The sequence below is a fragment of the Vidua chalybeata genome, chromosome 2, assembly GCF_026979565.1.
Source record: "Vidua chalybeata isolate OUT-0048 chromosome 2, bVidCha1 merged haplotype, whole genome shotgun sequence".
NCBI classification, from domain to species: domain Eukaryota; kingdom Metazoa; phylum Chordata; class Aves; order Passeriformes; family Viduidae; genus Vidua; species Vidua chalybeata.
In genome coordinates, this window is record NC_071531.1 from 19,583,360 (window position 1) to 19,727,538 (window position 144,179).

Consider the following 144,179-nt stretch of genomic DNA (forward strand, 5'->3'; position numbering starts at 1 on the left):
TCATAACCAAAACCATTCCAAGACACATCCTGTCTACTCAGTCAGAAAAAACCCCTAAAGATCCTGATTTGAGAGCTCTGATAGGTCTATGCATCTATATTTTGTTCTCTAAGATAAACTGTGACTTGTGTCAGGAAATTTATCTACCACTTCCCCCTTGGAAATCCAACCTTATTATTAGTTTAACTGTCAGACATGGTCCCAACTTAAAATACACCAGAGAATACCCACCAATAAGCCTTATGTCAAAATTTCTGTCTGTAGTGGTGCATCCAGCTTGACAGATAGAGAAATATCCTCAAAGAGGGTGAGAGAATAGTGTTGCCAGACAACAGATTGGCAAAAGTGTGATTTTATTGATTATTGGAGCCATTCTCCCCAGCAGCATTCTGGTAACCTATTCACTAACCAGTTGTCCTGGAAGAGTTGGCCCGTTCCAGATGCTGTACCATCACAGAACTCCTTTCCACTCCCCAGGCACCTGAGAAACGCAGATCGGAAAGCCAAGGGAGGTTTGATAACACTGACCATAAAAAGACACCCTTTTCCCCTATATCTTAACTACATATTTTTACAATGTCATTTTTCTGATATAGACAAATACTTCTGAAATATTTAAGTTGAAAGCAGGCCCTCATTCTTTAATATATGAGGTAGTAGAATAAAAAATATATATGAGAGAATGCTTTAAAAGATTGTGTGTTCAAAATGTTTTGTCCTAAGAACAAGCACCATTCAGTGTACTGGGCATCTGTATGAAAAAAGAAACTGATCCTGAGAACTAATTTAATCTGCTACAATAGGGTGATATTTATCTTCAAACTAGACGGAAACTTTTCAAGCCCTTGTGTACAGGTCTAACTCAAAGTAATGAAAGATATTTATCATAGAATCTCAAGTGAATGGTGAAGTATTATGCTTTGAATTGTTTATATTCTCCTCTCTCTCCTTCATATTATTTAAAAATTTGTTATGCTTGGCATCTGAAATAGGATTTCCATGTTCCTGATGCAACATGGACATATGTGACATGGAGTTTTGCTTGTCTGACAATTTAGAGGAGGGGTGCTAAACAAATGTAGCTGGAAAATGTACGTCACTCACTGATTGAAGGCTCAGGTTTCACACGTCTGATTTGCACTGTTCAGACCTTTACTGGTGGTATAGACATGAATAATTCTGTTCATAATACTGTCAGAAACTTTTCCCTGTTACTTGTGTATAAGACCTGAATAATATAATTTACTTTATTGGTTTTGGTAAGTGAAAATCATTCTGGGTGTTGTGGTCAGTCACTTATTCTGAAATTTTTCACTATAGCTCTCATTTCAAGGCTCTCTTACCCAGTAAGTGTTTGGGGATTTTGTTGTTTTTTCCTCGTATGCACAGAATCTGAATTTTTCACAGACGTGAAAGCGATAACATCTAAAGATAGGCTGAAAATACTATGTAGTTATTTATTTGATTCATAATTATAAACCACTTTGATCACATTCTGATTATGTACAAATGGTCCAGGCCACTTTCTGCCTAGAGACTGTTGTGAAGCCCAGTTTGATTTCATAATAAAGCACTCAGGAAGACAAGGACTGTGGTTTTCACAATCACGTTTTTGTGCTTTCATTTCCAGGAAATGCTAATTCTTATTACTTCATCACCCAAATACAAATATAATACAAAGCCATAGATCTGAAAAATATATTGAGTTTTTTGAGTAATAGCCCTTCAAAATAATATACAATAATATAAGTGCTGAAAGGAATAGAGTTTCTTTGCTAAAGATATTCTGTACTTTGGGTGTGTGATAAAATTCCAGCATGAATGCACAGCAAAATGAAATATTAACTTTCTTTACTTCCTAAGGAGTTCAAAATGTTTTGCTCCTGTGGAATTTAATGTAAATGATGCTGGATATTTAGTCTACAGCATTCTATTCACCTTTGAAAAGCCTAGGTTATAATCTGATTCAGATGACAATTGAAAGAGCTCAGTGGTCTCAGTGTAGTCCCTTTTTTATTAAATCACCATTAGACACTTAACACAGTGCTGATCTTGGCAATAAGACTCATTTTGAGGCATACTGGCACTAATGGAGTAAAAGAGGCATGGAGTATAAACTTGGCTTTTAAAATAATTAAATCCAGCAAATTCCTTTGTTTTAAAAAGCACAAACATTTATGGAAATTTTGCAAAGATGAACCATACCTACTGCATGGGATGCCTTTATTCTCAGAGGTGATAGACTATTCTGCATTACAAATGGCAAAAATATTCATACTGCTGGGAAAAAAATCCTCAGTAGGAGGAACTGCATTATGGTAACAGTGATTTGCACTGGCTTATTAAAGATATCAGTGTAGCAGAATCTGGCCAGATGGTATATTGTTAGGTCTGGCCATCAACTCAGAAACTATGCTAAATTAAGAAGGTGCCTTGATCAACATCATCATCTATTTACATCTGATCCCTTCCAAAGCTGTAATGGAGATGGTAGGGTAGTATAAAGATCTGCAGCAATAAAATAAATAATTACTATCAGTTGATCTAGGAATAAGCCAAAATGTCATCTTAAGTAATAAAGGAAACAGCAAAGGCTTTCTTTATTCAAAGGTAGTTTCTCATTCTGCATTATTGCATTCTGAACAGAAGGGTCAGTTGTAGTTTTTAAAAATGATGTGCCAGTTAATTCCATTCCTGTAATAATCTGCAGATCAAAAACTATGCATTGCACCCATCAGTATAGATTTTTGCAAGATACAGGCTAGACATAGCAAAAGAAAAAGTTTTAAGAGTTTAGCACTTCAGGAGGCTAAAGTGTTTTAAAGCTACTAATCAAATGGACCATGGCTTAATCCCTGTGCTGCCACTCAAGATAGTGATTAAAAATCACCCATTCAGGCAATTGCTTCTGTGTATTGATGTGCCAGGTTGTGGGCGGGGAGTTAAGCAAGTGGAGAAGAGGAGGGTTTGTGAATGCATGGCTGATGTTTGACAAGCTGAATTTCAAAAAGAAGGAGGGGAAAGCAGGGGAGAAGAGGGAAAAACTCAGCTTGCCCCAGGAGGAAGGAAAAGGAGAGAACAAAGCTTCCTTCAGTAAGCTCAGCCAGTCTTACAATCACAATTTCTGAGTTCCTCACAAGAGAGCTCCCCCCTATCACTACTCTAAAGAGAAAACAAGATTGTGAAATCAAAAGTCAGCCCTGGGGGAGGAGAAGGGGAAGGAAGTTTGTAAATGAGACAGGATTTATCCTGAAATAATAACCTTAGCAGTGATAGCAGGGCTCCTGGTGAACCACTTGGTAGACTTTAATCTGTCTCCTTAGATGCTGAGTGTCATTTTTAAAGCAGGTTCTTTATGTCAAAGGAGATTAGCACTAGTGACAAAATAACTTATTCTTGAATATGAATATGGAGAAAAAAAGTACTTTTTCCCATCTTCTCTGCTGGTAATTCTGATATATTTTGGTAATTCTGATATATATTGCTATATTATTTCCTTGTTTATTGTGTAGATTTGTTACTATACAATTACTCCTAAATTACTTAAAAAAAATAAATGTGGAGAAAAAACACTTGTTCTCTTGTTACCTAAAAAAAGTCACTGAGGATAGCATTAAAATTTCTTTCAACATAAAACATTTAAGTAACTGATGGCTGTGCTGCTGCCTTTTGAATCCATGCATGATTGCTAAAATATTTAATCTCTCAGGGTTTCTTACACACCTCATCCATGTGAGGAAAATATTTTGGTTTCTCATCTTTTACAGAAAGTATCTCATTGAATGTCTAGTACACTAGGCTTCCTGAGCAAAGAGGGCAATGCCAGTGTGACCTTGGTGCCAGTGAAGCACCAAGTGGAGCAGATCATCTCAGTGCCATCATGTGACATGTACAGGACAGCTGGGGGATCTGGCCCAGCCAGCGTGGGCTTAGGAAAGGCAGGTCCTGCTTGACCAACCTGATCTCCTTCTATGACAAGGTGACCTGCCTTGTGGGTGAGGGAAAGGCTGTGGATGTTGTTTACCTAGACTTCAGTGCCAAAGCTTTGACACTGTTTCCCACAGTATCCTCCTGGAGAACTTGGCTGCCCATGGCATGGACAGGTACACTCTCCTCTGGGTGAAAAAAATGTCTGCATGACCGACCCAGAGAGTGGTGGTGAATGGAGTTCATCCAGCTGGGGGACAATCACCAGTGACATTTCCTAGGGCTCAGTATTGGGGACAGTTTTGATAGATGTACCAGTGACCTGGATGAGGGGATTGAGGCCACCCTCAGTCAATTTGTAGATGACACCTTGTTGGGCAAAGTGTTGATCTGCTGGAGGATGGAAAAGCTCTACAGAGAGATCTGGACAGGCTCCTGGATTGGTTGGCTGAGGCCAATGGTATGAGGTTCCACAAGATGAAGAGCTGGGTCCTGCGCTTGAGTCACAACAGTCTTTAGCCACACTAGGAGAGGTTTAGGTGGGACATTAGGAAGAAAGTTTTCACAGAAAGGGTAATTGGGCATTGGAATAGGCTGCCCAGGGAGGGGTGGAGTCATTCTCCCAGGAGATGTGTAAGGAAATCCTCAGGGCCTGGGTCTACTGGACAAGGTGGTCTTGGGTCATGGGTTGGACTCAATGATCTCAGAGGTCTTTTCCAACCAATTCTGTGATTCTGTATCCTACATATCTAGGACTGCAAAAGTTGCTTTTTACACAGTCTTCCTCAGAATAATACTTCTGAATCTGGCCTTTCCCCTGCTTTAGAAATCATGTTGTTTCACTGAATTATAGACACACCAATATGAGCTTTGATATCTTGACACACCAAGATTGACAGGCTCTGTTGCTACCACCTCATTTTCCACATCTTGTTTATGTCTTTTATACAGGAGCTCTGCCATGCTTCTTGTCAGGGATTTATGCTCATCTTTATTTTCTAGAGGTGTATATAGTTTAGGGAAAGAAAACAGTCCAGAAAATACTATAAATGAGGTGCACATATATGACCCTTTCACATATGCATTGTTGCTGACTTGAGTTGAAAGACTAGCAAAAAAAATAGTAGTGGTTTCTATAAGGGTTTTTCTAAAGCTTGGTTCTGATGAGCTGGAAATGAGAGCAGCTTTAACTGGTATTTTAGATGTTGTTGAAAATTGGGTAAAGAAAGACAGTGAAAACAGACTTAATTTCTTGCTCTGGCTTGTGGGGGTATTTTTATGTCATTGAGATGGAATTTCCCATCACCACTGCACTGGAAGTCTTCCAACTGCATTTGCAAGACTAGCAGAAAGAGGAAATGTATGTTGAAACAAGTTCTGTGCTTTTCTGCTTGGCTTCAGTAGGTCTGGCCTTTGTGAAAGTCTTGAAGAAATGCTGGATTATCCTTTCCTGATGGTAATCCAGGAACCCGGAGCAGGATTTGAAGGAAGTGATATAAACTGGATATGAGCTATATGTTCACTGCCTTTACATATTCCCAGCTCTTCCAGAGAGGGCTGGTTTAGCTGTCTGATGGTCAAGAACCCAGAGCATCCTGGCTGTACTGCTTTTCTCTGAGTTATTAGTGGAGGAGATGGTTACCAATAAAGACACCAATCAAGACACATTCATGCTACCTATTTTGGCAACCTGTCCCCCAAGGAAGATTTGTCCCATCCCAGATTGTAGTGCCTGTTTCGCTCAATTTTCTAGACAGAACCTTAAAGAGGTGGCTAAAATTTTGTCTAGTTTTTTAATGGCTAAAAATAAGATTTTGTTCTGTCATGTCTAGAGGAACTTAGCCATCTGTTCTTTGACACAGGCCACCAGCCTGCCCCATTTGGCCAGCCCCTTGTCCCATTTGCCCTTTCTCTGACTGCTTTCTTGACAATATAGTCATCCCATGCTAATCTGGCTCATCCTGTCTGTGTCATTAGAGATGACTGAAGTTGTATTTTCTAACTGAAAGTAGAAAAAGAATCTTCAAGAAATCTAATCATGGAGTGAATGGATCAAATAATGGATTTCTATTCCAGGTGTGACTCCCTGGCAGATGATGATTCTGACAACACTTTGGGTGTGGATCTCTGTGCTGACAAAGAAATTGGAAGGGGTAGAAAACAACTGCAAAACTCAGTGCAGGAGAAGAGCCCTTAATACAGCAGTCTCATAGGATATAACTGATCTACTTTAACTCCCAGTGGAAGCAAACGGTTCTTTCTGGCGTATTGTAGCTACTTCTTTTCTCCAGCATCTCAAGTAATACAACACCTCTATCATTTCCTGTTGCTGGAAGGGAGGTGATGAGTGTTCATGTTCTGTTAAGGAATTTTTTCATCTAGGACAAATGCAGATAGAAGATACCATTAGACTGATCCAGCAGGAAACAAAGGTAGTTAGAAAATGTAACGTTTATGTCCTTACATCCACCTACAAGAGTATGTGGTTTTAAGACTAATACAGTGTGTCTCCTGTCAGGGAGAGTTAGCTGCCAGCCAGATTGGTTTCCTAGAAAAGAAGTCTCTGTAGGCTGGCTGCTGTTTAATAAGTGCACTGTGTCCATTATTCAAGCTTTTGAGTAGATTCCTTTTGCTTTTTTATAGAAAAAAACCTGAATTACTTTTTGTTAAACAAAAATCATCATATTCTTGAATTTGTAACAGATTAATGGACATTAGTGCAAAGTAATCCAAAGGTGGGTTGTTTTGCCTATCTTGTCTGTCTTTTTTCCCCCTCCTCTCTTTCCCCCCAAGTCATGCTCAGATGTCAGATGTTGCTGAACCTGTTTTGTTGCTTTGTAAAATCTGGAGGGGCACAAACTGCCACCTGGAGCTGCTACCCAGAACAGCCACTACTACGTCTGACCAGTTCACAAAGACACATTTATTCTGGTTGGCATTAATTAGATGAAGAAGGTAGGAAAGGAAAAGAGAAGAAAAGAAGTTATTGCATTCCTGAGCTGATAATATATACAGGATTGACAAGTGGAGAGGAAAATTGCAGAGCATAGCAGCCGTCTCTACTGGTAACTGAAAACAGCCCAGTAACTTTGTTTTCAAGGGACTTGTGCTTTGTCCATTTGCTCTAAAAAGAACTAGGTAGGATAAATTGATGATAGTTGTGGCAAATAAATGTTACTTGGAATGGAAAATAGAATTTGCAATAAATATGAAAAGCATAGAATCAAGATCCCAATTCTTTGAATCTTCACTATGTAAAGCACTAATAACAATGGGTTTTTTGGGGGGAAGGTTTTTGGGTAGTTTTTGTTTGGTGGGGGGGGTGAAATTATTGCTCAGCAAGTCTAAAACTTAAAATTGACGGTGGCTCTCACTGCAATGGCATGTTATAAAGGGCTAAAGTGTAAAAAGGTTTTCAAAGGAGTAACTAAGGGAAGGTGGGCATGTGGATGGCTGTTCCACTGCATCAGAGTGGGTATTCCTGGGAGAGGATCAGTCTTGTTCCTCAGTTTTCTTTTACCTCACCCATCTTCTAGGGACATAGCCTTTCCACGGCAACTGTGGAGAGAACATTTTGTTAATCTGATGTGACTGCTCCCTATGAAATTATAAATCTGTATTAAAAATCTCAGGTTCAAGGAGATTAAAATTAATGCCTACAGTATGTATTATTCTCAACTGGTATTCTGTGGTATGTTAATACCAGTCCTGTAGGAACTTTAGCATCTAAAACATATTGCCTGTGTGATGACCTGTTCATTAACAGCAACTTGAAGTATAACACCCCTACCAGTTAAAGGACTTTGCCATTCCTTGTAGGCTGAAAAATGTCATGCTCAAGACCTGGAGGTTTCATAAAAATTCCTCCCTCAAGATATTGCTACTGCTTAAATAGCCATCTGGTTTGGGTTTTTTCTTGAGTCAATACGGGGGCCTTTGTTCTTTGGTTTACCTGCTAGACTTTTTTTTTTATTTAAGCTTTTTCCTTTCCTCTTGCTTGAGTACAAAAGCACAGTTTCTTATCGTGCTTTTAGTTGTAATTTACATTGTACTTTATGATAGGTTACAGTAGCACGAGATTCTTTTGAAGAACAGAAAGATATCAAATAGTATATTAAAAAATATATCCTAACAAAAAATATATCCTTTCTTCATCTATTTGTCAGCATTACTTTTGGGGGAAACTCCGTGACATGGACTATAGTGATAGCGGTACTGAGAACTGCAGGAGCTCTGGAGACAGCTTGAGTGACAGACTCTTCTTTCAGGGTGATGGGAAAGAATACTTGCATGAGTCCTTAATCTGAAATTCGACAGTCAGTTGTGCTTATTTTTTGCTAGATGTAGGTGCACAACCCTGAAGAAGACACTGACAAGAAAATGAATAGAGTATGATGCAAAAGGAAAGGTGACAGATAATTAGAGATTTAATAATAAATAGGAAAAAAGTGATTGCTGGACTTGGTGCTTGGTGCTTGATAGTCCAGGACTTGGTGCTTATTTAATTTCTTGCAGATCATGAGTACTTAGAGGGAGAGTAATTGATGGTATTAATTAGAGATATTTGTTTAACAAGTGTTCCTGGCTCTTGTGGCTCATTAATTAAAACTTGAACTTTGTAAGAACGCTCTTTGCAATCCATATTGGTTTACAAATTCAGACCATTTTGGTTTGAATGGAAGAGAAATCAGATGAACAGGTAATTAGTGCAACAAAAATAGTACGTAATGAGTTACAGTGATTTATATTTCGTTGGAGAATCAAAAAAAAACTGAATTAACCCATAAATCAAGCATAATTGGCAAGGCCTTTGTGGAGATGTTTTCTTTAGCAGTCTCTGATGGTCTGCATTTAAATTCATCTTATGTGATGTTGCAAGAATTAGTCTTTGAACTATCTGTAGACTAAGTATATAATTTTTATGCTTTAAGCAATTTGTTTTCCATTGAGAACATTGAATATCCAGAATATTTTTCTTTTGCACACTTACATTTCTAAATAGTTATATCTCTTCACTTAACAAATTATTAGAAAAATAACAAAAGGGTGTATATGTTTCTCTGCATATCAAGGGTCTCTATCCTGAGGTTTTTGAAAATCTAAGAGGCAATTAATTCACTTAACAGGCCCTGTGCTGGTAAGTAAGGATTTGAGTTCTCAGTGCTTTGCTTTGTTTTTCATAAGTTAGTGTTCTTTATTAAAAGGCACAGCTTTCTTTTACTAAGACTTTTCAAGGCTATTCATTTTAGTTTGTTAATGATCCTCATTTCTTTTAAAATATCCTGGTAGATTAATATATGAATATCACTGGAAGACAATAGGCAATACCCTCAGGACCAGAGATTATTTCATTAGCATAAATTTTTTTGGTTCTAATCCTCTAAGTATTTGTCTATGTACTTAACTTTATTTAGCATTCCCAAGGAATTCTTGTATCTGATGCTATCTCTTAGTGTCTGCAGAGCAACTGCCACTACTGTTTGCAGTCAGATATCCCCTTCAGAAGAAAACTGTTGAACTATGGTTCTGGTTGGAAACAGAACTGAAGTTTCAGCAGAAGTGGGAGCTGAATGTTAGGCTAAAATACACATGTAATTACTGAAACTGTGGATTCATACTACTACTCATGAATACCACATAATCTTCCCATAATACTAAGGGCTATATTTCAATGCTTAAGAAAACAAATTTAAATTTCTTCTCTAATGCAGTTTCCTGTGGCCATGGTATAAAAACATGAACAGATTCAGGCAGTGTTTGTCAAGTTGATTAAAGTGAAGTCCTTATCCCAATTTTCAGAATCGGATCACATAGAGGGAAATCATAATCAGACATCCTCTTTGTAAAGCATCTCCACCAAAGACACTAATCTACCTGTTATGCTAAAAACACCATAATTTTTAAAATATAAAATAGTGGAGGATTTAGATGTAGCCAAGAGCCTTAAAATTAAAACTGATCTCTAAACCTTCCAAAGTTTTAAGGCTGTCTAGATTTTAGATCCCAATATCCTCTCCACAATTTAGGGTTAATTGCCTTTTCAAATACTGTAGAAGAGACTTAGACTTCAGAAGATGTGTTTAAAAACTTTAGGCTTCACATTTAGTAAGTGTCAGCTCAAGTTTGTTTTGCCTTCATACTGCTAAAAAACAGTTAACAACAAAGGAAAATAAAACCATTTTCTTATCTTTTCGATACAAAACCTTTTCCATGTGATGAGATCAAAAGGGTAAACAATCCTTTTGGATATGCTGCAGGAGAAAACATAAAAATAATCAAGTTCTTGTGTTTTTGACTGGGTTAGTTTCCCCCCCCCCCACTCTGTTTTTAAACATGTCCTTGCTCACTGATATTCTTCAAATCTTATTTTGATAGTCAGATTCAATTGATGTTTTCATACTCCTGCTCTGATCATTCTCTCAGTGATTCAGGGGTTCAGACTAGAATTCAAATTCACAAATTAGATGCTGCGTTGTTAATCTAACAATTTAGAACAGAGCAGTTCCAAAATCCAAAATGCAGCACTGAGTAAAAGGCTTCATTGATCATAAGGAATTGCTAAAAGCAAGTTCTGTGTAGCAGTGGGAGTAACTTTTCTTTTTTCCTTTCTCTGCCTCACCTACCCCCAGATTTACAAGCAGCTGCTGTACATTCTAAGCAAGGGGATTTTTTGTTTGTGGCTTACTTTGAAGTTTTGAAAGATAGGCTTTTGTTTAAATTGGGGAAATATGATATTTGATAGAGCAATTTATAATCTATTCAAATATGAATCAAATACTAAATATTTCGCCTTCAGCAAGGCATAAAGTATTTTAGAATCCCATGGTGCTGTTGAAATTATAGTTTTGCCTTTCTCTAAAGAGCTTTAATGGTGGGTCATTTATAGTATGGCTTATTGGTTCAAATTGAAATGATATTTAGATACAAATGAAGCACTAGGGGAAAATGGCATACCTGCATACAGTGACCCATCAATGTCTTAAGAGTTCCATCAATGAGACCAGAGGAGATTTAAAGCTCAAAGAGCAATTAATATTAAACAACTATTTGAGGGAGAATTAGCACTTAGCATTCATATGAAACAATTTCATACTAAGAAATTGCTCAAATTGTATCACATGAATCACTCTTGGTGATATGATATTTCTTAATTTTTCCAAAAAGCCAGACTGCCTTTTTTTTCCTTTTACGTCCTTAGTGTGCAAACAGAATTGCAAGGTGCAGATACTGACTTGAAGGGAGGGGCATCTGCATTTTCTTCACTTCCTTCACTTGGGTTGAGCAGAGGATGTGCTAGTCAGAAATGTACTGATGATATTTGCCTGGAGTGGGAAAACCCTGCATCTCAGATATGCTGTTAAGAACTGCAATGAGGCTGCTCTTCCTCTGGCTCTGTTTAGAAAAACATGAGTTTCTAATGTCATTTGAATCAGCACCTCTGTGCTGACTGACCATATGGCAAGGGAGGAAAGACAGGGGAGACACTATTTTTAACCAATCCACTGTTGTTGATTTTCTTCATCATAGAATGATTAACTGTATAGAACAAGTAATTTATGTGATTGTTCTTGCCTGTGGAAAAGTTACAAACTGCAGACATTAGTATATTTTTTCCATTTGTTAATATTACAGTTTCAATATGATCCATTATATTACGCTATGGTATCTGCTTTATGAAGACAGTGGACTGATTGTTTGGAATAAGTGCCTGGCAGCAGCACCTACCAATCTAAAAATTTATGTTCCCTGTCCATCAAAATAAAATAAAATTGCACAGAAAATGACCTATAAAAGAAAGATTGTATTTCTGTTCTGCACATTGAAGGAGTGGCATAGAGAATTCTCTTTTGAGGGCAGAAGGCAAGGCAGTAAAATGATGTTTGGTAACTGCAAACTAGCAAGAGAAAAATCTTACTTTTTAGCTTTCTTAAGAACCACATGGACCAGTTTTCAAGTCAAACTGTTTTTATGAAAATATCTATGCCTGACTTACAAGTGACACAATGGAGCCCAGCAAAAAGCTGTGCTGGATGCTTGTGAGTTGGTGAATTTCAGGATTAATGTTGGATTATAATTTTGTGCCCCATCTAAATTGCTTCTCCCAGTCAGTCCTGGTATTGTCTTTTTCTAGCACTTTGAATATTTTCTGGAAATAGGATTTCTTGTAACCTAACTGGGCACTTGCTTGTTTCTATCCTATTGTTGATCTGCTTCAGCTCCTAAGGTGCTCTGTCTCTTGATTGCCAGGAGCATTGTAACCAGAATACCACTGTAACTGTAAAGCTGTGAGGCATGCAGAATGCAAAGTATGATACTCGATGCTTCCCTAAACAACAGGATCTCACCGATCAAACTTCTGCCATGAAGAGCTGACTGAATTTGGCAGAAACAGTGGCTGCAAAACAAACAGACACAGTTTGGAGACTCTGGCATCAGAAATACATGTTTTTAGAACCCATACATGATGAAACAATAATTTTACAGAGGGTCAATAGACAGATTTTCATTAACTCTCTGAGCCTTAAGCTATATTTAATTTAGATACAGTAACTTATCTCTCTAATAATGTATCAGCTCAGTCTTAGACTGAATTTCTTCACATCCTGTTTGAGCTAGGGACATTGCCAGTTGATATCTAGTGAATATTTTGACATAGTGTAAGAAATTACTCTCACAAGCTACCCACTTCTTTTCACTGCTGTAACTTACTGCAACCATACACACCTTAAGCAATCATTTTTTGTAGTTTATACCATGCAAAGAAACACACGAGCTGTGGTTCAGCACTTAATCTGATTTTGTGATGAAGGTGGTAAATTTCAGCAGAAAGGAGCTATTGGTACTGAAATAAGTTTTGTTTCCAAAGCTCTTGGTGGATATCATAAGAATGCAAGTGCACAGCTGTGCTGGCTCTGAGAACTAGAGATGTTATCTTGTTAAACTGTGGTAATTTGATTATATTCAGTCATGTATCTCAGCCATTCTGCTATATGAGAATCCAGCTCCATGTCTAAAGGCACTTCTACTGAGGTTTTCGTGAATTTCAATAGGTATTGAAGAGGAGAACGGCTAGAAGACATCTATTTTATTGCTCACACTTGAGTTCAAAAGTGGAAGAAGGGAGATTAGTGTAGCAGAGGATATTTGTTAGATGACTTCCTTATTATTAAGGTAAGGTTTCTGAACTCAAACAAGCTGGCATCACAAGTGACACAAGTACAACTTTGACCCCATGGTTTGAACTCAAAATTATTCACTTGTGTACATGTGTATATGTGCATTCAAATGCATAAGCAGTGAAAGCATTCTGTAGCCTTTGCTAACAAACCATCACACAGATTTACTCAGCTGTAATTATGAAATATCTCTCAGTGTTGTCTATTGTAACAGATGCAGTGTTACCCTCAAAATGAAGTAAAACTCATGCGCTGTATCAGCAAGATACAACAAGGCAGATGTATCAGCAAAATTGAGATTATTTGAATTGGTATCACTTTTATGATTGGTGTCACTTTTATGACTGATTAAGAAGATTTAAATATAAAAAAAAGTTTGTTCATTGAAACTTCTTCAGACTGTGGCTGGTTGTCTGCAAGCAAAGGGCATGAAAAGGCAGACTAACTATAATGTGGACAAAGAGAGCAGCAGGACAGCATCTGATAATCACAGAATCAAGAATCATTTGAGCTAGTTGATCACAAATGCATCTGGATGAGTATAAACCAGCATGGCTGGGCAGACAGTCCAAAGAAACTACGTGATGCTGTTTAATGAAAGATCAATGACAAGATATGTGTTGAGGAATCTAAAATTCTTCTGTCTAGGACTTGTGCTGTGGCTCCTACTGGGCTGCTTATGACTTGACTGTAGGTTATCCATGGACATTTAATATCATGGAAAAGGGTTCTAATAATCGTAATCCCTCTGTACATCTGTCTTGCTTTCTGCATGCTCAGTTTGCCTGTTAGAAGCTGCTATTCCACACACAAGTTAACAGATGTTGCCAGCAAAAAGCTTTAAAAACCTTATGAAGAGCGTGGATTTGTATGAAGTCTCTGGTCCATTGTTTCAAGGAAATGAAATGAATAGGAAATTAAATAATCATAACAGTTGTTTATTGCTTCAAAAGAACAAAGTGCAGGCTCTTCCATGGAAGAAAACCTAAGACAAGTGTGGGTTTGCAATCTTATGCTCAGATGTCTGAGGTATGTTTTGTTTCACTTTGTTGTGTTACCATTGTATAAAAGAGGGCATTGCAACATGAAAAACAGAGAACACAAGGAAGCAATTCTTTCCTGCTGTTTCCACTTTGTGTGATTTTTTAACACCTTTGTTGGAGACCAAATGTCTGGTGTGACTCAGTGAGGATTCCTCCCGGGCACATTGGTAAAGCATTTCCAGTTTCCTGTTGCAGTTTGTTACTTACATACAAGTTAAGGTAAAATTTAAAAAAATAAAATGAGGCAACTGCTATCATCTTGTGTTTCACCTGGTGAATCTCAAAACAGTAGGGTCTCTGTGGTGTTTGTAGGAAAAGAAGACTTTCACACGGGTGCTGTAGTCTCTCAAATTGTCCCCACTTTTAGCAAACTCCTGCTAGATTTTGCACTGTTATAATTTTGAATAATATTTGGAGAAAGCAGTATAAAAGAAGTTATTATTTGCCACAAGTCTGTCGTGCAGAGTTCCACCATTCTGGAGAAGAGCAAATGTGGAAGTGTTCCTTTTGAGTGTGGCAGGTTTGGCCAGTCCAAGGCAGCCTCCTGTTACAGGGCTGGGTGCTGCCAGCCCCCAAGCCATGGGTCAACACTGTCCCACCACAGCCCTTAGTGGCTTGCTGGGATGCTCTGCAAGAAGATCCATTTTTTCCTGCCTTCACCCCACCAGGGCTTGGGAGGGAGAGGTGTTTTGCTGTGGGCGCAGCACGAAGGGCTGGCCTCAGGAGCACGGATCCTGGCGGAGGCAGTTAGGTGGAGCGGGTTTTCCTGCAATTGTAGGGGAGATTTTCCTGTTGTGTTTCAGCCACAACTGTCTTGCAGTTGCAGACGCAGTCAGTGCTGCCACAGGATTGCTGGGACAGTGGTGGGGTCTACTGCCTGTCCCAGCTGCGCTGCTGGTGGTTTCTGAAGGGTCAGCGTGGTCCCTGTCTCGGCAGCAATGTTTCCCACAGAAGATGTAGGGCGGGATCCAGCGGTGGGTATGCGGCTGGGTGGCTTTGTGGGAGTGGAGCAGATGCATATGTGTACGCTTGCCATTGCAAGTAATTTAGGAAGTATTTTATAATGTGTTTAGCAGTCTAGGGAGGAGTTGAGGTTTGCTCTGTTGCTGTGATTAATTATGTTTTTGGTACTGGAAAGTCTGGAAAAAATGGAACATTTTTCATCTTGTGTTTTCAAACAAGGACTTATTGTCTTGTTAGTTGTCATAAAACCAGTTAGAGAGATAAAGGGGCATTAGCATCTGCATAGTATTAACAACATCTGGAACATTATAATTCTGTTTTTCAAATAACAGATGAAGGCTGAGATACATGTTTACACCAGAAAAAAATTAAAAATACAATTATTCCCTGATGCCTTCTTCATCCTTGCGCAAAGTCTTTAAAATTCCATTTATTCATTTGTAAATGATGAAGTTGCATAACCTAAAGCAGTGACATGTTTCAAGTATGATGGCTGAGAGGTGATTTTTTTTCAAAGAATGTGCGTTTGGTACCAGTATTTTCAGACTGATGGTCTGGTCACTACGGTTATTTGTATGCAAATTCTATATCCACAAAAGCCCACAAAATGCAGCATACATTTGGGAGAATCAGCAGCATGTATAGCATGTACAGAATCATAGTGCGATTTTCCCAGTAAAGTATTTCAAGAAAAGCAGTTGTCCGAGGATAAGATGACATTCAGCGATGTTTGAAAGAAGGCATTTATGAAGCTGCTGGAAGAAAAAGCTGGAAGCTGTGCAGATGCATATCAGTAACCCTTTCTGAGGTGCTACTCTAGTTATTACAGTAACATTGACCTGCTTGCCAGCTGACAGGAAATGTATAATTTTGTTCTATTTTTTTTTTTTTTGAGATAAACTATGAGGCTTTTTTGATGAAGAACATCTAAAAGGATATAATTATTAAGTTACTGTTTTCTCTTTCCATTCTCTCTTAAAAGCTTCTAAACTATTTCGTGAGTGATATTAAGAGCCTTTTATTTGAGAGGCCTATTGGTATCAATACACTAATTCAGAAGAAGAACTATCCAAATCCAGAAAAATCCCTGCTCAGTGGTGTCAGCTGGAAAGACACTCTGGGATCATTCTCCTGCAACTCATCTCAGTTTTCTGTGTTTCCTCTTGGATTTTTAACTAGAGATCAATAGAAATTAAGCATATTTGAAGATATTTATTGGAAGCAAATTTGGCGAAACAAGTGATCGTTGAGCACATACATCTTGCAGGTAGTTTAAGTTCAGGGCCCTATGTGGTGGGTTGAGGCCACATCTTTATATCTGTACCAGTTCCTGGGAATCATTGCTGTTGTTTTATATGCTCTCTCTGATAAGAAAGCAGACCCAGATAAGAAAGATATGTCTCAGATAAGAAAGCATAAGAATAGCAGGCTATCCTTCTGTGAGAAATTAAAATGTGATTATCTAGGTGAAGACAGTGATTGTGAACTTTAGTACCCATGATTCCCTTTACTTATCTGTGGGGAAGGAATTCATAGAACAACTTGGTGGGAAGAGAATACAATCATTTCTTTCTGCCACCTCTGAAAATTCGGAGTAGCTTAACAGCTACGGAGTTTCCAGGCTGCACTAACATCTGTGTGTGACCCATCGTGACTAGAAGCAATGTGTTGGAACACATAATTTCTGAGTATTTCTGTTGCTATATAGTCTATGCTAAAAATCAGGGTGTACTGTGCCACCTAAGGCATTACACATGCTGGGGAAATGTAGGATATTTCCAGCTCTACCCTGCAACCAAAGCCTTATGAAAACTGGTGGGTTTGGGTGGGTAAAATTATTTTACCTTCCTTTTGTTGTGGAGTGGCATTTATATTGAGGGAGCTGTTAGCTTGAAATGAGTGAAGAAAAAAGAATGGTGTGGTACATAGCAATTTGTCCCCTTTGGTAAGTTTTTGAGGTTGCTCCAGTTGTTGTTTTCCATGTTGCCAGTATCAGACCAAGACATGAACTTGGTATTTGTTTCTATATAGCAATGATATACCCCTGAATAAATACCATTTTCTCAAATGAAGAGTGTGAATTTAGTTAAGGAGATTTTTTTAACAGATCCTCAACCATAAATTTAATTGGAGGTCAGTGCTGATTCACATGTGCTAAAGATTAAACAATTCATTGCTTTCCTTCCCCTGAAGAAATTTGAGGAAATATTAAATCTTGTATCTAAAGAATGTAAAGATACAGGAGTCACAAGAAAATAAAAAATAAAGACCAAAAAGCATTCCAAGTGTATAGCAGTATAGGTTTATGTGCACATATAATATTGTATCTAATATATTACTATATATAATATTAAATCAGCAGTTTATTGATTGCTCTGGGATTTACAGGACAAGACTTTTTTTTGTAGTCTGTTAGTTTTTGAGCCTTAGTTATTGTTTTATCTCGCATGAGCAGGAACATATGATCTCATGCCAAAAACCTTAATTCTGTGAGATGTTCTTGTCTCACTGAATAACATAACAGGATTCATCTTTTCAAAAATATAATCTCCTACTAGCATATGCTTCAACCAGAAAGGGATGTTGTCAAAGCTTTATAACACTGCAAACAGCATAGCAGGTGTGCTTTTCCTGTATTGATATAATTTAAATGTTGCAAAGAACTATCTCAACATTAAGGAAACACTGCATGTAACTTCTAGACAAGGCATGATGATCATTCTTCTGTCAATGAAAATATATTAATAGGATGAACTAGTAATTTTCTTTCATGCTGATCATTTGTTTTTGCATATCAGGAGCTGTTGAACAGATGCTATCCTTTGAATATTTATTAATTCTCACTGCTTTGATAAAAGCCAGTGGGGAAAACAAGTATTTGCTTGCTTCAGAGTGTGTGCTTTCTTTACTGCTACAGAAGTTTCCATTGAACATTTCTAAAAAAAAAATCTAATGTTGGATTATTAGTTCTTTTTGCACTACTGACACAAACCACTATTTACATGAATATCTCACCAGTTGTGCTGTTGGCAATTGCTAACGTCATGGGTACCCACAAGCTTCAGTATCTGTGCTGCAGAAGGTAAAAATCTGTAATGGACTAGGGACTACCTAGGCTATGCAGGAGTTCATTGGTTTGATTGCATTTGAAATGTTGATTGAATGGGCTGTGGAGCAATCACATTCACTTGTTGAAACAAAAAGTTGTTCCCCAGACTATTTTGTGTATATACTAGAAAATGATAGAAAATGGATTTTTTTTTTTCCACTGTTAACAGAAGAAATTGAAAGCTGGGTTTTTTTAATAGCCTGTAGCAGGTTTATCACAAGAACAAAAGATAATAATTTTACTTGTTGTGACTTTGAAAACTACAGCTCTGTATTATGGTAGTAACCTGCTTAAGCATTCCATAGATTACTCAGGAATAGTGTGGGTGCTGACTGCAATTCCCCTTGTACTATAACCCTAGGATACATACATGTATGGACATACACATGTAAGCATAACTCATTTTATTGCATTTCATACTTACATAATTATATTTTGTATTACGTTTCTTTTCATATTCATATAATGACATTTTAATAAATTTCATTTTCTATCTGAAAAAGTTGCCAAGTGTTTTCAACAAAAATACTTAGTCTTCAGGTGTTCAATCTTTAAATTAGCCAGTGGTCTTGTGTCCATCATGTATATGAGTTTGAAGGACCAGGACTGAAATGGTCTTACTATAGCAGCCATTCTATAGTAGTCTTAACACAGAAAATTGTTAGAAATCATGACTAGGAAAAATGCTATTCAAGCCTGCTTAGGCATATTTTGGCTATAATTCACCAAACCACTGCAAACTGTGATTCTACCAGAGAGAATTTTCAAGGAATTTTGGAACAGGTCACAATTTCAAGTCTTTTGCCCAGTGCTACTTGTTAGTAAGATGCTTAAAATTTCTAGAATGTCCTACAGCTTCTTCCTTCTACAACAGGACTGAATTTACTACAATTGAAACAAAACACCTTTATTCATGCCATGAGCTCCACCTTTACTAAAGTAGATAGTGAAGTTTTGTAGGACATGGTTTCCTCTGCTTTTCCACTCCTGGTAGATTCTGTTCTCACCTGTCCTGAAGGTTGTAGGACCAACTGGAATAGAAGAAGAGCAGGAGACACTGCGTGGCATGCTAAAACATTGCCTGCTAACTTTATTGTAGTTTCTAGGGATTTATTCAGTGTGGGGAGAATTCTGTAGTGTTTTACTGACCAAAAGTGATCTCAATATACTAGAATTTTTGACACGTTCATTTATAAGTGTAGTTTAACACTTGTGGTGAGTTGACCCTGGCTGGATGCCAAGTGCTGACCAAAGCTGCTCTGTTACTCCCCTCCTCAGCTGAGCAAGGGAGAATAAATACAATGAAAGGCAGATGGGTCAAGGCAAGGACATGGAGAGATCACTCACCAGTTACTGTCATAGGCAAAACAGAATCAACTTGGGAAAATTAATTTAACTTTTTACCAATGAAATCAGAATCAGATAATGAGAAATAAAATACCTTCTCCTCCACCCCTTCTTCCCAGGCTTAATTTCACTTCTGGTTTTTCTGCCTTGTTCTCCCTAGCAGCAGTGGAAGATGGGGAATGGGGGTTGCAGTCAGTGCATCACACATTGGTTTTGCCGCTCCTCGGATGGAGGACTCTTCACACTCTTCAGCTGCTCTGGTGTGAAGTCCATCCCATAGGAGACAGCAGTTCCTACAAGAACTTTTGCAACAAGAGTCTTTCCCACAGAGTGCAGTTCTTCATAAACTCTCCTGTGTGGGTCCCTTCCACAATGTGCAGTCCTTCAGGAACAGGCTTTTCCAACACGAGTCCCTCACAGGGTCACAAATCCTGCCAGGAATCTACTCCAGCATAGGTTTCCCACAGGGTCACAGATTCCTTCTGGCATTCACCTGTTCTGGTGTGAAGTCCTGCAAGGGCTGCAGGTGGATCCCAGCTCCACCATGAATGACTGCAGAAGGACAGCTTACCTCATCATGGTTTTCACCATGGGTTTGTGTGGAAAAATTCATGTTGCCAGAGATTTAAGTCCAGAAATGAGAGAGACGTGTCCTGTAACTTTATTCATGAACAAAGGGAATTTCTCCATGGAGTCTCTCAAATTGTTGGAGAACACAGCCTCCTTTTCAGCCCAGTTTTCCTGGCCACATCACCTTTCCTCATTGGCTAAGGCACTTGGAAGGTTCAGACTTCCCAATTCCCCTATTATATGTTCCCCTTAACGTGCATACACAAACACACACACCCCCTTTGAATAACATAGCTCTATTGAATCTTTGTTCTTCTTCTCAAAGTTCAGAAATTTAGCACGACCTTGGCTGAGCAGCTTTCTGTATCAATTAGTAGCATTTTCTGAAACTCATGATTTCTCCTGTTACTTCCCTACCTACAAGTCCCTGGGCCCTATCTACAAGCAGATTCACAACATCTGTTTGTAAAGACACATTCATCTTATTCCTTTCTGGTTGCAGGGATATCTGCACCTGGAGCACCTCCTCCCTCTCCTTATTCACTGTCTGTGTTGTCTGCAGAGCTGTTTCTCTCACATACTCTCTTCTTCTCTGGTTGCTATTGCTTCTCTGCAATAACTTTTTTCCCCTTCCTAAATCTGTTATCCCAGTTGTTGCTGGGCTATGTCTTGGCAAATGAAGGTGTTAATGCCACCTACAAAATATGTCATGTTTGTAAGCAGAGGTTCAGAGATGCTAATTCCACTAATGTTAGTAGAATCTTGCAATGAACTAGATTGATGTTGGGATTTTATTTAGTGCATGTTTACAATATACTGCCTATCTAATCATTATGTGCCTGGGGAGATATCAAAAATTCAAAGTTACTTAAGTATATTTTTGTTGTTTAAATGACATTTGTTCTGACAATCTCTTTTATTTTGATATCTGCTCTTAAAATTACCTCCTGTGGGTAGAAAAATAACTCTTGTCATTTCAATGATATTTTGGTAATATAATTTTCTGCCAGTAATTCCATATTTTTGCAAATAGGAAATTGTGTACTTGAAATTCCTTCATTCCTTTCTGCATCTGGAGGCTATGTGCATCTCAGTATTTGAGCTAGATTGAATATGGAATACAACTATATGCATCCATAAATAATGCATATTGTGTTTCTGCCTAATCTTCCAGTTTTCTGTAGCTATGGGTTCTCTACGATTCTCAAGGAAGAAAGAAAAACCCAAACTCAATATGAAACCTTAAGGCAAGGGCCAGTGAGTTTGAAAGATTTTGTAGCTGGATCATCAGCACACTGATCTGTACTTCAGGCACCTACTTAAAAGTGAAAGCAGAAATTCAATGGAATAATCATTTGATTGTCCAGAAAATGCAGCCTGTCTTTGGTGAAAGGCTGTCAAAGGACTCATTATGCAGTCCTAGATGTGCTGTGTTTTGACTTATTTGCAACTGCAAAAGAAAATGGGGAAATGTAATTTTTTTTTTGGTTTCTATCAGTGTGCTCAGCTTTGTTTACCTTGGAAGATCAGTTCTTATTCCAAGACGTTTACAGTCTGAGATCAGATTTTGGCACCCTTGCTCATACTGAATAGCATTAGTTAGGGCTCAGCTGCTGCTCATTCAGGTCAGATAGATTAGAGTTAGTCATCAGTTGAGATGATGGTATTTGTGTAGAGCCCTGATGGTGATTCAAGCATCTTTCTATGAGGTAGTGATGCAAATGTTTTTCTGCTGCTTCTAGCTGTTTATCTATACATCTCTTTTATATGAGTACCATAAAAAAGCCTTTGCTTATAAAAAAGATGCTTTAGGAAGGAAACTGAATGAATGAAAGTGTTTGGCACATGGAGGAGGAGAAGGAATTTTGTACAGAAAGATTAGAGAAGAAAGCCCTGTATTCTGAATGTGGTCCTGAGAAGCAAACCTTAAAGGCTGGCAGGTTTTCACAGGGCTGCCAATAGATGAGAAATGATTAGTTCGTCTTTTTAAACATTGTCTCCTGCCAAACCCAAATCCCCTTCTCCCTTTTCCAGTGCAGTATTCAGCCTGCAGGATAAGAGGATGATGAGGTAGACAGTTGTGGTGTGGAAGGGATTCAAACAATGTGAATGAGATTTTGATCTTCTGGGATTTCTGTAAGACAGAGAGTGAAGAGGAGGAAAGACAAACTGGTCTTCATTTGCAGAAAAGGCTTTAATCTCTTCTGTGCTGTATGGCTATGGCTGAGAGGGGAGTTGTCTTCCTGCTTATATCAAATTTCCAGACGTTTAATTTTGACCAGATGCACCGTGCAATTATGGCAGCTGATGGATAGCTATAAATGAATTAGTCTTTGGCAAGCTGAACTTTATTTCAAAAAAGATCAGCATCAGGGAAGATACAGGAAAGCAAATTTTGTGATGGGGTCAGTGCATTTTTTAAATGCTCAGATTTCTTGGCAGAATAAAAGGACGCATTAGTGCAAAGAGGCAAAGTATCCTCATTTCTAGGTAGACCTCTGGAAAAGACGCCTTGCTGCTCTTCCCACACAGCAAGGAGGACTAAATACCGATGGTGAAGTCTGAACCTTGCCTCTGTTAGCTGAACTTTCCTTTTTGCTTTGGTTCATGTTGGGGTTATAGGTACCATTCCTGTCACGGCCACCATGCTCCCAACACTAATTGTCAGAAGATTCAAGTCTGCTTGGTTCCCAAGGCTGCTAATGAGCCCTAAGCTTTTCTCACCCTTAATGAATCAAGGTTTGTTTGTAGGGGATTCTTGTCCTTCTGTCTTTTTCCCTGGTCATGGGAGGAGTCAAGAGTTCACACAACTGAACAATGACTTTACAGTGTAAAGATGATGCAGCTGTGCCATCTGAAGCCATCCTCAGTTATGAGCAACAAAGCTTAAATAGATTGTACTGTGAGGAGGTGCAGCTCTGTGAGTGTGAAGCATAGCTTTTGCTTCTGCTTCACTGACCTGTCTGCTTGCAGTAGTGACGGGCCCTTGACGGGAGCTTAGGCAGGGAGAGTCGCGTAGGGCGACTCTTTCAAAACCATTCTCTGTAACACTGAGCACAGGAAAAGAAGCAAAATTAAGTTTCAGTTGATCTCTGATGGGGGTGTACCGCTGCCTTCTCCAGAAAATCCCATGCCCTCCATTCAAAAAATGTTGATTCTAGTCCAAATCCACTTCAGGGGTTTAATAAGGTCACTAAAGCAAGCCATAGCTTGTATGTTTTAGTGGTAGAGAGTACTCATACAAAAGTGGATACTTAACACGAACTCCTCCTAAACAAATTACACATTTCACTATCATACTGTCTAGAAGCTTTTCTTGTATTAGAGGTTGGGATTATCACTAATTTGGGCTAAGCTACTGTTTGGCATGTACCTAATTAATCTTCATTTAGGCATTTCAGTTACAATACTGTGTGCTCCTGTGGCTATATTAATCTTACTACAAACATGTATAGGATATACTTTTTGGCATATGTATACAGATATATATGCCTAAAATAAAAAATATAGATACACATAAATACAGCTGCATGTGTTATTGAAATACATGGGAGTATATATGATATATATCATACAGTTTTGTCGGATATCACGTGCTAGATGTGTTTTCCATGCGTTTAAGTCCATATATATATATATATATTTGCACAAATAAACACAGACATGTAGTCTAAGTGCTGTGCTATTGCTATAGTAGAAGGTGAAAATTTCAATCTGATAAGATAACTCAATGCTAATAGAGGTTTTAAATTTATCAGATATAATACGCTGGACTAATCCTTGCACAATGCCATACAAAACTGAAGGATTTTTTTTTAAGTTTTACTAATAGATGAATGAAGCCAAAATCAGCATCTGCAAAAGAAATCTAATTTTGCTGTAATAGACTTTTGAAGTTCATAATTTTGGGTTTTAATAATGCACAGAAGCATCTGCTGTTTTCCTTGGTTGCATGAAAGAGAAAGGGAAAGAGAAAATAATGAAGAACATTTGGGTTTTTTCATTCTTAAGTGAACGGAAGGTGGGGGAGGGGGGGAATAAAACAGTTTAAATACCTTGATATGTGTATGTGCAGGTTCAAAACTTTTGATTGCTCTCCCACCCGGCATGGTGGGTTGATAGACCAGGGAGCAGTGGCGAAAGTTGACAACCCCCCATGGCTGACCCCTCATGTTTTCTCTTGCCTAATCGAATTTTACATGTGTTTCCAGATAGCTGATCAGCTTCCCTGGATTTCGCTGACGCCACAGGAAAGCTTTGCCTGAAGATGGAAACACTGGAGTCAGAACTGACCTGCCCTATCTGTCTGGAGCTGTTTGAAGACCCGCTGCTGCTGCCTTGCGCTCACAGCCTCTGCTTCAACTGCGCACACCGCATCCTGGTCTCCCACTGCGCCACCAACGAGCCGGTGGAGTCTATCACCGCCTTCCAGTGCCCGACCTGCCGCTATGTCATCACCCTCAGCCAGCGCGGTCTAGACGGGCTCAAGCGCAACGTCACCCTGCAGAACATCATCGACAGGTTTCAGAAAGCCTCGGTCAGTGGGCCCAATTCCCCCAGCGAGACCCGCCGGGAGCGGGCGTTTGATAACAACAGCATGTCATCCTGCGAGAAGGTCCTCTGCCAGTTCTGCGACCAGGACCCTGCCCAGGAGGCAGTGAAAACCTGCGTTACCTGCGAAGTGTCCTACTGCGAGGAGTGCCTGAAAGCCACTCACCCCAATAAGAAGCCATTCACCGGCCACCGTCTCATCGAGCCTATCCCAGACTCTCACATCAGGGGATTAATGTGCTTGGAGCATGAGGATGAGAAAGTTAACATGTACTGTGTGACTGATGACCAGTTAATTTGTGCCTTGTGTAAACTGGTCGGGCGACACCGTGACCATCAGGTGGCAGCTTTAAGCGACCGCTATGACAAGCTAAAGGTCAGTGTTACCTATCAGATTTTTTAGCCAAGCAGTGTGTGATGGGGAAGGAAAATACCCTTTGATTGCATGCTAAAGTCCTCATTCCGGCAGTAGTTGGGAAAGGCAGGTGTGCGATCTCTAATCATATGAGATACACATACAGATCTGTATGTGCATTTGCTTACCATGTAAAAGGTGCCAGATTTTACTTAAGAAAAAGTTTTGTCACTTGTGTTTGGGTTTCTTTAAAGCTATCATAAGGAATATGCAGTGTAAAGTACTGTTCAGGTGAATTTTCTTACCTACCTGCAGCTGGCAAGGTTTCGCGCTGACTACACATACGCAGACTGAAATGTCATGCATTCTTTGCACACGCTTTGCTGTTGATCATTTTTCATTAGGTTGCTTTCATTGTGAAAAGCCCTTCACATCACCACGAACAAGAGATGCATTTATCTGTGCTGGCTTCAGGGATGCCAGCTGCCCATCCAGCCAGGGAAGCCGAACACCGGCTCTGCTCCTCCCACGCTGCCTCCCACCAGGCTCGCAGGCAGCGCAATCCTAGAAACAAAGCCAAAATTGTTTCTGATCTTGCAGCATTCCCACGGTTCTGCAAGCTTCTTGAACATCTCCTACGAGGTAGATGGGAGGCTCCCACAGCCTGACCCTCTGCAGGACACTCTGGGCAAGGTGGCAGTGAGCAGCCAGGTCTCAGGGTGCTCTGGAGGCTCTCCAGGCTGCCAGCAGAGGTAGAGCTCCTGCTGAACATTGAGGCCAAGGCAGATGACCTCACACCCACCTGGATGTACACATCTCTCGTGCTGATTCCTGTGCTGCTGTAAAGCCAAGGCAGGAATTAGGTATCCCCCACTTTCCTCCACCCACTCCCTCTGGATGGTCTGCATGTGCCTGTGTGCAGCTGTGGGTGAAGTTTTGAAACATGGACTGCAATCCAGAAACCACAAGCATGGAGAGCAAGGTTTATCTGCCAGCCTTCCCAAACAGAATTTTGAACGTGGAAAAGACACTGAATTATAGGTTTAACTAACTTAAATACTTTCAGATTAAAGTATGTGGCTGCACTCATGTCTATGATAACTTTAGGTTCTCACTGGTGAAATCTGCACACACATTCTGTGCAGGTTTTGCTCTATGCTATGCAAACATGCACATCATATTCATATTAACATAATGAAAGACACTTTACCTGGACCTAGTAACTTCCTTTCATCTCTTAAAGACTTTTTTATTTACCAAAGAGTTGTTATTTTTGCTTTCTTTTTTTCTGAACTAATTTGTTATTTTAATAGTTTTGTTGTTGATAACATTAGCATGGGCCATGAAGGTGAATAGCAGCCTGGATTTACGGTGCTTTTTTATTAATCCAGAGAGTTTACATCCTTAACAGGTGCTACTATTTAGTGGCATAACAATGTATTGATTACCAACTTTATACCAGAAGGAATACACAACTTAACATGAAAGACCTTCAAAATTGCATACTGGATAAGCATATTTTTGATGATGTGAAAAAAAAAGGAGTAAACTTTTCTTTGTCTTGTTGTACATAGATAATGCAACTCTTGAAAGAAGACTTTAAAAGGCCTGTCTTCTCCCTTGTGATCTTTGACTCAATACTGTCAATAGGAAGAAAATTAATGTATTATTTGCATGATCTGTGTCTTTTCTGTGCAAAGATGACTAAGCAAGCTCTGAAGCACAAAGACAAATAACATTCACATTGTCACCCATCTTAGCTAACCTAAAAGTAAGGCAACTGAAGTTCTAAGCCCACTAAAGTTGTTTACATCAGCCACCTTGAAGACTAATTAAAATACTAATTTAATGGTTAGTGTAGACTTGAACCAAATAACTCTTGTCTCAGAATGACAACTCCTAGCATTATTTATATTATTTGTATGATTTTTTTGAGATGAAGAATTTCTTTGTACCCAAACTGTATAAAAGACCTTTATACACACAATTGTTAGTCCATGTGAAATCCTGTTCCTATCATCTTAGTCATGAAGCAGCCTATTTCATGTTGCTAACACCAGTGATGACATCGGTCATGCCAATTACGCCACATATATGACACATTTACACTCTGGCCCAGGAACATTAGTCCAAGTGGTTTCCATGCAGATCCAGCACCCATTCTCTGTTCACAAGGAGGTAATCTGAAAGTAATGTCTTTCTTTTTCTTGTTACCTCTCCCATCACAGGAATTAGTTCTGGTTTACAAAGCAATCTTAAAAAATGAGATTTTCAGTTCTGTAGATTGGCATTTATCCTTCAGAAGTAGGAGCGATACCAGTTCCACCAGCATTTGGTAGCTGATGGTCAAAAATTTCATGTCCATTTTCACATTCAGGCCTCTTCCTCCTCTTCCTTAAGCATGATATGACCTCCTGAATCATTGGTCTTTCTGTAACATAATATTAGGCATGAAATTGCAGATGATCTTTATTAACTTACAGGTAATGTGCACCTACCCCATGCAAATTAAATATTAAAATGGATTAAAAAATCCCCACTTAAGAAAATGGGTTGTTGCTTGCTATTTTGCTGCTGTGACTTTTTAGTATATGTGGGGTTTGATATACAGGCTACACCAATCTTAAAAAAAAAAAAACTGAAAGAATGAGATAGCCAATAGTATAGTGGATCAGTTAAAAAATGTGTGGTTAATGTTACCTTTCAAAAAGAAAAGCTAATTCACTTAAGGTGACTCTTTCTTTTGATTTTTCTTTTTAAATAGACACACTACTGGTACTAACAACAGCAACTGGTGCTGTTCTGGGTGTTAAGCTATGCTAATTACTTACATTTTCTTGCAGTGGTGTTGCTAGTGGTTTATACATTATCTCACCCCTCATCAAGCATAGGACAAAAGATTCCATTACAATCTAGCTCCTTTTGTGGCAAAAATGAAACTCCTTAATTAGGAGTCCTGTACATTTGTCCAGCAGAGCTGTCTACACTGAAGTGTGTTTAACAGCGAGTGTAGGAATAGTGGACATCTCAAAATGAGAAATTGCTTTCCTTTGGCAACTATCTCTCCAGCCCTGAGAGGTGCTTCTATTTCTCAACCTGTACTGGGGCAGGGGGAATTGAGGGCATTTTTGTTCCTTCAGGAGCAATCCTTTCTTGCCTAGCTGCACAGCGACAATACCACCTTCATGCTCACTCTTGGTCTAGTGCTTATGGATGTGCTTTGGTTTTTCTTTTTCTTTTTAAAGTTGATAATGAAGAGATGCATATTAGTAATGGGAAAAGCAATAAACCATGACCAAAACTGAGAACAGGAAATATACTGGTAATACACAAGATTTATGATGTGGTGATCAAAATTGTGATCAAAATAATTTTGAGCAGCAAAAACAACCAAGGTTTTAAATATAGAAAGAATAAATGCCTGTGCTTACCATACCATATTAATTCAAAGAAAATATTTATGGCTAATTTGGATATTGATTCTTCACTTTTTTGTCTTGTTGCAATAAAAAGAAAATGACAATTTAAACATATATACATACTTTTTTTTTTCAGAAAAAAAGTAGGAGACTCTGTCATGTCCACAGCTACTACAAATAGAATCTCAAAATATATCTGCTTCCCTACTATATGCACAATATAGATTGAAAGACTTCTCATGTTTAAGTAACTTTGCAAAGATTCTGGAAAAATATGTGTTGAAAGTTTCCAACTATTTTTATATGGCATTATTTTGTCTCAGCTTGATAATTAATTGATATATTGTGATATTAAAAGAATCCAGAATTTTAAAATATGTATTCCTACAACAGTGGGCTTGACAATCCAGGAACATTGTTTTCTGGACTTTCATATAAATATATTATGCACATATATATGTAAATATATATCTATATATGTCCTATGCCTGTATTTGCAGTGCTTGTGTCAGTATATAAAACCAATACTAATATTTCATAATACAATATGTTGGCATTTATGTCCATGTAGAATTGTCTATCATAGAAATATGGATAATTTTCAGTATTGTTTAACTTAAGGAATATCCAGAATCTTGAATTTAAAGAAACACACGTATGCCTATGTTTTAAATAAAAATGTAGTTTCATATATATGTGTAGGTCAGTAAAAGTATCATCAAAGTCAAAAGTCATATATATATATAAAAATTATATATCAATAGATTAACTTGTTTTCTATTTTTACAATTCTATGCATATATCCTTTTTAGTAGTTGAATATTTTCATGTCTAAATTTATAGTTTCTCTGCATACTCTTAATTTTAATAACTTTCTATTTACTGCAAGCTATTTTCATAAAATCCAACTGATACTGATGCCTTTTTGCTTGTCCTAAAAGCACAAGCCAGACCCCGTTAGGTGATAAAAAAGGAGTTACCTTTTTAAGGCTCTGTAGATCTATAGGTGCACAACTCGCCAGACTGAAAGCATTGAAGATACACATGTAACATAGAGTGCATACAATTTTTATGTGTTCAGCAAATCAGCATAACTGACAAGAATCCCCAGTTAGAGACATAAGTGATGAGGTAATTCTTCCCTGGTTCTACCCTTTTCTGAATTCCTCCCCACCTTAGATAGGAATTAAACTTTCTTTATAAAAATGTGTCTCAGAGAGCTGTTTTCAGCGGTGGCTTCCCAGAGAATCTAAACTTAGACCCCCAGGGCTTGGAACCATTGGGGAATTTATTCTGTCTTTTTCTCTAATAGAGTACCTAAAGTGCTAGCTATGAATACAATAATTGGCTACAGAGCTACAAAAATATATGTAAAGAATATAGAGAGTATATAAAAGCAAAAAGACAAAAATCAATTCAGCATCAATATATAAAGATGTAGTATGTCAGTGCAATGGTGACACGTGTTATTAAACATTTAGATAAATGGCATCTTCCTTTACATTGTTCGTAACAGATTGAGAGTAGTGCCAGTTCTGCAAGTTTAATATAGAATTAGAACATCATATCCAACCTGGCAAAGTGTAGAGCTCATGGACTTTCATTATTATTAGATTAGATGGAGCTTCATATTATTATTGTATTATTATTATTAGATTAGATACTGCTTGATAGATATTTCAGTGTACAAATTTTTTATGAAATTAAAATGATGAATGGTCACAGTGATTATTATGGAATATTATTTGATATTACTTAATTATTTAACCCAGAAATAGATGCAAAAATATAACTAACTGGCTATGCTTCAATATTTGCAAAGATCCAAAAATATGAAGATTTTGCATGGAAGAGTATTAATGTAGGAATAAGCTCTTTTACCACAACAGTTTTCCATCCACACTTATTTTATTACATTGAAATATAATTACTAAGGCAGACTTCAGAAAATTCTCTCTTTAGCTCGGTGTTATCTGCTTTGTCTTTTTCCTCCATTTGGTATTTCTTTTCAGAGTTTAGAAGGATAACCAAAAATATTAATACAGAATACTAAAATTAGTCTTTTATTAGGGGAGAGTGTGTGTATGTGTTTATTTTAGACACATTTTGAAGTTCTACATGTATATGACTCTGGATAATGAACTCTGATTTTACAATAGTTCTAAGTACTATGAGATTAGGGGGCTTTATCTTGCCATGTTCCTTAAATAAGTCATTTTTTAAAAGCTTAATTTCAAAAATTTAATAGTTGGCAAGTCTTTCACATACTACTTATTTCCTTCAATTTTAGTGGAAATGATGGTGTTGAAGGTTTAATCTGTTCAGGAAAAATGAAAGAATTAAACAAAATTGTGAATAGTACAGCATTATTATCTTTGTTCTCGTGACCCTGGTTTCCAGGGAAGCCAGACTAGAAGTTAAATAAAATATACTGTCACACTTTTCCATGGTTTGGGTCCAAACTGTTCAGATAACATGTTCAAGCTCTAAACTGGTGTATTGAAATGACCTTTAATTTCTTATGTGTTTTTAGATAGTACAATGCTTGAATGCTGTTGGTGGTCTATAACTCATGACAGATACTCCCTTGGAATGAGGATTTGTGTAGAAACAGTAAATAATAAAGTGATAAATGTGGATATTGAACAAGTAGATGAGTATAAAGGCAAACCAAAAAACTGTTTTAGAACATTGGGCATGGGTTTAGGAAATGCAGTCTGCATACAAGAGTAACAAAGATAGTGTTGGTAACAGGAAAAGTAACAAACAAGTTGTCTTCAAAAGCAGAAAATTTAAGGGTTTTAGGTTAACAGTGCATTTTGTTATAACTGATAAATAGAACGAGTCAGTAAATTGTTTTAGTGCTTTACCAGGGAATGATAACACCTGTTGGGGGCTAAAGGCTAAAAACCACTCAGCATGGACAGTAGGCTAAAGCACACAGTCTTCTGGCATTGGGAGGTGTGAAGGGTATAAATGTGTATGTCTCTGGGTATGTATATTCTGAACTTACTATAAAGCATAAGCTCATTTGAATGAAAATATTTTTAAAAATAATATGGCAGCAAATATATTTTCAGACAAATATGAAGGTTGTTAATAGTAGACTTTAAACAGGAAAAAACCCCACCCCAAAATCTGGATGTAAATATCTCCCAAAGAAACACTGCAGAACACTCATCATTCAGATTTTTTTCAAGATTTAATTTATAACATTAAATTTCTTCATGAAGACAAACCCAAATTATTTTAACTCTGACCAGTAATGACACACAATTATAGGAGTATGAGATGGATATGGAGAACTAAAGCATTTTAGTTTTCCATCTTATGTTCAATAATTTTCATTGTCTCTCTTTTTTTTTAAACTTTTTCTGATCTTTAAACACACACAAATTTAACAATGATACCAGTATATTCCTCCCAATTTTGGGCTGTTATGTTTTATTTTCACCCTTTTTCTTGAGTAAAATGTACACTTCCTATCAAAACAACAATACTTGTATGTGTCATTAGCACTGGGAACCCTACATAGGGTTTATAACAAACAGAAATGGTGCCTAATATGGAAAGCCTGAATAGTCTTTGGCAAGGGAAACTCCTGCAGGTCATGGACTGGAAAGCCATGTTAGGTTGCTAAAGCACACTTTGGACTCAAAGCCTGATATGGGTGATAAGACTGTGCTCCCTTTTTCTCCCATCTGTATTTACTTCTCCCCCAAACCAGTCATCCACACTTCCATCTCTGTGGGCGTCCCTTGACTGTCCAAGCAAGAAGTGTTTTCTTTTGCTGGGAGGATATTTTTGCCCGTGAGAGAAAACGCCCACACCAGGAACCTGAGGCAAGGGGATTCCTGTCCTTCACAGCTTTCACATCTCATTTATAATGTTCCCAGTTGCCAAGATGTGATTCTTTGTAGTAGCTAGGACTGCACTTTCAAAATTTAGAAAATTCTGTGCCCTCTACTAGCACCTGTGTTTGCACATGCACTGTGACTTCTCTGTAAGAGCTCCCTGAGATTCAGACCACTGAAAATCAGAGAGGGTCAGAAAAAGTCAAAAGCAATGAGTCCATAGGCAGTCATATGGTTATGTAGAAATGTTTTCCTCTGTGCATCTCAATTATTACTATCACACTTCCAGAATTTTTGGGCTATTTATATTTTTATGTTTATTACATGAACAAAGTTCTGTCAGTTCAACTGAAACCAAGAGGGTGTAGTGGTTTGGGATTTTTTCCATGCTCACAAACTCAAAATTTCCTGTCTAAATGTAGTCTCAGTCTTATTTTTTGAAAATTTGCAATTTTAGACTCCTTAAAGTATGTTGACCATATTGACTTAAAGTAGCAGTATGATCCTATAATTGTATTTTACATTGTGAGAGAAATCAAATTCAGCACAGATGAGAAAAGTAGCTAAAGTGCATATGGCTAACTTTTTCCTTTGTTGTTTATCTGTTCAATTAGTTGTGATGTTCAGACTGGTCTTCTAAATTACCCCAGACCCCTTCTTCATAGCCTTTTAGTGGCCCAGAGAAGAGTGGCTGCAGAAATTAAATGCTGAAAGTTTGAGAGTCAAGGATAATTTGATGGAATAATATACTATATAGAGTTTCAGATTTACATGACAGTTGAGGGTTTTTTACTCTATGGGTATTTGTGACTTTTAGACAGCTCCCCTATACTATCATCTCTGCCAACTACATCTATCAAATATAGAAATTAATTCTCTTATTTTTACTACAGTAATCTCCAAAGGCTCAATTAAAACAGAAAGTCCTATAATATAAGGTCTTGTACAAGTACTTGAGATGTAATCACAGCTGCAAGAAATATTCATTCAGCCATCCTCAGAATAAAAAACAACAGCAAACATGACAGGTACATAGACATTTTTTATGGTCACAGTAATATTCAAGTGAGCTGTTTGCATCATTTAATGGCCAAGATTAAATGAATGTTTGAAATTAATATTGGCTAGTTTCACTAGTCAGTGGAAGCACTACTATTTGATTTCATATAATTATTTTGTTTTGAAATACAATAGCCCCACCTCCCCTTGTCCTTATATTGAAAAGCCTGGATTCTTCTGCTCTTCATCCAAGAGAAGAGGTGCCACTTTAGTTTCTGGATCTATATGTCCTTCCTTATATGCCAGTCTAATAAATTACTTCTGATGTTGAAACTGATGTTAGTTACTGCTATAACAGTACTCTCAATGGACTGAAATCTACACACCCTAAATTTGAAAAAAAAAATCCAAAATATGAGAGAATCTCTTATATCCTCTGAGATAAAGATTCTCTTCTGTCTTATAAGTGTTTCAGCTTTAATTTATTAATGAAATTTTGGTTTTACTATCAAATTATTTTTGAAGGTTTCTTCAAAATGAAAGGAAAATAAAATCATGGTACAATGAGAAGAGATCTTTAATGTAAATTATGTATCAGCTTCTTACAATAAATAGCAAAATGTGTAGCCTTTTTGATGCAATTACTTCCTAGTGCCATACTGCATTAATCATTTCTTTCACCATTGTTTGCTTGTAGGCTCACCAGTTATGGGTGATAAATCATTGCTAATACCAGGACAGATGAAAATGGGAGCATCAATCTGCTCTTAGGCTGAGTGAAGGGATGGGAATGAGGGGCTGGGGGGGTAGAGCTCTTGCAGCCCAAGACTTTTATCAGGATGGGATTGTTCAGATACCTCTTGTTCAGGGGTATGCCTAAAACACTAAGCACTACAGCATTTTTTAAAATGTTGTTTATTGTAATTCTACCAGTAATTCATGCATATTTTGAAGTACTTAATTTATAGGTATTAAACTTCTATTTCTGCCTTAGAAAATAAACACAAACGTGTTTGACTATAAGTTAGCTGGAATATCTCTGATAGCAGATATACTGAAAAATTTCTTAACATACTCAGAGTATCAGAGTTGGGTAAGACAATGGCTAATTTGAAGCAGATGAACAAAAAAATAAGTGCTTCCCCAGTTAAAACAATCCAGCTTTTCTCTTTTCTTTTGAACTATCCACACAGATACAACACAAGGTCTTTCTAACTCCCCTGTTTACCTCATGCAGGTCATGCTGATTGAGATGTCATGCTGTTCATGAATAGTAATGTCCATTCAAGCTTATAGTGTGTTTTAATGTCAGAGAAATTTTCTAAATGTAGATCTGGTTGATAGTTAAAATTAGCAAAAGTAAAATAGAAAACACATTATCTTTTATTTACTACCGGAGAAACAAAAATTTCCTGTGAGGAAGTAAAAAAGAAGAAGCTGTGTTGCTGTGTGGGACCTGTATTATACAGGTTAATATTGCCTTGGTAAACACCCAGTGCTTTGCTCTGAGACCAGTTGGAACTTCTATAGGTTCCCATGCTTCAGTAGCCTTCCCCCAAAATGCATCTACATTTTTGGAGATGTCCTGACTATTCTGCAATGTGAGACTATAAACCTGGGTTTTGTTATTTGTTAGGATACTGTCAAACTTTGAAAGAAATTAAAGATGAGCAACTGTTCAAACATGTGTGTCTTGTGGCAGAAACATTAAGCAGATTCATTAAGCTATAGCTAACAACAGCATGTGCAAAACTTATTTCCAAATTAAGCCAACAGCATATGGAGATTATAACTCATTCAAACTGAATTTGAGCAATATCTATCCTAATAATAAGTTACTAAAGAGAAGAGAAATTTCTGATCACTGTATGAATGAAGGTTCATCTGAATAGGTATTTAAAATATTTTATTTCTTGTCCAAAGACTTGGAACACATGCATGCAAGAAATCCCTTCACAGTAATAATTCAAGTAACTGTTAAAGTACTGCAAATAATATCTGAATGTAGTTAAAAAAAAAAAAAAAAACTTTAAAAATCTTAATCCAAAATAGATTTTTTCAATACCTTTCCCAATGTAACAAACTGGGCTATAGTCTGGAAACTATAAAAGGGGGGAAATATATGTACAGATAAGTAAGAGAAGGATAGAAGTGAATGCTTGGTAGTGAAAGCTCCTGTGTTTTTGCAGCAGCCGTGGATCTCCTGGTGACCATGTGATCATAAAGCCCAAGGGTCAATAAGGTGCCCACTTACCAAAAGGACCCATGAGATGCCTGCTGAGGTCATGCAAAATGTGGGTGAATTTATATGATTATTCAGTCTTTTCTTGCCTGTGCCCCTTAAGTATGGGCAAACATTGTTCTTTTCCCTGCCTTTGATTACAGCCTTCAAAAATATGCGGAAGCTTGTAGGGGAAAGGGTAATAGCCATACAAAAATGTTTTCACCTCCTTTTGAGCATTGCTTATGATCATTCTTGGGGAAAAACTGACCTTTCCAGTCAAATCCACCAAATAGAGCAGCACCATGAAGCCTTTTTGTGGTTTTTGAACTTTTTTTTTTGCTTCTGCTGAATTAGCTTTCTTTTCAGACTTGGTAGACACACACCTCTGAAATTTTGATGCACTGAAATTCTTATGCAGGCAGAATGCAATTAATTTCTGCAGTTCTTTTGGGGTAAGAATATTATCAGAGGAACCTTTTTTTACCCCATTAATTTCCTTGATTACTTCCAGCTTTGTTCATATTTATACTAGTTGAAAACCTTTATTATAAACATATAGTGAATTACTCTGAGTAAATCTACCTTTTTAGGTTAATAATTTTCTGGTAATGTCTTTTGTTAGAAGAGGTTTGGTACAGAGAATGAAAAGCTACTGAAATATTTTTCTGAAAAAATGAAAAGCATTTAAATGAATTCTGAATTTTGAGTAGTTTTAAATGGGTTCTTCCTCTGCTTAAATAATTTAGTATACTCTCACTTGAAGCAATGTAATTTTTCTATCAAATAAGTCATTACTACACTTTAGAAAAAATTAAAAAAATAAAACCCAGCAAATAAAACCAATTTGGAGTTCTACTATTAAATCTCATAATACTTCATTTCAACAGTGACGGCTTCAGATTTTAATGTGCACAATATTAAAATAATTTTGAATAAATTAGGAATTTATTTTAGTCTAGTTTTTGCATCTATTGTGTGCAGAGTTGAGTGTTTACAGTATAGGGGTACAAGTAAATTGTTGTTTTACGGGTAAATGATTGTCACAAGTTACAAATTCAGATGTGGGAGAGCTTATTTTGTAATGACTCTGATTATATTTTGCAATGAAACTGTCATGTTAAGGAAGAAAGCAACAGAAGGTAAAGAGGGGAATACTTGTTTGTTTATGTAGTTTGGTTTGGGGTTTTTTTCTGACATGTTGTAGACATGGTAGGAACCCTGGTTCACCCTGAGGTTCCAGTCATTGAATGACTCCTGCTTGCAGAACAGGCTGAATCTGCTGTCACGTGTTTTCCTTGGAGGAACCCATTTCCTTCCCGAGGAGGTCTGCAAGGTCAGGCAAATAAATATCCGATCTTGGAAGCTGTGTGTCTCAGAGGGCTGCTCCCTCTGAGTCACTATTTCTACAGAAAAATTCATAGGGAAAGTCTGTCATAAACCCCAAAGAAGCAAACTAACTGCTTCCATAACAGGAAGCTGTTTTAAACTGGGCATGCCAGTTACAAGAGAAGAGTTTTGAAGCTTTGGTGTTTTGTTTTCTAATACTTTACATACCTAATTTCACTATTCTTGTTTAAGATTCAGAAGTCAGGTAATTATTTTCTAGTGCTGTGAAGCAGTATCACCTTGGTAGTGGAAGTAAAAGGTGTCCTGTTCAGTCTTAAAAATTTGGCTCTATTACTATTTTTGCTTTATATTATGTTTATAGTATGTATCAAATTCTGGCCTCAGGCAGACCATCAAAATCCCACATTGCTTCAACAAAATGTTATGGGATTTTTAAATTATTATTTCTTGTTTGTTTGTTTGTTACTTGTAATTGGCAATTTAGGATTTTTGTTAATTATATTCTTAGCACTGAAGGTATATTATGGGATAACTGAACTAATTTAACAAGCCTGCTTCAACCAAAAATTATTCTTTCTGATTATGTTGTTCTCCCTGTCTTCTGTGCATGCTGCTGTCGTCCCACTGGAGCAACTTCAGTGGCTGTGCAACCCTTTGGTGAACTGATTCCCTGCATTTTCTGCTGGCCATGAGCAGCCCCAACAGTGCAGGGGAGCCGGCACACCTGAGGTGGGAGCACTGAGGCTGGTCCATTTTCTCCCTCTTCAGGCACCCAGTAGTCTCCATGGAATTCACAAGTGTACTCCAGGGAGATTGCTGCCCTAGATGCTGATAGTAGATGCATAAATTAGTTGCCTTAAATACAATTTCCCAGCAGCTATAACAATTTAATGGCTGGTTTCTGTGCATCCACCATTTTCCCCTTCCTGTAGCAGTTCATCCCTACCTCCTTCCATGTCCTGCCTGCTCATTCCCATCCTGGCTATATGCCAGCTCTCAAGAGAAAAAAAAAAAAAAAAAAAAAAAATACCCACAACTCTGCATAAGTGAATAATTTCCTGGGTGTCTAGCAAGTTGAAATTATGCAATGATAGGTCAGATTTAGTCTGATTGTGGTACAAAGTAAAGACAAGGATATGACAGATTAGGACAGGAAGGAAAGTGATTGAATGAACTTTAAATATTATCCTAAGGAAGGAGAAGCAATTCCACCTACAGCCCTTAACAGAGTATAACAAGAGGGGATACAGCAACTTTTCTATGTCCAGCTCTGTTAAAGGTTGTTCCCTTTATCAGCACAGACTGGTTAAGATTTACAAATGTGACAGAATTTTAAGAAAGCTGAAAAGGCAAAATTTCTTTTTCCTTGTGTTCTTAAATGGCCGAAAATTATTTTTACCATTAAAATTATCAGTATCGATACATCAAAATAAACCAGAGGTACAAAAGTGGTACTGTAACTATATCTATAGAAAGACTTCTTTCAGTACAAAAATTTCCTGCAGAAGTTATGCCCCTCACATGAGGTTGGCATTCTGGCAAAAGCTTCTAGTGTGAAGCTGTGGCTTTCATTTAGAATAGTGGTAGGAGAACAAATTTGATCTTAGGAGGTTTTTACACCGTAGCTGTGTATTTTGCCCTATGATTAGGCTTCATGTCACTCCCTAACTTATAAATCCTCCAGAGAGTTTAAAAAATGTTAAACAAATACTTCACAAAAATGGCTTAAATCTGAGCTTGGAAGTACTTGTAGAAGTCATTTGGTTTTGATTTCCTTGAGAACCCATACTAGACTTCTGGTAGGGATATAATACTTTTCTGCAGAAAAGATTCATCAATGAAAAATATGGACAAGACTGAAGATTTTTTTATTTATGTATTTATTTTGATTTATACACATGACTGGAAATAGTCCTGTAATATTCTTTGAAACATAGTCAAATGGATCTGTCTGGTAATTCCCTTTTAACCACAAACCAAAAGGAGTTCAACAGCTGAGCTGCAACAGGTGTAGATATATCTGATTTTTAAAATCTTTTGTCAGAGCTTTACCACTTTCTCACAGACTGCAGGATCAAATGGGCTTGGGAATCATGCTCACTAAAACAGGGTTATTCTAAACTAAATAAAGAGCAAATTCCAAAACACACCAGAGCTAATTTGCCATTGTTTTCACCATAAACCATAATGAATTCTCATCAAATGAATGCAGCTGCTATGGTGCTGTATCCAAAATAATGTAATTAAATTGCTGCTTGGGGAATTTTAGAGTATAAATTTGGCAGAGACTCATTACTGGCAATTTGACAGCGAAGCATTTATAATCTTATCCAAAGAGGTGATCCTGTGCTCTGTCATTCTAAGAACAGAGAGAGGAGAAACAGAACCAGGGTGACAAATGGCCAGACCAAAATCTGAAACAAGAAACCACAAGAACTTAAGGCTAATCCAAGCCATGCTGGAAAGCCTGTTGGGATGACAAGGGGAGGACAGGATGGGAAAACTTGAATATATTACATCAGAAAAAATTCCCCACCACTCTCTGCAGTGACAAGGTCAACAAGGAAAGAGGGCCCACCACAGGGAGCCTGCAGGAGCCACAGCTTTGCTACCATCAGGGTCAGAAGAGTCACAACCCCTGAGCAGGCAGGGGTAGCTCTGGGGCCTCATGCCCAGAGCTGACTCGTCCTCCCTGCCTGCTCCCTTACAAAAACACTGGAACATTGCCCCTCCTCTTCTGTCAGGGGTGTGTGGATGCTTGACTGTAACTGCAGCCACCTCCTCCATCTGGGGGAAAGCAGCAATGTTGGCCTCTTGCATGATGAGTTTCCCAGAGCTGTCAGGACCTGGGCTGGCACAGGGCGATTCAACACAACTCAAACGACTGTAAAAACTTCCGTGATGAGCACACCATTGTCCTTGCTAAGGCTGTTCAAGATCAAAGAAACTGCCATTCAAGTGCTGAGAGTTGCGATGAAGTGACTACTACAACCATTTTTGTGATTACAAAATGAAAACTAAAACCGGGGTCACCCAGTCTCATAAAAAAAGCAGATTATGTTTCTAATTTGTTTTAAAAGTGAAAGTAAATTATATTCTAATTTCAGGAGAAAGAAATTTGCATTTCGGCCAAATCTGAGCCTTTAAAACTTTATGCTTAATAAGCCTTAGTATGCCTATTCTAATCAAGCTTACATAAAATATTGCAGCTTAGAGCATACTTTAGTTTAACAACAATGTTTCTGCTCCTTTATAGGCTGAGCAAATCTCATGGGGTTGTGTTTCCAATTCAGTATTATGGCTTTATAATTGGATATCCATCAATATTTAACATTACATGTCCCTAAAGGAGTTAGCTAACACTTCAGCTCAAGGATGGCTGATCAGATGAAGCCAACAGTCCTTCATATTAACTTCATTTTCTTTTTTTTTCTTTGTTCTTTTTCTTATTTTTTGTTTTTTTTTCTTTTGGGGGGGGGTTGTTTTATTTTTTCTTTTTTTTTCTTCTTTTATATTCCTTAGTGCATTGCAGTCACTGGCAAATTTGCAGAAGCAACAGCTGCCAGAAGAACTAATTGGAAAAGGGGCTTGGGGAAAGGGACAGAGACATTTCAGAGTTTTGATGAAAACCAAAATAAATAATTCGCTAAAGATAGAAAAGAAATGTTGAGATTAAAGATCAACATGTTCAATAGTAAAGTTCCCAGAACAACTTAACAACTTTGATGTGGAAACAACATTAAAAATACAAGAGGAAATAGTTCAAAATTAGGTGGGAATTCTTATTATATGTATCTACTTGGAGAAAAGCTGTGGTTTTGGACTTGAAGAAAAAATGAGCCTGCTGTATCCTTCTATTGCTCAGTATTGATCAATAAACATTCTTTTGTATGGAAATAGAAAATAGTTATTAGAGGTAACATTTGACCTCAGGTCAGTGTTCCAGAAACATAAACCTACTTTAGCAACAGACTGATGTCTCCTGAGTTTGAGCTGCTACAAAGGGAGGTTAAAGAGAAATAGGCAAGATAGGATTTTGTAGATTTGTCGTAGATTTCATGAGTTTCATTTGTTTATGAACCTTTGCAAACCCAAAGCTATATCAGATCTAAAAAAACAAATATACAAGTCTTCTTAGAGGTTTGTCAAATGACAGAGTGCTGGCAATCTCAGTGAGGGGCTGAAATAATTTGTTGCCAAGTTTTCTCAGCTCACAATAAGCTTTACAGTTATCCTGGATTTCATACGCAATACCTTCATCATTGCTGGAGACAATTAAGTGCCTCTATCCTGTGCCATACCCCCAAAAATGTTGTAGCAGTTGCTTAATAACTTCACTGTGATTTTTTTTCAAATTACTTGTTGATGACTTCAGCTTTGGTCAGATTATTTGGCTGGTGTAAAGCTTAATGGAAGGATTAGACTGGCCTTATCCTGCAATTTAGTCAATAGAGTTGGGTAACATTTTTTGTGACTGCAAATTCATCACAAATGGAGTTTTGATCCTAAAGCTGTTTCCACTTTTTAGTAAAACGGCAGAATTTGTTTGAGGTAAGGAAAAAGTAGCCTGGAGATAAACTCTAATCACATTATCCCTCTTTTACTCAGTAACTCAGGGATTATGGAATTTGGTTTTTAATCTCATCATGAGGGTCTTGGAAACAACACCTCCCTCTACAAAAGGACAATGTCTCTGAGGAGAAAGTTGGAGGAAATTTGAAGCGAGCTCTTCTTGTTTCTGGCCTCATCTCTTGAGCCCAGCCAGCCAGAGGTGGTGGGCTCTGGGGTTCTCAGCTGCTGTCCGAGTTGCTTTGGCCCATGAAGTCCCTGGCAGCACACGGCCTTGGCGCTCACACTGCTGCTGACACAGCTTTGACAGGAGGTGCATCATTGTCCATCTTTCCCTCCTGGCTTGGTTGTCCATAGAGCCTGGATTTTCTCCCAGAGAAATGGGAACCCCAGGTCAAGTTTGCTCTTTTCTAAGTCTAGAGCAGGGACCAAAGAAACAGCCATGCTTTGTTTCTAGTATTTCATTTTGGCTGCTGACCCAGAAAATCAATTACAGTCACAGCCTTACGTAGTGCAGAATCAGGTAATATCCAGTATGACAGTGACTGTGTTTGGCCCATGTGGAGCTTAGATGCCTGCAGAGGCTGCTTTCTCTGTACTGCCTTATTTAGCTCTTTATAGTCCTTTATATTCTCCAAATGAATCTCATTTTCTGTCCAGGTTTATTTAAAACAGAGATGTAGTGAATTAAGAGAATACAGTTGTTTTTTTTTTTCCTTTTTGGCACAGTAGTTCTACAGACTGGTCTTAGATGAAGTTCAACTAATTTATATAGTAACAATAGTGAGCTGATATTTCCTCTGATACTGAGATTTGGCAGAGAGGACCAGAAGGAAGTGTTTCAATCCAATATATAAGACAACAGTAAAAGGGAAAAAAGAGATTTCCTCTTTATTATGTGAGGAGAATAATATATTACAAATAATTTCCACCCATTAAAATGCTCTTTTGTTCTTGCAGCCTGGTTAGGGATTTGCAGTCAGTCCAGTTTTGATCACTGTAATATCTTTGCAACATTCCATCTTTGTTTCCTCATACCCATAGCTTGCTTTTGCTTGTGTTCCATCTGATCCTAGCTGTTGACATTCAAAGATCATTAATCAGGACACTTATTACTAAAGAGCAATGGTCAAAGTTTGGCCCATTCCGGCCCAGCTGCTGTGTCTAGATTTTTGTGGTCCCCAAATCCAGTCTTTTCTGGATAACTCTGTCTTTAATCAACTGACCAACTGTAATTTAGTCACAACACTAGTGGGCCAACTTCCTTAAACAGAGCTATTTAAGTAATTTTTGTGTAATTTTGCAAATCCTAAGGTTAAATCTCAGGTTTAGAAGCTTCCCACAGAGTTTGCAGAAAATAACTTTGTGCTGTTATCTCAGCTTTTTTAGTGTTTGCTTGAGTTATCTACTCTGATCTACAAAATATTCTACATTTTGACACTACAAATTAATAGTAACTGGAGGAAGAAGAAGGAAATATTTCATTGTTATTTTTTTGAGCACTACCAGCAACACAGCAATGTTACATAAGTTCACGTAAGGCAGGTTTTCTTTACAGAAGCGCACGGCTGCTCTTGCCTGGTTTGTAATACAGGCATTAGGAAACTCTATTAGCAACTCATCCCTGTGAGCATTATTTCAGCCTCAGAGCTCTGGAGGGCTTCTGTTGTTTGTGAACTACACACTAAAGAAGATCTGAATTGCTCAAAGGCTTCTCCACTGGAAGTGTGCCATGAAGTCTGATGTGTGTCTGATTCAGACACCACAGGGCAGCATGCAGTTAAACAGCAGAAGGGACAAGGAGAGATGCTGCCAAGTCCTGTGGAACACAATACCAGGTCCCTCAACATGGTAGAGGAGAGAGAGATTTTTGGATGCCAAGGTTTTCAGAACAATCAAGAAATGGCAGTAAGTATAGTGATGCCTCGGGAAAGGGCTGGTTCCCAACCACTGATTTTTGATAGCTTAAGAACATGCCAAACGCCAAAAGAGTGCTCCTCTCCTCTGTGTTTTCATATTTGTTGTAGCTAAAATCAAGAAGCCTAGAGGTCTGAACACCAGACCATAGAGTAAAGTCCTGGAAATTAAAATTATCCAAATAATAAGCAATATGAAAAAAGTTGTGTTTCTAATTAGTTCAAAGTTTTGGTCAATTTATCTTCATTTAAACTAACTGCTTTCATAATAAGCATCTCTTTCTGAGAAGAAATGAAGTCAAATTTCTACAAGGACTCCTGTCTAAAATGTTATTTTCTGGGTATTTTTCTTATTTAAGTAGAAATTTATAGTGGCAAAATTTCAATTTTGAAATAAAGAATAAAGTTAGAATGGGCAATATGAAGTCTTGTATTCAATAGTTATTGCATGTGAGTCAAAGGGCCATTCCCAATGAGGGATTTCTGTTGTAAGTTAACATTTTCATGAGATACTGGTATTCTAGTAGATAGTGGATGGCATTTACCCATTTCTGCAAAACATCACCTTACTAGTGTAAATAGAATTTCTTACTGCTGAGCAAGCTACAGTATTAATTTTTACTCAGCTTTTCATCTGAATCTAGCTTGTATACTACCAATGCACTTTTTCTGCGTCAACTCTGCATCAGATCATAAGAATGTTTTCTATTAGCTTTGTCCATTTGGCTCAAGTGCATTTCGTGGGTGAGAAGGGCTCAGGGAACCTACTGTGGTTCTCTGATTCTGGCTAACTGAAGTTCATCAGATGTCATGATTATGACATCTTTTTCACATTCTAAGCCCTGACAAACTTATAATAAACTTGTATACTCAGATTTTCTGAGGTGAATCCTCTCCTAGATTGTGCAAATTTTTAAAGCCAGAATTTCCAGATGGTAACTCTAATGGCTCAAGTGCTTTATGTAGACACTAGCTATATTATGTCTCTTATAACTCAGTGACCAGATATAATAAGTCATTCTAGAAATTCAAGTTCCTACTGAAATAGTATTACATGAACTGGAAAATCTGAGCATTGCATGAATTTGGCTGTTCTTCATCTGGAACCCTGAACATCTTTGGGATTTCCAACAATCACTACCCAGGCATGTGCATGCTGCTCTTCACCTGTGCATGGAAATTCTGATGCTGTCAGGACATCTTAGCCTTCCTGAGCATGAACTGTATTATATATTCCATTTCAACTGTGTAATAAGCCTTCAGAAGGTCCCTGGCAAGGGTCACACAGTGCCCCACATGGCCTTTGCAGCCCCAGAAATTCTCTGTACCTTCAATTTTTCAGATTTATTGAATATACAGCCAGTGTTCAGAGCTTTTACACCAGGAAATTTTGCCTAGCAACAACTCTTCTACTTAACCCAAACTCCTGACCCCCCTGGATTGTCCACATTAGATAGACATAGGTGAAAACAAAACCACCAGCAACTTTGTAACTGCACTGAGGTTTTTTGCATAGTAAAAATGGTCCATTTTACTTCTGCTAACCGACTTAACACTGTGTTCTTGCAGGGCTAGAAACACTAGTCCTGTTGAGGAAATAATTCTAGTAGGAAATAATTTATAGTAGGAAATAATTTAATAAATGCCCTGCAAGCGTATCAGTGTGTGGTGCAAGGAATTCTGTCACTAGCATAATGTGCATTTGATCTTTATTTCATTCTCTATTTGTCCATTTCATTATTTTTGTTTTATTCATAAACTAGTAGCCTACCAAGCTATATGAAAAGAGTTGGAAAATATATCCTGTCTTCCTGCTAATGTTTCCAATTCATGCAACACTATTTCAGTAGGAATTTGAATTTCTGGAATGACTTATTATATCTGGTCACTGAGTTATAAGAGACACAATACAGTTAGTGTCTACTTTAAAGAACAAGGATTGATGTCTCTTTAAAACTATTTTTTTTCCTTCTGTGACAGTATTCTTTCCTCCTGAGTTAAGATAAAGATACTCAAGTACTTTAACTCTTACAGTATATATTTATACATTTCTTTTGAGCATCCTAATGCATTTTTTACTTTCATTTTCATGTGAAAGGACAGTAATTGCTTCAGAAATTCCTGGTTCTAATATAGATGCTTAATAATAAGATATAATAAAGTATAATAATAAAATGCTTCTGAGGCAGATATTTGGTGGGCGTATTAGTTATTGGCCTTTTATCTGGAAAACACCAGGTTTCATGGTCCTGCTGATCTCTCAGAGCATTGTAACTTGCTATTTGTCTGAAGTGAAGGATTGTTTATTTTTAAGACCTATATATTAGTTAGTGAAAGGTCTTTTTTACTGTAATTTAAACGTATTTCCGGACTTATGTTTTGCTCAGTTAATTTGTAAAAAAACATAGAAGAGAGAAAGAGAGGAGAGAATGAAAATCAGACTACAAAATTCATATGAAAAGAAAAGGTAAATAAAAGCTGTGTAAAGGCCCCAGTCTTGCTCATGGAAATTGTGCTGTTCACTTAAATGGGAGTAGGAACTTGCCCTTTAGCAGAATGCCCTTTTGCTTACAAGATATGGAACTGTCATTATGTAAAATGGTTTTGTGTATTTGCAATATTTTTTTTGTGGCACTCAAGAGCTAAAGATCCCCAGGCTAGCATTAATGTCTAATAGAAGTTTTGTAAACTTACTTTCAGTAACAATCTGCAGTCTGTCCTGCTGTCAAAAAAAGGGTCTTTAGTGAAGTTAAACATGAGCTGTTCATGTCTGGGAACTTGGCAGAGGATGAAAACTGGAGTCTCAGTTCGTTGTCTGATGTACAATAGGTGATTTCACAAAGCACCTTTGCAATTTGACAGTTTTGTTTGCAAGAGACCTCAGGATTCAATGAGCCTATAGTGAATTGCTTAACATTACCCCATAGAAACCTGCCTCTGTAGGTCAAATCTAAAGTTAATTCACTGACAGTACCACATTTTCTGCGCTGTTTTGGCCCTAAGAGAACAGCAGGAGACATCTAGCTCAACTCAGTACACATTTCAGTCTGTAAGGTACCTCTGGGTGTAAAACGTGTTTAGATCTCTGAAATCCATTGAAGAACTCAGGGTATATAGGCACGAAATGTAATGAGAAACTTTCAAATTACTTTTGTTAACCTAAAAAAAAATATCCAAAATCACCAAATTAAATCTTACTGTAAATGCTGTGGGTTATGTTTAGGGAATCAGAGCTAATACCACCCTGGATTTTTGTACTTTGGCCATAACCTCCATCCAGTACCATTCAGTACCATCCAGTTTTTATCATCAATTTTTAGTGGAGATTACAGTATCTGTACCCTATGCTTTTGAGGTTGGTGAGTGAGCTGCAGAAAATGGAGAAGAAATTAGGCAGCTGTCTGCAGGGGACCCACAGCCAAACTCCCCTACCAGCACACAGAGAGAGGAGGGTAGTAATGAAGAAGAATGGAAGTTTGGACAGGCAAGGACCTGCAGGAGGATGGCACTTCCCCTGAAGGCTGAGGTGCCATCACAGAACCACTTCACTGCTCTGGAGAATGAAGAGGAAAGACTTGTCAGATCAGGATTGCTGCTGGAACTGAGTAAGGCAGCTCCATCTGCTCCCTGTGTAACAACCTGTGCAGCTGAGAAAAGGGGACTGATGAGAGCAGGGGTGACTCTTCTGCCAGGTACACAGGGAGGCACCCATGTGCTCAAGAGAGAGGTGCTGCTCACCAGGATTTGTCTCACAAGTGTCACTGACAGACTGCCAGCCCTCATACAGCCCACTGACTAATACCTGTTGCTGTTGTTTCACATTGGTACCAGCCAGGAGCAGCTGGAGTGGGTCCAGAGGGGATCACAAAAATGATCAGAGGGCTGGAGCACCTCAACTATGCAGACAGGCTGAGAGAACTGGGGCTGTTCAGCCTGGAGAAGAGAAAGCTCTGGGTAGACCTTACAGCAGCCTTCCAGTACCTAATGGAGAGGGACTTTTTACCAGGGTGTGTAGTGAGAGGACAAAGGGAAATGGCTTTAAACTAAGAGTAGGTTTAGCTTAGATATTAGCAAAAAGTTCTTCTGTATGAGGTTGATGAGACACTGGAAGTTGTTGCCCACAGAAATCATGGATGCTGCATTGCTGGAAGTGTTCAAAGTCAGGCTGGGCTTTGAACAGCATGGTCTAGTGGAAGACATCCATGCCCATGGCAGGGAGGATGGAACAAGGTCCCTTCAAACCACTCTGTGATTCTGTGAACATCATTCTGTAATGTAGAAGATATCTGCTTTGAGACTCCTAAAGATGTTGTTGCAGTATTTATTTGATAAGTTCATAATTAATTCACATATAATTTTATTCTGCACTTGTAAAGTGTGAAAACTATCAGGATTAAAGTTAATTAAAAAAAATGAAAAAATTATATGTTAGGAAAATAAACTTCTTTCATACATGCATTGGATAATTTGTGATATTTATCTGTTTGTTGCCCTGGGATAGGGATAATGGGAAGCTGTTTTTTCAGCACTTATGGATAACATGACCCTTCAGTATGATTAGGTTCCATGAGGTGGGATAACTGTGATGAGAGCCCTACCTGGGAGAGATCACTGCAGCTCAACGCATGTTGCTTGCAAATAAAAGTTTCTTGTGTTTTGTGGTACCATTTAGAAAGGAACTTTTAAAGACTGAACATGTCATGTCAAAGCTTTTAAGAAGGAAGAGGCACGAATTGTTAAAAACAATATAGTTTATCAGCACCATGTAATGGAAATATATGGTAAATAGTGGTCTGTTTCTCTGTCCAGCTGTACTACTTGCAGGAGTAAGGATCACTCATATGAAGATTTATGGGTTAAAGTCCAGGGCTACCATTGCAAAGCAATAAACAGAAGCGTTAAAAAATAATATTTTCCAGGAACGTCTCCAACCAGCACTTTTTACCACTGTAAAAGAAACAATAAAGTGAAAGCATGTCTTTCTCTTTGGCATATTTTCTTCCACATGACAAACCTACTTATGCATGTTAGGAAGAAAAGAACATGCACTTTTAAGTGGAGGGCTGCTTTAAGGAGGACAGATTTATGTGAAAAATCAAAAAGGCAAGAGTCTATTTTTTCATTGTTTAAATTTCTTGGTATACTTAGTTTAAATAAGAAAAAAAATTAAGACTCACCTAGTGAGTCTTAATAATTGTCTGGACCAGGTTCCCTTTACAGTATTACAGGTAGCACTTTCGTGTCTTGTAAGTCAACCTTGCAAAGTAGGAGTGTAGCATGTGTCAAATTTATAAACAACCTGAAAAACAGAGATGCAACCTGTTACTTCTAGCTGTGACTATTTATTCCTGTAAGTCACCATCAAAACTTTCAGCAGAGATCACAGGGATGATACAGGATTTGTACTGCTTCGTGGATTGTAGCTGAAAATGAGCACTTTCACTCACTGGGTTAGCATTATTCTTGGAGAATTTTGGAGAGTGAAAATTACTTTGAACATTATGATAGCTACAGCCATGATTTCTTGACTTTTTTTTCTGAACTTTTTAAGCTAGATTGTCTCTAAACTTTTGAATTAAGGTGCTGGCAGAACTTAGGCAGCATGAGAGAAGAGCTTTGTTGGAACTTGAAAGAAAACCAGTGTGAAGCGAAAGCAATGTGACACTGCAGAACCACTACAAATGTTCTTTCATTGCTTCTATTGTGCTCTCTTCTTGAAGCACTTCAAAACCATATCCACTCCCACAGTTTTTGTGATTGTATCCTTAGTTTAAAGCAAGAACAGAATGCATTGTGTTTGTCTCATCCACAGTGGTTGCCAAATCTTGAGATGGAACCCAGGGTTTTTTCTTCTGATAAGTACAAGTATTGTGCTGATATTCTAGCTAGTAAACAATGCTGCCTCAAGTAAATGAAAAAAGATTTCTGGATTCCTGTCTAGGTTTCAGATTTGGATCACTGTTTTATTCTAAAGAGTTCACTGTTTATTTCAAACAGAGAAGCTGAACAAATGCTTTATTTTTCATTATGTTAGATAGAAATATCTTAGAAGTTTGACAAAGCATTATGCCTTACTAGAACAAAAAGAGCAACCTGAAACTTTACAAATGATGAATACTGCACTGCAACTCCCAGTAGAAAATCTCAGGATAGGGCACAGGCAGATCAGATTAGGTTCATCTTTGATCAAGAGCCAAAAACATCAGGAGATAATGATAGTAATTTTGTATTCTTTTATTTTCACAAAGAACATGAGATAAGCATTGGAAACAATTATTATTTATATTATATTGGGAATTCATTATTAAATTACTTTATTTAAAACAAAGCTAAGACTGAGTGAAATAAAATTGGATATCCAAAATGCCATCCTTACTGTTAATATTCAATTAATTATCTTCTACTATTCCATTTTTCAACCTAAAAAAAAACCAGAAAAACCCTTAAAAACAAAAAAAAAAAAAAACCTGCCCAAAACCTTTAAATGAAATATAGTCTGATGCCTGGGCACAAATCCACTTTTAGTGCTGCAATTCACTTCAGCAGGTTTTTTTTTTTTTTTTAATTATTATTTCAGACCCTGTAACTGAGTCTCCTGTCACTTAAACACAGTATTAGGTCACAAAGATTCAATTTCCATTCCAGTGTAAACTTTCAAATAGAGACAACTTGTGGTTTTTTGGCTGATTTATTTATTCTTAATTAATGCGTTCCAATCTGTGCTGCAAAGAAAAGAGTCCAAAGGTGAACCTTACCTATCTTTACAGAACTGTTATTACAGACATCTGTAGATGTCAAGGTGATAGGATCCTGTATGAGACTGGAAGCGGGGACAACTAGAAATTTGAACATGAACTTTCTATTGCAGGTTTTTTCTATTGCTGGTAGTTACATTTTTTTTTTCTCCAGGTATGGTCCCTTTTTAATAAAATTTCTGCAGAAAGCCAGAAATTTCTTGAACGAAATAGAAAAGGGGATCCAGATTAACCTTTGTATTCTTCCGTAATGATAAGGGAGAACTCTTTGTTGGAAGTTCACAACTGTTTCTGTAAGTGAACATATATATAAGGGGGCATTTTATGAAGGACTATGGAACTGCAGGCTCCTGTTATAGATAGACTCTTAATGGACACTGAAGGAAACTTGGTCCAATCAGTAAAATGGGATGTCAAAGTTCAAGTATATGTTTTGTACACTATGTGCTCAATCTATAACTATTTATAAACAATTAAATCACAGGTGGAACATGGATCTCTCACACTACTATATTCATACATGATAAAAAAGTTGCTCTGCAATTCAGGAAAGAAAGCATAGTTCCTTGTATATATAGCTACATGTACAAAAGAGTCATCTTGGGACCAATAGAAAATGTAAAAGCTAAAGCCCACTTTTTGCTTATCTTATGAAGTTTCTGACCAGTGCATTCAGTTAATTCAGTTACCTTTCTACCATCATTCTTATGAAGCTCTACAGTCTTCATCATTTTTTGCTAGAATACATTCAGCCAGCTGTGGTTTCTGTCATACGCATTTGCCTCCCTGTGCTCCCACACTTTCTTTTGTCTTTAAACCACATGGGCTTCCTTCTTCAGTAATGACAACTATTTCCTTGCCCCATCTGTCTCCTTAAGACTTCCCCTCAAAGAATGTGCATCTAAGAAACTAATTTTTTTAATTTTTGACACTATGACCTTTACTGACATTTGGGAGGCTTGACATCTCTTTTTGAGAGCCATATCTCAGCATCCTATACATTCAGGCTGTACTTCTCATCAGCATGCTTGGCTTTAGCTTATTGCAGTTGAGAACAATCAGGAACAAGGTCTGAAGGCAAAGATCTGGGGAGAAAAAAACACAGCTTGGAACGAAAATAAAAATTACTGCAATCTGCAGGAAAACATGCAGTCACATGGGCTGAACAATCTGCATTCGTGGAATCACAAGAGGGCTTGAGTTTGAAAGGACCTAACCCTCTGACCCCAGCATGGGCAGGGATGCCTTCCGATTAGATCAGGTTCCTCAGTACCCTGTCCAACCTAGCCTTGAACACTTGAAAGGATGGGCCATCCATAGAACAGGACATTCACAGAGTTTTTTTCATTTTGTCAAGATATTTCTGACCTGACACTGACAAGAGTGTGTATGTGTCTGTATATATATATAAACAGACATGCACAGGCAGATATATTTTTATATACCTGCGTATGAATATGTTTGTGTTTATCTACAACAGTATTTTCAGACAGGCTGACTTTTTTATATCTTTAGCCTTTCATTTTCTCATACAGGTGCTCACATGCTCAAGTTCTTCTTGTCTCTAAGCTGATCATTCCCCATATAGGCTCCTACTCTTGCCTCCCAATGAATTTGATTCTCAGCTCATTTTGTTCCTTATTGTCCAAGGTACTACTGCCAAAATTGTGTGTCCCAGGTGGTTCAGCCATGTTAATTTGCCATCACTTTAGTATCTTTCTGTTTTGATGTTCCCTGAGTTTCAGCTTCCCAGGATTCCTTTCAGCAGCCTATATGGTGATACCTTACTGCTGCTTCTCCCTTGTCATTGTCTCAGCACTGCCATTTTCCAAATAAATATCAATTTTTCATATTTCATTCTCTTACCTAGAAAAAAGCTCAGCGTTTCAGGGCAAGGTCAATTCAGGCTCAAAGATAGCACTTCTAAAGCAGCAAAGTCTGAATTTTTGCTTTTTTAGAATGTCATATGTCAAGGAATTTAAAAATAATTATAATAAAAGATGGCATCCATTTTTGATCTTTTAATGTTAGGCTCTTTGCTTGAAATGTTTAGCTACTTTTGGGGTGAGACTACATTTTTGTCTTGTATTCATACAGTATCTAGCAGAGCAGACTTCTGATTTAGGATACCACTCTGTAGCAGGAGACAGAGGAAAGAATGCAGTATGTAAGTTAATTTTCTTATAAATCAGTTGCTTTATCATAGGTATTTCAAAACTAAATGACTAATTTTAGCTTTGGATCCACCATATAACAGTATAGTAAGTATTAAAAGCTTCAGGGAAAAAATTCTAAATGTTAGTTTTGTGATTTTTTGGCTTATAAATATTTGGGACAGTTCTCTAATAATGAATTATTAGTTTAAAAGCATGCTCTATAATATTTATATATAAAGTTGATAAATTAGTTTAATTTTAACCAACTATCACTCATCAGTAATCAATTAATCATCTGTGAGCTATGGATAATTATCACTATTTATGTTTTAACCTAAATTCTCTAACATTTAAAAATGGCAGTATATGAATAAGTGTCCCTGGAGGAAATATTTCAGTGCTCAGCTCTGCTTTTAATTACCATAAATTTCTTTTAATTTCACAGCTATTCACCAGCGACATTTTATTTACAGATAAATGTCTCATACACTGAAGAAGGAAAGGGGCATTAGCAGGCTCAAAATTTAGTGTTTGCTCCTTTCTTATGTGTTGATAGTTAGCATATTAATTGATTACCTGACTACTTATTTGCTTTCTGCACTTATTTTTTGGATTTTGTATGTTGTAGAGTGGTGTACTTCAGATGGATTCCTGGTGTTGAGTAACAGTTCTTATAATTATGAAGGAATTTAAGAGTGAGCACATGCTTATCCAGCTTGATGAATTCCAGCCTAAGTCCTCTGACCCATTCCAAGAGGCAACAAAAAGACTCTTTCCCACCTGCAATGTAAAAACGGAGCACAAGCATCATTAATGGCAAAGTCTCCCTACCAAGTTTTGATGAATTTGCAGAGTGCTTGGCATTATAGTTTGAAAGGAATTGGATAAAGAACAGCTTCCTAGGATAGAACAGTTCTGTGAACCTTCTTTAAAGTGCTTAGAGGAAATCTGCTGGTCCATAGATCTAAATGCATTGTTTTGATAATTCAGAACTTTGTCATTAATTTAGACTCGTTTCCCAAATTTGACAGACACACAAATATTGCAAATATGAGTGTGAAACTGTGCTAAGACAAAAATGTGCTAAAAATGTAAAGTTGCATTCACTGTAATTTTCTATAATCTGTCATAAACTGTGCTTTTACTTATCCTGTTGCAGCTAGTGATACTGCAGTAAGATATTGCAATATTGCAATGCAGTATGCCTTGTAATAATGCATAGCATAAAGTATCATATCTATTTTGGTGTACTATCTATTTTATTATTTATAGCTATTTATATTGGCTTTTTTTTTGAATTTTATTTATAGTGGCACCTGCAGTATTTTTGGGATACAACCAGTATTTACTGCAGCACTTTCCAGCTGGGCTCAATGCCACTTTCTTCCTTGAGAGCAGTTTGATGCTCAGGAATTTAGATGAGAATTTATTCATTTCTTTTACTTCTCCTGTGGCCAGAGGTTAACTCCTTTGCTGGTGTTCATAACTCAGCCCCAGTCCAGGCTGGAGTCTCTGGAAAAGTGGCAGGTGCATTACAAAGTAAGCTGTATGGGCATCAGGGCCAACAAAGCTACAAACAGAGCAGCTTTTTCCTCCATTGCCTCTCTGAATAAATCCAGTTTCTTCTCATGCTCCGTGGCTTCAGTTTTCCTTCCTTGCTATGCTTTCTTGAAAACCTGTGGATGTCCTCAATCCCTCTTCTTTGCACAGGCTACCAGCTGGGCAAGCAGCTGGGCAGCACAGGGCAGGTGGCCAGGGTACATGGGATGCTTCAGCAGGCCCTGAGTCAGCTCAATTTCACACCATGGTTTTCCTCCTCAACAGGATCAGTAACAGAGCTTTCACTCCCCCATTCAGCAAGAAATTTGAATGAAATTTGTAGGACATCAGCATATATAAGACTTCTGTTTCTTTAAAGTTAGACATTCAGTTTCCAACTATTGTAGATGTGGAAGATAGCTGCATAGAGATGTTATAGGCAATCAGGTCAAAGTTAGAAGAAGGTTGAATTTAAATGAAACCCTGTTGAAAACAATGGTTTTCTCCACTATCTGCAGTATATTATCTCCCTCTAGAATGCTAAAAAAAACTACTTTTTCACTCCCTCCTCTTCCCTCTTTCACCAGTACAATTCTACACAGTTAGTTGGAACCATTTTTTTCCCAGGGAGCAAATTTTAAATATTTCTGTAGTTTCAGAATTTTTTCCAATTACTCACTACTTTAAAAGCCAGGTGTTCTGAGGATACTCATCATTCTACAGCCGTAGTTTGCTTATCCAGAAATAATACCATGCAAATAAAATAGTACCTGAAATTTAACTTACTCTTTACTTCTTCCAGTGGGCTTTTAGTTTATGTTTTTGTTTTGTTTGGGTTTCTTGGTTGTTTAATCCATGCCTTGGAAATGTGTCCTTCAAATCCAAGGCATCCAGAAAAACTGAACATTAACATTTCAGAGTAAGGGCTGCTTAGTTTTCAGAGGCAAGACTTTCAACAGTCATAAGCCTAAAGAAAATAGTGTGGGCTCTAGAAACTTCTCAGGAAATTGTCACTTAGAGAAGTTTTGTGAGTAATCTCAGGTAATTTGAGACCTCATTAATAGGAAAGATGGTTCTATTTCACTACTTGCTTCATGATAGCTTGTTATCCACCTCCTCACTGGTGCTGGCTGCTACAATCATGCACCTTGGAGAAGGATTTGCTTTCAGTAAGATTAATATTTTGATGTACTTGGCTATATGCCTCGCATACTGTAGTGCTGATGAAAGGCTGAGAGCAGGAATGACCCTTTTAACAATAGCATGTTCTGAAGTTATTTTAATAACTTTTGAAATTAAGTCACTAGCTGCCAAAAAAGAAGGAAAAAAAAAGTAAGGCAGATAAAGCTAAGAGTTTTTCTCTGTCTGGAGAAATGAGCTTAAACAGAGTCCTTCCTATACTCTGAAAAACTGTGGATTTTTAAATTTAGGGAGTCTTTTCTGGAATTTCAGATCCAGTCTCTGAGTCACATACCACACACTGATTTAGCTATCTAATTCTTCTCTTTAAAATTGCATCTACCGTAAATAAAAGATGCAAGGAGGCCATAAACTCTCTCTGTATCAATTAATTTCTTTCTCACCAAGGAACTAACCCCACCCTGGAGTCCAGAACTTGCTGAGAATTCAGGAGCTGTGGCAGTATCACTCTGTAGTGCCATGGCAGGCCAGGTAAGGAAACCTGCATTTATAATTCAGTTTCCTGAACACAAGTATATGCTCATTCCATAATGAATACACTCCCAGCTGTCATATGAAATAAGTGGTTTCCATAAATGAGAGTATTTTTTTGTAATTTGAAGTAGAGTGAACCTTTTGGCCACATACGTAACTTTAAAATAGAAGGGAAGAAAGAGATTCATAGCAGAAATCATCATGCCAGTTCAAAATAAATAAATAGAACATCACTAAATTATCAGATGTGATGAGTAAGTAACATTAATTTGAATCTGGAGTTGACTGGCTGTTTTGCACATTGAATAATGTTTGACCAAAGAGATATGATCACACACCTTGGCATGAGATTTCCTGAAAACTGGCAGGAGTTCTACAGTTGCTCTCTTCCCCCCCTTTCTTTTTTTTTTTTTTTGTTTTTTTTTTTTTTTTTGTTTTTTTTTTTTTTTTTTGTTTTGTTTTTGTTTTTGTTTTATCATCACATGTAGTATCAAGGGCTGAATTTTCATTTTTTGTTAATAAATTTCTCTCCTTTTAATATCACAACATCAGCGAAAATAGTGATCTATATAAGTGTATTTTAAAGTGCTAAAGGGACTTAGTGAGTCAGGATTACCTTGGAGTAAATCCAGGAAAGGTTGCCCTGGGCCTGGAGACCCCCTGGCAACTTCTGACCCTTCAGCACCTCGCTCTTCCCACTCTGCCACAGCTCATCAACTCCTCAGTTTTTCTGCTACAAGTGTCTGTGGAGATGTTGCAAACTAGATCTCTTATACATGTTTAAAGGATAATTCTTGTTCCCTACTTTATTCCAGAGGTTTAACCCACACCTGGCTTACAGTGTAGCTGCACAGAGTAGTGCCAGTAGGATTAGAGTAGTGGGGAGGGAAAACCCATATTTCTTAAACTGGCCTTGTCACTACAGCCAGAACGTGACAGTGTCATATTAGAGACTACAGGACTCCTAATATTCAGCATTGTTTATATTATTTGTATATAACCAGTCCCATTCCATGGGAAGAATTAACAAGTAAAGGCTGCCAGGACATTTGTAGTGCCTGTTCCCACCCCAGGAAAACCAGCAAGTCCCAGTGCATGAAGAGTGGCTGTGGAAGGCTTCTGGGTACTGCCCTGAGGCCAGTTTTGTACTGTCTTATGAAAAAGAGTTAAGCCAATATTTATTTTCTTTTTCTTTTATAGATGAAATATCTGAAATACTCAGTGATGTGAAGTGGCAAAGGCCATAGAATAAACATTACTCCCGAGAATAAAAGTCAAGAAATAACTTACATGAAAAACTTGCTCTGCAGGACCAGTCTATGCTCAAAATAATGCAGCTCTCATAATGACTTCTTTATTTTTTCTGTTCTGGATATTACCAGTCAGGAATTTTTCTTCCTTAAGACTAATAAGAAAGTAACATAGTAAACCTGTTGCTTTCAAAAGCATGCTCACTACGCCATGTGCACTATGCCATTTTCAGAATCTTTTAAAGAAGTGTGATAAATTTTGCTATGTGTAAGTATTTTTTTCACGAGAGATTTGGGATTTGCTGGGATTTCTCTGTGTGGGTTAAGTCAGGCATATGAATTTTGTTTTCAAAAACAGTTTTTCTTCCAGACAATGACTTATTCCTTTAACTGGAAGAGAAATGGCTAGCACTGAATAAAAGTATTGGAGGAGAACATTTCACCTTTTTACATATGACAAGTGTTAAATACTAAAATATCTCTAAAGCCAGCTGGCAGAGTCAGGCTGGTACAGTGCTACATTTTGGATTTAGTGTGAGATTGATGTTGATAACACGCTGATGACTTGTTGTTGCTAAGTAGTGCTTAGTCTAAAACAAGGAGTTTCTTTACTCTTTCTCCAACTTTTCAGTCTTTTTTAAAATTGATTTTCTATTGGATGTGCTAATTAGGAGACCCATACTGTATATCCTCAAAAGAATTAAGGATTTCACACCAGCTAGTGGGTTTGCTTAACCTTGTGAAAAGAAGGCTTAGGGCAGACCTTATCATCATGTTTCAGTATTTAAAAGGTGACTACAAAGGTGACTACAAAGAGGATAGAGACTTCTTTTTACAAGCAGTCCAATGGAAAAATGAGGGGTAATGGGTACAAGTTACTACTGGGGAGATTCTGATTAGACATGAAAGGAAAATTTTTCACAATCAGCAATTGGAATAATCTCCTCAGGAAGTGGTGTTGGACTCCCCAGGGTTGGACAGTTTTAAGATTCTGCAGGTCAGGGTGCTGGACCATCTTGTCTAGACTGTGCTTTTGCCAGGAAAGTTTGGTCCACATGATCCTTGAGCTCCTGTCCAACCTGGCTGCTGGTACTTAGACAACAGCTGGGGTTAAACAATAAAAGTGAGAAAACACATTTATTAAATGATTGTTTATGGGAAAAGAAACCACTTCAACTTCTTCTTTGATTGATAATGTCAGAAAAGAAAAGGAAAAAAAAAACTACAGAGGAGATCAAAGTCTTGATGCTTACACTGAGGTATCCTTAGCAAATGAAAACCCAAACAATCACATTAACTTTGCAGTCTTTTGTTAATTAAAAGCTGGACTGGGAGAACAAGTGCTTTATTTCAGTTTCCTTTACAAACAATGAAGGGGTGAAATCCTACCTAAATCAAATCAACAGCAAAACTCATAGAAATCACAAGTTGATAATTTAGAAGAGTAAAGGATCTTTTGATGTTTGCCTTTTTAAGTGCCTACAAAAGAGCAGCAATTCCAAAGACAACCATTGGACCATTTCTGGTTTTTACTTCTCACATTTTGCACATAAGAAATATTCCCAAGGCCGCAAAAAAGATTTGTGAGAAACCATAAAACCAGACTCTCTGGTGAGGGACCAGTTGTCTCTGCTGGTCTCATTTATGTGATTCTGTTGTAATATATGATTACACATCTGCTGGCAGATGGAAATGTTTTACTAAATGGGAAAATATAGCTGATATCATAAGGATCATTTGAGATTTATTAGAAAGTTATCTGGTGCAGGCATTTTCCCTGTAAAATAAACCCACACAAAGTCCTGCTAAATTATTCACCTAGAGGCCTTTTCCTCTGACAAAGTCTAATTTCTAACTTCCATCTTCCTTCCTTAGACTTGGTCTTCCTCTTTCCTGACACCCAGTCTCAGTCTCCTTGCCTGCTCAGATCCTTTTCCAGTTTTCCAGTATATGCTCAGCATCCATGTCCCCAAATTAGTATTTTCCTGCTTCTACAGCTGTATTTATTCTGAACCTTTTCCTTTGGTTCCCAGACTGCTCGGACCTCCATGGATGCTCAACTATATTCGGTAAGCCCCTGCCATCCCACAGACCACTGTTCTCAGGACTCTGCCCTCTCTGGTCTCTTGCCCTAGTGGTTCTACCCTGCAAGGCTTTATTTTCCCAGCTGTTTACCCAACACAGTAATTCCCATTTGTATATTCTCATCTCACTATGCTGACTTTTCCTTGGTCCTTCTTCTGCTGTTTCTTCTTCCCATCACCTTATCTTTCCACCATCTCCGCCCCTTTTTTGTTCCTGGGGTTATTTGCAGTATCTACCTTGTTATTTTACTCTCTCATTTGAGGATCTCATCTGGTTGTACTTCCAGAGAGGCTTCCAGCTCACCCATCTCCCAGTCTCAGCACCCTTTATCATAGTGACTTTTTGCTCACTCTGCTTTTCCAGTTTTCTGTCCCCATGTCTTCCCATCACCTCCTCGAGCCTCACCAGGAACATTTTTTATCCATTGCTAGTCTACCTAATTCCATCTATTTGCCATACTCCTTTCTCTGTTTCTAACTTACAGTGCTTGTTCCATTTTAAATTTCAGTTTAATTTCTCTGCATTAACAAGTGTGTTCTCAAGGGACAGGAACAGGGGGCAAGGAGAGACAAACTCTGCTTTTAGATCTGGAATATAACCCTGCTTTAGCTCATCAGGTGGGACAAGTCATTACAAGGATATTGTAGGCAAGTTTGAGTAGCCCTGATCTGTACCATGACAGCACACATCCCATCTGGTCAGCTGGGAGTCTGGAGCTCAGCTAGTGTTGTCAGTCTTCAGAATTTTCAGTTGCAAAATTGTGATGTACAGTTTTTTTCAGATTTTGTTTGAATTTGGAAGGACTGGCAGCTAAAGGCAAAAAGGCACACACCTGGCACAAAAACCTCTCCTGCCAAATTTAAGTCCAGATTTCAAAGCACTGAAGCAGCAGAACATGACTTTTTATCACTGATGGCAGCGTATTTTCTGTAACTTGTTTTGTGACAAGCTGGTGGTTTTATCTGACATTTCTATAAAAATGAAAATTAAATAAAATCAGGCCAAGGAAATACTGCAACTGGAAAATTTAATCTGATATAACTGAAGTTTGACATTGCAGTACATGAAATAAGGAGCTAATAATGGGAAACGTCAAATATGTATGATCATAGATGTAACTACAATCCCTGCTGATATGGGCAACAGCTTTAAAAAGTCTGAATGTTCTAAATAGTTGAGGATAAGTTATGAGCTGAGCTACATCTCTCAAAATTATCTGATTCTTAACATTTAACAGTTGTCTGGATTTAGCCCTTTGTGCATAGCAAAACTACTTCTAAAAACTTGCTGCAGGCAGACATCATAAATTCTCTGCTTTGTGAGGCCAGGTATGACCACGGTAATTGCAGAATCTGACCTTGTGCAAGAGAGACTACAACATTTTGCATACTAATTCTTTTATTTCACCTACAGCTCATAGAGGAATATCTCAGTCGCTGTTAGTGTATCTGAATCCAGCTATCCACATGCATGGATCCCAGATGGCTGTTTTCTGGGCTGGATTCAAGGGAAGATGTCAAGCCTAATGGCCATAATGACAAGACTGTATCTTAATGAACACACCACTAGCAAAACATTCCAATTAACAGGGGATGTCCTGAGCTGAAATAAATGGTTTCAAGTGATGACCAGCCTGGTGTGAAATTATAAACTCCATTATTATTATCAAAATGACTAATTATAGCTCTGATGCATAATAGCACACCATTTTTTTAAATCTGAGGGACTAAACTGAAAATGCATTTAGCCTTATGCCAAACCTCTAGGGAAAAATGAAGACTGTGTAATTTTTATCTTGTATTTTTATTTAATTGGGGCATTATTTCAGTGCAAACTATGATGTAGTATTTCTTTCCCCTTTCTCCAGTCTTTTTTAAAATTCTGCTGTTTCTACTGGATGTCCTAATTAGGAGACCCATACTGTATACCCTCAAAAGATTTAAGGATTTCATTTCAGCTAAGTACCATTTTTGACTGTGAAAAAAAAAGCACAATTTAACAGGGAAGAGAAAACCAGGGCAGCCAGGCTATTCAAGGAAAACTGAGAAGTAGGAATAAGTTTTACATAAGCATTGTAATTCATGTAGGTGGTTCTGTCTTTACAGTTTTCTAACACTGTATAGGACTAAATTATGTTAATTTCTTTTGTACTTCTGTGTAAAGCAATCCACACACTTTTTAAGGCTTTATCTTCCTTTTGCCCTACAGCTTTCATATCAAGCAAGTAAATGTTAAAAGCAGTTAAAAGCAAGTCTGAATCTGTCTTCGCCATTAATGGGTTTTTAATTTTAAGGTCTCTGAAACTCATCCCCGTTAGCTCAGGCCAGGAGCACTGAACCACAACTGTCTGATGCCATGTGCTGGCAGACTAAGTCCCAAAAAAAGAGTGGCAGTTCTTCCACCCCTGGTTAAACTCCTCAACCAATACTGAATGACGGAAAATAAATCAGATTTTTCTGTTTAGCAGAGTACATGAAATAGGTAAGGCTGAAGATGCCTTGCAATTCCTGTTCTGTTTTTTTATCTCTCACAAGTGCACTGAAAATTGAATACACCCCTTAATAAATTACAGTCTTGTTCTTTGTCGAAGATTCCAGGTGAAGCAAAATAAGTGTAATGTTTCTGTAACTGTACACTACCCAAAAATAATTTTATTCACTGGAGCTTGACATCATTCAGAAGATAAAAACTCAAAGAATAGATTAAGTGAAGGTAATAGGAAAGCTAGGTATCCATATTATTCACTCATGGTTTACAACATACTTTAAATAGTGCAGTCAAATGTACAAAACATTGTCACGTGTGCTATAAGTCATATATGATAAACTCAGCTTCTAAAAATATATTTCATTGAATTCTTTATATAAAAATTATTTATGGATCAACTAGTTATCTATATAATTTCAGAATGTCAGTAATATTTATGATTTATAAAAATAAGTGTCTTAATTACAGAATTAGAGAGTAATTTAGCTTGAAAGAGACCTCTGGAAGTTATCTAGTCAGCAGCCCCTTTCACAGTGAGGGCAGGTTGCCTAGTGACTATTTTGACTGTCTTGAAGTATAGAAACTCACAGCCCCTTTGTGCAACTTCTTCATCATTTAAACACCTTCAAGACATCAACAGCCACCTTTGCTGTGAGAGCACATGGTCAGTTCCTTGTCCACAGAATCTGTGGGGCCTTTCCTGCAGTTGTCAGGGTTAACAGCTGTTTTTCCAAAATACAGAATTTGTTTAAAGAAAATTACCAAGTTGTGAAATCCACTGCTTTTACTGTGATTCCCTTTTCTTTCATTTCCCTTTTCTTTCTTTCATTCACATTTGATTTTCGTGCTAGTTGTTTGACCCTGAGTCTCAAAAGCATTTTTGATGTACAAATTTCATTTGTACCTAAGACATTTCTGAGGTTACCTTTAGGGAACTCTGCAAGATGAAACAAAGCAGATTTCTATTTACTTTGAAAAGCACCCAGCAGCTAGTGTCATACAGTAGAGACATACTGCAGCACATATTTAATAATGAGAATGGACAACCTTAAAGGCCTGGACAAACCCATCAAGAAATATTGAAAACTTCTTTTTTTAGACACGCAGTTTCAAAATTACATTCAGAAGCAAGGCAGGTTTTTTGGGGGGTTTGGTTTGTTGTGGTTTTTTTTTTTTTTTTTGGTGTTTTTTTTTTTTTTGTTTTTGTTTTTTTGTTTTTTGTTTTTTTTTTTGTAACATTTCTAAGGGGCTAGTTTTAGAAGTTTGAATTCAGAATGTTCATCCAGTAAGTTTTCATTTTGAGCACATGTCAACAGACTGTGGTAAGGGCAACATACCTGTAATGTCAAACCTAGGAATCTTTGCTTTTGCTGTCTTCAGTAACCATGTATAGATTGTTTGAGAAGTAGCTGATGCCACTCTAACATACAAGTAATAATCATTATCTTGAGCACCCAGATTACTTTACTGAACAAAAATTTTACCAGCATTTAGTAACCATAGTGGAAAGGGCCTTCTTAATTTTACTGGTTTCTGATGGCTCTCATTCAATGCCCATTGACTCAGTAGGAAAACTAGCATAGCCTTTCGCGCATCTTTGATTAAAGGCATTTGATCTTAGGGAAATTGAATAATCTATAAAATAAGGATCAGGATGTTTTTCTCTTGTAAAAGTAATTGAAATTCAAATAAGGTAAGAACAAAGTAAGCGATATTACTCTTTTATCTCTATTAAGAAATTTTGTTTTATAAGTTTTTTTTTAAATTAGTTTAATGAGTAATTTAAAGCATTTTAGGGCTTCATGTATTTGGTCTGTGATTTGGTTTTCTCTTGAAGTAAGGTGGTTACTATGGAAACAAAGACTTCGGAAGATTTGCATCACTGTTAACTTCAGGAACAAATACATTATTATGAAAACAAAGAAAAAAGAGATATTGACTTATAAAGTAAAATAAGTTCCTTATTAATTACAAAAATCATGGGTAAAAGCTAGTTTTATATATTCAATAGGAACCACTCTGGCAGAAACAAATTAAATATATGGAAGTTAATGGAACTGTCATTTCAATATTCAGTAATATTATCTAGAATTTGTAATTTCCAAAATGTATGTCCCATCTTCTGCATAAATAGTTACAACAAGGTGAAAGGTTACCAAAACCAACTTGTTTTTCCTATCAGAGTGTAACCGCAATTTAGAGAGTAGAGCCTCTCTTGACATAGTTACAAATGCAGTACAGGGCATAGTTCTTCTGACCCCTCCTCAGCTATTTGCACAATTATTTCTTGGCCATCTCACAGACTTGTGTGTTTATGCTTGGGGTGAACCAGTCATGTGCAGAACTAAGGAGTCAAAAGCCCTCACTCTGGAAAAGCCTGAAATCCTGAGGGTTTGCATGTCTTGCCAGGCTTTGTTTTCCAAGCATCTGGAGATGCAGGAAAGCGTGGGCCGGGCCAGTAGGAATTAGAGAGATGTCAGTTCTCCTCTCCTGTACGTAACTCACTTTGTTAATGGCACTGTAGCGTCAAAATCAGGGAACAGTTGCAGTTGCAGACTGGGAAAATCAGCTCAAAATACAGGCATGAAGCTCAGCAAGCTAGAATGAGAGGCCAAGCTAACCCGTAGGTTGATTTCACTGGAGGGTTTGCTAAAACACATCCATATGTACACACATGTCCACGTACATGCACAGAGGACCATACTTAAAAGAATGAATCAGTTATAGATACAGCTCTTTAACTAATAAGAGTGGTAAATAAATCTTTAATTGCAGAGCACCACACTTTGGAAGGGATGATCTGTTTCAACTTTTCATGTAAAAGGGAGCCTAGATGACAATGCAGACTATCTGTCCAGTTGCATCTTGAAGACTTCCAGTGATGAGGACTCTCCCTTGTCCCTGGGGAGGTTATTTTAGTAAATGACTGTTACCACTGTAAAACATGTCTTTTTTACATTGAGGTGAAGTGTCTCCCAGTGCAACTTATACCTATTACTCCTTATCTTCTCTGTGTGGCTGCTTGTGAAGAGACTGTTTGTAGGTACCCTTTAAAGTATGGGGATATTCTTATGAGCCCCTTGAGCCTTTATTTATCCAGGGAGAAGAAATCTTACTTCAGTCAATGAAAAAAGGAGGAAATTAAAAAGTTGCTGTACATGAAATCAGGCTCAACACTCAATCAGTATTGTGTGACCTCAAAACACTATTGATGACCATGAGCAGAAACACCAGAGAATACTCTGTTCTCTCTCTACACCCCTTGCACATTGCATTACTCATTCATTTGACTTTACAGAGCATGTATGAGCTCCTGTATAGATGTACGCTTTTTATGTATGTTTTATATGGCTAAAGAGAGGGTATTCTCACAAAGTCTGTAGGCTCATCTCTCTACAATGGATGTAGAAAATACAGATGTGAAATAATATACTGGGTAAATAAAGTTCATATCTTTTCTCCAAAGAAAATTTTGTCTGAGATCAAACTCAAACTGAATTAATTGAAGGCCTCAAGTTGAGACTTCCATGTGCTTTTCAGTTTTAATATCTTCCCAAAGTGCCATGAAAAGCATACTTATATAATCAGCATTGACTCATGTTTTCAGCAGAAAAAGTTTGGTACCCTTGATAGTAGCCAAAACTTCAAAGGCTGTCATAAATTAAATGAATAATTTGTCTGGAGGAAGTCGTTATAAATTGGTCACATTATGTAAATGTGTCAAATGAAATGTTAAGATCTCCCTCTCTCTCTAGAAATAATTGGATTTGCACTTTTCTCTAAACTGCTAGTCTTTTCAACAAAATGTAAAGTAATTTATTTTTCATTACCTGAATGCCTGTCATATTATGGTTACAATGTTTACAGAAAAATAAGCAAAGCTGTATGAGAGGGTTCAGGCTAGCTGTTTCTACATTTTACTGCTTTTATCCCGCCTGATGTAAAGATGATCAGCAGGCCATGGAAGACTAGCTCAGTTCTGCATCCTTAGTTTAGGTATGCTAGAATGGATAAGATGAAACATTCTAAGATTCTTTGTAAATCATTCAAAGGTCATAAAATCATAGAATATGCTGAGTTGGAAGGGACCAAAAATTATCCTTGAGTCTTACTCTGGCCCTGCACAGGACACCTCAACAATCCCACCATGTATGTGCCTGAGAGCATTGTTAAAACAGTTTTTGATTTCTGTCAAACTTGGTGCCATGACCACTTCCCTGGAGAGCCTGTTCCATGGTCCAATCACCATCTGGGTGAAAAACCTTTTACTGACATCCAAACTAAACCTCTCCTGACCCAGCTTCATGCTTCTTCCTTGAGGGTTGTCACTGGCCATGAGAGTGAAGAGATTGGTACCTGCCCCTCTGCTTCCCCTTGTGAGGACATAGATGACCACAATGACGTCCCTCCTCAGCCTCCTCTTCTCCAGGCTGAACAGACCAGACTGCTGCTGGTTCTCAGCTGCTCTTTATATAGCTTCCCCTCAAGGCCCTTCACTATCCTCATGGTCCTCCTTCGACAGCCTCCAATAGCTTGAGGATTTTGGTATTGTGGCACCCAAAACTGCCCCCAGCACTTGAGGTGAGGCTGCCCCAGCTCAGAGCAGAGCAGGACAATCCCCTCCCTTGCCCAGCTGGCCATGCTGTGCCTGATGCCTCCCTGGACAGGGCTGGCCCTCCTGGCTGCCAGGGTACTGCTGACTCAAGTTCAACTCACCATCAACCAGAACCCCCAGGTCCCTTTTCATGGCTCTGATCTCCAGCTTCTCATTCTGCAATCTGTGCACACAACCTGGGTTGCCCTGTCCTAGGTGCAGAATCTGGCATTTGCTTCATTATTCACACTTCTAGAGGAGGATCATTTTTGCATTTGGAATTTTGGAGGAAGAAGAGGTACCAGGAAAGTGGTCTGTGAAAATTATGATGATTCATCTGAGTTTTTTAAGATGTTAAAAAAGGTTGGGCAATACCTGTCACTTGTTGTTCTTATAGAAAACGGACTGTGGATTCAGGTGTTTTATCCTCTATTATTCATAAGTATTTTGTTCTTAATTGAGCATTTATTGAAATCTACTATATATATGCCCTTATAAATTTCTTTTGTTTTCTGAGGATTAAATGCTGTCTTTTCTGATGGCAGATTTACTAAATTTACTAGTGCAAATTTGTATGTTTAATATTAAGGCCATAAGCAAAGAATCTCATCCTTATTTCATCAGTAAAATGTTCAAAGTCTTTTCCTGTTAGAAGATTTAGAGTTGTTATTGATTGTTCAGTTCTCTTGGAGAACACACAGTCCTTTCCTTTGTGTTTTACCTTTTAGGTGAAAATCTGAAATGCCAAAAAAGCAAAGTTCCTACTCAGAAGAGTACAAAATAATGTTTTATAAATTGAAACAGACCTGTGTTTGTGAGTTTAAAATCTTACAGGTGCATATATCTGGGCTTGTACTTGCACTTTTTTCCCTAAAAATATCCTTTGATTTCATATGATATGATCTATCACCTTGCAAATTACAGCAGAAGATTTATTTTTAATGTATTTTTTAAATGTTTTGTGGAACCATAGTTCTGTGGTGTTATCACAAATATTCTGACACAATCCACTAATTCTTAACTCACAGAAGTTTTATTTCAGTTTTACTTTTCAAACTGTGTGTAATCAGAAATAAAAAACAGAAAAAAATGTTCAGTATATAGTCATGGGATCTCAATTATCAATGAAGTAGAACTGGCTTGAGTTACGTTTTATGGTCGGGCATGCTGCAAGTGATTATAGGAGCACAGTAAAAAAATACTACAAGAGTACTTGCAAACATACCTGCTTGAGCCAAAATTCACTACTTTGAAGTATCCTCATGCAATTGTTCATCCTAGCATGAACAACTCATTAGTTGATACAAATTGATTAATTCACATTAGTAAAGCGAAACATATCTGTGGTCGTCTGCAAAGCTGAGGTAAGTGAACAGGCAAGTCTGCTGTGGCTTCCACATGGAAAGTTTGCTTCTGGCTGGTTTGATTTTTTAATCATTGCATATACATTAGTAAGGACTGCTAAAAAATAATACATCCCTCCTTTACTGGCCTCTCAAATGATAGTTGGATTATCACTGAATTGATTATTTCATTTCTTTGTGAAAGTGTACTCCATTATGAAGTGAAAAACAGTATCTTAGCAGGGGAATGAGTTATTTCTTTGGCTGTTCTGCTGTCTGCAGCATGCATCCCTCACCCCCTGAGGATTTTCTTGAGCATCCACATTACTTTCCTCTCGGGGTCTGCCTTGTTGGAATGACCCCAAGATTGTAAAAGTTCTTGTTTCCTAGCCCATGCAGCCAAAGACGGAGTCTGAAATGCGTAGGATTGAGTTCTCAAGGTTTATTTTTCCTTTTCTATAACATTCTGTCTCTGACCTGCCGAGGTCCATCTAGCAAAGAAACCATGGCAATCTGCATGCCCTCTCAGGCAGTATTTACATTTTATATCAAAAAGTTACGTGTACTCCATTTACAATAACATGCCAATACCTATAATCTATGTTAGACAGTGTGTCTCTACCTTAAACCAATAGAAAAGTGTCACCATCACACCAAGACATGAAGAACAAGAAGAAGGAGAAGGCAGCTAGGACACACCCAAATTCCTCCGTCTTGTACCCCTGAATCACATTCTAAAAACCCCAAAATTCTATTTTTTCACCCTGTGTCAACTCACCTAACACACTAGCCAAACCCTTGTGGCTTGTAATTCCTCATACAGAGTTGGCAACCTTTCCCATGGGCTAAAATCGAAGCCACAGGTGTTTTTTGGCTTTGTGCCAAGGTCTCTGAGCCCCCTGCCAGGGTCTCGAGACAGCCAGGGCAGCCAGAGGGATGTCCTGGACTCCAGCACTTTCACACCTTCCTCCCAGAAACTCTTGGCACCATACACTGCCAGCAAAGCAATAGCCAGAATTTGAGTTCAACTAAGCTTCATAAAGTCTAGCAGGAGGTGAGGGACATGTTGTAGCAGCAGCTGGACATGTCACAGCATGACCACAAAAAATGGAGCAAAATTATGAGCATGTTTTGGAAGTAGGAGTAGTGATGGAGATCAGGATATCTGGGAATGGAGTTGGATGCACTGATGAGGTAAGGGAAGGGAAAGCCTTTAGCATTGTACATTAATCAGAGAGGATGATCCTTCTGCCTGCTGAGTGTCTTTTTGGTATGTTTTCCTTTCATTTATCAGTTGCAAAATGCAAGGAAAATTAAGTGCTGGAATTGCCATGGTTATTTTTCTAATGCATCAGTATTTAAAATATACTCAGAATTTTAGGTTTCCAGCTAAAACTCATGAGGAGTTTGTTGCAGTTTTGGTTTAATTTTTGTCTTTTTTAGTTTTGGGGTGGGTTGGATTTTTTGGTGGTAATAGTGGTGTTTAGTGAATTTGAAATCTTGAGTTGATCTCTGAGGAAGTATTGGCAATAAAGACTGTGCAGGTCAGAACAGAAATTTAACCTGACTATGACAGAAATATGAAACAAAATCTGCTTCCAAGTCATGATCTGTACTTTGCAATTTATACTCCCTATTTAGTTTAAGCTCAGCTCACCACCATCATATTCTTTAAAGTCCCTAAGAATGTAATTCTATTAAGAGTATTTAATGTTGCTATCTGGTTTTATCCATAGCAAATTATAAAGTCAAAGATTTAAATATAATAACATCTCTGTACCTGAAATTTGAGCCAAAGATTGATGCCTTGGACTGGCTACCTAGAATAGAGTCTAGTCAGAGTTAGAGAATAAAGTAATGGCAAATTCTGAACAAACAATATTGTCCCTTGTAAATGTGGCATTTCCATTTTAGACAGCGCATTTTTTTCTAAATGTGTATGTACTGCAGACAACCCAATGCACATCATATTCCTTACAGGGAACTACATTTAAAATAATAGTAAAGGAGGCAGTTTTACAATATTTATTGTGAAATGAATGTTTTGCACATTATAAATGCTCCAGGTGCATGAATAATATAAACAGGTGCTATCAAGGAATCTGATCTGATTGCTTTTATTCATTCTAGATATTTTCTATAATTTACATAATAATAGAAAAAGTATTTTAATATATTTTAGATCCTTTTTATTCTTCTTAATCTCTTGTGTCTCTTTACAAAGATACAGCAAAACTGCTATTAAAAAAAAAAAAAGAAAAAAAACCCTGAAAAAAAACCCTGAAAAACTCATGACCATTGTTCATCTTGGGTGTAGCCTCTGTGAGGCTTTTGCACTGCCCAAGGTGTATCTATTGAAGGCCTTTAATAAATACCCACTTTATTCTCTAACTCTGTCTAGCCTCTGTTCTAGGTAACCAGTCCAAGACGTCAAGTATTTTAGTAACTCCTAAATGTGAGGCCTGGTGCTTGGTCAAAAGCTTTGTATAGAAAAATACTGAAAAATTATATTATCTGGTCAGGTTGACAGGTATTTTAGATGAATGTTTAAGCCTTCTATTCAAAAAAGTTGAACTTAAATCTAAACTTGAAAACTGTGGGAAACTCAGGTTCCCCACACCAAAATTCCTTCAGGACATTTACTCAATTTAGTAGATTATTTTAGTTTGCTGAATAAGAAATAGAGCAAATGAGGGGAAGAAAATTGAGAGGTTTACACTTCTGTCTAGAGCAAGCTCTAACCATGGGCAGCAAGGCATTGAGCATGTGAAAGAATGAGCACCAAAATGGACAGATGCCAACTTTTTTTTGTGGTATGTAGTCTGCAAGGTATGGTATATGGTATATTCACTGCAAGGAAAAGGCAGAGCCATCAATGACTTCAGTGAGGAACAAGCAGAGTGCTCCAGAGGGTCGTAATTAGCTGATGGTATACTTCTTGGCAAAATTTCAGAGGGTTCATAAACACAAGACTCAAACCCCCATAAAATACAATTGTAAGTGGTGCTTTGATTAGTATACTTCACCCTATGCCAGAACTAGGGCTTAGCCGGTTTGGTGACATTAGCCTCATGCACCATGACACTGGACAGTGGGATCAGCATTTTCCAAAAGAGGTGCAGTTCTCTGGCTTCCCTTGGGTTTACCAGTGGAGCCTGTATGGCTCCTAATGTGCTGCTGGGGCAACAGCTGGGAGTATGTTGGGTTCACTGATGCACTGCTTCTTCCTGGGCAGTGGAACTGCCCACACAGCCCCTCCCATTTCTTGAATAGGAGCTGCTGGTGTTCTCTGTTAGCCTAAATACTACATGCTGTCTGCCTAGTGGCAGACAAGGCCAGTGTGAGTCCTGGGTGTGCCAGACCTTCTAGCCATGCCAGGAGATGGACTCACAGCTTCATTCTCTGGATGGACAATTAATATCCTCAGGAGGGCAGTCAATAAATATCCCTCAGTGTGCTGTTTGCTATACTGAGAAACAAATGCAGAAGGGTGCAGCTGCCTCGAGTGTCAGCTTTATTACAGGCCAGCAGAAAGAGCTGAATTAGGCTTGTGACAGCTCCACCATTGTTACCTAATGCAGACCAAATCACCACATTGACCTTCTCCATTTCTTACCTATCCAGCTGCCTTTTCTAACCTGCTAGCTTTGCATAATACTGAATTGTTTCTACACATACCTGCTTAGATAAGATGGAATTTTTCAACCACAAAATGCAGTAATACGTATTGACTGATTAAACCCAGATTTTTTTCCACAATAAAACCTCTTAAATAAATATAACTTTCAGAAATGTTTAGGCAGACATCTGTAGAAACCCGGACTTTAATAACACTGCATAAATTTTGGTTCTTTAGATAATATTTTTGGTTTGTTTTTGTATAGATGCCTGTCATTAGTTAGGTGGAAAACTTGGAATTTCAGGTTTTGGAATGAAGACTTCCCAGATCTTTCTTGAGCAGGATTACATTATGAATGTCGTGGGCAGGAGCTTGTGTTGAACTCTTGGTTTTAAATACATTCTATGTCCTAGGAGGCTGGAAGTACATTTAGCTAGGGTGCTGCAGGACAGCTGTGCAATAGTTCAAGTTGTCCTTCATTGCACTGGATTAGCCCATGGGGAAAAGAATGAGTTTATAAGCCCTCTAGCTCGACACAATAAGTCTTTAATGACATGCATTAAATTCAGAGAGTCTGGTATTTGTTTTGCTCTTTTAACACTTCAGCTTCCAGTTTGACTCCTGCATTGAGGCAGGAAGAAAAAGGTCTAATATATAGTGGCCTCAAATATATTTTTACACTTTTGCAAACCTATATCAACTCACATATCAGTCCAAACTGTGTTTTAGTTTTTAATGTGGTAAGATGCTAACTCTGTTCCTTCTTGATCCTTGATTCCTGATTATTATTCTGATCCTTCTTTGATTAATGACTCCTTAAAAAAGAACCAAAACCCCCAGATCCCAACCAAGTTAACATTTAGATATCTTCTAATAGCTTAATTGAAAAAAAAAAATCCCAACTTGTCCTATATAGTCAGTCAGTCAGCTTTGTCACTATCTAAACTGGAACAGAAGTCTTCTAACAAGTTTGAATGCCTCTGTTTAAGAGAAAATGCTATTTTCACTTCATTTTTATATGTCCTTCTGTTGCAATAAAAAAATAACTATGAAAATAAGTATGCAATGAAAGTTTCATTGACCTGTATTCTGGATAAACATGGTCCCTGCTATGGGCAAATAGTTTTTAAGTATATGAATTGTTTCCTTTCCAAACTTATAGTACACATCAATGGATAACTTTTGTGATAGGGTGCTATATATATAGCTCTTGTCCTGTTCTTTTTCCTCAGAGGTCCCAGGTATGAAATTTCTCTTTCTCCAAAAGAGAAGAAGCAGTAGAGGAAGTCTGAAGAGCAACTCACAAGACAGATTAGTGTAGTTAAACAAAAGGGCAGAACTGCACTTACAAATGGCAGGAACTCCTGGTATATTTGAGGGCATGGCTTTGCAGAGACACGAGAGTGTAACTGGAGGTTCTCCCTAGAATACTTCTTCCTCAGTTAATAAAGATTTTATGTGGTCAAGAATTTGAAGTGCTTGGATTTCCTTCAATTTCCACAATGTCCCATGTTAAATAGAGATTAATGAAAAATTGTGGCATTCCTATGAAATATGGAAATATTCAATACTTAACTTAGTTAATATCACTGGAGTCATAATGGCTTCCCATGCAGATATTTTCATTGCACTTTTAATAAAAATATTCCTGGACAATTAATTAACAGTGCAGTATCTCATGGGTCTTTCCTTGTGACATACTATAATCACATGAGGTAAAAATCCTAGTTCCCAGGAGTCTATCAACATCATAGCTCTTATTTCTTTACACATAGGAATGTGGAGTGCAGTTGTCAGGCTCTGCACATTTGAGACTTGAGGTCAATCATTCCTATTAAAGTGTTACTATTCCCTGGCTGGAGAATTACACAGTTGATCACATGAATGCTACAGAAGAGTAGTGATCTGTTTCAGAACAAGTACGTAGAATAAAAATTAGCTTAAGTTTTTCCATGTACACCTGGCATGTCCATTTAAATAAAGAATACCAAATGAATCTCACATATACCCCAAACCTGGCTCAAATACACCCTTGATATTCTGCCATTTATTCTGGGTTGATTGGCAAGTTTTTTAATAGGTTAGACACAAGTCCTGGAGGCAACAGGACTAGTTCATGGGGTATGTCACTATGAGGTGAAGATATAACTGGAGCACATGCAGCATAATGCCTTTGAATTTGGAGGAAAACATTTCAATGAAGACATGTTCGCATGGACTGTGTTAGTGACAGGGAGTATATTTATGATCTCTAACCAGCCTGCAAGTACTAAAGATTCATCTGCCATGTCAACACCACCCTGCTTTCCCTCCCTGCTGGCTTGAGTAAGTCAGAACTGTGATCACACTTCTGCTTTGTGATGTTCTATTCCTCATCTATAGCTGTGTGGCTTTAAGTTACACACTTTGACTAACTCAGTCTGGAAATGTATAAACTGTTTCATTTTGACTGTTTGTAAAGAGGTGATGGGAGGGGGGCAGTGGTTTTCAAGAAACCTATGTAATTACTAAAGTTCCACTGTGCAAAATTGTGTTCTTTAAACCAGGAGATAGCCACAAAATGTGCTTTACTCTGGTCAGTTCTACACTAGAATCAAAGGAAATGCAAACTGCAGTCAATGCTTGCTGAGGCTTTGGTCATGGTAGGTTTGATATAAATGGTGATCAGGACTATTGTTCAATATTCTATCCCACAGTGAATGTCTTAGCACATGCAGCAGTTTCAATGTATTCGTTCTCAAAACTTTCCAGTAAGCAGTGAGTGGGAAATTCAAATGATTGCTTATATTTGCTAGTGGGAGAAAGAAGAGAATTTTTAATAAGAAAAATACAGTTGCTTTACTTCAAAAGGACTTGAAAATTTCATTGTATCTGATAGCTATCTGTTTTATTTTTTGGCTTTTTAAATAAACATTTTTTATGGAAAATGTCTCTGAGAAGATGGTCTTGGGAATGCTTTTATTTTTTCTGCTGTGATGTAAGGCAGGAGCACACAACTCAGCATTTCTCTTCTTTAGAAGCTTACATTAATTTATTTTGACAGCATTTCCAACTCGTATAGTAGTTTAGGATTATCTGTTTATGCTACCTTCTTATTTTAGACAAGCAATGCTTTGCGTGAGACTGGTAATTTGGCAAAGGGCATGGGTTCACATTTGGTTTTCATAGACTGATAGATTTAAAGACTAGAAGAGACCATTATGATCATCTAGTCTGACCTCCCACTTCAATCAGGGCACAAGCCTCACGCAATCGTTGCTGCAACATGATCATGACTTCAGCAGCAACATGTTCATGAGCTAGACAGCAGCTTAAAAAATGTGATCAATACTGAGTTGCCTTCGCCTAGATTTTGGCATTAATTTTTCCAACTTAGACTCCTGTTCCTGGATCATATCATTTTATAGGCATGCAGAGTCAAAATGAAACATCATCCTTAACTGTCCCTTTCAATTACATGTCTGTGGTTTCATCTACTTGGATTTATCCCAAGATTATAGGAATATTTATGCTGTATAATTGTCAGACCGTGCTAAATGGACAGTAAGCATTCTTTTCACTTTATACTGTTGTAAAAACAGTTTCAAAGCATGCATGGAATGTCAAGATCTTGGGCTGGATCTACATTGGTAATTTAGGAAGCATTCAGCCTTGCTTTTGATTTTGGAGAGCAGTTTGCATCTACTGAGTTAACATACGTGAAGCCTGTCCACAGAGCAAATGCACAGCAACTATTTTGCTTCTTTAAAAAAAAAACCTCCAGAGTTTCTAAGATCCGTTTTTAATAGATAACAATGAAAATTAGCAACTGGCAAAAAAAAAGATAGGAAAAGGAAGGTGCCAATGTTTAAGAAATTGTGATTTAACTAGAGCATTACCAAAAATACAATTGTAATCTGGTTTGCCCAACAGAACAGCAGTAGAAGATTAGGTGGGAAGAAGGAAAGTACTTGGGAATCAGGTTACTCTGCTACTCATTTTCACATGTACTCATCATAATGTGAGAGCACTCTTTCTTCAGACTTCAAACCTGGCTAAAATTCACTCTCCCAGGAATTCTGGTCTACAATAACTAAATTAATTTTCCAAGTTGGCCGGAGCTCCAAATCTGGCAGTGTTGTCTTATGCAAGTGGGGAAGTTCCTGGTGTGGATGAGAAATGAAGTTGCAACACTTTGGAAAGTCTCTGAGCAAACATCTGTTTCTGAAATTTAAATGTTCAGGCCTTTCCTGCATCCCCCTACATGGAGTAAAGAAAGAGGGCAGAGCTCAAACTCTGCAACTTTACTATCACATAGTAGCTAAAGTGGCTCCATGGTCTGTCTGAAAAAATAATAAGGGAAAGTACTAGAGGAAGATACTGCCAAGAGAAAATCTGGGTAAACATCCTGCAGGAATTGATCAAGTTTTATCAGCTTTAAAACTTTCAAATCAAGCCACTTTTAAGAGCTGCAATTGAGTACTGCCCTAGTGAAACTGGAAAGATTGACATTAATTTCAGACAGCAGCCACCAGGTTCTTGTCATCTAGTAAAGCATTAGTAGAAACTTATGTTCTTCAACAAAAAATTAACAGAATTCTGATTATTCTTAACTTAAAAAAAAACAAAACAAAACAAAAAAAAAAAAAAAAAAAAAAATTCTTGCATACCAAATTGCATGGAAACAAAATTCCAGGCTTCCCATATTGGAAATTACACAGATCAAGGAGACAGAGCATGGGAATGGATTAACTCCAGTTTTTCTAAGCAACTCACTTGTTTCATAATTTTCTTCCATGTTCATAGTCAGGAAATGCAGAAGATATCATGAGACCTGTGTGAAGCCATACTAATATATATGGGTTTATATTTATAGCCACTGGATAGGAAACTTATTCTAAGATTTTGTTCTTCATCCGATATATATATATATATATATATATATACATATATATATACAGGAATATAGATTATTATATCCAGATTTTGGAAATATCCTGCATATAACAATCTATATAAAATCTATGGGTCAATACATTTATGTTTCAGAGAAAAATGCTGACTCTTCAGGTATTAATGGAAGTTGAAGAGAAATAACCTTCAGTTATTTGAAATCATTGCAGTGTTCCACAACTGTTTTGAATATATTTTTTCTTCATTGTATATATAGGTACGAACTGCTAGTATTTTTTATGTTCAATAATACATTTTAAATTAGATAACCTCAATCAAGAATACATTATTTTCACTGAAACATTTTAGTGTAAAATATTAAAACATGTAAAACATTAATGTATAAGATTAGGAACTTTTGTAAATACAATTTCAAGCATATTTACTCATTTGAATCATCTTTAGGAACTGTTTATTGAAGGCAAAAGTTATCTGATACTGTAACTATATATGATATTTTGACTTTGCATGTGAGTCTCAGTCCTACAAAGGGACATCTGACAGCACAGCCAACATGCCTTTGCAATTAAGATTTTTCACAGTATGATTTATGGAAATGTAAGATCCAGCACAAAGAGTTTGGTAAAAATGCCTGTTCTTGTTACTCTTTGTTTTAATGGGCTATGAAATAAATGTAGTGTAGAAGGTATTTTTACAGCCAGAGCTTGTCATACACAATGTCCATAGCTCTGCTGGGAAGAAAATGCCAAAATTATGTTCTTCAAGCACTCATCATGCTTCTTGGAAGGGTCATATACATAAAAGCCACCAAAATGTTGTATTTTCTTTAGTGGAACAGAACTGACTGCCTCTCCAATGCTTACAGCATCAACCCTGGTACATGCCAAAGGGTGCAACATTCAGCAATTAAATACTGCCATCTTCATTTGTTTGTAGCCACACGCAAAAATGGGAAGGAAACTGTATGACTGCAGAAAGGGAGAGCAAAGAACAAATTGTTTTAAACAGCATGAAATAGGCAGGGAATAACAACACCAAAAACACACACACAGTCTAAATGTGGGTATGGAGGTGGGAGTTGGGGAAGTCAGGTAAGTTAATGGTAGCTGCAGGGGCTGAACTGATAGAATAGATACACCAGAGGAAAAGTAGTAGTGTGAAGAAAAGAAGGTCATTAATAAAAGATGAGGAGGGTTGAAATTAATGAAAGTTGTGCAGAGACACTTGCAGCCCTTGTCAGAAGAAAAGCACAGGACTGACTTCTGGTATTCCTGCTCAGTAACTGCAGGCAGTGGGTCAGAGCTGTCACAGCCCTGCTCCTCATGTGCTTGGGTCCCTCTCCTGTGGATGTAGGGAGGAGAAGGGAGGCTGAAACATTTGTTGCTAGATCTCAATCTCCCATGCAATTGCAGGGAGCCAGGATGCAGCCTCAGATCTGTGAGCTCTACCACAGTTGCAGATATTTATGGCAGCCATAATCAGTTGATAAACACAGAAACATGCCACAAGTTCTCTTTTAAGAACAGTTAGTGAAGGCAGAGTTTGTGAGCAGGCATTATATTCTTATCCATAGAAAGGATGTTTTTTTCTTTTGAATTATTTATTAAAAAATATAACTCTGCTGAACTAGGGAATAAAATCAAATCAATCAAAACCTCCCCAGTACTTCAAATCCTAAGAAGAAAGTACTGACCAGTTCTGATACCTCAGTTAGCAGCAGGGTTTTAAATTCAGATGTTAGATTGAAAGCAGGAAATAAGGAGTCAAAAATAAAATAAATATTTTTATTTAAAATATTAAAACAGTTAAAATAAATATTTATTTTGGGGAAATGTTCTTGCCTTTCGTGGTCTTCTCCTTACTCAATTTTTCCTCCTGAATAAAACTAATTGCTTAATCTAATTATTATTAGGTCCTTAGAAAGCCTATTTTCCAGAATTCACTCTTTTCTTGAACTTCTTTGCTCTCTTGTCTTGCAAAAACAAAACATCTAATCTAATCAAACATGTAATGGAACATATCAATATGAAAGACTCATGTTCATACCTGTGTAATTCGATTTTTCAAATATTTACCAAAGTATTAAATTCTTTGAAATGTTTTTTTTTTCTTTTTTATTTTTTTTTTTTTACAGCAAAATTTGGAAAGTAACCTCACCAACCTTATTAAGAGGAACACTGAACTGGAAACTCTTCTGGCAAAACTCATTCAGACCTGTCAACATGTAGAAGTGAGTATGGCCTCCATTAGAAATTCTTATAAACTTAATTACATTCATTTCTAGCATCCAGGAGCAAACATTTGACAGAAAAACAAACAAAACCCTAACAAAAATAAATAAAACTAAATAAACAAGTGAAGAAATTAATTTAAATAATGGTAAACTGATTTAACGCTTTTTCACTGATAAGTGGTATTCTCAATATAGATAACCTCCTTTACATTCCTTTCTGTCCTGTTCTAATTATGGTGTGTTGCTATGGCCTCCACTGCTACGATCCTTGAACACATCACTTACTACCTGTAGCATTTGTCTTCCTGGGTCCTCTGTGAGATTGAGGAATATTTACAGGTGGAAAATGAAGGCAAAAAAATAGGAACGCCCAGATTCCCAGCCTCGTTTAGGTTTCTGTTTACCACTGGTTTTGTTTTCCTTTTCTTTTTTTTTAGTCATAAGTAACTGTCTAAATACATATCTGTACTCAAATGTCATACATGAAATATATTTATCTTCCAAAGAAGACAGGTCCTTAAAGGCCTTTTAGTTGCTTCGCTTACATATTCTTCTCTCAGTGTCAAAAAAAAACTTTAGCAGGGTGAGATCTGAACCTACACTTTCCCCCCAGAAAAGGTGAAAAACAGTTCACCCAAAAAAAGGCAAAGCAAACAAAACCAAAACAAACAAACAAAAAAAGAAACAGACCCAACCCAACAACCAACCAAAGCCAAACAACCCCCTATTCTTCCAAAGAGATAATCTTATCTATGTTTATATCTGTTCCACTTCTCTAGAGCCTCACCAACTTCACAGAGCTCAATAAAACCATAAACGTCTACCCACAGTATAAGACCTTAGGTGAATGGTTTAATTCCCTTATAACCAATAACACCAGGCAGAACAGCTGAATGGCATTGGTGGGTATTGAGAGACAGAGATAAGGCACAGTTTCTTCCTCTGCATCTAAAACTCTGAGCAAACCCCATGAAGCAGATGGGCTCAGGACAGCATAAGGCCTCTTCTTCACTGGTGGCCTGTGTCCAAGGTGTGCTAGATCTGAAAAATTAAAAATTGCTCCTCCGTCTTCTCTGCAGTTCTGCAATATATTACCAGCTCTAAGTTCAGTGTTACAAAGAATCCAACTTGCTCAACTGGTAACAGATGCACTACTGTCCCTGGAGTCCTGTTTTAGAAAATTTCTCTGCAGACATAAAGCAATCGCAACATAGTTGTTAACGAATTCCTAACATGTTTTATTCAGCAAATTAGTCTAATTAGCATTTAAATTAGCTAAATATTAAGAAATGAGCTTCAGTCAAAACCTTGGACCTCGGCTGTGCTGGAAATTAGACAAGTGGGGATGGGGAAGTAAACTTTAAGTTATCTCTGTTTCTCAGAGCCCTGTGAAAATTTCAGATATGATGTGCATATCTCCAGCATTGGAGAAACTGTGGCTTAGATAAATTTCTGAAAAGTCAGTACACTCTTTTTCTTCTTGCTTGTTCAGGAGAGAAATTCAACCCAAGACAGAAACCCAAATTAAAAATTAAATTAAACAATATATAGAATATTAACAATGCAAATTTAAAATTACAAAATATAAGGAAAAGTTTCCACTAACTATATTCATTTTGAAATATGAACTCACTGAAATGCTGAAACTGAGCAGGAAGTTAGTTTTACAGTGAATGCTTTCTTTTTCATTATTAGATATATTATATTACAGATAATGATGTAAAATACATTGTACATAATTTGTAAACCTATAAAAACATGGGTAGTAAACTTAAAGACTTTTGTTACCTACTTTGATTTTCCTTACCTAATTTGAAATAATTTTGATTTAGATTTTGGGGGCTTTAACACTGGTTTAAAAAAAAAAAAAAGGAAATAAGGAAATAAGCTTTCAGTTTCAGATACAGTTTGAACTTTGAGAAACAAAGAAGGAAAGAAAATTATTATTATTCCTTGTATTAAAGTTACCAAGACTTTACTCTGATATAGATAAACGTTTAAAAGACATGCTCACTAACATTTGTTTGTAGCTATAAAGAGTAACATTTTTTAAGCCTTTATCATGTCATAAGCCAAAAAATTCAATGTTACATGAAAAATGTACATTGTCTTTTTTGGTTTGATATGGAGCAGAAGCTGATGTTTCCAAAACTGAACAAACAGGCTCTGTGTGTTTTGAATAAATTAATCCTTGCTAGCCAAACCAAATGTTGTCACAAAGCCACTGTTTCTCATCTCAAGTGAGCAGTCAATGGCTTCCCAGGAACCAGCTTTATGGCAGATTCGTGATCCAGCCATGCATCCTTCCCAACAGTACTTTCATCCAGAGCAAAAGCCAAATCCCAATCTCTCTGTTTTAAAGCAAATGCTTATTCCTTTGTGAGACACTTCTTTTCATTTTTTCTCCCACGAGCGCACAAGGACTGATCAGCGATGTTGATAATCTGGAGGCCTTCCAGCCACTGGGGAGGGGTATCTGGTTTGGCCTCTCATCACAGCAAAGGAGACATAAATCTTGCCTATTTTTAGATGGAGTTTATCAATTTATGACAGGATTTATCCCGATGGAGAACCTGATCTTGGGAGCCTCAAGAAGTTCCCTTCCAGTCTTGCATTCCTATGGGTGATTCTGGTCATAACAGCAAGAAAATCTTTGTGAATAAATCAAGCCAAACCTTTATTCTTTATTGCTTTAAGTAAGATATAATATTAAACTAATATTATATATTAGTTTAATATTATACTTATTATATAATTGTATAATATTGTATTATATTATTATACAATATTATACTAGTATTCTGTAATACTAAAATTTATAATAATAATAACAATTTTAGTATCTGAATGTCTGCTTTCATGCCTAACATGGATTAGCTTATTTGCTTATGGCAACAATTTTTAAAAATTCCATTTTCTCAGAGGGAACCACACCCTGAAATTGGTGATTGCTTGAGACTATAATACTCTCTTCTGTCCCAAATCTTTCTGTTTGTTTAGGAGCACACTGTCACACTTGTTCTACTCATCTTCCAGACACATCTCTAACATGTTTTTAATTTTATTTTTCTGTCTTTCCACTCTCCCTCCCTTCCTCCTTTAATCCTGTCTGTCATTACTTGGTTTTGCAGAAACCCAGGAGGCTGTTAATCAGGAAAGCTTTGTTTTCCTTCCTTACAGACCATGGCAAGTCTACAACCTCATACTTCTGGCCTGGCTGCTTTGTGCAGAGCACCCCCTCGCCTGGGACAGCAGGGTGGGCTGCATAAAATGATAAAACTGATTCATAGGAGAAAACAGAGCTTTCTCCACAAACTGAGAGAATGGAATAGAAATTACTACTACTTGGATATGTGTTTCTTTTAGTCCTAGTTCACAGCATTCACACTTCTGATAGGATCTGTAGAAAATTTTTTTAAGAGCATTAAAAACTGTCTTGGGTAATTTTATCTTTAAATTTTCTGCAGGGGCCTTGTACAAGTCTTCCAAAAACAGTGTTGTAAAATTGGGATTGACAGGCCCAGGATACAGCCCTGTAGGTGAATCCCTGGGTGACAGCACCCCTGTGGCCACACCAACCCACCTGCAGGTCCGCTGTGTGCTGGAGGGGCCCCAGCGTGGCCTCCAGCACTGTGTGGCCCTGCCTGTGGGCCCTGCAGCACTGCCACCCTCCCCGGCACGCCTGCCACAGGCCAGGTGATGGCGGCTGCATCCCGCTCCGCTGGCTGGGCCTCTCCCAGCTGTATGCAGCTCGGGATTTAGCCCCTTCTTAGCTGAATCAGGGCAGGATATAATGCTGTCAGTGTTTAGGTTCTCCCCACTGCTTTTAGTGTTACAGGTTTCTCTGACTGACAAGGTGCTGTGACACAGAAAATTTGCTTCTTTGTCATAATTTCCACTCTATGACTGTGTGAGGTTTCTGTAGAAGCCTTTTAGATCATGGCCTTCATTGACATAAGGCGCAAATTTGAGTATAAGCCTCTTGTGCCAGTTCCTTTGTTTCTAAGCAATTTTAGTTTTGTTTTTGGAATTTTTTTTCTCATCTCTTCTAGGAAATGCATGACTAAATGTCTATTATATCATCAATACTATAAAGCTTCTCATCTGTTAGACAGAAACATAATCTGAACTCAGCTGGAAGAGAAATTGGAGCAATTATCTAGAGGGGAGGAGAAAGGAAATAGGTTTTGCTTGCAGACAGCTTTATAGCATCTGTATCTTAGTCTTTCTGTTTGTTTTGTTTTGTTTTGAATTCATCAAACGTCATAGGAAGCAGATTTTGGACAACACTGTAAAATAATTTTGGGTTGCATAAAGAGGAGGCGTTTTCCTCTAGTTGTGTAACCCTCAAAGTGCTGCATCCTTTGCTCTTTGTACATAATAGAAATGCTCAGTTTCTAGCTCACTTCTAAAGATCTGCTGCAGGCAAAATCTCAGTGTAAAGTTCTCAGTCAAAAATTGGCTTTGTGAGTGTCAAATGGTGTTTTTTATAGTCATGTTATATAATCACCTGAATAAAAAGTAGTTCCTTGAAAGAACCTTTATATCACTGGCACAGATATTCAGCACTCACACTTATCAGATCCATTTTATATTTCAGTGTAAAGCAGTAGTGCAAAACCAATGAAGAGAAGATGGTAGCACCTAAAATATCCTGCTGTTGCTATTGTTTTGCTTGGCTGATAAAAAGGAAATGAGCCAAACAGAAAAATTTAATAATAATGGAATGTTGAGTTTCTAGTAAGACTTCAGTGACAAGATAGCTCCTTCAAATTTTGCAACAAAATGTCTCCATCAATTTTTTTATGGCATTTCTGTTACTTGAGAGACAGCAAAATCAAAACTCAGCTGTCAATACAATTCTCAAAGGACCTTTGAAAAATAAAGAGGCTTTGTCTGTCTCTATAAAAAACAGTGACTACTCTGTTTTCACAATTTTTCATGGTACTCACTCCTTTAGATTTGGGATTATTTTTTGTCAAAACTCAAGTAAACTGAGACGTTCTCAACAGAAAAAATTAGTTAGAAAGCCTGTATGTAAATCCTGGTGTCTGAACTGCAGTAAATGGCCTTCAGAGTATATACTAAGTCTTTGGAATAAGGAATCTACTTTGCTGGGGATTTTTTTTCTAGAAAAGGAGCAATGGGTTAGACAAGTGTTTACCACCACTGTGGAATATGTGTGATAACTTGGCAAATAACTTGGAAAGGAACTCCACAGAAATTTGCTTTTTCCTCTGCCCTGCTATCTTCCATTTTTGTGAAGATGCTTGTTCAGCAGTTACATTTATTTACCGTATTTAAGTGCTAAAAGTAAATGGTATTTTTTTATTTTTGAAATAGACAGAAAAATATGAGTTGAAGGAAATTAGGAGTTCTCACTTTCAGTAAGATACTAATAGCAAACCTGAACACATACATAAAACCTTAAGATGGAGTTTACAGCATTTGTTTTTTCTAAGGCAGTTTCTAATGAGAGAAGGTACAAGAGACTCTTTCTCTATTAACTTTATTTTGACTAAATATGTGGCATGATCTATTTTGACTTCTAATTACTGTCATTCTTCTTTTAATTCCACTCTCATAAAAGTTGATTTCATTCAATGGAAATCTCGGGTAAGCTTTACTCAGAGTCTTAAATTTATGTAGCATCTGAAAAGAGAAACATCAGAAATGAAAACTGTTAAAACAGGCTGCATAGCATATGGTGATACAGAATATTCATTCAAGGATGTCCTAAGTTGCATGCCTAGTAAGCTGTAGCTTAGTAGTAAAATACTATTTCCCTAAAGAATTATTAAATGTATTTCAAAAATTACTAATTAAATGTATAATTGGTCCTATACAAATATGGAACTGCAGCATTTATGCATACATTTTATGTACAGATTAAGCATGTGCTGAATATCTTGTTGCACCTACAACTGTTTTGTACCTTCTGTAAATTGGAGTTGTAGTTATGGTAAGAGGTCACACAGATTGTATATAAACTAATAGCAGTGCTATTCACTGCCTGCTAAGGTGGCCAGTCCTGATTTGCTCCACCTTTCCCTTTCTCTCATATCCAGATGTTCAGATTTTTAATAGACTGATATTCTTGCAAGACTTTGACCTTAGACTAGTAAATGGAGCTTATTTCATTATTAACTATTAACTGGTTAATTAATGCAGCAGGTAATATTTTGTGTCTGCTATCAGAGACTGTAACTTTTCAGTCAAAATGTTGTCAATTTATGAAACCTTCTGTCTCTGAGTTGTTTATCATTATGGGAACAAAATACTCTTGAATTCCTCCTTTTTCTGCCTAACATAAACAGCTAAAGAGCAACTAGAGCAGCAGAGAGAACAAAGACACTGGCCCTCTTGTGAGCATGTTAAACACTAGACTAAAGACCCTGGATCTTGGATGACAGTTTTAAGTATTGAGCTATTGTTTACAAGTGCACTGGTTTCAACATCATGAAAGGATGGGCAGTCCTTTGAACTTCAGTTATTATTTGATAGTTTTTGTTTTCCTATCCTACATGAAACACATGATGTGGAATATTTTGCTCAAAATGGAACAAAGGCTTAATGTCAGCAGGAAAAACAAAGTAAAAACAATAAATAATTGAATATTGTTCAATTAAAAAGTATTTTAATTATTTACATTTAAAGAAAGGTCTAACATAAAGTGTAAAAAAAAAGAGAGTGAAAATAATGAGATTCCTATAATTTTTTTTTCCCATGAAATTCTGGGGTTTTTCTGTTTTAGGATGAGATTGTAAATGTCACTAGAGGACTTCTAGGTGTCTTGCTGGTTAGTTTCTCAACAATGTCCTTCAAAGCACAGTGGGACAAAAAACTTTAAAACAATATTTTAGTAAGTAAAATCTTCTAAGAAAGGTTTACTTTTAGTCAGAATTGGGGCAGATAATCTTATCTGCCAGACCCAAAGTGGTTTAGCTATCCTGGTCTAATTGATCCTTCATTCACAAAATTCCTATGTAGCCAGAGAAAGATGGCATATTTTTGCACTGACCTTTGTTTAACCTGCTCTGAGACTGCCTCTAAACACAGGTCTCCTGGTTAGAGATAGATGTGGAATGCAAACAAAAACAAAGCTTCTGGCACACTTGAAATGGAAGATGACCTTTTTTTTTTTTTTTTTTATTTGCACTATTTCAAACTAAAAATTTTATATTCAGGTGGCAAGCTGATTAATATCACGTATTTCCAAAGGCACAGTTTGTCATCACAGATAAAATCAGATTTACTCTTAGACTAGGGAAAAACTGAAAAAGTTATTTTCCAAGAGTTGTGCTTTTGCTCTGTAGAAGACTAAATTGAACAACCCATAGCATCAAAGAGGGATATGAAATAAAGGAAGTTTGAATCCATGACTCCCATGGCAGTAAAAAGATAGGGAAGAATTTTTTTCATAAATGTTCATTAATGATTATCCTTTGCATTTCCATTAAATAAATAAATTACATATGGATGATGTTAAAATAATACTTCAGTGTACTCTGGCTCTATGAAGAAAAGTTACTCACTTCACAACATGGAGTAAAATAAACAGGCCTCTCTTTTTAGAAGAGTATAATCCTTTAATTCATCTAGGGACCCTAATCCAAGAAAATGCGTTCCACATCTACATAACAATGAAGAAAGTTTTCCTAGAGCAAACATGTATTGGCCATTATATGTAAAAATGTTAGGGTTTTTTAATCTCAGTTTGTGGGTTTGGTGCAAGAAGAAATTCAGTCTCAAATCTAAAGTGAAGTATGTGGCAATGATGCAACAGGTTTTGAGCAGAATCATTCAATTTACTTTTCTGATTTTTTTTTTGTCTTCTTTTGAGTATACAGTAATTGTTGTGAGTATATTGTCATTCAATAACTATCAACTCAATCACATAAAGAAAAATTCATACATCTTTTTTACCCGTACAGCCACAGCTGCAAAGAATTTCTTTTTTTAAGAAATTTAAACCATTTTTAAATCATGAAGCTGAAACTCAAATCCATACCTCAATTTCCAAAGATCAGACTCTTTCTACAACCTACTTTCTTCCATTTTGCATAATCAACTAATGACTAGGAAGTAAAAATTGCTCTGGTTTTGATGAATTTATCACAGTGAGCATAGCCTTAAAAAAGCAGATCCCCTCTAATTTAAGTCTTAATTCCATGTCATTTAGAGATTGTTTGCCAAAAAGACACATGAAGATTTCCACTTGTGGAGAGAATTGACTCACCTATAAGGAATCTCAGAGGAAGAGTTTTGCTATTGCAAGGGAAAGACTTCTGAGGCACTAAAACCATCCTTTCCTTCAGTATATTAATTGAGGAAGTTTTCATGGGTATGAATCCATCCCTCTGATTCTGTTTGCCTTTAAATTAACCATAGAAGCTCTACTGTAACCTCAAATCTCTAGCTATTCTGTAGTTTTGTGTTTTCCCAAACATCTGCTGGGGACTTCGAAACCACCACATTAATTTTCTTATGAGCTAAGCTGCAATTTAACTCAGGTCTCTGAAGATGAAAGCCTAGGAAGCCTCCACAGAGAGCAGACCACTTTCCAAATCAGTTCTCAGCTTGTGGAGCTGGAAACAGCTGGCCTGCTCTCCCCTTTGGGCTGAGAGGGCTTGTTGTTTCCAGCTCCCTGACAGACATCTGAGGAACTGCTGTTTCTCTTCTTTTTTTAACTACACCTACTTCCTGAGGCAAAGGGCAATGGTCCCTATCCATACATCTGGAAAACCTGAAAAGAAACCTGGAATTTGTAAGGTTGTTGGGTTTTTTCAGTAAATTATTTGAGGTCTGTGTGTGTTACATAAATGGGAATAAATTCCCCACAAAAGCAGGAGAACTAGAATCTGTCCTTCTTCTTCTTTGTAGATGTCATAGTTCTTGCTAAATCATAAAGCCTCCTAGTCAATTTTAACTCTGGCTTGGAAAAAAATTTATAAAAATGATACCAATAAAACAGAAAGCTTTAGGCTCAAAGTATTTCTGGACATGGATGTTTAAGGAACCGGTTGATGCCAAAACTAATTGTATCAACAGTTAAATTTTCCATAGAAATATGTCACCAAGTCAAGCATAAACTCTCAGAAAATAGATACCTCAGATTAAAGAATCAACCTTCATCTTGGGTGGAGGGAGCCCAGACTGAAGTCAGCTCTCTCTATGATTTAGAGACTTTTACAAGCGTGTGACACAGTCACCAGACTTTATAAGGCAACTATCAGTCTCTTTTAACAAACTCCTTGGAAATAGGGCTTGTTTTTTAATGTGGAAAAAATGTAGAATGTAAAACCTCAAATATTTTCACCAGACAGAACTCACATTCCTTGGCCAGCGCAGCTGGAAGTTATTGTCAAGGTCGCTGTTCATCAAAGGACACAAGCAAAAGGAAAAGCCTTATTCTGTTATTTTTGTAGCACCTGTATACAGTGGAGCCCTGATCCATGCCTGTGGCTCTTTGGTCTGATATATGACTCCTCGGGAACATACAAGTAAATAATATTTAATGGTAATCTCACAAATTGTCCCTTTAGGGCCACAGCTAATGTAGTGCACTTAAAATTAGGCATGTGCTCAATTATAAAGTTATTATTGAATCAGAGGCTTTGGGGGCTGAAAATATGATTAAGGAGTATTTCAGCTTGAGAAAAGCCCCTAGATTAAATGCTGAGGGATTTTTTTCATATAAAGCTCAGATGTATCATATAATCTTAGAATATTATTTTAATTTTTACTAAGCTTGTCCAAGCTATAAAGTTGGAAATGTCTTCAAATGGTGTTTAAAAAAGAGTATACTTTTCAGATTTCAAAGAAAAAGAGAAGTCTGCAGTCAGTGCGTTAAGAAAACCAGAGATTTTTTTCCAAGCATTTTGCTTTTTCTTAGTCTAGAGCTTTTTAGGTTAAGATCCAATTAATACATTATTATTCAAATCAACCAGAGTATTAAATGAAACAATGTTGACTTAACCTTCCTTTGACTTTATGTTTCATGACAGTTATCCCAAAAATTAATTAGGTTTCTTGACAAAGCAAATTGGTGATGTAAGTGGTGCTAGAAGTAACACTTTGAGTGGAAGCTGCTCAAGAATCCCGTCAAGTGTTACCATAATTAAGTGCCAAAAGTGTTACTGTAATTAAGTGCTGAAGTTGGCTGTGGCGTGAGCCGACCTTAGTATTGACACAGGAGCTGTGCCCACGTGCAGTGGATGTGATCACTGCCCCGGGCTGAGCCTGTGTAGGCTTCCCTGCTCCTCGGTGGAATTTCAATCCAGTAGTGAAACTGAAATCAGGGCTGTGAAACCAGTGCATGGTACAGCTTGTTGAAAGCAGCTCTGCAGAGTTTCATGCCAAAGTAAGATCTATGATGCAGCTGAGGTACTGGGACAACAGGAACAAAGGGAATAGGAGGGACAGTGCAGATTGACTAACTTTTCTAGGTTACCTGAGCTCTCAGTGGAGAGACAGTGGCACTGCTAGAGGCGTTGGGTGGGCTGTTTCATGCTGTCTCTCCTCATTGACTGTGGTGAGAAGCAGGGCAGAGCAAACAGCAAATGTAAGGAGAACCATGGGCACCTAAACCAGCATAATAGGAATACCTTCTACCTCTTCACCAGCACTTGAGGTCACATCTGACCCCTTCTAGAAACAAATGTATTCTCTCTTTATAATCTTGATTGATGTCTTAATTAATAAATAATCCTCTAAAATGTGCAAACAAACTTTAATTTCATGAAGATTTGAGAAAGATAATCCAAAACCTTGATGAAAGCAGGTCTTTATAAACAAGTCCTCTCTTTGCCTGGAGGATACTGTGTATTTCACATAAGAAGGTTATTTGTAAAATTGGTTCTGGTCCAAATTGAGATACATAAGTATTTGCTTAAGCTTAATGAGCACCATAATGTGCTTACAGGTAAATGCATGTTTAAACACATTGTTGGAAGGAAAGATAAGAATAGTGATGCAGAATCATGAGGCTCATCAAACTGCAATATAGTTACTTCTCACCTGAAAGTAATCCCTGTTGTTGTTCCCCATTGACTCTTATTATCCCAGTGGAAAAGGTGACATGGCTGTGGAGGCAATTAGCCAGGGCTGAAAGCAGCTTCACCTTCTTACCCTCTTTTAGCAAAGTGCAAATGGAAACATAGCTCTGAAATAAGTTCTTTCTTTTTTTTTTCTATTTTAGACATTATTAGAACTTTTAATCTTTTTTTCTGACTCTTTACACATATATGTAAGCTAAACATGCAACTGCTGGAGGGGAAGAACTTTCTTCTGGTTGTATATAGAATGTTGACTTTGCACTGAAAAAATCAGTCTCCTTTGGAAACAGAACATATTCATCTGAAAACCCAAACTTTCCTATTACAAGTTTTCTTTTTTTTTTTTTTTTTAACAAACAATTAGCTTTCTACAGAAAGCTAATATTTGTGAGGGTTTTTACACTAAAAAAAATTCATTTCCTCATATATTTATACTCTAGAAAACTACATGAGCACACTATTTTCTATCTGATTCGTTGCTGAGGCAAAGCAGGAATAATTAAGACAGTCAACACACATCTCAGTATTGTCACGTGGATCTTTGATAACTTCAGTCTCTCAGGAACCAATATGTGGATATATGGTATCAGTAGTTCACTGCCCTTTCCAGTAAAAGGACTTTGGATCATTAAATGCAGCTGGAAGGAGATAGTTTCAAATTTTCCTAAAAGGATCCAGTTGTTCACTTCACTGTGAGTTAAGCTTTGGTGCTTATTTCCGTAGAATGATGCAGTTTCCTAAGGTTTCCAGGATTTGAAGGAGAGACTAAATAAATCCATGTTATTTAATTCTTCTGAATATTAGTAATTACGTATATATTATGTCTGGTTCAAGAAGACCGAGCTACAAATGGTTGGAGGATGAGAAAGCACTTGTGGGAGTCATCATACATGTTGGGACTGCTTTCCTCCTGGCATTCTTTGCTATCAGATGCTGGCACTAGCAGCAGTGAGAGGGGATGCTGCACCAGATGGACTCTCTGATCCAGTACTTGTACCCTTAAGCACACTGGTGTTCACTGCAGAGCTTTGTATGGCTGCAAGCTGTGAAGTGTGAAGCACCTCCTGAAGAGACATCGCTTCACACTGGTGTGTGTTAGAGCTGACACCACTCAATACTCACCAAAGCTGAATTTCTCACTTGAGGTAGAAAAACCTGATTATCTATTTGCAAGTCCTGCCTCCTGCAAACAATACATTGAGACTCAATTTAGTACTTCACAAAATCCAAAAGAGGGGACTGAAAATAACATAGATTATGCACAGAAAGGAGGAAAAAATTGCCAAACCAAATATTTTAGAAAATGCAGTTTTAAAATTTGAATATGGAAAAGGAAAATGTAAAAAAAAGGTTTTGCTAATCATAAGGTTTTGCTTCATAGGTAAATGCATCCCGTCAAGAAACCAAGCTGATGGAAGAATGTGACCAACTCATTGAAATAATCCAGCAAAGACGGCAAATAATTGGAACCAAAATCAAAGAAGGAAAGGTAAAAGCTTTTCTTCTTTAGATCACAAGTAGGTCAACACTGTTTCCTTTTGATTACAGCTTTTTTGACTACAGATATTATTGGTAGTAATTCATAAAAGTCCTTATGTAGTTCTTGGCTACTGACTGTTACTTTCATGTAAAGAAGAATTAAATCCTTGAAGACTAGTACTCTAGACTTCAACTGTTATTTGGTATTTCTCTTACTACAGGTGATTGTGGATTTTAAGGATAAAACCAGAAATTTTGTCATGATCGGTAAATGACAAATTATGTCCCTTAACGTTTCTTTCACTCTGTTATGTGCCTGAGAGTATTTCCCTCAAAGCGGAATGGGGGAATACTTTCACAAAATGTCGCAGCATATAGAATCATGTCTCACAATTCTCTTCTTTTTTTTTTTTCTAGGTACTTTAAATTTTTATTCAAATACTATCACATAAAAATTTTCTTCCAGTCATTGTCATTCCTGAGAATATGAAGTCTTAACTTATTTACAAAAAAAAGATATTCAAAAGTGTGAAAGAAATTAAATTAGGTGCGCATTTCTATTCCCAAAGTTCCATGATTATTAGTAGCAAACACATTGAGCAGGAAAAATCTTTGATACTCAAGTTTCAGCATATTTTGCTAGTTAACTGTTAACTCAGAAATGCATTAGAGTTGAATTAATGTTTTTATTTTCTAGGTACAAGGTGTTTACTGTTTAACTTCTAAGCTAACTAAGTCAAATATTCATTCTTCTTATGTGGGAAAAGATACAGAAAGGAATAAAGTCAAGAGCAGGTTAAATGGTTCATGTGGATGTCAAGATATTCCAATTAACTTGAAATGAAAAGTCTGTGGGCAAGGGCTAACTTAAACACGTTTGAAACGTGTTTCACTGTGTGAAAAAACCTGAATTTCCTCGTGCTGTTAACAAAATATAATTCTCTTCAAATGAAATAAATGGCCTTCATTTTTGTTTCAACTCCTTTCCTCTATGCAGAGAGACCAGGTATGCTACCAATGAAGTAGAAAACCTACCATTCATCTGGATTTGTCCAAAATACACATTCATTTTAAAAACTCTGTTGCTTGCAAAAATGTGTTCTAATTTCCATTAGCATGGAAGACTTGTAATACAATTTATTCCAAATTTATTTGAATACAACTATTATCAGAATCTGTCCCCATTCTTTGTTATATTTTGTTGAGCTGAAAGTTGTATGACTGGAGGTCCAGTCAAGGTCTGGAATGTGATATATGTTGAAAGATTTCAAAGTCTCAAGAGACCCATGTGAAAAGCCATAGGAAGTTCTGCCCAGTGTATTTTCCTTTAAGAGGGCTTATGGAAGAGTCTTTCTGGAAGGTAGAGCATGACAAATTTCTCTATAGGACTGTAGATGTGGTTAGAGCTGGAAACACATACTAAGCTCTAGCAGTGCCTGCAAGACTGCAGCTTCAGTTACACACAAGTCTGAACACCCTGTGCAGCTCCACACTTAATCTCACCTATCACCCAAACCCTATAAAATCCCACAGAACATGTAACAGGAAAGAAGCAAATATCAACTAGGTAAAATAATACTAAGTCCTAAAATAATGGTCATTCCTACCATTGCAGAAGTGGGTGGGGACTGAGATGAGACTCTTCCTTTTCCAATTTATCATCTTCTTCTTGAAGATAAAAGAAAGAATCAATCAAGTGAAAAATATAGTTCATATATAGACATCACAAGTCATGACATGCCGTCTACTGCAAAAAACTCCTAAGTTAACATTCACTTCAGTTCACTGTTTGCTTGTTAATTAATTAGTAAATAAAGAGATGAACTTCTTAACACTGCAGTGAACCTTTCCCTGGTTAGGCTGGTGTAGACTGAATTGTAATATCTGCAAATGCACAGTTAGAGGAAACATTGTGGCATTAGTTCATGCTAGAAGCTGATCAAATCATTAGCATTACCAAAATCAATGCATTCCCAGCATTTTCTTCTCTTTGCTGTTTCTGTCTTTAAAGAGTTACAAATATCACATGACACAAATCATTTGGCCAGTATATTTTTTGGAAAAGTTTTTCAAAAATGTTTATTTTCCTACTTGTTTCTATTGTCAGATAGCTGCACTAAGATAGCCTCATCACTGCTTAGGATGCAAATATATCTGAAAGTCAAATCAGCAGCTTCATAGCCTGTGCCCTAATTCCTGAGATTGGGAATGCTATCTTGATTATAAATTTGGACATTTCTGCCAACCTACTCGGTTGTTAACTCCCTCATTTTGCATGTAACTGGGTCTTAATGTGCCTTTCTAAACTCCAGAGTTATTTAATTTCCTTCCTATTTCTTACTGCTGTTCAAACTATGATCCTGATGTGATAACAAAGGGAAGGACTCCCAGACCTTTCAGGAACTATTGCAGTTCCTGAAAGTTTTGTTAGCCAACATTGTCTTTAAATGGAGGACTGTGCCCTTCTCTAACCTTTTTGCTAATGATTACAGTCACATCTACTGTGTTTATCTCCAGCACATATGTTTGCAGTAATAATAATCAGCTCTCCAGCACTACTGTGCTTTTGTCCAGTTAAAAATATCCAAAAAGAAAACACCCTATTTTACTTAAAGCACATAATGAGGTCAGGCATGTATTGTTAACAGAATTGAAGAGTCTTTTTCTGTTAACTTTTATTTTCAGTTTTTTTCTTTTTATGAAACTCAATACAAAAAAAGTAGTTAGTCTATAAGTAGCCTTTAACACAGATCTCATAATTTCAGGGAAATGGTTATCTAAATAGACCTTAGTTATCATGTAAGCAGAAATTACCAGGAAATGACGTTCCTTCTGCTGGAAAATAGGCCAGCTGTGCTTGTTTTGGCTCTCCCCTGTTGTTTTCCATGTGGAAAATATTCAGGCAGAAAGGCTCTGCCTGTCCCTTATTAAAATGTTACATGGCTAGATGGAGTTCACCACAAAACTTGTCACCAAAGCCATTTATCTTAACTCCTCCTTTGTCCAGCTTTACTTCTGAATTGCAAACCAAACCATGATTTGTGACCTTAGAGACATGACTGCTTTCCTGTGTTTCCACTCAAGGTGGTGAGGTTGAGAAAACTGGCTCAGCAGATTGCGAACTGCAAACAGTGCATTGAGCGCTCGACATCCCTCATCTCTCAGGCTGAGCAGTCGCTGAAGGAGAACGATCACGCTCGCTTCCTGCAAACAGCTAAAAATATCACTGAAAGGTAAAGGAGATGTTCCTCTCAATAAAAAGAAAAAACTAATTTTAAGGCAGATGGGTTGCCATAGTTGCTGTACTGTCTTGTCACATCAGAGATGTGGTCAAAGACAGCGGGGTAGTTGACATATTCCCCCAAAATGCTACTTCATGCTATACCAGATTGGGAAGAACCTTACTGTGATGCCAAATAAAAACATTCCTTTGAGAAGAGGAGCCGTCAAAAAAAGGTGCAAATTAAGAGTTTCAACAATAACAACATGCACAAGTGAAAGAGTTAGAATGGTTGCCAAGCAGATGTCTGATGTTAAGCACACTTTAAAAATGGGTTTATGGCTGAAATCCTACTTCATTAAAAATTCTGAGATTGAGAAAGAAATCAGGCAGTCAGTATATTCCTTAGAAGAAACTGGGAATTATCTTAATGGATTCATATTCTTCACAAAATAGAAAGCTACAAGATAATGAAATTCATAACTTCATGAACTTGCACCATGAATCTTGAAAGGATGGAGATTGAACAGTCCAGGAGGTTAGGAAGTTACATCAGTTGTTGTGTTGGGCCCCTGGGTGCAGGGAATTTCTACTCCTTTCAGGATTCTGGCTCCTCTTCAGCATGCTAGATATATCAAGGATCTCAAAGGCAAGGACCATGCTATCAGAAAATTTGGTCTGGTTTTCAGCATAATGCTATGAATGCTGAAACATACCCATTGAATTTCAGCAGGATTTTCTGGTGAAAAAATATTCTGCTGGAATATCAGCTGTTTAGCAATCAGATTTTTTTTTTTAATTTTAAAAGTTTTAAGAAACGAGAATATGGACAACAAAGACATCAAAAGTATGCTACTTTTTATTTTTTTAAAAAGCTTTTTTTTAATTGTTATTTTTTTTATTTCTGGGTTCACATTATATCTTCACATTTTCCGGCCAATTTTCACAAATCCAAAAGATGAAATTCCCTGCTCCTATGACTCATTATTTTGTGTCTTTCCTTTACTCTGGTGTACTGCATCAGGCTTCATCAAAGCTAATTATGTTTTATAAATAAGCCAGCAACACTGGGTTGCCCATTACAGATTCAGAGAAATGAAAATCAGTTGAAAAAGACAAGGCCAGGTAAGACAGTGGGTTATATGTTGTCTCTCAGACTGTGGTTTATATTCTGTCACCAAGAAACATTGTGGCATCCCAGTTGAAGACAGTAGTAAAACTACAACGAGTATCAAAAGCTGAAAGTGGGGGTCTGCCTTTTTCTTCAGTACTCAGCAGACGCAGCAGTAGGGCAGAAACTTGTGGAGACACAGGGCTTTTTAACGGCCTACCACAGGATATTCAGAGAAGCTCCATTTTGAGCTTGTAAGCATGAACAATTGCATAAATACAATCACAGGAGAGACACTGGGAGAGCAGAAATGAGAGAAGCTGACATATGTGCCCAATCAAACTTAATTCTTGGCTATCATAGATTGCTGTCTGTAATGAGATGGCTGTAACATCCTGAAAATCAGAAAATCATTCCAAGCAATGAATAAAACCAAGGATAAAAAAGATACCAAGTGCTTGCAGACAAATTGCAAATGGAAAAACAGGCTAAATAGAATTAATAAATTATTCCTCACAAGTAACTCTCTTAGTTCTCCTGTGGTGAGCAACATTTTGTTTGCTTTTAGACTGCTCATGTAACAGTCTCACCAGGGCTCTGAGCTCCACCAGCTAAAGAAGTCTCCTGAAAGCATGCTCATTGCATTTCTTTATCCACACATTTCAAAGTAATTGCAGTAAAATATTTTCTGTGGTAAGCACAACAGGTAACTGCACAAGCAAAGTCATTACATTCACTCTGATGATTAAGTGCATTATTTACAGTGGGTGAAATGCATTTATCCTAGAAAAAGCCTTTCCAATCAAGTAAGTGTCAGTGTTTACAGTGTCAACAGTAGGCAGAATTACAAGACAAAATTCAGTCCTGTGAAAATAATCTGATGACATGGTGTGTGAAATTTTGAATTCTTGATTTCACCAAAAACTGACCGTAACACATTAGATCCAGAGCATCTTTTGCATATCTCTTAAAACAGCCCAAAAAGAACACCTGCTGATATAAAATAAAAAAATAAATCTGTCCTAGGATCTACTTTAAACTAAGTTCTACACCCACAGCTGCAAGAGAAACAATGCTGATAACTGTATAACAAGAATATTGACCAGGAAACCTCCTCAGCTCAGCTTTTGAAAACTATGCTGAAGACAATGAGATGTACAGCTCTGGTTTTTACTTTGCTTATTGTATTTTCCTAAAATACTGCACAAAAAAATATATGAAAAAATAGTCCTTAGCAAGCATTCATCCTGGAGTCATTTCAGTCCAGTCTACAGAAAAGAATAGTATGGGAAAATTTTAAATTAAAGCAATCAAATATTTTGATCAGATGTGTCATAAATGACAGATTACAGACATAGATTTCATGTATAGTTGTCTGTTTATCTCCAAACTGAAACATTTGCCCAATTTCTGTTGTATAGCATAAGGTTTAGCGATCTCTCTCCTTAAGCCAGTCAAACTTCCTGTAAACACATCCAGTATCCAGCTCTCCAAAAATATGCATTTGGAGGAACCAAGCTGAATGGTCTGGAAAATGCTTCCTGATGGCATTTTTCTTGTGAAAGTTCATCTCTTTATATTAGTACATCTGGACAGAGCAAATGTGAATGTAGGTGAGGAAACTTTTCCATTTTTAAGTATGCACACAGGCTTTGTAGGGAAAAGCTTTTTAAAATAGACCATGCTGACATCTATTTGTTTCATCTCCCTCCTGTGCCTTTTGAAGTTAACAGCAGCGTGCTGTGGCAAACAGCTGAGGAGCTGTGGGGACTGCACCAAGCCCTTGGGATAGCAGTGCCAAGGCGTGCCTGGAGCAAGAAATGGCTTGGGAAAACAAGGGTTGGGAGAGATGCAGCATCTGTCAAGATTGCTTAAACACAGTTTATTATAGAGCTCTTTCTTCTTTGGTTCAATGGGTGATTAAAAAGAAGAATTCAAGGGATATTGTTGCTTGGCCAATATTTTGTTAAAATCCTATCTGACACTGCATGATAGGCCTAAGCTCAGTAAAAAAGATTATTGGAGATCTTGCTGTCAAAAATAAAAGTGGCAGGAGAAGTTCGTAACTTAAACCATATAAATAAAATACATATAAAAGCTTTTATCAAGCTTTTTGAGAAGCTATAACAACCATATTGATCAAGTCCACTTTGATATAAAAGTCATTGTGTCTTGAGTGCTAAAAGACATTTTTCTTTTCATTACAGGGTTTCCATGGCAACTGCATCCTCCCAGGTTCTAATTCCTGAAATTAATCTCAATGATACTTTTGATACCTTCGCACTTGATTTTACCAGGGAGAAGAAATTGTTGGAATGCCTTGATTACCTTACAGGTACGTTTTTTTTTCTTGAGGTGCTACTATTACATATTCCTCATAAAATAGCAATGATAGGATTTTCCTCACTCCTCCCTGTGGTTGTAACTTTGGCTGATTGCCAGGTGCTCACCAAGACACTCTCACTCCATCTCCTCAGTAAGGGGAGAAAATAAGATGAAAAACTCATGGGTTGAGATAAGGACAAGGAGATCACTCAAGAATTAATGCTACAGGCAAAACAGACTCAGCTTGGGGAAGATTAATGTAATTTATTGCAAATTAATTGTAAAAGTAGGACACTGAGAAATAAAAATAAATCTAACAAAAATCTTTTCCCCACTCCATCCTTCTTGGGCTCAACTTCACTCCCAGCTCCTCTACCTGCTCCCCACCAAGTGGCTCATGGGAAAGAGGAATGGAGGCTGTGGTCAGTTCATCACACATCTTCTCTGCCACTCCTTCCTGGTGCCCTTCCCCTACAGAAACCATGGGCTTTCTCCCACAGAATGCAGCTCTTCATGAACTTCTCCAACATGGGCCCTTCCAATAGGGTGCCATTCTCCAACAACTGCTCCACAGTGGGTCCTTTCTGTCAGATGAGTTCTTCACACTGCTGCAGTGTGAGTCCTCCATGGGCCACAATTCCTGTAAGAAACCTTTCTCCTGTGTGGTACTCTCTGCAGGCTGCAGCTTCCTCCAGGGCATATCAACCTGCTCCAGCATGAGTCCTCCACGGAGGAGATGTCGTCCAGGAGATGTCCTGCAGGTGGACATCTCCTTCACCGTAGTCTTCTGTGAGCTACAGGGAAACAGCTGCATCACCATAGCCTTCACCACAGGCTGCAGGGGAATTTCTGCTCCAGCACCTGGGGCACCTCTTCACCACTTCTTCACCAGTCTTGACATCTGCAGGGCTGTTTCTATCACATTTTCTCACTCCTCTCTGCCCCCACGGCTGCAAAGCCTTTCTTCCCCTTTCTTTAAGGTGCTACCACAGAGGCACTGTCAGCACCTGTGATAGGCTCAGCTTTGGACAGTGGCAGGTGTATCTTAGAGCTGTCTGTATCTGATACTGAGTCAACTCCTGATCTTTTCTGACAGAGATAACCCTTGCAGCCCAGCCACTTCCAAAACATTGCTACATAAACCAAATACACTCTCCCTCTTAATCCTGAATATGTTACCTCCAACAGCCCCAGAACACCCCAGGAAGCATTGGGTGCTTCAAACAACAGGGATGCATTTCCCACCTCCTCTCCTTGCATTCTTCACCACCAGAGTGTGAGGAAGTAAGAAATTATTAAAAGCCACTGTAGCAGAGTGAAGTGAAGTGAAAGAACAGCTGGAGCTCAGCCTGGAGCAGCCAGAGGGGGGAGAGCAGGGACCAAACCCTATTTCCCAGGAGATGGATGCTCCAGGTGTTACCCTCTCCCTTGGGGCTGCCTCCTTGCTGCAGCAGATTGCTGCCTGGCAGAGTTCCCATGAGCAATCAGAAGCTGTTCAAGCAATCAACGTCACAGGCTCAGCAGTGAAAGATGTTTTCTCATGTCAGTGACGCTGTGAATTTCCCCCACCACAGAACTGGAGGATCTGGCTGTGTCTGGAGCTAGAGAGCCTGTGGTGTGCTCTGAGCCAGGCTGTGGGGTGGGTTCTCCACACAGCAGAGCCACACCTCACCTAACAGATCTTTGGCCTGAGGAAGCCCACAGGATTAGACCCTTACTGAAAGCCTGAGTAATGTGTAGCCTCAGAGTGTACAATGACTCACAAAGAGAAACAAATTACTGTAATTTAGGGTGTTTTGATTTCAATGCCAGAATTAGAACAATTCATTCCATCTCAATTGAAAACAGAAGAGATGTGGTAGGTTTTGATTTTGCAGGGTCTTTAGGCATCTGCTGTTAGCAGCAAGGATTTGCAATAAAAGGCACAAAACACTGTTAGAAAAGCATTGGAAAACACTTCCTGGGTCCATTCACTCGTCCCAGTTTTCAGAGGATATGCTTGTGTGAGTTCAGGAGAATGTGAGGGTGCAGTCTCCTCATTGCCAACCACTATCTTTTCCAAGCAGAGAACTGGCTTCTGGATTTTCTTCACAGGAAAGGCTGAGAGAGGTAGGGTTGTTCAGCCTGCAGATGAGAGGGATCCAAGGAGACCTCAATGTGGTCTTTCAGCACTTAAAGCATTTTAATAGTGTCTGTTGAGAAAGGACATGGGGTAATGGATCTAAACCAAAGGAGGGTAAGTTCAGACTACATATAAGGAAAAATCTTTAAAATGAAGGTGGTGAGACATTGGAACAAGTTGCCAGAGGGGCTGTATAGGTCCCATCCCTGGAAACATTCAAGATCAAGTTGGACAGAACTCTGAGCAACCTGTCCCTGTTCACTGCTTGGAGATTGGGACAGATGAACTTTAAAAGTTCCTCCCAGTCCAAGTATTCTCTGATTCTGCAATTCTATGAATAGCAGAGCACAAGACTGGGTGCATGCACAGGGCAGCAGCACTCTTGCCTGCTGGAGCAGTGGGATTCTTACCTTATCTAAAAGAGAAATTATATCTGCAAGGAATTTCTTTATCACTGTGTGACAGATTAATACAGTGTCTAACACATATTCAAGTAAATAAAACACAACAATAATGTGATAAGAGTAATTTCAGCTTTTTATACAGTACCAGTGATATGTTATGTTGTCTGCCTCTCTCTAAATTGGCATGAATTTTGCCATGATGTTCAGCCTTCACCCCAAATTTATAAAAATCCAAGGAAATGAAGGATTAAAGCAAAAAACAGACTAATTCACCCTAATCTAGCAATTGGCCTCTAAAATAATCAGTCTCATTTTCCTTTATGGTCAAAGAAGAGAAATAACCTTCTCATTTTGAGGCACATATATTGAGGCACTTGACTCCATTCTGGAGTTGCCTATTTCTCCCATTTGTCTCCAAACAGGGGATAGATGTACTTATTCAAATGCAGATAGCTGTGGTTTAGATCTGTGAAGCTATATGAGGTTAATTCTGTCTAGCAGTCTGTTCCTGCATCCCTCAGGTCTTCTCCCCTTTGTACATCATATGTCAATATTATCAACTTAATTGCTGTAAACTGCAGGAAAAGAAGGTTATATTGGTACCAAAATGAAGGGTTGTCTTGCTACAAAGATATCTTCTGTGATCCATCATGATGACTGTGTCATTTACACAGCTCCTTCTCTGCCTTTCTCATAAATCACCCACAGTCTTAAAAAATTGCTCACAATGCAGTCTGAGGAAACTTGCATACATTACCTGCAAGCATTTTAGCAGGTTTTTTCCTAACAAACCATTTTTATCCTTGCCCCTGATGCCCAGTGAAAAACAGTTCTAACTGGCTTTTCTTCATGTTAATAAATAGCATATGGCTGCAGTGGCAAAATGCAAAGCACATGTCCAAATTATCTGAGCATAAAATGCAACCTATGCAGACAGTTAAAATACATTTATGTAAATATACATAAATAGGTATATATGAGATATAGGTATACATATATATACACACATATATATATATTTATATATATATATATATAATCCCAAGAGTAAAATGCATTTGATTATTATCTACTGTTGTCCAGAAACTCCAGAGAAAGCTTTATATTACTCCTTTCAGATTGGTGCATGGAATTTTCATAGATCATAAACTGAACACTGTGTGACAGAGTGAATTAGGATTCACTTTTATCACATTTCACAGTTAAGTAAAACGAAGACCATTTGTACATCCCAGCCATAGATCTATGCTGTGAATGAAGTGAAGAAGCTTGCCTTGTGACTGTCATCTGTACTGCTTCTGAACAAAATGTCAAAACCTAAATTCCAGCTTCATTATCTCTGCTGTCAATTGTTTCTGAAACAATTACCTTGGCTGTCTCCTGGAGATTTTTCCTCCTTTGGTTCTTGCCAGTATGATATTTGTCAGATCTTCTTCATCCTCCGTATCCCCAACCCTATCTTTCTTTCTTCCTAGGCTTCTTTACTGAAGAAATAAATTTAACTAGTTTGTGCTTATCATTTACGTAGATGTCTGTCCAAAGCTTCTGCTATCCAAATAAAATCTCTGATATCTTTTTGAAAGTTGCCAGCCAGACATTGAGATATCAAGCTCAGTATATTAAAACAATACTTTTAATCTTCATCTGACCGTTCTATTCTCTGTATATATAGCCATGATGTCTTTTGAAAGCATTCTTATCTTAACAGTTGCTCAAGCTCTTCATCTGGAAACCATCTTTCTCTAGACATGTATCTAGCTAGATCTAGGCAATACATATGACTTGCAAACTCTCTGCACAATATTACTGTCATAAGGATTTTTTTGTCCATTGTGAATCAAAAATGCTTGGTTTGTGTCCTAATACTTTGAAATCAATTGCAGGAGCATCCATTCTTTGACCTTGCAATTTGCCCTACCTCAGAATCCTATCTGAAACAATGATAAGTTTTTTTCATCCATCATTTCACCTATGACTGCACAAAGAAATATGTATTGTCTAGCATATGCCAGCAATTTTTTTACACAGAAACAACTTTGTTCTGGAAACTCTTGACAACTTGTGTTACTGCTTAACTCTTTCAGCACTGAAAGATCAAAGACCAATTCCAGACAAACCTCCTGTAATCTCTTCTCATTCTGTAGGTTTTGAGCAGTCCTGGTCTGCCCAAAGACTAGGTTGAGATGGTTTGTATGTATGACCAAGCCCTTGGTACTTACTCACACATGACAAGTTAATAATACATAAAATTTGTATCTACATCCGATGTAACTGTGCCTTTCAAATTCCTCCATGCTGATTCAGCTCAGTGTCACGATACAAGATGGACTCAGTAATGAATATCTAAAAGAGAGGTTCAGAGTAGCTTGTGCAGCTCCCTCACAGTCACACCAGCAATAAGGATATTTCTAGCACCATTAATTCAAGCAGATTGCTTAGATCTTCTTTTAGGTCTTGATAGTCAGTATCAAAATCAATAAGGAATCTTTACAAAGTCCGTCACTGCATGACATCAGGGAGAGAGAAACTGAGCAAACAAAATTAATTTGAGCTTGTTTTAGTCGATCTCTGTGACCTTGTGCTGAGAGGATTTAGATGATATCTCAACAGACACCCAGGAGGCACTGCATTAATGCTGGAATTCAACAGGGAGAGGTGGCAGTGTCCCTAAAGTGTCCTTCAGGTGTGCAGACCTTGTAAGCCATCAGTTCTGCTTCAGAGCAATAGCCATGCAGATGGCACGGAAAGGAAGGTGCCTGAAACTAAATGGGTTGAAAGGGAGTAGTTATGCTCGTGAGATCACTTACTCCTGAGAGCAAATTTAAGAAACTGCATTTCTAATATTAGTGCCTTTCAGGCATTTTAGGTGTGGTTAATGACTTTTCAAGTGTGTTTACTCCGTTTTGAGTTAAAATGAAGTAAAACAGCCTTCAGTAATGATTTTTCTGTTTTGTGATTGATTCACAAAAGCTGGTAAATGAAAATCTGAGTGTCTGAAGCAGTTGCCATGCCCAGATATGTGCTCTGATCCTCTATGGAGAAGTGCACTGTGTCTTCCACTGCTGTGCTGGAAGCATGCTGGGCTTCCCCTCTGGAGCAGTGGTGAAGTACTCCCGAGTCAGGAAAGGAAATCTGCTGGTGCAGCCTTGAGATCACTGGAGTCTTTGAGGAAGTTTCCCACGGCACAAAGCTCTGTAACAGGACTGGTGAACTCAATAATTCACCAAATCACACACTACCAAATGCAATACTGAATGAAGCTAACTGGTTGAGGTCAATCTCTTTAATTGCATTACAAATTTACATTCTTGAAAGGAGAATGTGCCATGGAATGATGAATTTGGCAGTCAGACAGCTACATTATTTTGTCATAACAAAGCGTCTGAATGTAGAGTTGCCAGCCTTTCTGGAGGAGAAGCAGGTGTATTTGTTTTATTCTGAGTGGTTTATGAAATGAATGCTGCCAAAAAGCTGAATTCATGCAGTATAGTCTCAGGTGAGGGTGGGTTAATCACAAGAGCCAGGGAAAATATGCCTTTCTTAGGTAAAATCTCTTTCAGACATTTTCATTACATGAAGACCTGTAGATTTCCAGCTATAAGGCCAGGTGTGCACACGAAGAGCAAACTTAGTATGCCATTTTCAAAGAAGTTGAAGATGCTTAGGTGTTATTGAAATGCAGTTTGCAATTAATTAAACCTTCAGTAATTTTTGTTTTCCATAAATTAATATTTGTTTTCTGTGTTGAAATAATAAGAAGTACATTTCTCAAGTAAAATGTTTTGCTGTTAGGTGTGGGAGATGACAGAAGAAAACTTTAGTTGAACACCATCAGACAAATAAAAATTGATCTTGTGTATTTGTACTTAACACTTGTTCCAGTTTTTGTTTGGCCTTTGAAGAACAGGCAAAATATTGAAATGAAGCCCCAGCTAGGAATAAAAAAAAAAAAAATTTAAAACCTCCAGTGATTGTTCCACAGGTTACATTTTTGGAACATAGCTGTTATTACCATTAATCTTTTCAGAAAACTGTGGATCCTTTTTTTCCCCATATTTTGATTATATTCTTCTCACAGGTATCTGTTCTTACTTGAGTTTATTTGTATTTCTTTTCATTAATACCCTTCTGTCCCAAGGGTTTCTCTGACAAGTTAAAAAAAAAAAAAAAAAACATTGGTAGGCTTCTGTGATTCAATATTTAGAGCATCACAAATCATGGTCATATCATGAAACACATTTGAACTTTTCCTTAAGCCCCTTGGTTAGAAGAGGCTTCTTAAGAACCTGTCTGAACTCTAATCCTTGAAAACATACATCAGTAAGCCAACAGTTTTATGATCTATAAAAATTCTTGATGGAAAAATAATAGATGTTTCATAAAAATAAGATCTTGCAAAAGTGAAGGTAGAATTCCTTCAGTGGGACTTTTTTGAGGCTATTATTTGTGGCTCTCAGAGGTTAAAGAGCTGATGGAAAAAAACCCCAAAACAAAACCACAGACATTCATAGTTGCCTTCCTTTTCCTTTAATTCAGACATAATTTGGTTGTTTCAGCTTGAGTGCCCTCCTTCTTTACTCTGTGACAGCTGGGAGAAACACTATTAAAGCACAAAGATTTGTGATTTTTCTTTTCATGATGTGGCTTGTAGGGAAGATGATTTGGAATGAAGCTCCCACTGAGACAAGCATGCAGTAAGATCCCACAGGAAGATCCCTCAGGGAGACTTGTTTCTTTGTCATTTAGGTGTTTGGCTTTTTAAAGATTGCAAACAGGAAAATTTAGACCCCAGTAATTTGCTTCAAGTTTCACTTCTTTAAATAAGTCTTTAAAACAAGCTCATGTGTTCATATGGGATAAGATTGTATATCTTGCTACACAAAGATTTTGCCTATTGATTAGAAAAATAGAGAGACAAAGGGTTCCTGGGTGACCATTTGCTTGTAATATTCATACAGTCATTATGTTATGATAAGAACTCTTTTTTTAATGCTGAAAAATGTGAATTTTATAACCAACAGAAATTATATGTATCTATGTTAGAAAGGATAGCTAGGAGATCAATAAAAATGGAGAGAGGAGAAAATTGAGCATGAAAGTATGAGTGTTGGGAGCTTCCCCAAAATTATATTTTTAAAATACTTGTTGCTAATGAATGACAGATCATAGTGCAACCTAGAGCGGGGCCAGGAAGGATGCACCACCACAATACCACTTATGGCAATCTCTGGTAAGATAGGCTGGGCAAACGCTGCTTTCAAGTCAACAGTGAAGAGTGTTGACCCTCCCTCTTGATATGCTTCAATGGAGTTTTGATAAGTTTGGTGAAATTATCAAAACAATCTCAGAAAAAGTAACTTGTCATTATATCCGTCTAATGTGACCACAGATACGTGATTTGTTCTATGGCATCTAGAACTAAAGCTACTTTAATGCAAAATATTTTCAAAATCTGGAGTTCCTAGGTGGTTGTGTTGTTATTAAGAATTCCTTCCTAACAGTTAATTGATAATCAAAGTGCGGGAATTAGCGGTTGTTGAAAAGTCTGTTGGATGATGTCTCTACAATCTCGTACATCAACTACATCCCCTAATCTCAGGGGAGAGGGGAAATACTTCACTGATTGTGCCTCCTGTGTTGTATCTCACAGCTCCCAACCCACCCACCATTCGAGAAGAGCTCTGTACAGCCTCCTATGATACCATTACTGTGCACTGGACATCAGATGATGAGTTCAGTGTGGTTTCTTATGAGCTGCAGTACACCATCTTCACTGGACAAGCCAATGTTGTTAGTGAGTATAAACCTTGTCTTTTCTTGTTCCCTTATGGTTTCTATGAAAACCAAGTGTCTTTAAAGATAAATACACTCCTATGTCAAGAACAAAAGGAAAAATTATTTTCTAGAATGATTTAAAGTCAAAATTTTCAATCCAAACCAATAATGATTTTAAAAGGCATCCCAAGTCCCTTTTTGCAGATGTAGCAAGTTCAAAGACCTCAGTTCCACTCTCTGCACTAGACAGGCAGTGTGCACATGGGAGCCTGTATTGAACTGGTCATTAGTTAGGACTGCAGCCCCATTGTCATTTATATAAACTTGATATCTGGACCATTGTCTGAAATACAGATTAAGTCCTTCCCTCTGATTTTTATTGTCTTCAAGGCTACAAAGGTCTCAGTGAACTACAGGCTAAGTCAGAAAACATCAGTCAGAACAACAATGTATAAGTTAACTTGGTTTTGCTTAAAATGAGATTAACAAACATTATATATTTTGTATTATAGCATATTTTTTATGAGTACACTCCATGTTTTGAGTCTGTGACTTTCTTTAATGGCTGAATTTACTTAATTAGATTTTGGAGTGCTTTATTGTTAAATAACTACTTCTCACAGAAAAAAAAATTATAGTGTCTAATCTTTGGTCAGGAAGTCAACATTTCTGGATTCAGTGTTCTGCAATCATTGTGGTCATTGACTGTGAATTTGGAGAAGTCATTCAACTTCTTCCTGGTCACTGTATATTTAATGGGAATACCACTAGCTGACACATACTTGTTTTATTAAACAAGGATTCTGAAATGAGCCAAATCAATCAGAATGTGGAGTTTGTTCAAGTCAACACATATTTAGATAGGGAACTCATCGCCACGGGGGTTTGGTGTGGTTTTGAGTTCAAGAGATGCCTGGACAGATCATGCAAGAAAAATACACTGAGGGCAATGAAGTGCAATGAAGTTGCTCTGGAAGTCCCAGAGCTGTTGATGCCTGGGAAAGCAAGGTGAGAAATGATCAGTGTGTGCTTTCCCTGTTCCTTGAAACCTTTGTACACCCCCATCTTTCCCCATCATCAAATACCCCGGCCATGCACTGAGCTAGATAGGCTTAGTTGTGAGACAGGGCAGAAATGTTTTTCTTCTTGCAAAAATATTTCATAAAAAGAAAATTTGTTGCAATACTTTGATGAAAGTCAGTGCTGTGGGCATGCTTACATGCTTTATGTTAGTGGAAAAATGGTATGGTCTATACCAAGTTTGAGTACTGAGCCAAACTCTCCCACTGACTTCTCTTTTACTGTGTGCACCTCTTCTCCATCACTGAGCAGGAGTTTATTTTCCAAGCCATCTGAAAGGACATCTGAAGATTCATGTGCTGGCAACTTAATACATTTTTCTAAGTAGCATACAGTGAATCTATTTTAGTATTCAGGACTGACTGAAAAAAGAAGACAGATTATTGAAAATTTGATTAATGTTTTGTCAAAACCTCCATTTAGTATTTCCCTTAAGAGTCTGATTTTGAAGAACACACTACAAAATTTAGGGCTGTTGGAAAGACCAAATAAACTTCAACATATGCTTCTACATCTGAGCAAACTAGATAATAAAAAAGTCTAATAGTAATTTTTCAAAAATTGAAGCAAGGTAGATAAGGAAGGAAAACCTTCCCTGATTAATCACTACCAAGCAGAGACTACAATGATAAGCCAGTGTTGCTTGTTTTCCAGTCCATTTTTATCTATGGCTTTATGCTGTGCAAGTCGATTATTTGCTTTATGTATGAACATGGCAGCAACAAAAGGTGTGCCATTTCCACAGCCTTGGGATGTGGGATTTTACTCCTTGCTTACTAGTGAATAAATAATAAGGTATTTCTATTTTAGGCTGTAGTGTAGGTTTCCCATGTGGAGGTGAAAGCTTTGATCTGAAAAACATATCAATAAGTCTGCTTTCAGAGATGCAATGTAATTTTCAAGCATAGCATGAAGTGCTCAGTATGCAGTCTGAACTTCCATATTGTCATCTTGCAAAAATAGGTAATTAAAAATTTGAAGAGAAAACAAATTAACACTGTAAGAAACTTTGTTTACAAAATGCTCTGAAGACCTTAAATGAAAGTAGAAAGAAATGAAAGAACGGCTCTTTGGTGTTTTTTGTGGTTTTTTTTTTTTTTTTTTTTTTTTTGTTTTGGGTTTTTTTTTTTTTTTTTTGGTGTTTTTTTTTGTTTTTATTTTATTTTGTTTTCTTTGGAATTTTGTTGTGGGGCTTTTTTAACAGAGCCAGTTCTTATGCAAATATCCTGCTTTAATTGAAAGCTGCAATGTTAACCCAAATTAAACATGTGCATGTGTAAGTCTACGTGAAAGGCCTTTCTAAATATTGTAAAGCCTTTTTTAAAATACCATTATTTAATATAAACTTGAACCCCTCCAATGGTGATCTTCCTGTCAACACGTTACAAATCTGCCTGGGTTTCTAAAATATGAGACTCTCCAGGGTCATTCCAAATTACACTGGTATTGGAGATTTACCCACTTACATCATAGAATCATAGGACCACTTAGGTTGGAAAAGACCTCTAAGATCATTGAGTCCATCCATTAACTTAACACTGCCACGTCCACCACTAAAACATGGCCCGAAATGTCACGTCCACATGACTTTTGAATTCCTCCAGGAATGGTGACACCACCACTTCCCTGGACAGTCTGTTCCAATACTTGACGAGCCTTTCCAGGATATTTCCTAATATCCAATCTAAACCTCCCCTCGTACAACTTGAGACCTTGTCTTCTTGCCCTGTCAATCCCATCCTCAGAACACTGCCTAGATGTTTATTCATTTTGTTACGTTCTATTCTTGATCCTGCAGAAGGATTTAAGATCACACCTGTTACAAATGACCTTCCAAGGCTGTTCTTAGAATATCACAGTGTACCTTGATAGTGCTGTTGAACACAGAGAGCTGCTCTCACTGTAAGTGGCATTAACAGGTGCTGCACTGCAGCCTTCAAGTTTTGATGAAGATAGCTTTGTGTTTTGGTTGTTTTTAAATCCTGTTTTAGACTTTGGGTTAGCAAAATTTTCCTTGCATTTATGGCATATGCATGCTGTTGCACACAACTGTATTTTTTATTTCTTTGTCACATCCCAAAAATTTCCATTGGTATTGTGTGTTGAATGTAGCAGACAATGTAAACAGGCTCATAGATTGACTTCAATTCCATGTTTTTTTAGCTATGAATTAGTCACCAGGGAGTAGCTCAAGTACTGCATTAAACCAACAAGCTTTTTCCCTCGAGACAGTAGGAATCACTTTGCATACATACCCACCTACCGTGCTAATGGAGGCTGTTATTTTGGAATCTGTTTCTTAAACCACATAGCCAGCCTGACTGCACTTTCCACTCACAGTACATTTCCCCCACTAGAGGCATATATCATCCAGAGATTGCTAAGAATTCAGTAACAAAAATAAGCAATACTATGTTTTTTTAGTATATTTTCTATCCAACATAATCAACTATATTCTTTTTTATTAACTGAAAAATTGGAAAGTTAACATTTGATGGCCAAGGTCCAAATAGAGTATTTCATTTGAATTCTATTTCATACAGGAAAGATTATTTCCAAATGTGGCCAAACTTCTTGGCAGACCTGCTCTGTGCATAAGAGCAATTCAGAACTTTAGATTAAGTAGGCTTTAACTAAAGCAGTTGTTCTCAGAGTTATACCATTTGCACATTTGCATTTCTGAGATGCAGCTAATCACCGGCAATCTGAATACGGTAAAAGCTTTTAAAATTACTTTGTCACGAGCTAACTAACGTGCATTATAATTTCATTACCCCATTTCAATAGATTTTGAAGTATTCTTTGAGTATGCCCTTTTTTAACATCATGGATTTGTTACAGTGTGTTTCAGGATGGTTCAAATTTTTCTCTAGCTCTGATAGAAGTTTCTTCAGGAAAAATAAATCTCTCCCTTCTTGATAAAAAACAGCAAATCATTCTCTTACCTGGTAAAAGAAATCAGGGATAATTAGTTATACAGGCTAATTTCTAAAAAATCACTATGTGAAGCATAGTGTACTACTGTCAGAACCCTTTCATTGTTATAGGACTTACCTTCCTTTGAGAGGGGTTAAAAGTTTTTGGAAGGACCTAAGACAATTAGGAGCCCAAGCTTCCATGAAAAATAGTGAATTTATGATTCACCAAATAATTTTTTAATATTTTAGACTTGTGGAAGTTTTATTTTTATAAAAACAAATTCCTTACAGTCTTCAAATTTCTACTAGAGATTTTAGTGAGAATTTTTAAAAGCACAAAAGCAAATTTGGGAAAAAAACCAGAAAACTTCTGCATCTTTAAAAGTATAAAAAGACTGTATTTCTTAAAAAAATTCAATGTGTTTTTCAGAAACCCTGCATATATCTTTTTTCTGATGGGAATGAAGAGTGGGGGTGGAGAACTGTTACTTTCACCTACCTTATTTGCTCTACCAATTTGAATTGGTAATAATTTATTTAAATAAAACATTTTACAATAATTAAAATACTCAAGAGATTAAATGACCTTACCATGACTTTTGTTCTCCTTTTCCAGTTTTCAAGAAAATATATTTTATTAAAATATATCAGTGTAAATTTTAGGAGGATTTACACCTTGGGATTTTTCCCATCTGTTTTTTAAAGTGCATCAACAGCCAACACCAGGGAAATAGCTTTACAAATTATTACCTCCAGACTCTGAGAAACATGTTTTGAAAACTCACACATCCTGTATGGACAACACTGTGCTCACTGCACCATTCCAGGATGTAATTTAAATTCTCTACATTTTTGTAGGCTACAGTTTTAAAATACATTGTTTTACCATCTGCATAACCCTGTAAAAAGCCCTGGGTTTTTGAAACAAGAAACCTGAATGCAGCCTGGATTAGGAGTGGGTACAATAGGAGACCCTTGGCTCCTGCTGTTGCACCAGTGAGGAGATGTGTACTTTTCCACTTCACCTGCTGCCACCGGCAGGGAACTGAGAGGGCAAACACTTCCCCTGCATGCCAGTGTGATCAGGCTGCTTGTTCATTTCCCTGAACTTCCTTAATCATATTCTTTTGTATTCAGAGAAGAAAGGCTGTCCTGACAGGGCACGACTGGAGACAAATTCCTTTGATGCAGTGACAAATTATTCTTTCATACATAAATGCTTAACTTGGCTGCCGCAAGTAACTATTCTCCCTTTTGAAGGAGTTTGGACTTGTAGTTTGGCATCATCAATACTTCATTCCCAGGATTTTTGAATCAAAGTACAGTTTAAAGCCTGTTATCAAAGAGCTTACAGTCAGAAAGCACAAGAACATATCATTGAGCCCTTTGGTGCATAGGCAAGAGCTGAACTTTTTAAGACAACAAGGTTTCTTGAGCAAAGTAACCAAGTCAGTCACTGCACATCCAGCATTTATTGCACATCAGTAGTCTGGGATGCCTAAGAGTGGAAGGACAAAGAAAAAGAAACCTAAGATGTATTCTGTCATCAAAGAGGATAGAGCTTTCGTCTAGAACAGGAGTCGGGTCAAAAGGAGGTTTCTGGCTCTCTCTATTGACTGTGCAGAGTGTTTAGGGTAGGTAAGGCCTTCAGTGATTATTGGGTAGGTATACATCCACATGCCCAATGAAGAGACCCATAGCAATGCAATACCTTTACTGGCCTTTATATACTTATTTGGATCAAAATTTTATACTTTGATAAGGAGCAATCAGCTTCTGGAGGATATTGCAAAAAGTGTAATGAAAATCTTAAAAATGTGCCCATTAGAGAGTTGTAGTGAATAATACAAAACCAGTTTCTAGATGAGTTAGCAAAACTCTGGGCATTTCTGTGTCTGCATAATGGTCAGTTTATATATGGCTTATACATACCACAGAACTTGCTTTCAAAGTGTGGTTGTGGTCAGAGAAGACACTTCTAGGACCACTGTCTGTATCCATACCTCTTATTGTCATATGTTATTTGGTATCCCCTCAGAGGCATCTTAGTTAAACACTCCTTGATCATATTGAAATCCTTTTAAATCCAGTGCTTCATTTTTTCCTATTTATGAAAGATAATATTATTTAATTTAATTAATAATATAATTTCTTTTGCAATAGCACCTATGAGTCCAGTAAGGGATGGTCTCAGTGCAAAATCAATGTGGCAGTTCAGGTACAGAAGTGTGCAATTAATATCTGTGGCAAATTGGGAAAAGATGTGATTTCCTCTGAGCAGTCAATTAAATATTTTATGTCGGGGAGCTGCTTCCTTTATTTTCTTTCTTCCTCATAGGAAACCCATTCACACACAAAAATATAAATAAATATAATTTGGTGTGTATGCCTCAGTGAGAGAAGACATGGACAGATGTTGCTTTAAGCAGTTCACTACAAGTGCTGGGCCCAGTTGGGGTTACCATGGGGTATAAAGCAGAGTTCTTTTTCTTTGTGAGAAAGGCAGATAATTGTTCTATACAATCATATATATATATATATATATATATATATATATATATAACTTCCAGATAGGTGATTCATCTCATATCATTTTAGATACCTGAAATTTGAAATCTCACCTATGCTGATCACCTAGACTTCCTCTGTGGACAAGGAAAGAGAGGCATTTGTGGTTGGTAGGATGTTCACAATTGGGGAAGGGAAAGAAACTACTTACTGATTTCTGCCTTTCCTTGGAGTACAGAAAAATAGGTTAGGCATTGTAGCTCTTCATTACAAGATAGCATGAATCCAACCTGAAACTGTCCCACAGTTACCCATTTGCACAGCAGGATGAATCTCTCTTCTGCCTGCTCTCAAAAATGCTTTGTAATGTAAGAGAATTTTGAGACACAAACTTCATAATACTTAGATTTAAATTTGAATTTTTTTTCTAATGATCTTTTGTTATGAAAAGCACATATCACATTAGGAAGAAATCTCAATATGGCCATGAATTGTCTGTGAGTCTGCAAACATATATCACAGATCTGTTTCTTTCAGGTTTTGTAACCAGTAGCCTTTAACTTTTATTTTACATAAAGTTTTCATACTGTCTGATATGCAGAGCTGAATTACTACTGAGTTCTGAAAGATTGTCTTCATGAGTGATTTGCTGGTGGAACATTAATTAAAAGCTGAAAGCTGTCTGTAAATAACAACGGCTTCCATAACGTGTTCTATGGCCAGTAAAGATAGAGGCCAAGAAGTTATCTGTTAGCCTTTCTCTGTTACATTTTCCAACCTTACATATGTGCACACATGCATACACTTCCACTTGCATCTATCTATTTCTGGCTGTAAAACCATATAAAATGTTGTGAATAGATATACTCTTCAGAAATGTTACATTTTTCCTTTATGTAAACATCTACAATAAGAGGCTGGGGAATCCATTAGACCAGGATCTGTTCCAAATATGCAGTGATGGAACTGTATGTATGGGTGATTGACTGCCATTGTGTTTATATCACAGGAGGAAAAACTTATGAAGATTAAAAAGTTCATTTTAATGGAGTATTTTCCTGGCTTGTTTATGATATTGGTATTGTCTTATTTTACTTGCTTCCTGTGTGCTATACTTCTGTGGTAGGCATCAAATGTAAACCAAATATAAACCAAAAAGGTTTATAAATGGAAAATTTTCCAGCTCTTTCCCAGCTGGCATCTCAGTATGAGGACATAAATCAAAAAGTTGCATCCATTAAATTTACTGGCTTAGACTACTTTCTGGCAAAGTCTGAAGTGCAAGAGCCAAAGGTTTCTCTGAAGCCCATGCTCTACCCTGTTTGGCCTCCCATGATTTGCTTCAGGTTCTGAAGAATGCATACCTGGGGACTGTCAGCAAAGGTGCCTCCCCAGCCCTCCTGGCCTTACTGCTCACGTTCATTTTCTGAGGTTTAAACTGAGTTCATTAATCCAAACAGTAGATTGATGGGATCTCCATAATCCTCCAGTTCTTAAGCAATAAAGAATGCCTTGTGCTGGGATGTGAAAAATCTCAGACTGCTAGTGTCTCCACTGAGCTATTTCTTAAATACCCACTTTTTATGGTTCACTTCACACAGCAAGAATTTAAAAGGTACCTTGGCTGCGGGTTGAGCAAATGAATTAGTGGCTTTAAGTAGTGGCTCAGTAAATGTAACAACACTTTAAAAGGTACAGAAGCAAAGTTCATATTGGTCGTTGGGTGCCTGGGAATGCTCTAAATGTCCCTCTGTTACAAAGTGTTTCATGCGCTATGACTGATGTGCTCTGTTCAAAATTGCAGGTTTATGCAACTCAGCCGACAGCTGGATGATTGTTCCTAATATCAAACAAAACCACTACACGGTGCACGGGTTACAGAGTGGCACGAAGTACATCTTCATTGTCAAGGCCATTAATCAGGCTGGCAGCCGCAGCAGCGAGCCTGGCAAGCTCAAGACAAACAGTGAGTAACACCAGATCAGGATCCACAGAGTCTTCTCCTTTCTGGCCTTCCTTTTTAAGGCTGATCTTTGGAAAATACAAGAGGACAGAGAAGTTCAACTCTTTTAAAGTGCTTTCCAAAATGAGGCCCACCTATTTAGCATAATTCAAGATTGCCTTAGTCTTCTGTAGTGCAGAAAATATGTTGGGTTGGTTTTTTTTGAGAGATATATCTGTAGTTTGGTCACTGGAAATATCACATAGGAGCGAAGCCATCATGTGTGAAATGGTTGAAAATACTCTTTTGTGGTTTTGTTTTAATATCCTCTCTATTATTTTTCCTCTACAAAGCAAAAACTTTTCTTATGTTTGCAGTAAAACATTTTATTTTTGTGTAGCATTCATAAGATAATTGCTAGTCTAATTTTATCCTCCAAAATTATCTCTTTTTTAGGACATTGGAAAACTTCTTAGCTTCAACCTCCTCATTTTTTATGGAGTTCAGCAAGGTGATAGACTAGTTAGAGATCCCACTTCAAAAAAAAACAATGGTTACTCAAATTATTATCAGATGTAGAATAGCAATTTTAAGTCTAGTTTTCAGCTATTTTTTCCTCTTGCCCAAACTAATCCTTCAGTCATGTAGTCATCATGGGCAGTTCTGAGGGGTGGAAAGAAAACACTGGGATTTGTGCATCTTCTGAAACCTGCTTATTGTAGGGGAGGGTGCTTGAAGAGGAATAGTGAGTGGTGCAAGAAGGAGTCTGAAGAGAATGGCATGTGCACCTTTCTGATTTCCTCCTGTTTGCTATTAACCTGTGTGATGTGACTAGACAAAATTTAGTACAAAGAGACATCCTTCAGATACTGCTCCAGCACACAAAGGCTACTAAGCAGTCAGAAAGGCAGGCAGGAGGTTATGTTACTGCCGTCAGGTAGTAAGAAATAGTCCCCAAATAATTTGCAATGGGTTTATTCTATTTTTGGTCATAATATGTAGCTAAATGCACATTGCAAAAGTAGATAACCCTGAACAGCCTGCATCTTATTTTAAGTACATCTGCCAGTGCCTCACACAGGCTTCATGAGAGATCTAATTTAAATTTTCTATGCATGCCATCGAATCTTCTGATTACATGTTTTTTCCCTTGGTATGAAAGACAGTAAGAAGAGGAGGGTACTTTGCTGGACCACTTGTGGAGTTGTACTTTTCTAGCTGTCTCTTGTTGGAGGTAATTGACACAATGAGCAAGCCTGTCAGAATTGTGGTGGGCTTTATATGTCTACAAGGTTTGGTTTACCAAAAAGCTTCCTGTTATTGTCTACAAACCTTGTGCTACAGCCAAAGATACTTGCCAAGAGCAACAGTCTGAGTAATGTTACTGCACCATATTATTTAGACCAAGTTACAGTTCACTTCCTTTTTTTTAATGCACAGTATCCAGCACCACACGGGCATCCTTCCAAAGCAATCCTGAATTGTTGACTGTGCTTGTTACAAATAAAGCTGTCAGTGAACAAAGAGACAAGTCTAATTCTTCTTATTTTAAAACTCATTTTCTGGGATTTGAAAACATACTTTTCGTAGGAATGATGAAGTTGTTATTATGGAGCTTTACCCCTAGAGAATTAATAGAACACAAGTTCTAAATCTAATATGCTGTGAAAAAAGCAACCCTCAGACCTTTATTAGCATGTATATTGGTTTCAATTACATGCAAGAATTAGAGTATTCTGGTTACCTCTAGGTCAGAGATAATGGACATGATGATTATGCAGGGCTCTTTTCAGGGATTATCGACACGGGGAAGTTAGTGCACAATGAAGTTGACAGTAAACTGACAATGCAATAGAAACTAGCTGTTGCAGGGAGCAGAATAGGTTAGTCTGTCTCAAGAATGCTTGAGAGGAGGAAATTAATATGGTTATGTAATCTTGTGGGCTTCTTAGAGGCTTGCTAATTCACTCTCCTTTTAAAAATCAAAGCCAAACCATTCTTCTGTTGTTTTTGTCTCTGCATCTCTAGGTCAGCCATTTAAACTGGACCCCAAATCTGCTCATAGAAAATTGAAAGTGTCTCATGATAACTTGACAGTGGAACGAGATGAAACATCATCCAAAAAGAGTCACACACCAGAGCGATTCACGAGCCAAGGGAGCTACGGAGTAGCTGGCAACGTGTTCATCGACAGCGGGCGGCATTATTGGGAGGTGGTGATAAGCGGGAGCACATGGTATGTAGATAAAAATAGATGTGAAAAGAATCACTGGTTCCCACCACCCAGGTGCTGGCACAGTTTCTCTGACAGAAACTGGTAGCAGATACATCAGGAACAGTAAAAGAGCAGGCCAAGCATGTATTTTCAAATAGTTTGTCAGATGAGTTTCCCTATATCCAGCACTTTTGGACTCCAGAAATATATCTGTCAGATTATGCATCTTTGTATTCAGCAGCCTTCACAGGACTTTTACTCCACAGCTGTGGTTGGTCATCTTTTTTGAACCCACATACAGTATGTATTAAGATTTTTTTTTAATTGGAGGGATCGAAAACTTTAATCTTGTTTGCACAGAGATAATTTTGCAATGTGATCACTTCTCTACTAAACATAGAAGATTTTCTGTCCTTCACTATGAAAAAAAATAAATAAAACTGAGGACAACTTGATGATCCAGTTTAACAGGGACAGAGGTCAGATTTGCTTTTGGGAAGGGGACATGAAGCAGCAGAGCTGTAGGTCTGTGCCCCAGGGAATGAAGCAAGGGGCAGGAAACAGAAGACTGCTTTCCTTCACTTCTGAATGATCCTCTGTGTCACACAGGGGTGTATTTCAGAGGGCCTTTAGTCAGTGGAAGAGATGTTATCCTTTGGTATTCAAAGACATCATGATGAAAGTTAATGGAGTGGAAAAATCAGTGGGGTCTTCAGGTATTTCCCACTGTCTCAAAGAAGAAAAATGCTGTTTGTCTGTGCCAGTGCTAAGGAATGGGGGAAAAAACCTTATGGCACATTAATCTCTGTAGGCTGAATGTCCAACAAATACTGCAGTGTCTCTAGAACGTGAGGAACTTTTACATTTCTGTTATATATGACAAATAAGGTATTTTTCCTCAGTATCCTTTAATGAGAATATTTTCACAGTCCTTCTGCCCTGCACATCTTGCCATAAATTATGGTTTGCAGAGCAAATGTCTTCACCTACAGTTGCTTAACTTGGCTTGAAACCCAGTCTCAAAAATGTTCATTTGACTCTGAAAACCACACCAACATCTGGCAAAATATATTTGAAAATGGCAAAAGAGGGGGGTGGGGGGAAGATGTTTAATGTGTCCTTTGATGTTTACTCTTGCATTCCTTCTTCAGGGCCATGTATTAAAGGAGCAAGGAGAGATCAGATTAGTTGACAGATAGCAGTGTATTTTAAAATCAATGAATTCCTCTGTATTCATCTGTTGGAAATGGAAATTTGAGGTCCAGTGATTTAAATTCTGAGTTGCTGAGTACTCAACAATCTTCCTTTTCAATACCAGAGGCAAGACCTCAAAAAAATTGCCATAGCTTCCAAACTAGAAATAATACTATGAGTTTCCCTGACCGCTGAACCCAAAAGAGAGACAGAGAAAAGCATTAATTAAGCCTGTGCAGATGTTGTGGTGAAACGTCATTTAATTAGAGCTTAACTCACAGCAGTAAGAGGCGGGGGTGTTCCAGTGAGTCCTCTGGGCTGACATTTGACTTCACTGAGAGACAAAATGGCAGGAAGCATTTGTTTCCTTGAGATGTTCTTTTGTTTTGCAGGTATGCTATTGGTATTTCCTACAAATCAGCACCGAAGCACGAGTGGATTGGAAAGAATTCTGCCTCCTGGGTGCTTTGCCGCTGCAATAACACATGGGTGGTGCGGCACAACAGCAAAGAAATCCCCATCGAGCCCGCACCTCACCTCCGGCGGGTCGGGATTTTGCTGGACTACGACAACGGTTCCCTTGCCTTTTATGATGCTTTGAACTCCCTACACCTTTACACTTTTGACATTTCATTTGGCCAGCCAGTGTGCCCCACGTTCACGGTGTGGAATAAATGTTTGACCATTATAACTGGCTTGCCTATCCCTGACCACCTAGACTCCTCTGAGCAGCTCGCGTGACTGCTAAAAGCCAAAAGGTAGGACACCACGTCTTCCCAGGGCGGCCAGCCAGGGCCACCAGGAGCTTACTCGGAGCTGGCGGATCCATGTGGCATCCCAGACAATGCTGCCAAATATGGGCAAAACTGACAAGGAGAGAAAATCTCTTCCTGTGTATTTTGTACTGAAGGACAAGAAGTGGCTTTAATAATATCTTAGAACTTTTTTTTTCAGTTGGTTTTGTTTGGCTGGTTTTGTATTTCATCTCTTACAGGAAGATTTATAAATTATTTATAAAAATGGAAAAAAAAAAGAAAAGTGAAAGCCTAGTATGGACATCTGAGAAATGACTTCTTGTTTTTTTGGGGGGAGGGTTTTTTTGCACATTGGTGGTCTTGTTAATTAAAGTTTCATCAGCCTTTTGAATAATTTTATTTTACAGTGGATAACAGAAGAAAATTGGAAAGATGACAACTGCATAGTGGACAAGCCAGTATACTGCAGGTTTTACTTGTATCAACATTACTGGTCTCATTACCAGCCTTGTTGAGTGCAAGAGCTCTCAATTTCTACTTTGCACATGGGAGTGTGCAGACCAAAAGAACAAAAATAAGCAAGTGAGGAAGTGGAGCTCGCCAACACAGCAAAAGAGTAAAGTTTAATTTACTTCTGTTCACAGGGCAATGCTCTCTCAGTTCATAAAAACATGTGGAGTATCTCCTAGAAATGTGAGTGGATAAATCATCTGGTGATTTATTTTATTGATGGCAATGTTCCCGTCTACCAGTGCTTCATTTTCATCTTTGGGAAACATTATAGAATCACTGAGGATGTGGAAGACCGATACCATCTCTGAGAATCAGCAGCACTGGAGGAGAACAGCTAATCCAAGGTCTGACTGTAGACTAATTTGATAAAGCACGGCATCATTTAAGGATTGATTGTGATAGAAGATGTCACAGTTCTGATGGTAGACATGTGAATGCTTATTGCTGATTTTACAAGGTTCAACATAGCCAAGCCCAGCCAACAACTCGGAAGTGAGACATGCGCCACTTTACCATTGGTTTTAAATTAAATACAAATGTTTCATTGTCATACACTGTGTAGTGTCTATAACAAAGCAAGGAAATCTGTTTTGCATGTGCTGTATGGAGAAACACCGCAGCTGGAGTTTGCTCATAGTAATCATTCTCCCAGGTTGTTTGGGAAAGCACAGTTCACTTTGCAAATGAAAAATAAAGAGTAAGCTTTCAGCAGCAATAGAAATCTGCATAGGGAGACCCTATGTTCATCCTGGTGTTGGTAGAACAGCTTCATCGAAGGCAATAGAAGTTCTATGTACTTTATCTCAGAGCTGAATCAGGTGCATTTTTTTTCTCTTTCCCTTTACAGATAAAAGCTTTTTGTAATTATTGCAATGCTTACATATGAATGATCATTTTGGGAGATGATTGAGGCATATGGCAACTTTAAAAGAATGGTTTTCCTAGAGTGTTTTGTTTTTACTATGCAAGTGGTGAATATCTGCCTGTGTAGAAAGAAGATAAATTGAATATCAGCTTTAAAGATTTGCTCAGTAATTTATAACGATGCTTTAGGTGTCTTTTGAAAAAGATGCCTTAATGCACTTTGTTCAGTAATGGGTCCAAAATAAAATGGTCCCAAGCTCAGCTTCAGATTTTTTAAATACTGATTCTCCAGGTATAAAGCTCTACTACAGTTTGCCTTATGATTATATCAAAAATTTATGAACAAGATGAGGAGAATACATACATGCCTGTTTGTTTGGTTTTTTAATAGAAAATAAATGCCTTTCCATGTTTCTTTGATTTCCCTTTACATGCCTGGCTAACTGCTGAAATAAATGGAGAAAAATCTGGCAGTACATTGCTGATACCGTGGCTTTCAGCTGGGCAACATCCCATAGTTCACAGGTAGGAGCCACTGATCTTTCCCAAGTAGACATAAAAAGGCAAAGTGTGTACATATAGTGAACCTCACTGTTTATCATAGTGTCATTAATAATCAAGAAATGTATACCTTCAAAAATGAAAAAGTAAATCAGTCCCCAAGCATTACACTTTAAAACTGAGTACAATGCTACTTGTACAATCTGATATACAATGCCCAGATGATCTGGCCTAGGATGTTTGGGAGCTAGCTGAGATGGTATGAAAATTTTGAAAATGAGTTGACAGAAGACGTCTGATGCAAAGCAGTGATAAAAGGATGCATGAAAAAAGGACTTTTATTCTAGGGTCATTGCTAAGTTTCTGCCTACAAGTAAACAGTGAATTACCAAAGTACATGTAGCAAGGTTTTGTATCTTCTCTGTTGCAAGAAATATTAGATCTAGAAGCTGATTTCAGTAGTGGATAAACTGAAAACACTGCTTAGTGTTTGGTTATACAATGTTGGCAGAGATTGAGCTGGATGGAAATAGTACCATGAATTTGGAGAGGTCCCAAATGATTTCACATATTTTCATTGTGAAGATAGAGCATGAGTCTAAAGACAGATTGTGGTTTTGGCCAATGGAAAAAGGATGGTATTTTATCTGCAGACCTTGCTGTATCATCTTTATTTTAACACAGAATACTTCATCTGGAGCTAAGCCACATTTCTCCAATGTCCTATTAACTCAGTCAGTACTCTGTGTGCATATGTGTTTGTGTATATATGTACACATATGTATGGGTATACACACACCAGTATATGCACAAATATAGTGTGTAATTTGTGTATACACACTCATATGTATATACACATACAAAGTGACAGCAGGTAGTCAGGTGTTCCTTTTTTGCTTGTTTCTTGGACAATTTTGTATTCTGTATGACAATGAGGAAACAAGTTTGCTATGAACAGTATTCTTCTGGACATTTTTTAACAAACAAAATCTGTTTATTTTACATACTTGATTCAATGCCTGATTAATGAATAAAAACTTCCATTTGAAAATGTAGCTTCTGTGGTCTGTGGCATTTTGCATGGTCCATAGTAATGAATTGAAATCTGGGGGAGCAAGTAATCCTTGTATAAAAATAAAATATGGTACTTTAATGTAGCATGCAGTCTTAGATAAGGACTTTTCCCTTTTTTTTGGAAAGTTTTGTGACTAGGAATGAGGTAGCATTTTATAATGGTGTGTTTAACAAATGCAGATTTTTGAGGAATAATCTGCTGAGATGCAAACAATGAAAGTGGTAGATAAAGCCTGTGTTGGTATAATGAATGTTTCAAAAGTGTGCTTAAAACCCAATTTAGGGTTCAGCAGAATTAGAGCAAACAATAACACAATCTCTTTAGAAGATAGTAGCAGCTCAGAGTAGTGCTGAGCTTGAGGAAATGGAAGGGTGGGGGACTATTTTTCTCTGAGACCAGATAAGGTTTTCTATGTGTTTGACTTTTATGTGTTAATGCACACCTAATATGGAAAAAAAAATCATTCTGAAATGGGCTATATGTCATAAATTATTTAGTAGACTGTCTCCAGTCTACTGTATTTTCCCATTGTTGGCTTTCAGAGAGCAATAAAGTTGCTGCTTTTTCTGCCAATAGTTTATTTTTTATGCGTTTTGGGTATCCCAGTTTTCAATTGCTCAACAAAGAGATTCTGAGTTAGCAGAGGGTCCCAAGGGTAGAAAGCATAAAAGTCTCTCAGGTCTGGGTATACTGTGAAAAGCAGGAAATCTGCAAGTACAGGTGAAAACACATATTTCATTATTTTAGTAATAGTAGATCACTAAACACCAGTGTGCATAATCTATTTTAGTCCAGTGTCTTAATTGCAAACACTATATTCTTTACACATTAGAAAACACAACAGGACACTATTGAGAGCACAAATTAGGATGTCAGCTCATTAACCAGTTCATTTTGAGATGGCCAGCCTTTATAGCACCATGAAGGACTGTGGGAGATTCCATTAAAATATTATTTAATAATACAGTAAATATTTCTTGTAAAATTATTCTTATAAAACAGATGTCTAGTAGTTAGCAGATTCTGCTTTTAACTGCAGCAGCACAATTTTCAGGTAAGCCCATGGAACAAAACAAAGTGAGGCTTGCTAGTGGCTCTTATCTGTGTCACCAAAACTGAGGGTATTCAATTAGTTGGAAGCACTGTTTTAGTTTGTGGTTGAGGAGCGAAGAAGAGCTGACCCACAGAGGAAGTGCACACCAGTACCTCAGTAACTGTCCAGGGCACACCTGGCCTGGAGGCCTTCAGTGGGGCAGCTTTGGGAAGCTGGTGATAAACAAAAACGTGCACAGGTTGTTTATGGAGTGATGTGCTGGGAGTTTAACTGTTACACCATTTCTGATGTATTTTCACATACTGCTCTCTGCAATAGTGGAAGTGTGTCTTGAGATAGAGAAATGTAAAATACAATACTTTCCTGTCTTACCGAGTTGGTTGCCCATATAGAAACAAACACAATGTTTTTGTTTTCTCCACATTGAGGAAAGTCCTGCTCACTTCCAAGTGCTGATGTTGAGCTGTTTGTATTTAATGTGCTTTCTGAAATTAAAGAAACCTCTTTACATTTTAACTTTTGATTTAATATTCAATTTTCATTTAAAAAATTAAGAGACTAAAGAGCAATGATGTTAACAATGCTTTCAGTGTGGGCTCGACTCTTAGTTTGGACTGTGACGTTTAGGACATCTGTGTACATAAATCAAATCTCTGTGCCAGAACAGATTAAATTGTCATTCATGTGGGAGTTGAACAGTGCAGGTGCAAGTGTTTTCTTCTGAAGTAGGCTTTTGCATTTACTATACTCTTTGAATAGAATATTCTGTTTCTTCATTTTTTTAATTGGTTTTCTGATTCAAGTGCAGGCTCAGTTAATGACCCTGTAAATAATACAATCATTCATCGTGTTACCAATTTTAGCAAGCCCTGCCATATCATGTGCCTCTGGCAGGTTGCTGAACACCTCAGCTGCAACCATAACCTTTACAACCTCACCTCCAGCATGAGGACTGATGCTTAAGATGTTGACCAAGTGTGTAACTTTCCCAGGTGGGATTCATCCTGCTTTGAGTAAGGAACTCCAGCACAAATCATGATACCAGTTAAAGGTGAGGGACACATATATTGCACAAGGGCGATATAGGAAAGATATGGGCTAGAAAACCATCACTGTTGAGGCAGCTCTGGTTTAGAAGCACAACAATATATTAGGAAGTCATGAAGTCTTCTGCTACAGTGTGATCAACAGTGGCATTATTACTGCTGCCTGAGAGAGGAATGGAGTAGTAAAAGAGGGAGTTCTGGAGCGCTGCTGGGAGATCAGACAGAGTGACAGGGCAGCTGAAAACCTGTCACCACTACCTTCCTTGGCACCATGCTGCAGCTCTGCAAAGCAAGCCTGCGCCGATTCCTCCTTTTGTTCCAGCTCAGCCTCAACCCACATTCCCAAATGACAGGAAAAATAATATTGCAATTACATATTTGAAATCCTAACCTGAATAAAAGCAGCAGGGCAGGGATGACAGCCTCGGGCCTTGATCCTCCTTTATTCACCCAGATTTTTACATCTGCTGACTTCAAAGGAGATAGTCCTGATTTACACAGAGGTAGGTACAAGCCCATGAATCTTCACTTTCCAAAGAGTCAAACCCAAGTGAAGCAGGAGCCCCTGTGAGAACAGCTCAGACTTCCCAGTAAATCATGTCTTTGGAGAAAGCACTTTAGCTGCTAGCAAAACTGCAGATTCTCATGAGCTGTTTCCCAAGGCCAGCACAGGTGTGTTTTAAAATGTCTGGTTCTTTTAAAATGTACGGCTCAGTAACATTCTTTTTGGGTGAATTGTTCAGGCAATGCTTTGCTGTTTCCTCCAAGTGTGGGAACAATTCTCTTAGCAGGTGCTGTGTTACTTTTATAAAAATCTTAGATACACAAGTTATGATATAAAGCTCTAGCATAAGACTATTGATCTCAGACTTCCATTTAAAAAGGGATAATAGCCAAAAAGTTTAGAAGTCTGCTTCCTTTAACTGTCCCAATTTATATAGTTATTTGATTTCATGGAGATATTTCCTCTTAAGGAATAACACCTCATTTCTTGTTAATACACATGGACAGATAGTAATTAGGAGTATTCCTGAAAATCTTGAACCCTTATAATAGTTTATAATCAAGCTTTTAAAAGGCAGCAAATGGAGGCTTTGTGTTTTGTATAGTCATTGAACAAGAAAAAAACAGATATAGGTGTTTAGATCACTGAAAGGTAACAAATGACAGCTAACTGCTACATGACAGGATCAGAAAAAATTCATTAGCAATTTTTTTACTTCACCCTCATTTTTATTTTACTTGGAAAACAGACAATTCCACTTGAAAATGTTTCTCTGATATTCTTCTATTGATTCACCTTTCTGTTTTCGGTCTCATTTTTAATTTTTAAACATTAGAGAGGCAAGAAGTGTGTGTTCCAAAAAGTTGGCTTTATTTTTTTATTTTCTTAAAAATTACCATTTTCAGGATGTACACAAGAAATTAATTGAGAAGTCAAAATACTAATGCAATATGGCAACTTGAATGTTGAGAATATTTTTGTAGCATAATTTAAAGATGGAATGCAGATAAACCTGTCACTCTTCTGCAATTACTGAATTATTTGATTTCATTATTCTGGGCTTAATAGCATTTCTCTCTAATTAAAACAGCACTAGGAGACCTGATTAAGGAGCACAAGCAGAGAGATAGTAGATTATTTTGGGATAACCCTGGAACCAGCTCCCTTTAATAGCAGTAATATATATACTCAACCTCATTAATGTCAGCTTGGGGGTTTGGGGCTTCTTTTTGTTATTATTAAATTGTGTATCCTCACTAACAGTAGTTCATAGCCTAGAAGTATGTGTCTGTATCCCTTATTCTATTGGGATTCTATTCCCTTATGGAATAGCAAAAAAGTCCTCCCTGTGGCAGGTGTGAAGGTGGTGCCAACACAGCAAGAACATCTCCCACCAGCAGAGGATAGTTTGATCTATATTTCTGTCATCTTGTTTATGCAAGTAGTAGTGATGGCCAGAGGATGAAATAGATTCATCCAGATTTGTAGATATAGGAAGATGTGGAAAGCCTCTTTGTTGAATTAGTAATTACCACCAGTGGCACATACAACCCAGAATTAGAAATTAGCAAATGGAGATTTGTTCCTTTATACAATCAGTCACATGTCCTTTTAATTTCATCTAGTCACTGTGGCCTCTGTCTCAGTTTGTCCTTCAGTTTACATTCACATGCTCCTTGAACGTTTGTTAAAGTTTGAGTTGAAAATGTTGGGGCTTTTTTACATATTCAATTTTAGTCAAACAAACGTTTTTTTAAAACAGACATTGCTGATATAATGTCGGTAGGTTGATAGAGAGTGGAGATGAGAAACAATTTAGAACCCAGAACAGGTACAAATTGAGTTCAGAATAGAATAATACTGTTTCCCTTCCAACAGTGTAGTCATAGAATTACTACATTGCATATATTTAGACAAACAGGGTTTATTATTAAGGAAGTGCCCTTAGTTATGCTGTAAATTCTAAAAGATATAAAAATTGAGGAAATTGGGATAAACCTTTGAATTACATACACAAAAAGAGAATAAAAATTTATTTATTCACTATCAATAATTCATATTTTCCTACTTCCTTCCATGGGAGGGATGAAACAGGAATGATTTGTCTTTCCATTTTTATGAATTCACTGCTCCATATTAGTGTTACTTGGAAATCTCTCAGGATGAAGAAGTTTCATATGAACAAGCACAGCATTCTCAATAATCTCAAAGTCTGCCTAAGCCATTAGCCAGTTTTAAGGCTGGCAGTTACTCATCAAGTTATGAATGCTTTCATGTGTATTTAACTGTGCCAGTAGAAACATGTAGCATTAAAAAAAAAAAAAAAAAAAAAAAAAAAAAAAAAAAAAAAAGTGATCAATCAACTATAAAGCTGTTACTTGGTATAGGGAAAAGAAAATATTTTCATGGACCTGTACTTGTGCTGGTTCTCATGCACAGAGAAGCCCTAAGTCCTGAGAACCTTTTATCTATTTTTGGAATTCAAAAGCTCTGCAAATCATGCTGAGGGTCTGGTTGGTGTATCTGGGTACAATTGACCCCAGTATCCCCACTGTCCCAGTTATTCCCGCTTCCCTACGCGCAGAAGGAGAAGCAAGCCAGCTCCCAAAGGTCTTCATGTCTAATTCATCCCTGACATTTCTCATAGCAGGAACAGTAAAGGCACAGGAGGGCCACATCTTGTGTGGCAACAGAATTCTGCTATGAAGTTTTAAGCAGGCTTCTCTGGAATAGAACCTGACCCCACAGAAAGAGAGACTGAACTGGCTCCAGTAACAAGGTCCAGACATTTCTTAAGTAGCTTCTCCACATTCTGCCATAGTCAGGAAAGGAAAGGGAAATCTGCTGCAGGACAGGCTATGAGGATTGCACATTTTCTAAAGGCATGTCCAAAACAATCAAAGGGAAAATTTTAACTGTCATTCACCCTCAGAGGAAGGTCTGCATATGGAGGATAGATACATTTTTCCATGTTTCCATGGAAGCATGGAAAGCTGCCTCCTTATATGTCATGTTTGGCAGTGCTTGTGGGCAGACAGCCCCTCATTTCATTTGAAGAGTGAAAAATCATTTTCCCACAATTATTCTTCCCATTCTCCTAAAAGTTTGACAAATGGGAAGAAAAAATTGTCAAATTCCATTGCATGAAGGCTCATGCCACTGACCTTCATTGTCAAAGTGAAGAAAATACAAAAATTAACAAAGAAAAAAAACAACCAAAGAAAACCTCTGTGTGCAAAACTTTTATTTGTTACAACTGACATACCTGACATATTTTTAATCTGCTACTATTAAAACAGTAACAGACTAATAATACTCTTATGATAGTAACATAAACAAAGTGGAGGATTTATCATGACTGTAACTCTGACAGTGAAAGAGAGAAATAAAAGTTAAAGGCAGAAAGAACATCCCTGGGAAATACACCTAAGAAGGTAAAAACAGAAAACATCGCTACCACAGTGCAGTGAGTCTGGTAGACACTCATCTGGAAGACTGCAAAATTCTGGACTAAAAGAAAGATGATATTCAATAACACAGGATCAGATAAAGGCTCATCTTAAGGGAAAGCTAAGGAAGACCTTAGGTAATAAGGGGAGATGTAAATGTGGCAGTGTAGCCATTACTGTCTGAATGGAGATAAAAAAGTGGTTGTGCTTTTAAATATATGATTAGGGGCAGCCCCAGGAAAGGAGAGTCACAGTTCTGAATAAAAGTTAAAATTGGTACAAGAATAAATTCAGTCAGCTCTTTTATTAACAGGTATGTCTATAGAAATCTAGGAGGAGGAAGAGGTTACTTTGTGGGATGGAAGAGGAATAAAGAAACCTTGCTGATTTGAGACAAAGTTTTGTGTGTGAAATTAATCACACATCAGTCTAAATGAGCAAGTATTAGTCATCTAGGCATAAGCATGTTTTCTAGGCATCTTCCATAAGGAATGGGGAACAAATAGCACCTGCAAATGTTCATTCCAGATATTCTAGCCACCTAAGTCAGAACAGCGAGAATCTCACTCCATGCCTGAACTTTCACCATCGGTCATATGAGGAGGCACAGACAGCTAGAGTGTATTTGGTATCTATCTTTTAGATAGCTAATATCAGATCAAGTGACTACTACTCTATATATTTAGCAAATGGTATATTGACATTTTTATAGTGGTGATTACAGAGCAAATCCATTTCTTTGGACATAATACAAGAATTTATAGACAGCTCCTGTCTTAAAATCCTTAGTATGCTGTAGTAGGAAGGCAATTTTTCACTGCCCTCAATGAAGCCTACATTTTGCCTCTTAAATAAGGTGAAATGTTGTAGGTCAAAGTCATATTAAATCTCTCTCATCAAGGGGCGTTCTAGCAACTGAGCTGTTTTTTCAAAAGAAGACATTTATAATAATGCTTCAGTAAAATGGCCATTGAGGCAACGTTACCAAATAAATAAACTTTTATTTGACTATAGAACAAACTGGCGTGAGATTATGTGTGCTCATATGCATTCTATTGCACTGATCCTGTGCACAAACATTTTAGATTCTAAATTGATTTGCTTACCCAATGCTGAAAAATGCTACACATTAATAGCATTTCCTGGGCCAAATGATTTGGTTGTGTTAAGGAACCAAGAGCTCCTCAGCAAAAATGTCCTCTAACAGAGAAGTAGCCAACAGTTGCAAATTAAAAGAAATGTATAAGAGATAGCTGAGAAGTGCTGGCTTTTAACATATAAGTTGGATGCTGAGGTCGAAAGTACTTGGTTTATTATGGCTTTTATTTACATCTTCTGCAAAGGAACTGGGGCTGGTTCTCTGAAGGATAACTGGAAAGCCTTTTGATATTCACTGTAGATTGTTTTGAATGGTTACCTTGCAGAAAATCTTAATGAGAAGAAAAAAATATTCTGTAGATGGATGTAAATATCCTTTTTTCCAGGGTTTTAACTTAGACTCACCTCCCTATATTGTATAGGTCATTTTTAGAGGTTTCATTTTATCTATTTCTAAACAGCATGAGTGTTTTTCTAATGATGCTGTGGTGAGGTATGCTTCATTCTTCAGGTTAATAGAGTGCACAGTCGAAAAAACCTTCACATGCAAAGTATTGTTAACTGCTTGTTCATAAAAGGGAAAGAAATTTCTCAGGCTGGAGAAATTTTGAAGTTAAGATTGTTGATGCTCTTCAGGCTCTTAGAAAAAGAATTCTCAAATAAAAGGTGAGAGTTTCTGCAGGAAGCACTTTCTGTTGGGGAAAGGATTAACAACCCAGGAATGTCAAATAAGGAAAACTGTCAGAAAATCTCTCAAACTAGAGAAATATTTTGTAAAAGGCGTGACACAGAGGGAGTTAGTGGGGTTAAAGTCAAGGTGAAAGGTGACTGAGATAGCCTGGTGTGCTTTGGAGGGACTTTGTGAGGATTTCTATTCACAGAGAATATGGGAATAACTTGTGAAACTGCGCTGGCCCATACAGCTTAGTAGTCTTGGAGTTGGAAGAGCATCAGAAAATAATGGAACTGAAATACAAATCAAGAAAGAAGGAACTGGGAACAGAAAATAGCACAACATGGAAAACCTCTGTAAAACGAGTCTTACTGTTGGATTTGTAACATTGATGAGTATTGCAATGGCAGCTTTTAAACTGTAACTTATTTTCACACGTTGTGGCAACATGATTCATTACTTCTGTTAATTTTAATTATTTGAACAAAAATGTTCCTCCATTTCTGGTGCCTAAATCTCTATCTGCCTACAATCCTGATTTATGTGCAAGCAAGGTCTTACATCCTTAGGTATTTCCCAATCCATCGAAGCATGGAATTAGTCCTATCTCCTCATAAAATTTCAGCTCTTCCACCAGCATGGTAAGGAATGTGGAGACACTTTTTTCTGATTCTAGTTGAAACTGCCAAAGTTTTTTGGTAAATGATGTAACTTGATAGGGACTGAGGTCTCTCGGTTTGGGAGCTTGGTGGGTTGATGAGGCACAAGCAGTGATGATTTGTCTTTTACATGGAAGCAGGCACTGATCAAGGGATTAAAATTCATGGCAGATGGTTTTATGCTGAATTGCTGGAATGGAATGTGTCTGAAGGGTGGTGAAGATGTTTGATGCTGGAGGATGAGGAAGTTTTGCCAAGGCATTGGTGAGGTGTCACTGTCAAAGTTAGTGAATGTAACCACAGTCACTGTAATTCAAAAGGCATTTGACAAAATCTTTGTAAAGTTATTGTGCTCTGAATGGTGTTCAAATATGGAATTTATGTAAATGTAAAGTAACTGATGTTTAGTTATTGGAATAAGATACTACAGATGTATTGTGGGATATATATAAATGAATGTGTAATCTAGATTATTTGAGTTATAAAAGATGGTGCTTTGACCATCTGTCAGTGATTTACTTTTACCAGGCTAAGGAAATTGTGGATACGAAAAGAAATAACAGTTTATTAGCAAGTTTTGGATTGTATGAATGTGTCTTGATTTTTGTAATAAAGAATGTTAACTCTACCTCTTAATTTCTGCTTAAGTAAACCTGTGAATTTCAGTAGTGATTTTATTTTGGGCAGAATAGATCTTAATAAAAACAGGAGTGATAATTAAACCTTACCTAATCTCAGTTTAAGATAATTGTCAACAGACAAATAACTGAATCATAGCCTTTGTAAGGAATTCCCATTGAAAGGAGTTCACAGGACATATCCAGATGGAGGCAGGTTTCCAGAAATTTTTCCCAGAGGCAGCCTTGAGGAAAATAGTGAAGGCTATAGTGAGGAAAAACAACAGACCACCAATGGGTGGATTTCTGACTTTTTATAATCAAGGATAACAGCCTCCCTGGCAAAGGGAAGGGAAGGGCTACCAGCCCCACACCTTCACATTAGATTAAGGTCACTCCCTGAAACAAAGCCATTCACCCCTTCTCAAACAAGCTTTCTCCTCCACGTAATTTCATAGGAACTGAAACAATTCTGAAACAAAATGATTTTGTGGTGCAGAACCATTGAAGTCAGGGGTAATAACAGCAAAGCTAAATTTGCAAAGGCGCACAGGTAAGGAGAGAACAAAGAGGGATTTTACTGGGATTAATGTGCTGTGGGGAAAATGAGTGAAATGAAGTTCAGAGGATTTTTTTCTCTCTTATTGAATCAACATAGTTTTGGGATTATCTCTGAGTAATAAATTCCAGTTAGCAATATAAAAAAATAGCTTGTAACTGAAAGACAGTTTTCCATCACATTCCCAAAGCTTTGCCTCAGAGATACCCATCTAAACTTGCTCAGAACTACTCATCAAGTTCACTCAAGAAGAATCACACCTATTTCTTCACCTTTTATTACTGAAAAAGAAAAAAATATAAAGTACAAGAGCCAACAGTGATATAGGATTTATAAACAGTACAGTTGTCTCCTGGCAGAGGCATGACTTGATGCATAGTTGTTACTTGAATTAGCATGCTTTATGATCACTTTAGTCAAGGCAAACTCTCAGCCTACAATTACTGCAGTCCTGTTCTGATGTCCCATCAGTTCTCCCGAGAGAACTTGGCCAGGCCCCAAGTGCTGGGAATGCTGAATATAGCATCCTTGCTCTTGTCAGGGCAGGTGTTGAATCTCCAGCACCCAGACATGGCAGTCAGGCAATGCCTTCCTTGCTGTGCCTGAAGACCTATTCCACCCTCCCAGCTTTTATTCTCTGTTGTAGTTTTAACATCCCTAGTCTTTTTCAGTCTTCTCTAATAAGTCATGTTTTTGAGATTTCTCATCATTTGTATTGCTTCCCTATGGATTCTTTTCAATTCATCCTACATGGCTTTTGCTACAAGGGCAGTGTCCAAAAATGAGTACAAAATTCAGTGCAAGACTTTATCAGCTGTTTAGAGCAAAAGGATAAAAACAATCATTCAAGTCTTCAACCCCAAATATAGTGCTTGCCTTTCTCATGACACCATGTCAAAGTTGAATAACATACCCTTCACAGCCACTGCAACCCCTGTGGACTCAGGAGAGTTACCTCCACTCTGTCTTCACCTTGTCAGGAACATGTGTGGATTCAATCCCACCTCATCAGGATCATGTTTGTTTTCAGTCCTGTGGTGCAGTGAATTCACAGTCTGCATCAGCTGCAAATATAATAAACATATCCTCTCTTCCACTAATGGAAAAATGTAAAGCCTGAGACAGATCTTCTTTTCCTCTGACAAATACCCATCAGTGCCACTGTTGTGACAATGTACTTACTGACAGCTTCTCTCTGAGCAGAGATTTCCCAGCAGCTCCTATACCTGCTGTGGTAGTTTCAGTCTGGTAACATTTCCCTTGTTTGTTTGTAAAATTGCCCACAGGTCACAGTGCCAGAAGCCTCACTGAGAACTAACTATATGACAAGTACTGCCTCTTGGCTCTTCCTGGTTCTGGTTACCCTGATGTAGAAGGAAATACAATTTGTCAGGTATATTTGTTCTTGACAAATGCCTATTAACTTACACTCATTTTGAAGCTATTTTCTAGGTGCTTGCCAATTTATTTTACAAGAAAAGGCACATAAAGGGCTGACAAGGATGACTGTTTTTCTAAAAAAATAGTGTGATTCATTTTCCAATAACTGCTAAATGCTCTCTTCAGCTTTATATGCAATGTAAACCACAAAAAAGTCACCCCATGATTCCAGAGAGATGAAAGAGGAAACAGATATTCTATGAGATGTCCAGTTCCAAACTAAGACACTTAAATGCCCACGTGTATGTGACTAGTGCCTAAGCATTGGCATCCATTGCCATTTGGGAAACCCCAGAGTTTAGGAGATAGCTACAGGGACTGGCAGATGTGCCACAGAATCTATGGAAGACATGGCTTCTCCAGAGCAGCAGGCAAGACACTCTAGAAACATGGAAAATGGCCCATAGTTAACAACTGGGTCATTCCTTGGTTGACCTAAATTAATTGACCTTAATTTTGTCATTTTAATCTCTAATGGAATCTCTGCTCATTCAGTTTTATTCTACGGCTGAACTTTGGTTCCCTGTTTTTGGTAGGCCCTCCTGAGCATATCATCTTGAAGCTCAGGCTAAAAGAAAAAAAAAAAGACCTTTTTTTTTTCTTTTGTGCTTTCCTGCCCTTTTAGAATGCAGTTATTTTCACATGTAGAAGAAGGGAGGAGGAGAATCTTTTCCCTTTGCTATATACTCCTTGGAGCAGACTTATCAGTATCTCTAACTGCCTTTGCTCCAGTAATTACAGTGAGTCAGAAACCATTCCCAGCACTGCTACTTGCATTTGAATTACTGGTGCTCTTTCAAGTTTTAAAAGTCAGGAAGCAAAGAAAAGTGATTCTTATACTGGTCTGAGTTTAGAAAAGGCCTTTAGTGGATACAATGAATCACTAGCTTAATCTAGGAAGAAAAAAGAACACGTGAAAATAATCTCATACCACTGGGAATTAGGATAGCTCTGTGATGCAAATGGGGAATCTTAGAATCAGAAAAGAATATGCATAAGGAAAAGGAAAGAAAAAGCTGAAGTTATTTTTACTTACACAAAAGAAGCTAACAGGCAGCTTTTATCATACATGGAGAAGTACAAAGCAGAAGAGACAGATTCCTCCATCTCTGTCATGTGATTTATTCATTTAAATCCAGCTCTCTCTTACTGCAGTGGCTGGAGGTGCATGGAGGATTGGTGCTGCTCTGCTTTACACATGTTGCAGGGGAGGAGATGGATTTGCATTCACTGGGGGACCAGCCACTTTGTCTGAGAAAGGTAAAGCGCCCTTTCTGCACCCCACACTGTGCTCAGGATGCAGCCACATCCCTGGCTGGCTGTCCCATCTGCTCACAGCCTGGAGAGCCCGGAGGGAAGGCTCTTCTGCAGCAGCCCCTTGTCTCTGCAGCAGCAGCCCACCCAGGCTCCTGCTCTGGCAGCTCCCACAGCTCGGGGCTTGTCTCCCACGTGCTGCACACGTGTGGGATGAACTCAGGTGACATCGGCGTGTTGCCTTCAGCCTTAGCAGGGAGCGTCTGCGTGGCAAGGACCCATTACATCATCATTATGTTCTCTTTTCTGTATGTCCACTTTGGCAAAAGCCCAGTTTTTAATCTGGCCATATCCATGCCAGTTGTGGTCTGGAATCTGTAGAGCTGTGTTAACACCAGACTTTCCCAAGTTAATGTACAAGGTTAGGAGGCAAAGGGGAAGCAGTGAGTTGCATTTGCTTTTTTGGAATGTAACTCCCATGCTAGCAGAGCCACACGCTTTCCAGCTGAGGCAGGATTACAGAAGACATTCCCAAAGTGTGGGTCTTCTCTATCCATATGTTCATCCGTACTTCAACCAATTAACATCTCATCCATCAACGTAAGTCAAACACAAGTTAAGTCTTCATAAAGCAGATTTCAAAAAAAACTGACATTTTTTTAAATGTCCTGGCAACAAGACTTCACAGTCTGTTTTGGAGATATTTTTTTTTTATGCCTGAAAATAAAAAGGAAAACACTAAAGAAAAATGCATTCAAAATGTTCACAAATTATTCAAAGTTTGTTTGAGGATAACTTAATTCAAAAAACTAGAAAGGCATGTGATTGCCATGATCCTTGATCAATGAACAGCTAGAACATTATAATCATTCTTAAATGTCTTCTAGTTATTATGAATCTCACAATTTTCATTGTGAAGCTGTTTAAATTAAATAAGGCTAATTTTTTTTTCTTTTTCTTTTTTTTTTTCTTTTTTTTTTTTTTTTTTTTTTAAGTGTCTCTGGGCCAGTTGGAGGTGGTTTTAAAGGTTTCAGTAGGAGAGTCTTTATACTGAAATTGTTCCAGTGACTAATGTAACAGAATAATGGTTTTGCAAAATAAGTCTTATCGTAATTCTACTTTTAATTAATCTGGTTTCAGCTGCATGTGAAAACACAAAATTCAAGACTTAAACAAATTAAAAATTACTTCTTTTGGAGAGACAGATATACCTGAAAAAATGGAAGTGGAAAAATCTTTAGAAGAATGATGTTTCTAGAACTTGGCATTATACATATGATTTCTGGGGAAAATAAAAGAAACTTTGGGGGGACAATTATCTTTTTCCCCTCCTGTTTAAATCACATAATTCAATAAACAGAGGAGCACCTTGCTCTGCTAGTCATATTCTCAGGTTTAATCTCAGCTATAAGAAGCTAGTCCATTGTTAAGACTGAAAACGTCTACTGTGAAAGGGAAATATAATAACCTTTGCTGCACAGACACCAGGTGTTTTTCCCTAACAAGCACTGTTGATAGAATGATATTTAATCTTTGATGGCAATATCTAGGATGTATTAAATTGCAATAAAACCATTTTCCAGACACAGTATCTTCCAGGATTATAAAATCTATGGACAAACCATATGATTCTGTATAATGGCATTAAAAGCTACCTTTTATTGCCAGGGAAATTTGGGTATTGTTGTAATTTTGATCTCTTACATGGGAAAAATCCAGAATGTTTGATAGCTTCATTAAGTGGCAAGATTTTGTTCCTGCGTATCAGGTCAGCAGTAAATTCTTACCTTATTACTGTTATAAAACTCAGTAATAGAAACCTGAAGCTGTGTTATATGACTCTCCCCTAGGAAGGGTCAGCAATTCACTTCTTTTGCTGCTACATAATGATGGTGGGAAGCACCAGATTTGCAGAAGAAAATTAGGAAGGATTGTGATCCAAACTCAGTACTACACAATTGCAATTTAATGTACCACTATTGAAAAATTAATTTTATTATCATGATCAAAGTGGATTCTCACTGGAAGAAGAATTTGGGAGGCAATTTGGGTTAAAGTACTCTGAGAATTGTGCATGAGCTAAAAATGAAAGGGAAGAGTGGAAGGAAGAAAAGGCTAGAAGCAGAAGGTAGAGTGATATGCATCCATTTTCATATTCTATTCCTGATCAGGCATCCGACTGGTTCATAATTTTTAAAGTCCTGTCTCAATCTAGGATAATATTTAATCCTAATTCTGCAAGATAGGTCATGGCTTTAATGTCTGTGGTTCAGTCCTATGCTCTGAAAAAGCAGGAAAATCCTCATCAGGAAAATCCGTCTCCACATGAGGCCCCTGAGTAAGGGAATCCAAGAAAAAAAGGGTTCACGTCCCTTAGGGCCTTTGCCTTGGCTATCTTTGCATTTCTGTAAGACCCAGCTAATTGTCACCACTGAAAAGTAAAATCCAGGTTTCAAACCAATCATCTCTGCAAACTGGAACCCAGAAGAAAGTTGGGATAAAGGGTTAATGTGGTTCCAGCAACTTAGCACTAGGCAGAACACTGAACACTGTCTTTGTGTTCCATAGCTTCAAACACACTCCATTTCTACCTCTAGGCAACAGTAAAGTATGTTACCAAATTCATGGGACAGGATTAAGCCTGTTGTAGCCAGGGAATTTTTAAAATGAACTGGGATTAATCTTGCCTTCCAATTAAAAGCTAATCATTTAGCCTAAACTAGCACTTAGCTTTCTGCTATAGCCAAGGGAAAAGGACAGACACCTCTAAAGAGTGATTATTCCAACTGCTACTGAATATCCAGGGTGGAATGAATCACCTTTCATGAATGTCTGTAAATCTCCACAGAATACAAGAATCTGGTTAGCTAAACTCACAACTTTATTCTGAATCATCCTAAACTAGAAGGGATTAATTTCATTCCTGCTGATTAAAATAAGGAATTTTGTATGCTGGCATCAATTGTCCAGACAGATGTCAAATACATCTGCTTCTATCCAGCTTCATAAACAGAAGAGTCTGCTATTTATCTAATTACTGGTTTTTTTTCCAGATAACATGGACAATCTGTTCCAGTGACTTTTCCTAAATGTCTAGATTTAAATCTCTAGATTTTTCTAAATCTTTAAATTTCTCTGAAAGAAAAGCAATCTCAGGATGGTGCTGGTTATGTCAAATCATCATTAGCCTTATGTGGGCCTGGCATCATTTTATACCCCTCTGCAATCCCAAATTATCTCTTTATATTTTGAAAAGATGAAAAAAAGCATTTAGGCCAGAAAGACTGTTCTCTATCATGTATCACTGGCTTTTGTTAAGTAATTAAAATTGAAACCACACTAATGCCAATTACTCCAGGTGTGGTGACTCTGTAACTCGTGCTCTGCTGCTCTGAAGCTGCAGAAAGCCAAACAATAGGAACTTTAGGATGTCGTGGTCCTCAATAATATCACAGTTCCTTGAGGACCAAGTTATCCCAGTTACAAAGTGTGATGGCAGATGTCATGTGCTTTGCATTCCCTGCCACTCATCAATTTTCCCAGACTGGGGACAGGGAAATGTGGGATGTGTCTTTTCTAACTTCCTTATTCTTTTTGAAATGGGGCCTGTTTTCAGGGAGCCTGACAAACAAGCTTCTTTGGAGGAGACGTTGATAATTTCCATTAGCAGCAGACAGTAGTGTTTCCACTGGCTTTCACCAGTCAGGGAGAATACAAATCTGCTTTGTAGAAGGCAGCTCACATAATCCATGGGGCTTCTAGAGTTTCATTTTGTTTAATGGAGTTTCATTATGCTGGGGTAGTGAGGTGGTTAATACCTACCAGACCAACTGAAAGTTTTCTACCCCTCTGAGTTCCTATCACATTTAGTTTACTTCTTCTACAAAATAAGTTGAGAGTTCTTTGCAGGTTGGTCTTTGGTTTGATTCAAGGACATTCAGTCTTTGAATGTCTGTTGTAACTGGTCTCTACTGGTTGTTGGTCATGCTATACTTAAGGAGAAATGAAAATACAGATCATAGATACAGTCAGATAAAGAGGTGATAGATAGATAGATAGATAGATAGATAGATAGATAGATAGATGATAAATAGACAGACTGACAGAATCTCAGGGACAAAGACAGCTTTTTTATAGATGTGTCATGCATAGAGCTCCCTACAGTCCACAGTTTCTCATTTCTACCTGTTGTATCCCTAGTTATCACACTGCCAAAAATCAGAACGGAAAAAGTGTTTAGTTATCATCCTAACAGACAGCTATGGAATGTGCACAGAAAGGCATTGGTGTTCCCAGCAAAAGGCATTGGTGTTCCCATTGGTGTTCACCTTCAGGAAAGAGAGCAGACCCAGGGAACTGAGATCTCCCCGGTTTGTGGTGGGTTATGTAGCAAGGCAATACCAAGACTGGCAAGAATTCTGAGTCCCTGCTTGAAGTCATGCAATGAGTGTTGGAGGTTAAAGAGCTGCAGAAGGAATGAAGAACTGGGCTGGGAATCAGTGTTTCCTGGGACCACACAAAGAACCCTGCTTCTGGAAGGATAACTGGGCCTGTTCATGTGGGCAGCTTGGATCAGGAGTATTAGCCCTGGAACAGGGCTGTTCTCCACCCAGCTTCCTTGGACATCCTGCAGAAAGTGGCATAAAACAAAAAATAAATCCAGCCTCAGCATGAAAGTCTTGGTCCATTGTTTTTATATTTGCATCTAAAAAACATAACAAAACCAAATTAGGCTGGTACATTGTTGGGATATCAGAACAAATGACAGGACACCTAAAGAACATGTCAGGATTTTGCAATATGCAAAATGGTTTTCTTTGTGCAATTAGCCTTCTAGATGGCTTTAGCTGATAGTCGTCTTTATTCCTCTATCACCTGTAATTACAGAAGAAATTATTGACACCATAAGGAATTAAAACTACACTTTTAACTCCAAAGCTTTGTTAATATTTCCTTGACCTTTTACACCTTTCAGTTATTTTGAAAGGATATTTTCAGCAAGTCAGAGATCTTTACTGAAATTATTACAAAGCAATCCTGAATTCTTCCAGTGAGCTGAGCTATGGGGCACAAGTAAGTAAAAAAAATCTGCCTTGTGCTCAGGAGCAAAAGGCATTTCTTTCTACAGCATATCAAAAGTAAATCCAGCTGCTGTCAACAATGGCTACCCTTCTTTGTTACCCTGTGGCTCTTCACAGCTTTGATTGAGTTTTTTAATAACTACGTTGTAAATCTGCCATAATTTTCACCTCTAATTTTGAGTTACTTTTTGTCTAAAAATGTGCCAAAGAATATATCTTCAACCTTTCTTTTCCACCAGATGAAAGGCAGATGGGAATAATTCTTTTTGTTAGTTCCTACTCCAGTCACATATCTTCCTCCTTAAAACATGTCCCTGCAGGCACTCCTGTTCTCCACAGACATGTTTTCTTCATCCTTCTTCTTTGTTCTGTTATCCCATAGGACTCCTTTTTCAAGGAAGTTTTTAAGTATTCATTTTTTTCCCCCAAATACTTTTATAGTAAATTTTTTATTGTGTTGGTCCTTATGCTGGAGATCCCCAATTACAGCAACTGTCTCGACATCATACAGAGACTGTGGACACATACCTGGGCAGAGAGCAGCTTTCAATCTGTTTCTGAATCACCCTTTCCACTGCAGGAAGAGAAGGGTCACAGCAAGGTTTCAAAGTCATGGTCAAAAATCTATAGATGTTGCATCAGAACTGGATAAAAATCAGAAGTTTAGCTAGCTCTTAGCTTTACGACAGGTTGAGACAATGGGAAGGAGAAGCAAGAAATAAAAAAAGTGCTTGCAACACAGAAGAAGCAAATAAAATGAGCTGATCGCAGGCTATAACCAAAAATACTATATATAGATGAAATTGCAAATAAATAGCAATTGGGATACAAAGAGGAAAGAAAGCCATGGTCTCTACTTCTCTCTCCTAGGTACTGCAGTAAGAGTTCAGGGCTCCAGACACCTGTGTTTTTCAGAAAGCCCTTATGTATGTAAGTGCTGGAAAACAGATACTTTGACTGTTCCTGCATTCCTTCTGATAATTGTTAAAGACTGTAGTAACACATTGCCTGGTGAACTCAGCTGAAATATTAAAAGCCCTCAGCTGCAGACAAGCTGACCCAAAAATGAATACTTTCTCAGCTGGTGGAGAAGTCCCGAAGTCCCTTCCTAGTGAGATTGGATTGCTTGGTATCCTTTAAAAATTGCATGAGATATTTTTCTTTTTTTCTTTTTTTCCTAACCTCTGTATGGGATATTGACTGGAATCTTTCACTGAACAAGAAAATGTTTAATATGCAAAAATGCACCTTTTAATATCACTCAGTTTTAGAAAAAAAAAAAAAAAAAAAAAAAAAAAAAGACTGCTGCACCAGAGATAATTATCATGTATATTCATGTATATTTTGTTGAATGACCCTTCATTATTGCTAGCAAATATCTTTATTTATCATTGGAAAGTGACACCAAAGAAGGCTTGAGCTCCATTTTCTTAGATAATTTACAAATTCAAGATAAGAAATTAGCTAATAAGGGTGTAAAGACATGACTATGTGTGTTTGCATTATTTGTGAGCATGTCAGTATTTCCTGTTTGCAGCAATTTATGCATGGGTACTTCCATATGTGCAAAAAAATAACACATACATCAGCATACACAGGTATGATAAGTGCAAAATTAATGCCATGTGTTATAAGGCTTTCTTGCAAACCTTTTTTCAATGACCACATTTCTAAAAAATAGCTTCACCTGACTTAAGTAGGTATATCAGAGCAGTGGTGTTTGAAATGGAGCTTTGGGAATCATCTTATCCAACGATTCTGCTCAGAGCAGAATCTGCCAGGCCATGTCCAGTCACGTTTTGAATGTCTCCACAGCCTCTCTGGGCAAACTGTGCCAATCTCAGATGACATCCAGAGGAAGAAAGTATTTTCTTATCTTTATACAGGATTTCCTGTGTTCTAGCTTGTGCCCACTGCCTCTTGTCTTGTCACTGGGCATCACCAAGCAGAGTCTGACTCCTACTTCTTTATTCCCCCACCTGGTATTTACATATAAGGAAAAGATTCCCCAAGCTTTCTCATCTCCAAGCTGAATAAAATCAGAGAATCATGGAATTTTTTTGGTTGGAAAAGACATTTAAGACCATTAAGTCCAGTTCTCAAGAATTCCTCAAATGGAAGATGCCAATCTTAGTCACATTTGTGGCCCTTTGCTGGGCTCACTCCAGAATCTCTATGTATCCCTTATACTGAGGATCCCAGAACAAAACCTGCCATTCCAGAGGTATCTCACCAGGGCTGAGTATAGGTGAAGGATCATCTTCCTGTACCTGGTGGTGACACTTTGCCTGCAGCTGTCCAGGATACTGTTTAGCTTCTTTGCCACACTGACTATGGTCAGCTTGATGTTCACCGGATCACCCAGGTCCTCTTCTTCCAAGCTCCTTCCCAGCCACTTGGCCTCCAAGTGCCTGATGTTATTTTCCTTCCCAGGACTTTGCACTGGTCTTTGTGGGTGACCCCTTTGTGGGTGGTGACCCCTTGCCCATTTAACCCACCTGAAAAGGATGCCTGAATGGCAGCACACCAATCTAGGATATTAGGCACTTTTCCCAGTTTTGCGGCATGCACCTGCAAACTTGCTTTGAGTGCACTCCCTCCCAACATGCAGGCCACTACTGAAGTACTAAACAGGCACTTGCACTAAGTGTGGCTGATCCTGTGACACACAAGACCCTGTGACCAGCCTTCAGCTGGACCGTGTGCTGCTGGTCACAGCCATCTGAGTCTGACAGTTCAGCCACTTTTTGATCGCTTCTCTGTTCATTTATATAGTTGATACATTTTTGCTGTCCCCCTGGCATGTCTTTATCTCCATGTGTATGTTTGAGATGGAACTCCAGAGCCCAAATTTGTGGATTACAAAGTCTGTCTTATGCACATCACCCTGTATATTTTGCTTAGAAAAGCCAGCCTACTGTTTCCCCTCTTTTTCATCATCCCTGAGGCCACGCATCCTGCTGACATCTTCCCCCAGCTCCTTTCCCTGTTGACTTAGAGCCTTTCCCCATGCACATGGGCTGCATGTAAGAACTTCCTCTGCCCTGGCCCCAGAGGGAGACACAGGGCACCCTTTAGTGCTCTGGACCTCCATCCTCCTGTGGAAGCTTGCTCTGGGTCAAGGTCTCTGCTGTGCCTGGGGAGTTGATCCCATGAGTGGTGGGACCGTGCCTTGTGCCGTGTCACCACCATCACCAAGCACGTGTACAGGGCTTCTGTCCTCCTCTCTCGCACTCTTCTGCACCATCTGCTGCACCAAGTGCTGTGTCTTTTGGCTGCCTTTGCTAGCTGCACATGTCCTTCACAGCTAGTTCAGTCTCCACTCTGGTCATCTGACAAACCTCTCTGTCTAAAACTGCTGACATTTTTATGTCACTCCATCATATATTTTATGTATGCTCACAGAGAAATGGACTCAAGCTAACCTTGAAACACTGCTCCAAGTCTTGTCCTTGCTCTTTTGCCTATACAAAATGTATGAAGAGCAGGTTAATAATGTAGTTATATTGAAGATACTTTTGCATATAAATAAGTGATCAAATAAATGATAACACATGCATGCACGTGCACATGTGTGCTGTGCACGTGAGGAAACATCTGGTAAGGCATTCAGCTTGGGACCCATGATGATGTGGCAGGTGTTACCACAGTGCCTGAAAGCCCAGAGCCAAATTTACAGAGCTCATTTAGAGGCCTGAAGGGACCTAGACCCTGCATGGGGACACTTTAGGCTTTCAGACGGGGGTTTACCACTGCCAGCACTGTGGTGCCAAAGACCCACCTGTCTGGCAGAGCATCAGTATCTGTATTTGCCTAAGGAGCTACTTCTGTAATAGGTGTCCTGGGAAAATGGTATTTAGTGCCTCAAATAATTTCCTTCCTTTAAATAACTAGAGTAGTGGTTATGTGGCTTCTACAGCCAACTGAAGGCTCTGGAATTACAGGTATTGCCTGTTTGAGCAGCTGGCACATCTAATAAGAGCACCTTATCCACTGGATCCTGGAGAGAAGGGGACCCCTCATGACCTTTTCCATAGAAACTGGGCTGACATGCAGTCAGGAAAGCCAAAGTGCAAGGTTTGCTTGTAGCTTGTTTCTTATTATATACTATAATGGTGTACAAAGGGTGCAATGATGAGACAGTAGGTGTTACCAGACCAGTCACCACTGGAATATTCCTGAGAACATTCTAGGAATTTAAGATTACATTAAAACTGTGAAATTTCGTATTGTTATTATCTACAATTTTTTCCTGAAAGACTCCTTACTGAATTACAAATGTAAGAAAAATATCTCATCTGTGTTTTCTCAGTTGTTCAGGGAAAAAACCCCAAAACCTTAATTAGCAAGTGAACAAAGACAACAGATGCACAGCACCAATAATTTACAAAAATCTTACCTATTAAATTTATCCATGGAAAATATATATGGCAAGTCTAACACAGAATTTGTAATTGCCTGTTATGGGCTCCAAAACAGGATGGTTGTTAATTAGTGAACAGTACATCCAAGGACTCATTGTGCTATTTTTTATTTCTACTTTGGGATTCTGAGATTTACAGAGATTCTTGTATCCTATCAGAAATACTGAAATTGTATTTCTGAAGCAAATTTCTTACAGGTTGTCATGATCTTTAAAAGTCATTGACAGAAAATATTATATCTGAAATTAAAGTCCAGTCAAATTAGTCTTTTCCTTATCTGTAAATGACTGTACCCTATACACCCCTTTCTAAATTGTGTAGCTCAGCCTTGCTTTCTACTGATCTCAGAGCCTTTAAAAATCTTAGTGACAGAGTTGAACAGCACAGTCATAGAAATTTGAATATTCAGGAATGCAACACAACGTGCATGACTTAAATTATGCGACTCTTTACATAGAACTAAACATAGCCGAAGTGTCCCTACTGGGGGTCTGCAACACAGTTCAAACCAGAACTACTGTGTCCATACATTTATTGCCTGTCTGTAACACAATGTAATGTGTGCTTTGGTCAGGTAAAAGACCAACAGCTAGGGAATTAATTGTTAGTGTGGGAAAGGATTTTTTTATTCATGCTCAATGGGCCTAATTTAAGAGTTTCAGCTCTTAGAGAAGGAAACTATGTTGAAAACTCTCAGTTTTATTAGTTCAGTGAGTCATTCTGGATTCATATGAAGCTTCCATTAGGACTGGAACCAAGCCTTTAGTATCTCTTATAGTTCATTAAAATTTACACTTATTTTTTATGGTCTTTTCTTCCACACATCCTTTAGCATATGCTGTCTCAAACTGACCAGTTGTTTAGCATATAACAGGGTGCAGTTGTATTTTTTGGACAGTTGTTGTAAGGAACAAGGATCTTGAGTGACATTCCTCAGATTTTCTTCAGGTTTGTTCAGCTGAACAGCTGCCTTTGGCATCACGTCAACAGTTGTTGTCTGAGAAGCTCCGTGGGCTGGAATGAGATTTGGTTACTCTATAACCACCCTTTCAGTTCCAGTGCTGATCAAGCTTTTTTCAGTTATAAGTTCTCTGAGTGTAAGTGAGCCTCAGGGCTCTGTCCTGAGCCTTTCAGATCTTTCATTAAAATTAAACCTCCTTGAAGCATTGATTGTGCCATGTGGCTTTCATTATCACAAGCATACTGATGATATTCAGGTTCATGGTACATGTTAACCTTTCCTACTGAGGTCAGTAACAGTATCT

At 37.7% G+C, this 144,179-nt stretch overlaps 1 protein-coding gene across 2 annotated transcripts; it reads left to right on the forward strand.

Annotated features, from left to right (window-relative positions):
- Window positions 1–24,402: 24,402 nt before the first annotated feature.
- Window positions 24,403–121,016, forward strand: MID1 (midline 1). 2 transcript variants are annotated; one of them, XM_053936482.1, is made up of 10 exons: window positions 24,403–25,062; window positions 77,899–77,994; window positions 90,436–90,543; window positions 93,618–93,766; window positions 97,072–97,199; window positions 105,366–105,509; window positions 113,801–113,962; window positions 115,967–116,174; window positions 117,740–118,105; window positions 118,510–121,016. In XM_053936482.1, exons 1-9 carry the CDS (start codon window positions 24,403–24,405, stop codon window positions 118,086–118,088), a joined length of 2,004 nt encoding a protein of 667 aa, XP_053792457.1. In that variant the 3' UTR covers window positions 118,089–118,105; window positions 118,510–121,016. The 2 variants fall into 2 exon arrangements, with proteins under 2 accessions (XP_053792457.1, XP_053792456.1); XM_053936481.1 differs by having other exon boundaries at window positions 117,740–118,531.
- Window positions 121,017–144,179: the final 23,163 nt, after the last annotated feature.

Excerpts from the sequence above, each read along its gene's own strand:
- MID1 (XM_053936482.1), top strand. The coding sequence starts at position 24,403 with ATGGAAACACTGGAGTCAGAACTGACCTGCCCTATCTGTCTGGAGCTG. Across the intron at positions 25,063-77,898 it reads ACCGCTATGACAAGCTAAAG|CAAAATTTGGAAAGTAACCT; the intron begins GTCAGTGTTACC and ends TTTTTTTTACAG. Across the intron at positions 90,544-93,617 it reads CCAAAATCAAAGAAGGAAAG|GTGGTGAGGTTGAGAAAACT; the intron begins GTAAAAGCTTTT and ends TTTCCACTCAAG.